General features: G+C 38.9%; 1 protein-coding gene across 1 annotated transcript; it reads right to left on the bottom strand.

The window, feature by feature from the left end:
* Nucleotides 1–41381: 41381 nt before the first annotated feature.
* Nucleotides 41382–130491, bottom strand: hdac8 (histone deacetylase 8). Its single transcript, XM_051934407.1, is given in 11 exon segments — nt 41382–41443; nt 51790–51895; nt 60501–60595; nt 68845–69017; nt 77729–77854; nt 88284–88362; nt 95299–95411; nt 104875–105016; nt 110648–110778; nt 122436–122488; nt 130136–130491. Coding segments are annotated over 11 exon segments (1155 nt in total). The 5' UTR covers nt 130250–130491; the 3' UTR covers nt 41382–41420.
* Between the last annotated feature and the right edge of the window lie 13688 nt (nt 130492–144179).

Here is a 144179-nt window from a genome sequence, read left to right as displayed (position 1 = left end):
AAATGAGGAAGCACTTTCTCCTGTTGACAGGCCCGGTCTTAGGTATTATGGGGCCCTAGGCGAAAGGGGGGGTCCAGGGGCCCCCTGGAAGCTCTGCGAAATGCGTGAAAATTAGACCAAGGAGACGTTTTCTTGTAACGTTACGAGGTCATCACCCTGCGTCCCTTTTTCGCCCGGAGCCGCCCACGCGGACACGCCCCCGCTGGCCCACGTGATTTAAACATGCGAGGGGAGGGGCGGGCTGGGGGCCTGGCCGCCATGGATCTGGGGTCCCCCGGACGCCGGGGCCCTAGGCGGTCGCCTACTTCGCCTATGCCTAAGGCCGGGCCTGCTGTTGAAGACGTTCTACTTGTGGCAGCTCAGCAACAAATTTGTCGTCCTACTGTCCTACAAAAGCATTTTGAAGATTTTGTCATGGGCTAAATATAAAACATTGTTAACTTGTTGGTGCTTTTTCTAGGCTGTAAAATTGTAAGGCTAGAAACGAGGACGTTTCTTTTCTGAGAGAGGAAGTAATGTAAAGTTAAGTTGTCATTTAAGAGTTTAATTAGAGGAGTGACCTGTTAATTTGCGATGTGTTACAAAGTAGTGTTTGTAAAGTTAAGCATTCAAGATCTTGTAGAATATGTGAGAAGAAGTAAGACTGATATTGTTTTAATTTGGCCCTGCCATGTGCTAGCGGCTGCAGAGAATACAGCTCTATTGAAATAGAAATCTGCCTCCTTTCAGTTTTTTTTTTTGTTCCTAAAAAGGATTCTATCCATCTTAGAAAAGATAACTTGTTACATGAGTATACAGTCCAAGAAATTGTTTTAGTATAGATTTTAGTTAAATTTACAGAATGTGATTAAGAGTTTTGCCCCTGCCCCTCTGTACTTCTCTGTATGCCACTGCTGCATCTACTTCCTTGGACATCTATAGACATCTCACATCTGTTCTCATGGATGTCCACTCTCCCCGGCTTCATCACATCTTGGTACGGGACGTTTTTTGCCTCACGATTGTAAAGCACTGCAGAAGGTGGTTGAAAGGAGTACAGAATATTACAGGCACCCAGATACCTTCTCTTTGGGACTGGGTTGGCTGGCATCCTGGCCAGGATGGATGGTTCCTTAACTGGCCAGAATGCCTTTTTAATGGAAGGGCATTATTGGCTAATGCTACCTTTCCTAGTTGTAGTGGATGAACAAGGGGAGAGTGCTTCTTAGGACCATATGATTCCCCTTAACATTGGATGACAATATCCCTTGGGCATGCATCCCATTCAGACATCCACAGGGCTAAATGGGAGCTGTAGTTTTGGGGGTCAGACCTATTGGGGTCCTTGAGTATCGCTAGGGGGGTCTGCTGGAGGCAGAGGGAGGTTCCGCCTAACTCAGAAGTGCTTCCTGGATGTAATGCAACAGCACGGGAAATACTCCCAGGTCTGGTATAAAAGAAGGAAGGCAACACTCTGGAGAGAGGTGGATGGATGGAAAAGAGAAGGAAGGATTATTGTTATATTATTATTATTGTGTTTGTGCAACCTTAGAAGAACCCTTTGTGAGGTATTTTGATAATAAAAACTTCTGTTTTGAACCTGTGACTGCATTTGTGTTGATTGTGTCTAGGGTTTGGGGCTTGGTGGTGCCCCCACATCTGTCACAGTATATAATACTCGCTGCCTTAAAAACGCAAATAGTTATTGATAAAGACCACAGCCAACCTGTACAGTCATTTTTCTCACTCTTGGTTCCGGTAAACAGTACAAGAAAGATGGCGCTCTCACTGGTAAATTCAGTGACTGTTTCTATCCACAGGTCATTTGTGGAACAGCCAATCACAATAACAAATGTTGAAACATAATAAGTGGCAATTCGCTACATAAAGCGCTGGTGCAGTCACTAAATAAAGTTTCCAAAGAGGAAAAAGTTAGGAAAAAAGTTAGCCTGTGTACATTAAGTACAATAGAATCATAACTATGAACTTGACTTAACTTGACTTAACTTTCATAGGATAATGTCATGCCGTATTTTCAAGATACAGAAAAGGAACAGATTTATGTGTTTGTTTAAGTGCTAAAATTAAAACTATGTTATATATATGGATACCTTGAAACGAAAACTTGATTAAATTTATATTCTACAAGGTTTATATAATATTGTTTGACTATTTTAATATGTTAACTATTACATTTAGGATGTCACATCACAGCAGAGGTGGACTTTGGAGGGAGGGGATCCCTGGGTTTGAACCATTATTTGGGTCCCACCTAGATATCCTGAAGGAACCACAGAAAAACTAGCATCTAAAAATAAAAACAAAAACATGCTACCAATAAATTACCTGTAGTTCAGGAGACATGCTGCCAGCGCAGTAATTATCGGAGGTACAGTTTGTGCTGCTTCATTGCCAAATGACTCTTCTAAACCCCACGTGATCTGTTAACAACAGGACTCCACTCAGGTATGTAGTGTTCAGAACGATTTTATTTGCAAAAAAGGATTTCTCACTACTGTGCGAAGTGACAGATAAATTGTCAACAAAACACCTGAGAAGTAAGTTTCTCAATTGGGATCCATATTTAGAATAGTCTATGAGGCATTTCACATAAATATTTTGCTGATCAGTACATTTTAAAGTCCGTTTTTTTAAATTATTATATACAATAAATGCAGAGAAAGCCAGCATCTCATCATAACTGATATCAAACCACATGAGCACCCTGGAATTTGTTTTCAGCAGGCTGTGCTGGACAAGTTGAGCTCAGTCACAGTTATATCTAACATGCCAAAAGTAATGAAGAGACTGAAATTCTGTGAGCTATCTGTCACCTATACGTGATAATTCTACCTTAGGTCCTGCAAATCAATGAATGGCAGCTTTGACAATTTCGCAAAGCCCTGGTTACACCATACACATTCAGAGGTGACATCAGAGTTTACCGCTTATTCAAAATCATCACCTTTGTATGTTTTGCTGTCACGACAACTAGAATTTACAATGCTGTAAGTGTTCATAGTTAAGGAACCACTCTATTATAACAAGTTAAATTGCTTTCTACTTCACACACTTTTTATTTCTACAGATCTTGTGTTGCTGCAAATGCTGTACAACAGCCTTTCTCCATCACTACCTGCAGTTCAGTGGAGACACGTAAACTCAGGGATGACGGTGTGTGTGCAGCCATAGTAGTGGGCCAGTTATCTCAGGGATATTGGAAAGGGGGTAACACAGGACAGCTCCAAAGTGTGGACTATTCCTAATGTTAAGGAACACCAGGGCCAGATTTAGGTATAAACTAAGCAAGCTAGAGCTTGTGGTCTCAAAGTCCCCTTTGTGGATCACATTACCATCTTTAAACTAGAGAGAGTTTCTATGCACTTTAATCACTTTTGTTTTAAGGGGAGCTACTGTATCCAAAGCCTCTCCCAAGGTCATATTATTATTTGATATCAGCTGATCTAATTTATTTTCCAAGATTATACTTAGCTTACTCAAAATATCTACAAATTCTGAAAAAGAGTTACAATCTAGATATCCCACTGTCTTTATTTTAATTTGTGAATGTATTGGTAAGGGTGGAAATAAATTAATTTAACAGAGTAATATTTACATTTTGAACAAAAAACAACAACTTATTTAAACAATAAAATTCATCTTTACACCAACGTAGCCCAGTATGAAGATTTTAGCCCAGTGTGGCAGACAAGCAAGAAGACTTTAGTCTGGCAAGGCGACTGGACAGCAGCAGGCAGGATAGATATGCTTTGTTTCTGCATACATTCACAGCTTCTGTTCAAAGAGATTAAGAGTTTTTGTTTAAAAAAGAAAGAAGAAAATGGTATAAACTAACTAAATTCTTAAAGCACTTTGAGCTACTTTTTGTATGAAACTGTACTATATAAATAAATGTTGTTGTTGTTGTTATAGTTTGCAGATTGCTTTTTATTTTCTAGCAGTTAAAAGGTTGCAGCAATATTTTAGTTCTAAGAATTAAATACATTCAGTTACTAGGAAAGATTCTGTATTATTGTATTTCTAATAATAAATGCCCTAAAGCTGAGTGATTTTAAAATTCTAACGGAGCAACAACTACAGGGTGCACACAAAGTCCGTATACCCCTATCTTTAGGAGCATTTACAGGAATAACCATGACAATTTGGTTCCTGTGGACATCAGCCCAAGTCTTTCCGGTATTTCGAGGTGTGTTTCCGACATCCTGTCTGGTGCTGCCACCTGCTGCCGCTCAAGAAATCGTAACAACATGGCGGTTGTTCCAAGACGAAGCGATGGGTGACACAAGTCAGGAAGCTTATGATCTGATGCTGCACCAATTTCCAACAAATGCTGAGAAAGAAAAGGTTATGTTCTCTGACGAGTGCATGATTTATTGCAGCTCCCGCAATCAAAACATGTTTTTCTGGGGAAAACAAAATCCACATTTCTTTGAAGAAATTGAGCATTGCTCACAACACGTGATGATCTGGGCCGGAATGACAGCACAGCATTTGTTTGGCCCTTATTTTTTTGATGGTTCTGTTAACCAAATCAGTTATCTGGAAATGCTGAATGGCTGGCTCATCCCGCAACTGAGAAACCAGGGCGTCCTTGACAGTGTTTGGTTTCAACAAGACGGGGCACATGCCCATTTCGCAATCACTGTGCGTGATCGCCTCAACTCTGGGGGTTTATCAAAGAAGACGTGCAGAAGCGCCGTTATTCATCGAACGATGAACTGAAACATGCGGTTTGCACAGCGTTCCAGAAAGTTACCCCGCAAATGTTGCAGAACATGAGCAGGAGAACCTGGCGGTGCATTCGGCTATGCAGAGATCATGGAGGGACCCATACAGATGTTTCGGATTCCTAAAAGGTAATCTTTAGCTTTCAAAATCCTCCCAAAGATAGGGGTATACGGACTTTGTGTGCACCCTGTAGAAAACACATCAAAACATCAATGAATTCATCGTACCACAAACTTTTTTTATATAGTGATTCCTTTTCTGGTTGTAAATGGTTAACTGTTTTTCCAATTGTTATATTGCTTGAATTTTAAATTCTTCAGTTCATTTTTTATCTTTATATTTATTGTTTTTTGTAGCTCATCAAAAGTATGTATTTAATGAGAACTGATTGATGCAGTCTTTTATTTTTTGATAATATAATTTATTTTTTAATAAACACTAAAATAAAACCTAAACCATTTTCCTAATTAAATCGATCAATTCCTTATAGACTGATTTTGTTACTAGGTCTTCATGCCCAGTGGTTCTGGGATATATTCTGATCTTTTGTGAGCCTCTAGTTGGAATAACGGACAGATAGATAGTTTGATGGATATCACAGCTTATGCTGTTACTACTAAAGGCTGAAGGAAGCCCTGGCTGAGATAACCGCCCATCACCAGTCACGTTCACTCACATCAGCATCATTAACAACTGATAAACAACCTGTCGTATTTTTGAGCTGTTGAGGCAAACGAAATTCCATATCAAAAATAAACAAATGGTGACATGAACTGGGGCCGAAAGACTAGGAAGCTACTTCTACCAAATAAACGATTTAATACAAAATAACTAAAAATGCACAATTATTTACAAATGCGTGATGCAAATTGCATGGAAAAAAACTTTTCCTCTCCATTAACTTTACAGTAAGCAAAACTTTGGTCTAATATGGCCAGCTTGCCATCCAAGCACTGAATTGTGAATCTAAAGTGATGAATCCTAAAAAATCCAAAATATAAATAGTGTGGTGGGTGTGATCCAACACTTCTGTTAGTCTGTCTCCCGTCACAAAGCTTAGAGAAATTACATGGCAGGGAATGACAGTTTGATGCCCAGGGGCTGAGCTGAAAATAATCTAATAATGACTTACAGACTGGAAGTGACAACCGAAGATATATAAGTAACAGTGACAGCCGACTCCGACAAGAGCAGGCTAATAGGTTATGGTAAAATAATGTTCTTCAGGCTCATTTTAAATTTGAGACAGACGTGGAACTCTTTACATTTGCCAAAGCAATCTTTGTAATTGTACTCATGTGATCACAGAATACATTATAGTGCAAAAGCATTCATATGTTCAACAGGGTAAAGAGGAGTCAAATTATTCACAACACTGAGAAACAACATTAAAGAGTTAATACATTAAAAACTGAACTTCGACTACCAAAATAACTAAATGTACACATTGGGATCACACAATACAAAAAAACAGGAACAAGGCCTACAGCCTCTCTCTTTGACACTCTGGCCTCCTCAGTACCAGCACTTTGAGTATTTATTCACTCCTGTCCACAGTGTCTATGTTCTATTGGGCTCTGACTTTAAACTCCATCCTGGGCTCATTTTTGGCTAAGCCTTAGTATCATTTCTGTGATGAAGAACACTAGGCTAGATCTCCCTTTAGGAGCTCTTGGAGTCTCATTTATCCTTTGAAGGAACAAATCTCCAAAGCAGCTTCCGGTTTGTAACCTGGTGGAATTTTTGTAAATTTGAATCTATTGAATTTTTGCATCTTGTGGAATTATAGTATCGTCATATGCGGACTTGCAGCTCCATTTCCGACAGGCCCAAATAGGCCATATCCCAGTTACAACGTATACAGGTTATTGAAATTGAGGCTCTGCGGGTCTGGTATGGGTCACTGGTAGGCATACTGTAATCCACATATGCATGTGGTGTCCCGCCAATGGGACACAGCCATATTTCAAAGTTGTTTGTGTACATCGAAGTAAACAAACAAAGACAATCAAAAGCAATAATTGTATTTGTACATACCCATGGGTGTCTTCTTTCAAATAAATCATAAGTTTCCATGTTGTCTGCTGACTTTTGTTACTGTATATACTCACGTATAAGTTGGGTCTTGAAACCGAAAAATCGATGAAAAAATCAGACACCAACTTCCGTTCAAATTTACTGTTCAAAAACGCAATACTTACATTTTTTTTATTACATCTTCTTGCCTCCTCCAATCTCGCACCAGTTTCTCAGACGCATCGAATTTTGTTGCAGCAGCGCCGTTACCAATTTCTTTCACTACTTCAATGACGTTTAATTTAAAACCAGCTTCATATTGTCTTCTGATTGAACGCTCCATCATAGTAGATAAGGGATGCTCTTATGATAAAGGTGTATGAGGGTGTGAGATAAAAAAACACAAATCAGTGCAAACGTTGCTTCGGAATAGTTTGGGTTTTACAGTGTGGTCAAGTAGACACAATACATAGAAAAAAAGGCGGTGTGCTCCGTGGTTACTCGCTCAGGGGGGTTTTAGCATTTCGTAATCTCTTGGAACAACAGTGCCACATTCGACTTATACGACTGACGTTACAAAATACCGAGATTACATGGTAAAAATCAAGTTTATCCACAGGAGAACTTATCCGCGAGTACAGTAATCCCTCCTCGATCGCGGGGGTTGCGTTCCAGAACCCCCCGCGAAAGGCGAAAATCCGCGAAGTAGAAACCATATGTTTTTATGGTTATTTTTATATTGTCATGCTTAGGTCACAGATTTGCACAGAAACACAGGAGGTTGTAGAGAGACAGGAACATTATTCAAACACTGCAAACAAACATTTCTCTCTTTTTCAAAAGTTTAAACTGTGCTCCGTGACAAGACAGAGATGACAGTTCCGTCTCACAATTAAAAGAATGCAAACATATCTTCCTTTTCAAAGGAGTGCGCATCAGGAGCAGAGAATGTCAGAGAGAGAGAGAGAAAAAAGCAAACAATCAAAAATCAATAGGGCTGTTTGGCTTTTAAGTATGCAAAGCACCGCCGGACAAAGCAGCCTTTCAGCATTTTTAGAGGAGCGTCCATATCCTCTAGCCAGTGTGCGAACAGCCCCTCTGCTCACACCCCCTCCGTCAGGAGCAGAGAATGTCGGAGAGAGAGAGAGAGACAGAGAAAAACAAACAATCAAAAATCAATATGTGCCCTTGAGCTTTTAAGTATGCAAAGCACCGTGCGGGAAGCATATCGCTGGACAAAACAGCCACATGTAAGCCCAGCAAGGAAGAGAGCAATGTGAAGGTAATTTTTCAGCGTTTTTTGAGGAGCGGCAGTATCCTCTAGGGGTGCGAACAGCCCCCGTGCTCACAATATATTTGAGGAGTTTTATTTAATACGTAATATGCGCTCTGGTTGGGTAGCTTCTCAGCCATCTGCCAATAGCGTCCCCTTGTATGAAATCAACTGGGCAAACCAACTGAGGAAGCATGTACCAGAAATTAACAGACCCATTGTCCGCAGAAATCTGCGAACCAGCAAAAAATCAGCGATATATATTTAAATATGCTTACATATAAAATCCGCGATAGAGTGAAGCCGCGAAAGTCGAAGCGCGATATAGCGAGGGATTACTGTATATACGGTATTAAAATATATGATTTGCACACTTACAGTACACCCTGAGGTAATCAGTGTGACTCAACTGAGCGAATCTGCTCTTGTCAAAGATCTCACTTACATCAAGCCACATACAGTGAAAGGATCATTACTACTGGACAGCTGGAATTCAGCTCATTATAATGATGTACAGCTGCCTAGGATTGGTCATTTATATTTAATGTCATAGCTTTAAGTAAAAGGCAGGAAATGAACGGTGTGTGAGATAGCTCATCTTTACGCACTTTTACGCACAAACCTTGAGTCAGATTTTGATCCCAGTTCAATCTTTATTGCGAACAATGTGTTTAATGAAGGACTCGACACTACACTTGATTTATAAGTCCTGTTTTTAGTGTAACTTTGAAACGTCGTGGTGTGCAGTTTTACAGTTCAGTTACCATACCCAGACACTGTCTGCTGCATGTTCTCCTAATTTTAGTTTCCTGAGCAGTGCTCTTTCAGTTTCAACTTAGAGTAAAGGCAATGTTTCTTAACATACAAGTGAGAACGATTACACTATACTTGAGCATCTCGAAGTTCCATGTGATGTTCCCACCCTACGATCAAATGAAAAAATAACAGAAAAACAGAACATGCAGCCTCCATATTCAATTGAAGCTGAAATCTTTAGAAATGTAACTATGTTTAAAGTTATGCTTGGGCACAAAGTGGCAAAGTGGTACTTATTTCTGGACCTCTAGGCTCTTATGAGAACTACAACCTTTAAAAGAGATCCTGGGAGGATTGGGGGTTATGGTGCCCAGTCTGATTAAACGATTTGTGAGCTTGATGGCCTGTGGGAAAAACAAACTTGTTATATCTATTTGTTTTGGCACATATTAATCTATAATTCGTGGCTGATGGAAGAACTTCAGAAAAGTTGTGGACTGGATGTGAGGGGTTGATGATGATTTTACCTGCCCTGTTTCTTTACTATGGAGTAGTACAGGTCCTGTAGGGTGGGGAGACTCACACCAATGATGTTTTTAGCAAATCTGACTATTCGTTGTAGCCGGTTTTTGTCATGTTTAGTCACTGATCCGACCCACACTGTTACAGATGATTTGAGAACAGACTCAATGACTGCTGTGTAGAACTGAATGATCAACTACTGTAGAAGGTTGAACTTCCAGTATGTGCAGTGCTCCTCTGGCATGGACACTGTATGGACTCCTGCAGAGAACCATAGGGTTAGTAGTCCTGAGAGACAACTCTGTCAGGAGGCACTACAGGGTTAGGGATGTCAGGTTCCTAAAAAGTGTACAGCCCAATGACAGCATAAAAATAGAGAAAACAGCTCAGTGCCTGAGGTAGACAAGACATACACAGAGGGTTAAGAGGGTTAGGTACATACTAAAGCCAGAGTTAGGTCTCCTTTGAGCTATTTTAGAGTGATAGAATGGGTATATACGATCATAAAATGGGCGGGGATTTTAGAATGTTAAAAAATATAAGTGCGAATAGCAGAGGAAAGAGCGGCAGATAGATGAAAAACATGGTAAAAAATGTGTTAGAGGAGGTTGGAAAATAGCTTAAAATACCACATTGTTTTTTAAAAACCCTGCCTAAAATATGCAACCCGCAAAAACCCATTTTTTTCCCGTGGATGACAATCAAAAATAGAGAAATTGGGCAGGAAAACCGCAGACCTAGCAACACTGCTACAGGGAGAAGGAAAGTTTCTTGGTATTGCTGATGTTAAGATGCAAAAAACTCTCTTTGCATCAAGAAACAAAGTTCTCCACCTGACTCCTCTACTCTGCCTCATCCCCTGATCAATAGATAGATAGATAGATAGATAGATAGATAGATAGATAGATAGATAGATAGATAGATAGATAGATAGATAGATATTTTATTAATCCTAAGGGGAAATTCATATATACACACCATAAGTGCAGAACCATCTGAGAATTTGTACAAGTGACATGACCTGCTGTTAAATTCCATGTTGTACAGGGTGAACAGAATAAGTGACAGGACCGTTTCTTGTGTCTTCTCCGGAAGATTCAGCTTAGTGTGCTCCACCCCTTCCAATTCCTGTTTTCAGTTCAAAATTAAATGCAAAACTGCAAGCTAAAAAGCTGCTGTCCGTTAAGTACCAAAGAGCTCAGCCTAATGGCAATGTACACATCATTTATGTCTGTGTTTTACCGTAAATGACACTAATTTATTACGAACACATGTAGGATTGACTGATAATTAACTGGTAGCTTCTAGTACAGTGTAAACTGTTATTTTCAGAAATAATAAAAGCATATGCTTCAGTGGTATTTAGTAGTCCCATGGAAATTGAGGAAACTAGTAATCAAGATGTTACGTGATCCAGGAGCGCTGAGCTGTAGTGATTACACACACCCAAAGAGGACTTTTGCCATCCTACACAAAGACTGAATAACCACCAGAAAAGTCAAGTAGTTTACAAAAATGTCTCTTGAAAATTTAAAAAATATGTAACACCTAATTAGACTCCCATATTATGACTAAAAAAAGAAGTTTCTGGCTGTTATGGTGCACAGTAAGTAGTATACTGTTTTCCATACTGGTTCGTTTCTAACATTTGTACTTGCAGGGTCCCCTTGGATTTCAGCAGGCCTCAGATTGTTATCCTTTCAAATACCTGAAAGCAGCACAGCAGCACTTTAGGAGGGAATGGGGGCTGAGGGGCACTGTATGTCATCTAGATGATGCTGGAGTCATATTCGTTTATACAGCGTATTGAATAAGAAGAGTGGATGTTGGGGTGTATATGTGTTAGTGTTTAATAAAAGCTGAGATAAGTACCTTCATTTATATGCAGTACTGTGCAAAAGTTTTAGGCAGGTGTGAAAAAATGCTGTAAACAAAGAATGCTTTCAGAAATATAAATAATGATTGTTTATTGTTATCAATTTACAAAATGCAAAGTGAGCGAACAAAAGAAAAATCTAAATCAAATCAATATTTGGTGTTACTACCTTTTGCCTTCAAACCAGCATCAAGTCTTATAGGTACACTTGCACAAAGTCAGGGATTTTGTAGGATTATAGTCAGGTGTATGATCAACCAATTATACCAATCAGGTGCTAATGATCATCAATGTCACACATAGGTTGAAACACAGTCATTAACTGAAACAGAAACAGCTGTGCAGGAGGCTGGGTGAGGAACAGCCAAACTCTGCTACCAAGGTGAGGTTGTGGAAGACAGTTTCATGTCATGGCACGATTGAGCACAGCAACAAGACACAAGGTAGTTATACTGCATCAGCAAGGTCTCTCCCAGACAAAGATTTCAAAGCAGACTGGGGTTTCAAGATGTGCTGTTCAAGCTCTTTTGAAGAAGCACAAAAAACGGGCAATGTTGAGGATCGTAGACGCAGTGGTCAGCCAAGGAAACATATCAAGCTTATTACCCTTCGAAATCAGAAGATGTCCGGCAGTGCCATCAGCTCAGAACTGGCAGAAACCAGTGGGACCCAGGTACACCCATCTACTGTCCGGAGAAGTCTGGCCAGAAGTGGTCTTCATGGAAGAGTTGCAGCCAAAAAGCCATACCTCCGACGTGGAAACAAGGCCAAGTGACTCAGGTATGCACAAAAACATAGGAACTGGGGTTCAGAAAAATGGCAGCAGGTGCTATGGACTGATGAGTCAAAATTTTAAATATTTGGCTGTAGCAGAAGGCAGTTTGTTTGTCGAAGGGCTGGAGAGCGGTACAATAATGAGTGTCTGCAGGCAACAGTGAAGCATGGTGGAGGTTCCTTGAACGTTTGGGGCTGCATTTCTGCAAATGGAGTTGGAGATTTGGTCAGGAATAATGGTGTTCTCAATGCTGAGAAATACAGGCAGGTACTTATCCATCATGCAGTACCATCAGGGAGGCGTATGATTGGCCCCAAATTTATTCTGCAGCAGGACAACGACCCCAAACATACAGCCAAAGTCATTAAGAACTATCTTCAGTGTAAAGAAGAACAAGAAGTCCTGAAAGTGATGGTATGGCCCCCACAGAACCCTGATGTCAACATCATCGAGTGTGTCTGGGATTACATGAAGAGACAGAAGGATGTGAGGAAGCCTACATCCACAGAAGATCTGTGGTTAGTTCTCCAAGATATTTGGAACAACCTAACAGCCGAGTTCCTTTAAAAACTGTGCAAGTGTACCTAGAAGAATTCATGCTGTTTTGAAGGCAAAGGGTGGTCAAATATTGATTTGATTTAGATTTCTCTTTTGTTCATTCACTGCATTTTGTTGATTGATGAAAACGAATGATTAACACTTCCATTTATGAAAGCATTCTTTGTTTATAGCATTTTTTCACACCTGCCTAAAACTTTTGCTATATAATATATACTAGGGGGCTTTGTCCCCTGCTCGCTTCACTCACCCACCCCCTTCCCCAGAGCGCACTACGCGCCAGCTACTTCACATCTCTGCCTCTCGCGTTGTGAAGAGGGGGGCTGAACGCACGCTAAGGAGATGCGGTCGCTCCTCGGAAACCCCCTCTTATCTTAAACAGTAATACAATGGGAAACAAATAGTTTTTTTTACCTCCTTCATGCTCTATCAGCTGGCCTGCTGCTGCTGCTTGTGCAGTGCTGTGTGATCTGCATGTTGCCCAGCGCTTTAAACATTTAAAAGCCTGTACAGCAGCTGTCCTCCTTGTCTCATGGGACGTTAAAGTGATCCAAAAAAATCATTTTTTGACCCAAGATTTGTTTATATAATAGATATATATATATATATATATATATATATATATATATATATATATATATATATATATATATATATATATATATAAACATACATAGTGTCACAAGAATGGACAGGAGGCACAAGAAAGGTTTGGGGCAGCCACCTGTGTATTATGTATATTAATTTTTGGAGGAGCTGTGTCTGGTTCAATGTCCAAAACAGAACTGATGACATGTGACAAAGATGGCAGCTTTAAAGGTCTGGAAAGGAAGTGACATCATCATGGAGTTGGCGGAACTGGAAGTGACGCCATTGGCGGAAGGAAGTGACGTCATAACAGTCCCCGGGAACCCTGTGGAATTTCCCATGAATGCTCTGCAGAGGATTGAGAGAGAAAGTCAGTGCACCCTGCCACCCCCTGCTCAGACATGGAATTGTCACAATATGGGTCCTTTAGCTGCCTCCCATGCGCATGTGTGTGACAAGATGCAGTATACACACACACACACTCTGTATATATGTTGGGGCAGATTGGTGGCTCAGAGGCTAGCTATCTGTGCTGGCAATTGGAAGGTTGCTGATTCCAATCCCATAAACACCAGATGTGATTCTACTCTGTTGGGCCCTTGTGCAAGGCCCTAAACCTACAATTACTTCATCCTGGGCATGACGTTAATCTGCATCCAGCCCTACAAGCAGGTCCTCTAAGTTACAGGGAAAACTTGGGGGTTGGTGGCAGGATTGGCACTACAGCCACCATAAAAACCCTCACACTGTTCAGTGTGGTGCTGAGGTGTCACCTGCTGTACTCGGGTCCCAATCCAGGCGGTTCGTTGTGTGATGGGTGCATTAACATGCTATCAGCACAGGCCCCCAACCTCTCCTCTCTCTCTATTATATATATATATATATATATATATATATATATATATATATATATATATATATATATATATACTAGCCATGTGCGCCCAACTACGTTGCGCGTGTTAAAGTTGTCTGTGAAGGGCTGCCTGTTTAAATGCGGCTGCCAGTCGTCAACTGGGCCCTTCGTCGCACAGCATTATGATCCATATTACTAACCGAGAATGCTAAACCGGATGATGGACGCAGGCACATCCGGCAATGGGCCGTAGCTGCAAAAAGACGTACTGCGCAGGCGCAAAAAGAGTCCGCGAGAGTCGGCTGAGGAGCCGAGAAAGGTGGACAAAAGAGGGAGAGAGAGGCGGATGAGGGGCCGCGAGAGGTGGACAAGACCACAGAAAAAAGGAGTGAGCACAGGAAAAATGGAGAAATGAGGCGCAACGAGCACCGAAAAAAGGAAAAGGCACATAAAAAAGTAGTCAAACACAGGCAAAGCACGAAACACATTGCACACAAAACTAGACCCAAAAAAAAAAAAAAAAAAAAAAAAAAGAGGCTCGCGCACAACAGCAAGGCACCCCCCCCCCCTACAGGCACCGGACGGGACACACACCAAGAGGGGGATTCAACAAGACACAAGAACACAAAAAGAAAGAAGACGCTCGCGCAACAACAATCCTCAACCCCCCCCCCCCCCACACACACACACACACACACACACACACATCCATAAGAAGTGACACCCAAAGCCACATATTCTAAAGTGAACGTCAGCACCTTCACACTAGACAGCATAGGTGTCAGCATAGGTGGATCTCCTTACAATAAAGCACTATTAACCGTTCAACTGCAGAAAAGGAAACATATTAACAGTGACTGCGACCCTCCTTATTACTTATCCATATTTCGCATGCTGAGAAAGAAACAAGTCATGAATACACGGTCACGGGTACAAAACCAAAAGGAAATGATAACAGGAACAAACACACGAACACGAAAGAAACAACAAAATAGACGGCTATGCAGCATAGGTGGATCTCATTACAATAAGGCACTATTAACCGTTCAACCGCAGAAAAGGCTCCATATTAACAGTGAGTGCAATACTCCTTATTACTTATCCATATTTCTAAAAGAAAAAATGTCTCGACTCCAAAAACGCAAAGCTCAACTAAAGCTTCTAACTAACGATGTACCTAAAAGTAAAAACTTTATGAACTGCGTTAGATCCTACAATAGTTCATTTGCTTTTAGTAAATATCAGGCCACCAAAAGGCAATGGCCCATACTGCTTTCCCATATGTGCACAAATACTGCATCGCATTGGAACAGTGCACCCTGAAACAAATCAACAACGCAAATATGCACAAATCTACATCCTAGATCCACATGACGCAAACTATCAATCAAAGTGCTGCATCGCAACAGGCACGGATTCAAAATGAAACACCTCCCGTCTCAGACATACGTTAATGGCAGTGAAGGCTACAACGGGCGTCTCACACAGCACAGGCAAATCGATTACAGCTCCAAAACAACACGTCCCAAATACTACACATGCAACAACGCGCCTCTCAAACGGCACAAGGAAAACATACACCGGGAAAATTCATTCGGATTAATGAATGTCATTTGCAATCATTGTCATTCAGTTCACTTCCCTGAAGAAACAACTGGCAATACAAGTTATACATTTACACGTTGTTGTCAAAAGGGTCAAATTAGACTGCCTTCTTTACATTTATATACTGAATATCTACAGAAGCTTATAACTAACGATGTACCTGAAAGTGAAATCTTTATCAACTGCATTAGATCCTACAAATCGGTATCCACTATGAACATTAACGGTGGCACTGCACGTGACATCCGTCTTGAAAAAATGTTAATTATTGATGAATGTTCAATGGCATGAAGTCACTTACTCAACACCATTCATAAACTTCTACAAACGTTTATGAATAATAATATTCGATTTGGAGGAAAGGTACTTTTATGAGGAGGAGATTTTAGACAGTGATTAGCTATTCTTCCAGATGCCATGCACTCAGCTATTGTTCAGTGCACCTTAAAATACGCAGACAATTGGCATTGCTTTCAAAAGATACAGTTAGTAAAAAAGATACGATGTCCAGAACCAGATCATAACAATTACTTATTACAACTGGGAGATGGTACACTCACCAATACAGATGGACTTCAGCCACATATTATTACAATTCCTCAAGCCTTTATCTGCGACGACTTAGTTACAGAGACATTTGGAACAGCAATCTCATTAGACCAAATGCCCCTTTTAACACAACGCACTATATTATGTCCAAAAAATATTAATGTGCAAAACATAAATACCCAAGTCATTCCATTACTTCCTGGAGAGACACAACTCTTTCTAAGCTCTGACAAACTTGACTCTGATCACAACAATAACCATCTTAAATGACCTTACAAGTTCTGAGCTGGAATTACCTTTTACACTTTAACGGCGTGTACAAAGAAATTTTCAAATAAACCTTTACACTGTGCCACACACTTTATTGTTTGATTTCTATTTGCATCATCTACACCGTCACACTATTCTATATCTCATTCATACATCACGCTCTTTGTCATTCCCAACACCAGGGGTTGGCGAGCGAAGCGAGCAGGGGGCGGAGCCCCCTAGTTTTTTATAAGGGAAACAAAATTACAAAAGAAAACCTTTGGACATTGATTCAATAGGAATGGCCTACTCGGAATCACTGTCCGAATAGTAATTATGTGGTGGTGTAGGAGCATTTCTGCTTCTCTCCGTTCACAGTCCGTCTCGTTTTCACGACGCTGTCATTTCCTCTCACAATCTCTTCTCAACCTTTCTCCGATCTCACAAGTTGCTTTGTGGCAATCCAAAGACTAAGGCAATATACACGGAGCAATGGTTATAAAAGGGGGACACATAGGTATCCAGGCTCTTTAAAGCATAAATAGGGATCACTTCACTGACATGTGAGCAAGCCAGGGTACAACTGTGAGACGCGCAGCACTCGCCGGCTACAACGTAACAATAATAATTTCCGGAACGTGCTGTTACGTTGTCATTCATTTTACCCACTGTCTTTCTTTCATTCATATGTTACGTAGGCACGTACCTTTTATCTTCGGCAATCTCATTCTCTAACCAGGCCTCAGGAGCTAACCAGCGTAACACTGTCCACCACCAATTTCGTTATTCCGGCACATTGTTGACATCCATGAGTAACAACAACGTACTAAACTGGAAGGTGGTCTATGCAAGCGTGGAATTCACGGACAAACAAAGATCAAGATCCAAATGAAGATTATATATAATAAAGATTAGTTAATTTAAAGCACAACAATTTGTTTAGTTTGAATGTCTGTGTTTTGAGGTGTGACTGGAGTACTACAGTCTTCAGTAGTAAGAGCCTGGAGGAGATTCTTAATGCAATGCCTATGTTTTAGCTGTCTCTCTACTGCCATCTAGTGCTTCTTCTTCTAATTCATTCGTGGACAAACAAAGATCAAGATCCAAATGAAGATTATATATATATATAGTGGTGTGAAAAACTATTTGCCCCCTTCCTGATTTCTTATTCTTTTGCATGTTTGTCACACAAAATGTTTCTGATCATCAAACACATTTAACCATTAGTCAAATATAACACAAGTAAACACAAAATGCAGTTTGTAAATGGTGGTTTTTATTATTTAGGGAGAAAAAAAAATCCAAACCTACATGGCCCTGTGTGAAAAAGTAATTGCCCCCTGAACCTAATAACTGGTTGGGCCACCCTTAGCAGCAATAACTGCAATCAAGCGTTTGCGATAACTTGCAATGAGTCTTTTACAGCGCTCTGGAGGAATTTTGGCCCACTCATCTTTGCAAAATTGTTGTAATTCAGCTTTATTTGAGGGTTTTCTAGCATGAACCGCCTTTTTAAGGTCATGCCATAGCATCTCAATTGGATTCAGGTCAGGACTTTGACTAGGCCACTCCAAAGTCTTCATTTTGTTTTTCTTCAGCCATTCAGAGGTGGATTTGCTGGTGTGTTTTGGGTCATTGTCCTGTTGCAGCACCCAAGATCGCTTCAGCTTGAGTTGACGAACAGATGGCCGGACATTCTCCTTCAGGATTTTTTGGTAGACAGTAGAATTCATGGTTCCATCTATCACAGCAAGCCTTCCAGGTCCTGAAGCAGCAAAACAACCCCAGACCATCACACTACCACCACCATATTTTACTGTTGGTATGATGTTCTTTTTCTGAAATGCTGTGTTCCTTTTACGCCAGATATAACGGGACATTTGCCTTCCAAAAAGTTCAACTTTTGTCTCATCAGTCCACAAGGTATTTTCCCAAAAGTCTTGGCAATCATTGAGATGTTTCTTAGCAAAATTGAGACGAGCCCTAATGTTCTTTTTGCTTAACAGTGGTTTGCGTCTTGGACATCTGCCATGCAGGCCGTTTTTGCCCAGTCTCTTTCTTATGGTGGAGTCGTGAACACTGACCTTAATTGAGGCAAGTGAGGCCTGCAGTTCTTTAGACGTTGTCCTGGGGTCTTTTGTGACCTCTCGGATGAGTCGTCTCTGCGCTCTTGGGGTAATTTTGGTCGGCCGGCCACTCCTGGGAAGGTTCACCACTGTTCCATGTTTTTTGCCATTTGTGGATAATGGCTCTCACTGTGGTTCGCTGGAGTCCCAAAGCTTTAGAAATGGCTTTATAACCTTTACCAGACTGATAGATCTCAATTACTTTCGTTCTCATTTGTTCCTGAATTTCTTTGGATCTTGGCATGATGTCTAGCTTTTGAGGTGCTTTTGGTCTACTTCTCTGTGTCAGGCAGCTCCTATTTAAGTGATTTCTTGATTGAAACAGGTGTGGCAGTAATCAGGCCTGGGGGTGGCTACGGAAATTGAACTCAGGTGTGATACACCACAGTTAGGTTATTTTTTAACAAGGGGGCAATTACTTTTTCACACAGGGTCATGTAGGTTTTGATTTTTTTTCTCCCTAAATAATAAAAACCATCATTTAAAAACTGCATTTTGTGTTTACTTGTGTTATATTTGACTAATGGTTAAATGTGTTTGATGATCAGAAACATTTTGTGTGACAAACATGCAAAAGAATAAGAAATCAGGAAGGGGGCAAATAGTTTTTCACACCACTGTATATATATATATATATATATATATATATATATATATGTATATATATATATATATATACGTATATATATATATATATATATATATATATACAGTGTCTCACAAAAGTGAGTACACCCCTCACATTTTTATTTAATTATATCTGTTCATGGGACAACACTGAAGATATGACACTTTGATACAATGTAAAGTAGTCAGTGTACAGCTTGTATCACAGTGTAAATTTGCTGTCCCCTCAAAATAACTCAACACACAGCCATTAATGTCTAAACAGTCGGCAACAAAAGTGAGTACACACCTTAGTGAATAATGTCCCAATTGTGCCCAAAGTGTCAATATTTTGTGTGGCCACCATTATTTTCCAGCACTGCCTTAAGTCTCTTGGGCATGGAGTTCACTAGAGCTTCACAGGTTGCCACTGGAATCCACTTCCACTCCTCCATGACGACATCACGGAGTTGGTGGATGTTAGAGACCTTGCGCTTCTCCACCTTCCATTTGAGGATGCCCCACAGATGCTCAATAGGGTTTAGGTCTGGAGACACGCTTGGCCAGTCCAGCACCTTTACCCTCAGTTTCTTTAGCAAGGCAATGGTTGTCTTGGAGGTGTGTTTGGGGTCGTTATCATGTTGGAATACTGCCCTGCGGTCCAGTTTCGGAAAAGAGGGGATCATGCCTCTGCTTCAGTTTGTCACAGTGCATGTTGGCATTCATGGTTCCCTCAATGAGCTGTAGCTCCCCAGTGCCGGCAGCACTCATGCAGCCCCAAACCATGACACTCCCACCACCATGCTTGACTGTAGGCAAGACACACTTGTCTTTGTACTCCTCACCTGGTTGCCACTCCACATGCTTGACACCATCTGAACCAAATAAGTTTACCTTGGTCTCATCAGACCACAGGACATCCATCCATCCATCCAGTATCCAACCTGCTATATCCTAACTACAGGGTCATGGGGGTCAGCTGGAGCCAATCCCAGCCAGCACAGGATGCAAGGCAGGAAACAAACCCCGGGCAGGGCGCCAGCCCACCGCAGGACCACAGGACATGGTCTCAGTAATTCATGTCCTTAGTCTGCTTGTCATTTAGTAAACTGCGGCCTTTCTTGTGCATCATCTTTAGAAGAGGCTTCCTTCTGGGACAACAGCCATGCAGACCAATTTGATGCAGTGTGCGGTGTATGGTCTGAGCACTGACAGGCTGACCCCCCACCCTTTCTGCCTCTGCAGCAATGCTGGCAGCTCTCATACGTCTGTTTTCAAAAGACAACCTCTGGATATGATGCTGAGGACGTGCACTCAACTTCTTTGGTCAACCATGGCAAGGCCTGTTCTGAGTGGAACCTGTCCCGTTAAACCGCCGTATGGTCTTGGCCACCGTGTTGCAGCTCAGTTTCAGGGTGTTGGCAATCTTCTTATAGCCTACGCCATCTTTATGTAGAACAACAATTCTTTTTTTCAGAACCTCAGAGAGTTCTTTGCCATGAGGTGCCATGTTGAATTTCCAGTGACCAGTATGAGAGAGTGTGAGAGTGATAACACCAAATTTAACACACCTGCTCCCTATTCACACCTGAGACCTTGTAACACTAACAAGTCTCATGACACCGGGAAGGGAAAATGGCTAATTGGGCACAATTGGGACATTTTTCACTAAGGTGTGTACTCACTTTTGCTGCCAGCGGTTTAGACATTAATGGCTGTGTGTTGAGTTGTTTTGAAGGGACAGCAAATTTACACTGTTATACAAGCTGTACACTGACAACTTTACATTGTATCAAAGTGTCATATCTTCAGTGTTGTCCTATGAAAAGATATAATAAAATATTTACAAAAATGTGAGGGGTGTACTCACTTTTGTGAGATACTGTGTATATATTTATATCAAAATATTAGCTAAATCATGCAATGTTTGTATGCAATGCTCATTTTTCTTCAAAACTGTACATGATATAGTAGACATATATGTATCATTTTTTTCGTCTTCTTTAGCAGCATACAACAATGATACTCACATGCCAATACAACCAATTTAACATGAATACATAAAAATACATTATGTACATCTACTCCACTATGAACAGTAGTGATAGAATTGCGGCACAATAGTAGCGCAGCTGTCTCGCAGTAAGGAGGTTGTGAGTTCACATCCTGGGTCCTCCCTTTGAAAATTGTTGCAAAAAGTGTTATTATTATTTTTTTATTTCATTCCACCGTACACCAAGCAAGCAAAGCAAGCAATCGATTGGGGGTTGGGCATAGGTGGCCAGCGGGGCACACCCCTAGTAGACACATACAGGTGCTGGTCATAAAATTAGAATATCATGACAAGGTTGATTTATTTCAGTAATTCCATTCAAAAAGTGAAACTTGTATATCAGATTCATTCATTACACACAGACTGATGTATTTCAAATGTTTATTTCTTTTAATGTTGATGATTATAACTGACAACTAATGAAAGTCCCAAATTCAGTATCTCGGAAAATTAGAATATTGTGAAAAGGTTCAATATTGAAGACACCTGGTGCCACACTCTAATCAGCTAATTAACTCAAAACACCTGCAAAAGCCTTTAAATGGTCTCTCAGTCTAGTTCTGTAGGCTACACAATCATGGGGAAGACTGCTGACTTGACAGTTGTCCAAAAGACGGCCATTGACACCTTGCGCAAGGAGGGCAAGACACAAAAGGTCATTGCTAAAGAGGCTGGCTGTTCACAGAGCTCTGTGTCCAAGCACATTAATAGAGAGGTGAAGGGAAGGACAAGATGTGGTAGAAAAAAGTGTACAAGCAATAGGGATAACCGCACCCTGGAGAGGATTGTGAAACAAAACCCATTCAAAAATGTGGGGGAGATTCACAAAGAGTGGACTGCAGCAGGAGTCAGTGCTTCAAGAACCACCACGCACAGACGTATGCAAGACATGGGTTTCAGCTGTCGCATTCCTTGTGTAAAGCCACTCTTGAACAAGAGACAGTGTCAGAAGCGTCTCGCCTGGGCTAAAGACAAAAAAGACTGGACTGCTGCTGAGTGGTCCAAAGTTATGTTCTCTGATGAAAGTAAATTTTGCATTTCCTTTGGAAATCAAGGTCCCAGAGTCTGGAGGAAGAGAGGAGAGGTACAGAATCCACGTTGCGTGAGGTCCAGTGTAAAGTTTCCACAGTCAGTGATGGTTTGGGGTGCCATGTCATCTGCTGGTGTTGGTCCATTGTGTTTTCTGAGGTCCAAGGTCAACACAGCTGTCTACCAGGAAGTTTTAGAGCACTTCATGCTTCCTGCTGCTGACGAACATTATGGAGATGCAGATTTCATTTTCCAACAGGACCTGGCATCTGCACACAATGCCAAAGCTACCAGTACCTGGTTTAAGGACCATGGTATCCCTGTTCTTGATTGGCCAGCAAACTCACCTGACCTTAAACCCATAGAAAATCTATGGGGTATTGTGAAGAGGAAGATGCAATACACCAGACCCAACAATTCAGAAGAACTCAAGGCCACTATCAGAGAAACATGGGCTCTCATAACACCTGAGCAGTGCCACAGACTGATCGACTCCACGCCACGGCGCATTGCTGCAGTAATCCAGGCCAAAGGAGCCCCAACTAAATACTGAGTGCTGTACATGCTCATACTTTTCATGTTCATACCTTTCAGTTGGCCAACATTTCTAAAAATCCTTTTTTTTGCATTGGTCTTAATTGATATTCTGATTTTCCGAGATACTGAATTTGGGACTTTCATTAGTTGTCAGTTATAATCATCAACATTAAAAGAAATAAACATTTGAAATACATCAGTCTGTGTAATGAATGAATCTAATATACAAGTTTCACTTTTTGAATGGAATTACTGAAATAAATCAACTTTGTCATGATATTCTAATTTTATGACCAGCACCTGTATATGTAATACAGCACCTGCCATGACACGTGTTTTGCCCTAATTGGGGCTCATGAAGTGTACACACCTTTGCTCTCAAAACACCCTCAGTTCTTCATGGCATGGATTCCACAAGTTATTCGAAACATTCCTTTGAGATTCTGGTCCGTGCGGACTGTTTATGCAGGTTTGTCAGGTGCACATTCATGCTTTGAACCTCCTGTTCCACCACATCCCAACAATGTTCTATTGTAAGGTTGTGAAGACCACTGAAGAACATTGAACATTGCACTCATTGTCATATTTATGATAAAAGTTTCAGATGGCTTTTGCTTTGTGGCGTTGTGCATTATTTTGCTGTAAGTAGCCATTAGAAGATGAGTAAATTATGGAAATGAAGAGATGTACGTGGTCTGCACCAACACTCAAATAGGCTCTGGCAGTCAAATGATGATTGAATGGTATTAACAGTCCTCACACCTTTACATCACCATGACCACCAGCCTGGACTGTTGACACAATGCATGTTGGGTGGAGGCATGGATTCATGCTGTTGGTGCCAGATTCAGACCTACCATCTGTGTGCCATAGCAGAAATTGAGATTCATCAGACCAGGCTTCATTATTTCAGTCTTCATCTGTCCAACTTTGGTGCACAGCGTAGCCTCAGCTTTTTGGTCTTGGTTGACAGTAGTGGAACCCAATGTGTAAGCCATCTGCCTCAAGGTTCAACATATTGAGCATTCTGTGATGCTTTTCTGCTCACCACAGTTGCACAGAGTGGTTATCTGAGTTACTGTAGCCATTCTGTCACCTCAAACCAGTCTGGCCATTTTCCTCTGACCTCTTTCATCAACAAGATTATTCTGTCTATAAAACTACCGCTCACTGGAAGCTTTTTGTTTTTCACGCAATTCTGAATAAAATCCAGAGACTGTTCGGAGTTAAAATTCCAGGATATCAGCAGGTCCAGAAATACTCAAACTAGCCCATCTCTCACTAACAATCACGCTATGGTTGAAATCACTAAGATCACATTTTTCCCCATTCTGGTGTTTGATGTGAACATTAACTGAAGCTTCTGATCTGTGCCTGCATAGTTTTATGCATTGAGCTGCTGCAATGTGATTGGCAGATCAGATAACTTCATGGATAAGAAGGTGCACATGTGTTCCTAATAATGTACACAGTGAGTGTATATAAACTCTACAAGCCCTACGAAGGTGTCCTGTGGTGTCTGGCGCCAAGACATTAGCAGCCGATCCTTTACGTCCTGTAAGTTGCAAAGTGGGGGTCTGGCTAGATTGGACTTGTTTTTCCAGCATATACCACAAGTGCTCAATTGAACTGAGACTTGGGGAATTTGCAGGCCAAGTCAACACCTTCAACTCCTTGTCATGTTCCTCATACCATTCCTGAACAATTTTTGGCAGAACGCATTATCCTGGTGAAAGAGGCCACTGCCATTAGGGAATACCATTGCCCTGAAGGGGTGTATGTGTTTCCAACAATCTTTAGGTAGTAAGTATGTATCAAAGTAACATTCACACGAATGCCAGGATGCAAGGTTTCCCAGGGAAACGTTGCCCAGAGCATCACACTGCTTCTGTCGGCTTGCCTTCTTCCCTTAGTGCTTCCTGCTGCCATCTCTTCTCTACTCTTGGTAAATAACACACACACATCCAGCAGACAACATGAATTCAAGATTAAAAGAAAGCACAAGTCACCAAACCAGGCCACCTTCTTCCACTGCTATATAGTCCATTTCTGATGTTCATGTGCCCATTATAGACACTTTCAGGGTCAGCATGAAAACAGACTGGTCTGTGGCTATGGAACCCCATATGCAGCAAACTGCAATGCACTGTGTGTACGGACCCCTTTCTGATAAAGCCAGCATTACATTTTTCATTAATTTGTGCTACAGTAACTATTCTTAGTAACTACAGTAACTATAGTTACTATATAGTAACTATATACAGTGGGAGTGGACCAGACTAGCTAGCCTTCACTCCCTGTTTGTATTAACGAGAGTTGTGCCCCCATGACACTGTTGCCTGTTCACCAGTCTTCCTTTCTTGGACCACTGCATATTGGGAACACCCCGACTCTGATCCAGACATCTAGCTTTCACAATTTATCCCCCGTCAAAGTCGCTGCTCCAACACATCACCTTCAAGAAATGACTGTTCACTTGCTGCCTAATATATCCCAGCACTTGACCAGTGGCATTGTAACAAGATGTTATTCACTTCCTCTGTCAGTGGTATCAATGCTGTGGCTGAGCGGTATATCAGAACAGGTAAGAAACAAATAAAGGACATAATGGTGCCAACTCTTCTTAAGCAATTCAGAAGTGCAGGCGCTGGAGTCTATCTCAGTCCAAACCCACCACCAGTAGTGGTCAATTTAGAACTTTAAAGTAACCAAATACACACACATTTGGGATGTGAGAAGAAAGGCCTATGCAGAGTGTGCCAACATCATGCTGACAGTGACCAGGGACCTCATGCATAATGCTGTGCGTAAAATTCACACGGGCAAAAGCGGAAATGTCCGTACACACAAAAAAATCCAGATACATAAATCTGTGTGAATGCCAACTTCCATGTTCTTCTGCTCCATAAATCCTGGTCAGCGTGAAAAGTAACACATATGCAAGCGCCTACTGCCCCACCCAAACTCTCCACAGAATTAAGCCTCTTTGAATATGCAAATCAATATAAATAGCGGGCGGCACGGTGGCGCATTGGGTAGCGCTGCTGCCTCGTAGTTGGGAGACCTGGGGACCTGGGTTCGCTTCCCGGGTCCTCCCTGCGTGGAGTTTGCATGTTCTCCCCGTGTCTGCGTGGGTTTTCTCCGGGCGCTCCGGTTTCCTCCCACAGTCCAAAGACATGCAGGTTAGGTGGATTGGCGGTTCTAAATTGGCCCTAGTGTGTGCTTGGTGTGTTTGTGTGTGTCCTGCGGTGGGTTGGCACCCTGCCCAGGATTGTTTCCTGCCTTGTGCCCTGTGTTGGCTGGGATTGGCTCCAACAGACCCCCGTGACCCTGTGTTCGGATTCAGCGGGTTGGAAGATGGATGGATGGAATATAAATAGCCCTTAAGCTCAGCGTTCTGTGAAAAGGCAATGGCAGAAGCACGGGGGAATATAGAAGAATTTCAGCAAATACCAAGTGGAGGCAAAGAAAAACATACTATTTGTTGGTTTAAACAGAGATATAAACAACAAAAGGAACTTGATCAAGTTACATAGAGTGTCGGAGAAACTCGAAAGTTCAAATTCACAAAGTCGCACAGTGCCCGAAATAAAAAAGAAGTTGTCAGATATCAAAGTTGCCGTGAAAAGGAGAGTCGTAGCCCACCATCCGAGTGTCACATGCAAGCTTATTAGGGTACAGAGAAAAGAAAAAAAAATAGGGACACAGTGAGAAAAAAGCTCAAAATGTCAACTTTAATCTCGAAATTTCCACTTTAATCACATAGTTTATTTTGTCATTAAAGAAGAACGTCATAAATTTCATCTTAAAATCATTTAATTTACTAGTTTCTCAAATCCCAATGTAACTAAAGTAGCACGTTAAATGCTTTGTTTTGTATGTGTTCTTCTGTGTGCTCTATGTGTGTGAATCACTACACGCTTCTTAAACAGGCTTTCTCTTCCTCCGACTGGACACAGAATCCATTACATTCGTGATATTACAGCTCTCTGAATAATTTAAATACTGAGATGTATACTTGATATAATTTTCATGATGATAGGAATTAAAGCATGTATTAAACATGGGAACACAGTGGCGCAGTGATAGTGAAGAGCCCTGTCCAGAGATTGTTCCTGCCTCCTGCAAGATGCTTGCTGTGCCGTGCGTGACCTTCGATGAAATAATTTATTGCAGCAGTACTGTCTCTTTCAAATGTACTAACCCTCAATTCCTGTCCTTAATTTTCTATCTCCAGATACCCAATCGCCACACAATCAGCTCAGTAATAGAAGTTAAGCCATCTGTAATTTGAGAACACAAATTCTTCAAAACTTTTAAGAAACATTGAAATATCTTCATAGTACATGTTTAATTACAGCGAGAAGCAGGAACAATCCCTGAACTAGCTAGTGCTGCGCCACCGTGTCCTCACATGTTTAATTATTAACAATATAGATTATTTAAATGATGTTAACATTTTATCTGTATAATATAATAAACATATTTTGCTGCATTTCATCTTAAAAATAATATCATCATCATATGTAAATATGCACTTTATAAAGTGGCTCAGATTGTTTAATATTATAACTGCATCGCAAGTTTACAGTGAGGTAATTGTACTAATAAGTACAAACAGTTCTACAAGGAGCACTTGATGGACTGATTGCTTGCGTTCTTGGGATGAAACTGTTTCTGAACCGCGAGGAAAGGCTCTAAAGCGTTTGCTGTATGGAAGCAGTTCAATAGGCAGCATGGCTGAGGCAGCGTGTGCTTGATTCTGTATACCGATAATTCTCATTCCGATCAGCTGCTGCTGTGATTCCACACTCAGATACAGTGATTTTAATACTCCGAGTGGTGCAGTGTGAGTAATATGGAAAAAGATGATCCGCTGTGGCAACCCCTAATGGGAGCAGGTGAAAGAAGTAAAAGAAGGTGCAGTGAGAGTAACAACGCTAAAGCGGCTATGGTATTTGGAATAGTTTGACTATTCTGTGGACCATTATATTGTTACAGGTTAATTACAATCAGATGCATTAAACTAATAAACAATATGTGGTTAATTTCAGTGTATTTATAAAGCCGCATCAGGGATGTGAATCTAAAAACTAAAGGGAAACCACACAGGAACAGTAGCACTGATTTGATGTTGGGTGCCACCAGTTTGCAAAACCAAGCAGAGAACTTGTGTATGGCAAGCATTTAGCTGGCGTGAAAATGTGCATGGCTTTACGGCAAGCTTAGTTTTTATACATCACGATGAAAGTGTGGAAATGGGCTTATGCAACATTTTTGAGTGTACGCACCATTTATACATAAGGCCCCAGGTGAAGGATCTGAACATGGGATTATGGGTTTGCGAGGCAGTAATGGTTACCACCGTACCACCGTATAAATCAAAAAGATGTAACAAGTATAAATTCAAAGAGAACATGTTCAGGATAAACTATAGTACTAGGGTGTTCTACCGTGTTAGCCATTATGAATGTAGAGAAAAGCCAAACAAAATGACACCTTTTATTGGCTAACTAAAAAGATTACAATATGCCATATTGTAATCTTTTTAGTTAGCCAATAAAAGGTGTCATTTTGCTTGGCTTTTCTCTACAGGATAAACTATAAAAGTGCATAGTTGTTTTGCAAACTGTATTCATTACTGTACTTGTAGACTTTACTTTTATTTTCCTCTTTCAATATCCTCACCATTATAAAGCTCATTGTAACTGAAATTGAAACCATCTCAGTCTGAATGAAAGCTGTCACAGCCACCTCATCTTATCAATATTGTTGAATTTTAAACTTGATACATTGTGGAATGATAGGGGATTTATATTTCAGAGACAGGTTCTCCAATTCTTAATTTAAAAACATATTGCAGCAACTTTGAAACTTCAGATAGTTCAAGAACTCAATATTACAGTGAACCGTTTGTCCAAATTCAAGAACAGTACCAGCAGATTTAGATTTATATTCTGTTAACCCCCTTGGAATTTTCCTAGATCAGTTTGCTTTACTAGTAACTCTTTATTGATGATGTCACGCATGCAAACAGGGCAGCACCTTCCAGACTCATCAGGGGTATCTCATTCCACCTCTCGCTGTCACTTACCATGTCGTCTCCCTTCCGTCTCACAGCTCCAAAAGGTGCCCTGTGACCAGAGGCGGCCTTAGGGGTGTGCGGGGCCTCGGGCTGACCAATCCCACATGGGGCCGGTTACGTCAAACACTGTTACCGGTATGTGTGGACTGTATATTCTTGCATGTGAATTGAATAAAAATAATGAGAACATATGCCGGATTTCTCATTACAGTATTTAGCTACATTTTTGATAAGATAACATGCGGAATTTATCAAAGTATAGCGATATAATCTATTAAAAAAGTGCAATTCATAATTCATGACAATACCATGACAGTGCGAAATGCAATGCAGTGTCATGCGAAAATTAGCAGGGCCTCTTCTAGAAAAGTACCCTAACTATAAGTATACTCTGAGTCTCAATATGCAGGATGTTATAGTCATAACTCACGTTGATGTCATGTCAGCCGGTTATCATTAGTGATACATGTTTTTGTGCATTAATATTTGGACTATGGAATGTTTTCAAAGACATACATGTATGGAATTGGACCTTGAAGAGAGATTTTAAAAGGGTTCCTCTTAGAAGCATCTCAAATATATATACACTGGAGAATATAACTTGAGAAATCCACTTGAACGGGACACGCGGACCTCAAAAGCAGGGCCTGGGGAGGTCGCCCCACTTGCCACCCACAAACGCTACTCTTGCCTGTGAGAGCAACTGACTCTGCTGCTCCTGGTCAGAACGCTTTAAAACCCAGGGTCCCCAGAGAGAGGGCATTTATTACCAGACTGAACTGACTGAAGGACAAGACACCCGTCAACAGGACACCTGCCAAAAGACAATTAAATCTCACCTAATATGCACTGTTTTTATTGTGTCATCGTCCATGTTTCGCAAGCATATAGCAAAACAGGAACCACCAGGACCTTATAAAGACTTGGACTTTTGTCCTGTTGCAAAGATATCAGTAGCGCCACACACCCCTTTCCAGCAACCTCATGGTGCCCCGTGCTCTCCCAATCTGTCTACTGACTTCACTTGTTGTCCCTATCTGGAAAGAGAGGGGTGATTGCCTGGATTGTGGCAACTTCAGGGGGATGACACTGCTCTCGGTGCCGGGTAAGGTCCTTGCTATGGTTGTCCTCAATAGGACCCATGATCACTTGCTCACCTACCAGCAACCACAGCAGTCTGGTTTTACGGCTAAGAAGTCTACCATCAACTGCATCCTGGCACTGAGTGTTCTCATCAAGCACTAACGTAGTTTTTATAAAGCATTCGACTCAGTTGATTGAGCTGCCCTGTGGGACATCCTGAGACTTCACAGGATCATCTGAAGTTGCTGAATGTCACGTCAGGCCTTTACACTGGTAATGTGAGTGGTGTGCAGAGAGGAGGCAAAACCTTGTTGTTTTTCCCAGTTGATTCTGGAGTTCATCTGGGTGTGTTCTTGCTCCTACTCTATTCAGTGCTTGCATGGACTGGGAGTTGGACAGGGTTGTGGGGTCCAGCGGCTGTGGGGCATCTGTTGGTGAAGAAAGGTTCACTGATCTTGACTTTGCTGACGATGCTGTGATCTTCGCGGAGTCAATGGAGGCTCTGATCGGGGTGCTCGAGAGACTGAGCGAGGAGTATCTGAGTGTCTGGGCTTGCGAGGGTCCTGGATAAAAACCAAGATCCAGGCCTTTAATGACCTCTTAGGCCATCAGCAGTGTGCCTGTTTGTGGAGAGAGTGTCGTCCTCATCGAGAGTTTCACTTACTGCGGCAGTGACGTTCATTCATTTATCAAAAGTACCAAATATCTGAATGGTCACTCCCAATGCAGACTTTGAGATTCAAGTTCCTTTATTGCTCATCTGCCAATAATCCACTGTTTCAGTAGTATTAAGGTACGCTCAAAAGAGGAAACAGCTTTGAATAATGTTTTATTGTAATTTTTCTAATAAATCTGAATGAATGAAAGGCAGGGTGCTTTTCTGATAGCAGTTCCCTTGTATTATGTAAATTCATTTGGGTGTAATTGTTTGTTAACATTTATGACTACAACTTAATTCTTATTTACATCCCTTTGGCAGCTACATATGCTGAGGACGCTCACATCCATCTTGTATTCTGGCATGATGCCGTCAGATGTGTCAGATTAATTGGGAGTAGCAGATCAATTAGCTGTAATGCACTAAGGAAGTCTGAGAAATTGCCTGGCTCAATTGTAGGTTACGCGAAACTTAACAAGTGAAGTTTTGGACCACAGCACTGAAATCAAAGATGTTACTGTACATTTCTAGTCATTGCTCTAATATACATTGGGACATTATTGCATAACTAGGGGGGCAAGCGCCTTCGGCGTTCAACCCCCAGTTGCAGCCAGAATATTAGTAAAATCTGTAATTGTACAAAAGAAATTATCCATCCATCCATTATCCAACCCGCTGAATCCGAACACAGGGTCACGGGGGTCTGCTGGAGCCAATCCCAGCCAACACAGGGCACAAGGCAGGAAACAATCCCGGGCAGGGTGCCAACCCACCGCAGGACACACACAAACACACCCACACACCAAGCACACACTAGGGCCAATTTAGAATCGCCAATCCACCTAACCAGCATGTCTTTGGAATGTGGGAGGAAACCGGAGCACCCGGAGGAAACCCACGCAGACACGGGGAGAACATGCAAACTCCACACAGGGAGGACCCGGGAATCGAACCCAGGTCCCCAGGTGTCCCAACTGCGAGGCAGCAGTGCTACCCACTGCGCCACCGTGCCGCCCTACAAAAGAAATTATTAGAGTCAAAATCATGACATTCTATAAATATGTAAAAGAAAAAAAATCATTAAATGAGAATAAAATATTTTCTCTCTTACCAAGTGGAATATTCCTGTTAAACTGAGGTCCACTATGCTCGATGAGTATTTATAAGAGACTAAATAAACGATCCATTCATTTTAACTAACATTCTTATAAACTATGACTTTCTTGATATTTTAGTTTATAATTTAAAAATGGAACAAGAATCTGAAACTCTAACAACATCACATTAAAGTTCGATAAAGTCTGAAAAGAATGATATGAAACATTTTTATGTAGGTGTTAAAATAAGCCCGATTTAAAGCGTGACATAAAACGTGACATAAAAACATGACATAAAATCGTTGCACTTTTATGTTTAGGATTTAATATATATACAGTAGATGATAAATTTACATGATCATTTTGATTAAATTGTTAGCATACTCTCTTATCTTACTCACTTTGAAAAATCCTAACCTGCAACCATAATGTTGCTAACCTTTTAGGTCACTTCTGTGAGTAATTTCTTTGTTTCTCTCTCTGCTCTCTGGGATGAGTAAAGGAATCGGTACCTGACCTCTTTGGAATAATATGCAATACTGCAAGTCTTGCTAACGATAATGTATTAATTGTAATAAAACCTTTAAAATCCATAAATATACATCATCATCATCATTAATGGTTGACAGGAGGGTGTGCGTATGCCAGGGTTCCAAAAAGGAGAATCCATCCAGTTGTGGAACCTCAGATCCAAGAGGAGCAATGTGGAGCGGTGGACCAGCCCTTTACTCTCATGAGGATTGTAGAGGAGGCATGGGAGTACGCCAATTCGACCTACAGTACATGCGTGTTGTGGTCTTAGAGAAAGGCGTATGACTGTGTTCCTCTAGGGATTCTGTTGAGGGTGTTGGGAGAGTACATGGGTTCTCAAATCAGAGCTACTCGGTCCCTGTATAATCTCAGTGAGAGCTGAGTCCTCACACTCAGAAAAACATGAGCACCGTTCTCAGTGGGTATGCGATGCCAGGGCTGTGCTTTGTCTGCTATCCTATTTGTAGTTTTCATTGACTGGATATCAAGGGTCAGTCATGGGGTTGGCAGTTATCCAGTTTAGTGGCCATAGAATTGTTCCTTTTTGCAGACAATGTGGTCCTGTTGGCTTCATCGGGCTGTGAACTCCAGGGTGCAGTGGAATGGTTTGTGACCAAGTGTGAAGTGGCAGAGATGAGGATCAACACATCCAAATCTGAGGTAATTTTCCTCAGTAGGGGAAAAAAGGTGGACTGCCCTCTCTGAGTAGGAGGACAGTTACTGCATGAAGTGGAAAAGTTTAAGTATCTCACTATCTTGTTCATGAGTGGGGGGAAAAGGGATGGTGTGATTGATATACCGATCTGCAGTGGTGAAGAAGAAGCTGAGTTAGAAGGTGAAGCTTTCGATTTACTACTGATTCAACGTCCCTACCCTCAGCTATGGTCATGAGCTTTAGGTAATGGCTGAAAGAATAAGATTGTGGGTATAAGTGGCTGAATTGAGCTCTCCCGTAGAAATTGTGGAGCCGCTGATCCTCCACATCAAGAGGAGCCAACTAAGGCAGTTTTGGCATCTGAGACAGATGAGGATGTTTTACCAGCTGGGAGGAGACCCCGGGGGAAGACCCAGGGCTCACTGGGAGGATTAAACCCCCCAGATGGCCTGGGAAAGCTTATGGATTGATTCCAAAATATGAGTTGGCAAGTGTGGCTTGGGAAAGGGATGTATGGACCTCAGTGCTAAGACTGTTGCTCCCACTACCCAGTTTTGGTTAGGCAGTGGAAAATTAAATGAAATCATTATTACCGCTCAGTTTATCCTGACCAGGGTCACAGTAGCAATACACCAAGCTGGGCTTCTACCCAGCAACTTCCTTCAGTGCTTTCTGGGGATTCCAGATGCTTCCAGGCTATTGCGATTTATGTTTGATATTTTGTTTTTTGGGTTTATTTGAGTTGTTTTAGTCCATTTTTGTAGAATTTTAAAGAATTTTGTCATTATTATGCTAATGCAAGGGTTTCTATGGGAGGTATTTTCTGCAAAAATGAAAATAAAAATTATAAAAAGAAAATGCAATCTCTCTTTTGCAATTTCATATTCAAGGTCTGCACACAAAAATGCTGCAAAAATTAAAATGAAAATGAAATACTCCCATTTGTAATTTCACTTTCAGCCTGAACCGCAGTGAAGCTGCAAAAATGAAAAGGAAAACACATTTCCACTTTGCATTTTAATTTTCATGTTATCAACATGCAAACAGCACAGGTCAATCGGAGGGGCTGTGCACCTCGATTTCCCACAATTCTTTGTACTTCGTAGCTGTAGAACTACTATGATCAATAGAAAACTTCTCACTCCAATTGTGTTTAATTTACATGATTTTGATCTTTTCACCTCCATACTGCGAGCTTCTGTTGATAGAGAAGTAAAGAGAAGGCCAGAAGGAGTTGCACTGCATCTTTGTGGTCTTAGAGAAAGCATATGACAGGGTGCCTCGAGAGGAGCTATGGTATCGTATGAGGAAGTCAGGAGTGGCAGAGAAGTATGTGAGTTGTACAGGATATGTATGAGTGAAGTGTGACAGTGGTGAGGTCTGCGGTAGGAGTGACGGATGCATTCAATGTGAAGGTGGGATTACATCAGGGATCGGCTCTGAGCCCTTTCTTATTTGCAATGGTGATGGACAGGTTGACAGACGAGATTAGACAGAAATCCCCGTGGACTATGATGTTTGCTGATGACATTGTGATCTGTAGCGAGAGCAGGAAGCAGGTTGAGGAAACCCTGGAGAGGTGGAGATATGTCCTAGAGAGGAGAGGAATGAAGGTCAGTAGGAACAAGACAGGACACATGTGTGTAAATGAGAGGGAGGTCAGTGGAATGGTGAGGATGCAGGGAGTAGAGATGGTGAAGGTGGATGACTTTAAATACTTGAGATTAACAGTACAGAGTAATGGGGATTGTGGAAGAGAAGTGAAAAAGAGAGTGCAGGCAGGGAGGAATGGGTGGAGAAGAGTATCAGGAGTGATTTGTGACAGACAGGTATCAGCAAGAGTGAAAGGGAAGGTCTACAGGACAGTAGTGAGACCAGCTATGTTATATGGGTTGGAGACGGTGGCACTGACCAGAAAGCAGGAGACAGAGCTGGAGGTAGCAGAGTTAAAGATGCCAAGATTTGCATTGGGTGTGAGGAGAATGGACAGGATTAGAAATGAGTACATTAGAGGGGCAGCTCAAGTTGGACGGTTGGGAGACAAAGTCAGAGAGGCGAGATTGCGTTGGTTTGTACATGTGCAGAGGAGAGATGCTGGGTATATTGGGAGAAGGATGCTAAGGACAGAGCTGCCAGGGAAGAGGAAAAGAGGAAGGCCTAAGAGGAGGTTTATGGATGTGGTGAGAGAGGACATGCAGGTGATGGGTGTAACAGAAGAAGATGTAGAGGACAGGAAGATATGGAAGAAGATGATCTGCTGTGGCAACCCCTAACGGGAGCAGCCGAAAGAAGAAGAAGTTCTATGATATGAAAAGAATCAAAAATTACATACGCAATTATCACCTGTCAATGAGCAACAGAAATGCGTATTCTCATAGGTTCTTTGCTGCAGCCAGAGTGTTCATAAAGGCAAATAATGTTTTTTAAGAGAATGGAATTTGGACCTTGCAATGATCTGTAGAAAAGGATGAGGTCCAGTATTGATCTCTGTGCAAGTCCTGGTCAAGAAACTGATTTTTGAGGGGACAAGGGAGACTGAATAGGATGCAACACCAGCTGCTTACACTTAACGCATCTCTCCTGCTGGTGTTCCTGGCAGTAGCACAGCAATTTTAATTGTACGGCACATCTGTTTTTGAACTGCAGTGCAGGTGTTATTGGGGATGAAGCCCTTGGACTGTAATTCATAGCTTAGTGGCGTGTCGGCTCACGAGGCTCTCCAATCCCCCAAACCCCTCAAATCATGGATTGTGTGTTACTTCATTGCCGTTCTTGATGCTTTGTGGGACACCCCAATCCCTGGATCATCAATCGAGTGTTTAAGCTTCACAGGGATACATTTACAAGATAAATTAGACTTATAAAGGTAAATTGCTCAATTTATATTTAAATTTTCTGCAGAGAGTTAAAAGCTTTTTTTCTTAGTTTAATTTGTTCATCCACAGTACTGTTTGTGGTTCAAAAATTAAAGATTCAACTTCTTCATTTTGAAATGTGATTTTATTTTTGTAGGGGTATGAAGATAAATGAAACATTTTTTAGAGGTACAGAGCATGAGAAGGTTGGGAACCACTGTGCTAATGTTGCAGTAGTATCATTTTTAATGGTCTCTTCTGCAGTTGTCGCTGTTTTGAGAAGTTTTCATGTGTGGAGATGTTATGTAGCAGTGTTTCATGTTAGACTGTTATACTACCCCTGTTGAAGATGGCAACAGAACAAGTCCTAAATACATCTATTGGGGGTGTAGAAGCTGGGGATACTGATAGAAAAGGGACTTTAATTTATTTGATGCTAGGTAGTCATTGCATGTTATTTTGTGGACAATGGCCCGTTTCTCAACTATTTCTCATCTTCCTCCTTAAAAACATCCAGGTCCTCCATTCATTAATTGCATTGTCCGCTGCTCCAAAATCAGAGCACAGACCAGGTGAGCGGTACAGTATCTCCAGCTTCTGCCCCATGGGTCTTCACCCAGGGAATGGTGCCTTCTTGAGTTTCCAAGACAGAATACTACCTACATACCCAGACCACCCAACGGATTACCTCTTAATCTGGAGAAGATGCAGTTCAACTCCAGCAATCCCCCATTACTGCTGAGTTCCTCGCCCCGTCAGGGAGATTGTACAGGGACCTCATTTTGGCTACTTCTGCTTGCAAACTCTACCCACTGTTGTGCTTAATTTCCTTTCATTGTTATTTTTGAATTATTATTTTTCACATGAAAGAGAGGAACACTGCCTTCAAGTCTGGTGACAAGGTCCTCTACAGCACAGCCCGTGCCAGCCTAAAGAGGGGCATCTGAGAGGCCAAGTTAGATTATAAAAGGAAGATGGAGAAACACCTGGACAGCAACAACAGCAGGCAAGTATGGATGGGTGTCCAGAATATGACCAACTAAAGGACCAGTCCCGGAGCTGCGGGAGGTGATTTATCACTGGCTGAGGAACTGAACCACTACTTTGCCCGGTTTGAAGTGGATCCACCAGAGACAGCCAGACCCCATCCAGAAACCAACAACAGCCCCATCTTCACATTGGGGGAGCACGCAGTGAGAACACACGTTGTGGGCTGTCAACCCACGGAAGGCAGCTGGACCTGATGGCATCTCAGGACGCGTGCTGAAAGACTGTGCTGACCAACTGGCTGGGGTCTTCACCAGGATATTCAACCAGTCTCTGTCTCAGACCACTGTGCCATCCTGCCTGAAATCCTGCCATAGTGCCTCTGGCCAAGAAACAGACCATCATCAGTCTTAATGACTACAGGTCAGTTGCACTGACCCCTGTGGTTATGAAGTGCTTCCAGAAGCTCATCAGGAATCACATCATATCATTCATTCCTTCCATGCTTGATCCGCACCAGATTGCCTACAGAGCAAACAGGTCTACGGAGGACGCTGTGGCCACTGTTCTCCATGTTGTTCTGTCACATCTGGAGCAGCAGGGGAGCTACGCATGGCTGCTCTTCATAGACTTCAGCTCTGCCTTTAATACCATCTTACCCCACAGACTGGTGACCAAACTGTCAGACATAGGACTTCCACGCTCCACCTGCTTTGGTTCAAGGACTTCCTGAGTGATCACACTCAGAGGGTTAGACTGGGCCCCTACTTCTCCACACCCATCAGCTTTAGCACTGGCTCTCCACAGGGCTGTGTGCTGATCCCCCTGCTCTATATCCTCTACACCCACGATTGCATTCCTGCCCACCACAGTAGCACAATTGTTAAGTTCGCTGACGATACCATGGTAGTAGGGCTCATCTCTGGGGGGGATGAGTCTGCCTACAGGGATGAGGTGGAGCGGCTGACAACATGGTGCAGGAATAACAACTTGCTCCTAAATATAGCCATGACCAAGGAGCTCATCGTGGACTTCAGGAAGAAGGCAGACAACATCCAGCCACTCAACTACAACGGGGACTGTGTGGAGAGGGTCTTAGACTTCCGCTTCTAGGGAGTCACCATTAGGGAAGACTTGACTTGGGGAACACACACTGCTGAGGTAGTGAAGAAGGCCCAAAAGAGACTCTACTTCCTGAGAGTTCTAAGGAAGAACAACTGAGAAACTGCTGGTGTCCTTTTACCGCTGTATAGTAGAGAGCATCCTGGCCTACTGTCTCTGGGTGTGGTTCTCCAGCTGCACAGTAGCACAGAGGAAAGAGCTCCACAGGGTCATTAAGGATGCCCAGCGGATAGTTGGCTGTCCTCTCCCCTCACTAGAAGAACTACATAGTTCCTGTTGTCTCAGGAACGTCAAGAAAATTCTTCAGGACCCATCACACCCAGGACATACATTGTTTGAACGCCTACCTTCAGGCATACGTTTCAGATTCATAAAGACTAAGACAACTAGACTGAGAAACAGTTTCTATCATTCAGCCATCACCATGCGAATGCTGCTAAGTGGTCAATCTGACCAAGTGCACCTTCATGTTTACAATACAATACACTCTCATGTTTACAATACAGCTCTAAGTCAACATTGGCTATGGACAAGTGCAATATGACGTATGTATGAATGGATAATTTTAGTTTTAACTTGAGTAATTGTGTTTTATTTTTATTTTATTTTTGCATTGGAAAATTGCACCTAAATTTTGTTGCACAATGTCCCATTGCTACAATGACAATCAAGATTTTGATTTGATGTTAATACTGTTCAATGTAAAGTAAATATTATCAATGTAGTACCCGTTTAAAATGGGTTGAAATCTAAGTAATCAACGTTCACCTCAGCGTATACAGCATTAAAACTTGCAGTGCACCATCTATTGGAATGCATTTGGTAATGTATGTAGTAATAAAATGCATTGCATTTTCCATTTCAACAGAAGGTACATCATAAATATTAGCACTGCTTTTCCACATCCCATACCAAATGGCATATAACACAGACATAACTTCTGGAAGGACACACTGATACACACGCACAGACACTTGTTCTTTTATTAATGTGTATTGTTTAATTATGTAAGGTGTACATGTGCTTCTAGGCCATATTCCTTGTGTCTCCTGGCTGCAAAGTGTCAATGACTGTTGTGGAGTGAGGATCATCATAAGTATTGTCTGGCTTTTCTCTCATTTATGTGTATTTTTGCTTCGTCTTTGAATTTCTGCTTTTGTATTATGGACTGGTCTTATGGTTTTTGGTATACACTTTTGCCTATTTTTTGTTTACATAAATAAATTTTTTTTTGCCTTTACCATCTCACACAAATGTTTTGAAGGGCATTTTTGAATATTTTGAGAGTTTTCAACTTTTTTAAACTGGAAAACTGAAAATGTAAACTCCAGTCTTCAAGAAGGAAGACAAAATGGTAATAGTAGTTATAGACCAAACATTTCTCATGTCTATACTAAAGTAAAATTACAGAAACCATAAAAAATAAATAAATTAGTACCTGTATGAAAATAGTACACTAAATAAAAGCCAGATGGGGTTAACAAAAGGAAGATGATGCCAAAAACACGTTACATTTTTCCTTTTTTCGGCTGGCTACTGGAATAGTTAACAAAAACAAAGCAAACATCATCATTTACTTATATTTTCAAAAAGCCTCTGACACAGTCCCACGCCGAAGAGTAATTCTGAAACAAGAAGTTGTCATTAGAGGTAACCTACAAAAACTGGATCTCAACTTGATTAAATGGCAGGAGCCAAAGAGTACAGATAAGAGGAAAATGAGGTCATCAGTGGAGCCCAGCAGGGGTCTGTTCTGTGATCGTTGCATTTTCTAATTTATATCTATGATATATGAGGTGAGACACAAAAATAACCGGATTGGTAAAAAAAATATATATTTATTCATGAATTACAGCATTCTAAACATAATCACCTTCTATATACTCCCCTCCCGATCTCTACACTGCTCCATACGTATCTTGTCAGTTGAACTCAAGCTCTGTGCTATTTGGGTCCAAAAGAAAAAATAAAACTCATTTCAGCTCTCCACTACTTGAACATCTTTCCATAAGAGTGACAATAGAAGAGGAGGGGACACAGGAGTGCTTTCAGTCTTATCACAGCACTTTAACAAGGATGACACGGTGGTGCAGAGCATTAAGCTGCTAGCGTAAGTGCAGACATTAGGGTTGATATCGAGTGTCCAGTTCTCATCCATGTGGAATTTGGATGCTGCCCCATATCTGGGTGGGGTTTCTTCCCACATCCCCAAAGCTATGCATGTTAACCTAACTGACAATTTCAAATCCTTCCCAGTGTGAGTGTGAGTGAGTTGGGGCCCTGCAATAACTGGCGCCCTGTTTATGGCTCAGTCACCTGTCACCACATCTCCAAATTAGGTCAAGCAGGTCTGACAATGTTATATTTTACAAGTGTACTCTGGCATCAGCAGTACAGTTTAATACACAAAAAATGTAGAAGAAGAAAGAGAAATAACTGAAAAATGCACTAGAAAATAAGGAGGTACTAAGGAGGTACTGAGTGATTGGTAAACTCTAGAGGGAGAAGTACTGCTCAGATTAAATAGGCGGAAAACTAACAAATCACCAGATCATATTTATCTTCACGTGCTTAAGGCAGTTAGGGAGTACATATAAACCCATGATGTATATTTTTTGTAAATCTCTGCACACTGAGGAAATTCCTAAAGACTGACGGCTTATTATCCCTTTGTATAAAAAGGGTGACTGGTCCGATTCAAGCACCTATAGGCCAGAAAGTTTAACATGCGTAACAGAAGCAAATTAATGAAAGCATGTTTAGAATAGGTATATTAGCAAATATTCAACATGGGTTCCATGAGAGAATAATGTAGAGTTTGTGCAATTTTTTATTCTCAATTTTTTCTCATCTGAATTATCTGGAAACCTTATGATTAAAAAAAAAATGGGTTCTTTAAAGACCTATGAATATGTTTCCTGCACTAAGATCTGAGCACCATGTTTTAAACTCTTGATGTCCTCAGTCTTTCTTGCACACAATCATCAGTCTGCATGGACCTTAATAATTTGTATGTGATGTATTCAGTACTCATTGGATACTCCCCATCTGTGTTTAGATGCTTATCCTGTCTGTCTGTGCACCACACATTCCGCCAGTTCTTAAGCAGGCTTGTTGTGAACCATCTGCAGTAATACATTATACATATGACCTCGGTGTTCTGTAACATAAAAGTAAATATAAAAAGTTACTTGCACATTTCTTTTCAAACACTCACACCTAGAATATTCTGACACAGGGCGAACCGACCAACATAATTGCTTAAGCAGAATGTAAAACTTTGTATACAGTTAAACATATTTATTAAAAATTGTGGAATATTCAAAGTCATGTTCACATTTAATGATTCCACAAAATAAAAAAAACTGAATCAATGCAATTAATTTCAGACATAAACAGACACTTGAAAACACTGAATGATTTAAACCATTCAGTTATTGTTTAAAAAAGTTTAAAAAGTCCAAAACAACGAGTAAATAGTTTAAAAAAAAAAAACAAAAAACTGATAGTCTCAGACGTTTGTCCCATTAAAAGGTCCTCTGATATTGTCAAGTAATATTTTGTTATCCTGCTGCAAAAAGTCTTTAAAATCCATGTTCAGGAACATGGAGATCCTGTTCTGAAAACTGGACTCCAGCATACCTCTTAAACCACATTTTTTAAGTTACCTGTAAAAAAAAAGTAAGGTAGACAAATTAAAATTTTAGAAAAGAAACATTTAATAACACTGGTCTGCACCAAAGCCCTCCCATGCAAAAGAATTCTTATTAACACTGGATGTGTTAATAGATTTAAGAGTTCTGAATCTATTTCTAAAACTGGAGTTTCTCTACCACACACCATTTCAATAAGAAAAATGCTACTTTGAAAAAAATAACTTTTTTTTTTTTTTTTTTGAAAAATCAAGCTACATTTATTTTAGGGCATAATAAATCTTCATACTCAAAATATTATCTGAAGTACAGTATATTATGAACTGAAAAATGGCAGTTTTCCTTGTTCTTACTGTTAGCTGAAGTGGAAACAACCCTTGTTACACACTTCTTATTCCTTTAAAACAGCCTGTAATTTCTAGATGAAAGAATGCTGATGTTTAAATGTTTTTTATATAAATATGCAAGAATGGATTGATCCATCAAATGTCTTCTCCAGGTAACAGGTAAGCAAACAGTAAAACAAATACACCACTCCTTCTGTTAAGGAAAAAACACGTCGGCCACAATTTTCTTGGGAATACAAAGGCAGAAAACTATGAGGAATGAGCTGAGAAGCTTCTCTTTTCCTGCCTAGCACTTGGGTGCACTGTGGCTTCAACAATCCATTTCCTACACTCTCATTTGGATTTTTTTTTAATTGTAGTAGAATGTGGCTGCGGTGGGTTGGCACCCTGCCCGGGATTGGTTCCTGCCTTGTGCCCTGTGTTGGCTGGGATTGGCTCCAGCAGACCCCCGTGACCCTGTGTTCGGATTCAGCGGGTTGGAAAATGGATGGATGGATAGAATGTGGAGTGAGTCTACGATAGCAGTCATCTGTAAGTCACTGTGTCAAGACACACCTTCAGAGAATTATGAGAGGAAAAAAACTACCAAATATCTAAGTTTTGCGCATAGCAACCATATTTAAAACAATTCTATGTGAAATTTATAATTTGTTCAAGTCAAAATAATTTGTTTTAAACATATATTAATTATTTTTCCTCTACAATAGCATTTTTCATTTTAAACCTTCATCTCCCAAAAACTGGATGTGTTAGTTTTTTTGCCAGACTTGGACAAGGTACCCGTAAATCTTGTTAATGTTAAATGTTATATGATGTTAGTGTCATTTTCCACAGGTCCTTTCAAAAGTCCTCTTTTCTCCAACATTTTATTACATATTAAACCTGGAAAAAAATGTATATTGGCATCAAAGAAAATGACCGTATGTTTGAGGAGTACACAGCAAGTTGCACTTGTTTTTTGGAAAATGAAGACGAACTTGTGCAGTCTAATACTCTCTCACTGTAGAAGTCAGGGCTGACAGGTTTTTTTTTTGTTGTTGTTTTTGTTCTTTATTTCGCCTTATACAATTTCTTGAATTAGGAATTTGTTAGTTTTCACATACCCCTTGGGGTCAGAGCGCAGGGTCAGCCATTGTACAGCGCCCCTGGAGCAATTACAGGTTAAGGGCCTTGCTCAAGGGCCCAGCAGAGTAGGATCTCTTTTGGCAGTGACGGGGATTCGAACTGGCAACCTTCGGGATACCAGCGCAGATCCTTAGCCTCAGAGCCACCACTCCGCCCTGTTAATGGTATGTCCCGAGTTATCAGGTCTTGCTTTTACTGTCTTAGTGTGGCCACAGTTTTCTCCCTGGCTCTAATAACTTTTCTTTTTATTTGTTTATTTTGCTGCATTTTGTGATTTATGTTATTGAATATTTTTTTACTTTCTTTCTGAACCATATTCTTTAATTCTTTAAGCATATATTTTAAAAAATATTTTGTGTTTTATGCTAATTTTGTCGATTATTATCCTTGTTCTTTATATACTGATGGGGCCCCCTGACGCTGCAGCTGTGGGACCACCCCCAGGCTGCTATTAGTTTTTGGAAACCACAGCCCCAGTGCTGAAGCATCTGCTTATGCACATGTTTATTTGGCTGTCTGCTGTTTTGGATTTTTATCTTTCATTTATGTAAGTACCTTTTTATGATTTTTCTGGTTAACTAATAGGTCTCAGAAATGTGGATTCTGGGTATATAAGTTTAACATTGTTAATTTTCTGGTGATCATTTTTGACTTCTTGTTTTGCTTTTTGGTAATATATTTTGGAAAAAAACAATTAAAGGAACACTGTTTTGTTATTTGAGGCCCAGGGGTTTTTCATGGTTTTCCCACCCTATTCAATTTTCATCCTTGGTTCATTTTGGACAGTGTAGACCACAAACTCTGATTCTAAAATTTAGAGTCAGGTTGATTTTATCTTTAGGCCTCATAGTGCTGTGGAGTCCCAATTTTGGAATCAAAGTCCTTTTTACGTTTTGTGATGTGACACATCATAATATTTACAAGGGAATTTATTTATCGCCCCTTTTCTATTTATGCAATATCTTCTTCTTCGAAGTTCCAAGAACCAATGTGACTTTTCTCTACAATGTTATTCTGTTCGGGATGCAACATTGCAGCATTCTAATTTGGGCATATATGTAAAGTGCATTGTACTATCCTCATTTGGGCAATGCTCCTGTTACAAAATGGTCTCTCCAGAGACAAAAGACGGGGAGGAAATAACACAAGATGAGAACTGTAGTTAGGGCCAAGCCAGGTAGGAAGTGGAGGATCAAAAAGAAACACGAGCATGCTTAGCAAAGAGGCAAACAAAACATGAAAGTAAAAGACATGAAGGAGATCAAAACTCGAAATGAAACCTAACATTTGGCTTACTTGAATTGCAAACTAATTAATGCTAAAAATTGTTGAAGTTTATCTAACCAAGAGATACCATAACATAGAACAACCATCACATTTATAGCCTAACTACCACTATGAATTTCCCATTGGGATTAATAAAGTATCTATCTATCTATCTATCTATCTATCTATCTATCTATCTATCTATCTATCTATCTATCTATCTATCTATCTATCTATCTATCTATCTATCTATCTATCTATCTATCTATCTATCTATCTCATATATGTGCCCATCGTGGTCACATGACACTACTCCAGTATTGAATATACAAAAGAATGGACAACACACAATAAAAAATAAACCTTGTGAAAACAGACAATATTGGCTAGAAATACTGTTAAAAGAAAATAAATACACAGAACCTACAGATAAAACAAGTAATTACTACATCACCAACTTTTGACATCTCTCAACCTCCTGTTGCAAAGGGAAAGGAAAGAGGCAGAAAGTGTCAGTGATCTAGAGGTTGTGTTTAAAAAACTCAGTGTCTCTTAATTTTCACTTTTTCCTTCTCTCCATCACCTTTTCACTTACTGCCACAATAACCAAACAGCCAACAGTAATGAATCTGCTGCCAACTGAGCCTATTCTTTCTCAGATTTTTCGGTAACGGTAATACTTATAGCATATTTTTTGTCTAATACAGTACTTAAAAAGTAACAGTAAGCATACAGCAAACAATACTGTGTACATAAACAATGTGTATCATATTGAAATAGCAATGTCAGTAATAATTGCAACAACAGCTTTGGCAGCAGCGAGTGTACCACAGATGACGGGAGCACATTATGTGTGCACCAAGTAGACCATTATGTAATTTAGCCATCTACCTCCGGTGCCCACCTGAGGAGAGCTCATATAAACCAGACTATCACCCCACAGCCACGGTTAGCTATCTGCAGTGGCTAAGTAAGCGGGCATTTTCGGGACAGCAAGCTAAAAGTTCCAAAAGAAGTAAGTCATTTTCCATCTGGCCACCCTGTGCTGATGTGGTGCTTTAATATAATATGTTTGCATTAATGTAAATGATACATGAGAACTGAATGAGCCTATTAGGTAAACAGATGAATTACCGAGTCTTTAATAAAGAGAAAATATCTCTTTAGAATTCTACTACTAACTGTTGAAGTAAATGTTTTCATTTTAATGAAATTTGGTGTTAGTTTAAGATAAAATGGTCATCCATTTTGGGACTCGGGAACACAATCATTTCTCCCCAATGAAAATAAAAGTAATTACATTTTTGGATCAAAAGAATTTTTACACAAATGTTTTTGTGTGAAAGTTTCTTTGTGTTACAAGGATAATGATGTCAAACAACAGTGTCACACCCTACGTTCAAGTAATGTTATAGAATTCCACTTAGTTACATTTCCCTACTGTCAGCCATACTGAAAAAGTCATGAAAGAGATTCACAGGAACAAGAAGAGTTTCTGCCAAATGCAAATGCTATAAAAATACCTGTTTTCTAAGTCCATCTAGATTGATTCCCTCCTTCTTCACATTCACACTAAAGCAAACAAGCAGCAGTCTTAATTAAATGGCCTGGTACTTCACCACCTACAAGCTAATCTTTCATATAACAGAAGGTGATGCCTGTGTACTAAGGTCTGTTCCTGACAGATTTTAAAATATATTTGGTAATAGCAGCCTTAATTCTAATACACTGTAATTTTATTTTATGTAAACAAATCTTTTACAATTGCTCAGACACAAATTTCATTCACATTGCACTCTCCAGTGTTGGTGTGGAAAGGCTGACATTTTGCTAGTAATTTGATAGCTCTGATTGGTGGTCTGAAAGATTAGTTTATATACAACATTTCATTTATTAGTATTTGAAAATAAATCCAAGATGCACAAGAAACAGAACTTTATGTAGGTTAAAATAAAAACTTTCATGAGTTCAGATGTTTTACATCTATTGAAATATGTCACAAAATTTGTACTGTGTTATACAGTTGACACTAGAGTGACATTAGGTAATAAGGTATGTCTCAGAAGACTGCAAAAGCCATGCTAAAGTGGCGGGTGAGGCCTACTACTCTTGATACTGTATATGGGAGGGGTCATGAAAAAGCAGCCTAGTCTTGGGGTCAACATCATATTATTTAACTAATAATCATTAATGGATGTTACTAAAGAATGTTACTGACCATTTAAAAAACTGTGTTTCAAACAGTCTCCACTGACAAAGTTCTATGCAGTGACATGTTCATTAAAACAGACCTCAGCCCGTCTACTGTGCATTGACTCATGAAGGCTTCTTTTCATATGATGTTTTAATGTTACCATAAAAACCTCTGGGTAATGGATGGATGAAGTTCTTGGTTTTGATGCTTTGCTCACAACCTATATTAAAACTTTTTTTTCCACCAATTGCTAAGCAATGCATTTTGCAGGAGAATCAGAAACAGGATACCATTCCGTGAATTCCTCAAATGCCAACATGAAGAAGCCAGTACAAACATACAGCCGCACAATCAAAATACGCTGTTCTAGAAAATAAACTATGTCCTCTTTTCAGCAAGCACACAGCCTGTTATCTTCACCAGACTATGTCTGCTGCTGCTAAAGTATGGGTAGGGCTCATTACTGTGTCAGGGTGCACTTTTATTGTGCACCACCACTGTGTAGTAAGGCATGTCATTACCACTTCTCTGATAGATGATTGAAGGAAAGGAAGATGTTGGAGGAAAGCAAAGTACAGTAATCCCTCCTCCATCGCGGGGGTTGCGTTCCAGAGCCACCCGCGAAATAAGAAAATCCACGAAGTAGAAACCATATGTTTATATGGTTATTTTTATATTGTCATGCTTGGGTCACAGATTTGCGCAGAAACACAGGAGGTTGTAGAGAGACAGGAACGTTATTCAAACACTGCAAACAAACATTTGTCTCTTTTTCAAAAGTTTAAACTGTGCTCCATGACAAAACAGAGATGAGAGTTCTGTCTCACAATTAAAAGAATGCAAACATATCTTCCTCTTCAAAGGAGTGCGCGTCAGGAGCAGATCATGTCAGAGAGATAGAGAAAAGCAAACAAATCAATAGGGCTGTTTGACTTTTAAGTATGCGAAGCACCTCGGCACAAAGCTGTTGAAGGCGGCAGCTCACACCCCCTCCGTCAGGAGCAGAGAGAGAGAGAGTTAAAAACAAACAACCAAAAATCAATAGGTGCCCTTCGTGCTTTTAAGTATGCGAAGCACCGTGCAGCATGTCGCTTAAAGGAAGCAGCAGCACAGAAGGGAGCAAAGTGAAGATAATCTTTCAGCATTTTTTGACGAGCGTCCCTATCGTCTAGGTGTGCGAACAGCCCCCCTGCTCACACCCCCTACGTCAGGATCAGAGAAAGTCAGCGCAAGAGAGAGAGAGAGAGAGAAAAGTACGTTGGGTAGCTTCTCAGCCATCTGCCAATAGCGTCCCTTGTATGAAATCAACAGGGCAAACCAACTGAGGAAGCATGTACCAGAAATTAAAAGACCCATTGTCCGCAGAAATCCGCGAACCAGCAAAAACTCCGCGATATATATTTAAATATGCTTACATATAAAATCCGTGATGGAGTGAAGCCGCGAAAGGCGAAGCGCGATATAGCGAGGGATTACTGTACTACGAGGTACTGCAACAGATGGAATAAACTGTGGTGAACAATAGGACTTTAGGGACCTTCAAATCTTGACTTGGTTATTTTGGACAATCTAGGTGAACAGGATTACTTAAAAGTCAAACAGCCCTATTGATTTGTTTGCTTTTCTCTATCTCTCTGACATGATCTGCTCCTGACGCGCACTCCTTTGAAGAGGAAAATATGTTTGCATTCTTTTAATTGTGAGACGGAACTGTCATCTCTGTCTTGTCATGGAGCACAGTTTAAACTTTTGAAAAAGAGACAAATGTTTATTTGCAGTGTTTGAATAACGTTCCTGTCTCACTACAACCTCCTGTGTTTCTGCGCAAATCTGTGACCCAAGCATGACAATATAAAAATAACCATATAAACATATGGTTTCTACTTCGCGGATTTTCTTATTTCGCGGGTGGCTCTGGAACGCAACCCCCGCGATGGAGGAGGGTTTACTGTACTCGAAAAAGGTAAAATAATCACCATGGACCATGTGTCATAGATAAAAGACAGAGTAGAAAACAAAGTAAAACGTCATATAGAGTTTGAAAAACAAGGGGGCCAAACACATGCAGAGCAGGTTAGAGATAATGAAAACTGGAATTCCAAAGACTAAAAAAAAAACATAGGCGCGAAACACATGCAGAGCAAGATACAGAATATGAAAGCAGAAAAAAATGACAGTGTCAGAACAAAGAAAGTAAACATCGCATTAGCACAAAGAAAGAGAAATTATTACTCGGAGAAATAACAAAAAGGCGACTAGAGATCGAATATATGGACATACAGTCATGGCCGAAATTATCGGCACCCCTGGAATTTTCCCAGAAAATGCACCATTTCTCCCAGAAAATTATTGCAATTACAAATATTTTGGTATACACGTTTATTTCCTTTATGTGCATTGGAACAACACAAAAAAACAGAAAAAAAGCCAAATCTGACATCATGTCACACAGAACTCCAAAAATGGGCCGGACAAAATTATTGCAGTTTTTCAAAATTGTGGGTAAATCGTTTTATTTCAAGCATATGATGCTCATTTGAACTCACCTGTGGCAAGAAACAGGTGCTGGCAATATAGCAATCACACCTGAAGCCAGTTAAAATGGAGAAAAGTTGACTCAACCTTTCTGTTGTGTGTCTGAGTGTGCCACACTAAGCATGGAGAACAGAAAGAAGAGCAGAGAATTGTCTGAGGACTTGAGAACAAAAATTGTGGAAAAATATCCACAATCTCAAGGCTACAAGTCCATCTCCAGAGATCTCCATGTTCCTTTGTCCACTGTGCGCAACATAATCAAGAAATTCACAACACATGGCACTGTAGTTAATCTCCCTGGACGTAGATGGAAGAGAAAAACTGATAAAAGACTGCAACAAAGGATAGTCCGAATGGTGGATAAACAGCCCCAATCAACTTCAAAACATATTCAAGCTGTTCTGCAGACTCAGGGTGCAACAGTGTCATATCGAATTATCCATCAACATCTGAAAGAAATGAAACGCTATGGCAGGAGAGCCAGGAGGACCCAACTGCTGACACAGAAACATAAAAAAGCCAGACTGGAGTTTGCCAAAATGTACTTGAGGAAGTCAAAATCCTTCTGGGCGAACGTCTTGTGGACACATGAGACCAAGGTAGAGATTTTTGGTAAAACTCATCATTCTACTGTTTACAGAAAATGGAATGAGGCCTACGAAGAAAAGAACACAGTACCTACAGTCAAACATGGTGGAAGGTCTAAGATGTTTTGGGGATGTTTTGCTGCCTCTGGCACTGGATGCCTTGACTGTGTGCAAGGCATCATGAAATATGAAGACTACCAAAAGATATTGGGGCGCAATGTAGGGCCCATTGTCAGAAAGCTGGGTCTGCGTCAGAGGTCATGGGTGTTCCAGCAGGACAATGACCCCAAACAAACCTCTAAAAGCACCCAGAAATGGTTGAAGACAAAGCGCCGGAGAGTTCTGGTGGCCATCAATGAGTCCGGATTTAAATCCGATTGAATACTTATGGAGAGATCTCAAAATTGCTGTTGGGAGAAGGCGCCCTTCAAATCTGAGAGAACTTGAGCAGTTTGCAAAAGAAGAGTGGTCAGAAATTTCAGTTGAGAGGTGTAACAAGCTAGTTGATGGTTATAGGAAGCGCTTGATTTCAGTTATTTTTTCCAAAGGTCGTACGACCAAATATTAAGTTGAGGGTGCCAATAATTTTGTCCAGCCCAGTTTTTGAGTTTTGTGTGAAATGATGTCAGATATGGCTTTTTCTTCTCTGTTTTTTTGTGTTGTTCCAATGCACATAAAGGAAATAAACATGTGTATACCAAAACATTTGTAAATGCACAATTTTCTGGGAGAAATGGTGTATTTTCTGGGAAAATTCCAGGGTTGCCGATAATTTCTGCCATGACTGTAGGTGATATGTCAGAAGTATGTAAATATTGTAAGGCTTTGAAGTTTAAGTCAAGAGAATTTCAAAAACGGAGTTTATCTCACATGCATTTATTGGTTACTTTGCAAAAAAAAATGATTAACTGCTGATGATGTAGATTGTTTTGTCTGTGCTGAAATTCCAAACTGAGAAACCTATCCTGAATTATGGTACAAAGTCATTAAACACATGTCTCACTGACCTCATTAAAAAGATTCAGAACATTGGGACTCGAAAGATCCAAATATTGTTTTTACAGAAGTTCAGAAATAAAAGTGAAACTAATGAAATAGCAACAATTCAAAGAAAAAAAAATCTTATGTGTGTGTATCCGGAAAAACAAAAATGGGGGTTGGCGAGCGAAGCGAGCAGAGGGCAAAGCCCCCTATTTTCAGAAAAAAAAACAATTTTAAAGATAGCTTTAGAGGTAAAATTGACCCGCAGCCTATTATTTCTGTTATACAATATACAAAACCTTCCCAGAAGCTAATGTGGACAAAGTTTGAATTATGAATGTTGTGATAGGGAGTCCCAAAGAAAGCAAAATGGGTGTGAAGCCTTCTAAAGAGGCCATAAAGGCAAGGCGACAAACCAAACAGCCTGCCCAAAGAGACTCACACCAAATCTAGCTAGTCTTAAAAATGGCATACAAAACTCTGTACTGTGGAAATAAGGAAGACTTATCTGTGGCACTATGGTTAGGCATGTGCTATAAGTACTGACAAGTGTACACCTTTACAAAGTATTAAAGAATTAAAGGAATATGGATATTGCTTATGTTACTTACCCAATATGTAGTTTGTAGTAATGGCTGAGGACTCTTGGATCAGTTAATTGGGGGCAGGGAGGTCTTTAATTCAAACATTCCTTATTATGAGGTTTTGGGTTCCTGTTTATGGTGTGCGCTGATAGTATAGTATATATTTTATGTAACAATATTTTATTATTGGTCACGACTGGCTTCTATTAAATCATAAAACATTTCTTCTTTCTACTCTACACGAAAAGATGAGATTAAATTTTTTCTTGGCCATCACTACAAACTAGATGGGTAAGTAACATTAGCAATATCCGTATTTTGGGTGGAATTTTCCTTCCACGAAGCTTTGAGCTATATGGTGAAGAAGTCTGGATCCACACATTGCTTCAGACCTTCTGTAAAGAATGGAAGAACAAATGATCTACAATACTGACATTCATATATTTAAAAAAAAAAAAGTAAAGCTAAACAAAACACTTCTTTCTCAGGTACTGGAATACAGGGTGATGCTTATATTCTCACTCAAGTTAGACTGTTGTGATTGCTACAAGATAAATTATTATGTCTGACTGATGTGTCATCCTCAGAAATTACAAATTAATTGTGCTTAAAACATATGGCAGAATGCTGTGTGAAACATGCACAAAGGGTAGGCATTGTCTGAAAATATCTTTTGATTTACAATATTTTATGAAGAAATAAAAAAGTATGATCTATTTATAGCAGAAATGACCATACTTACGTTTAATTATGTTAATGACCTGCTGTATTTGCTGAGGCTCGTTACGATCTGGTCGACAGCTTGGGGTGATCTCCAGAACATAATCAGGACCATATTCTGTGAAAAACTAGCAAAACACATTGTTTGTTTAAATTTAAAGCTCATTGTAAGTATAAATATCATGTCAATAAATAGATACATAATTAAAGATGAATATAACATATAATATAATTAAATGGGAGTTATCAGAAATGTAATAGTGATCATTTAAGCAATGAATATACTGGATAGGCAGGCACTCCCCTTTGTACATTCTTTTGTGCAAAGCATAAAAGCTTCTACACAATATTTATTTTTTCTTTGTACCTTTTAAATTGTTCAACAAACTTTACTGCACGCTTTTGATTAAATCCACATCACACTGTAGTCACAATGAATATTACCATTAATAAAAAAAAAATAAAAAATACTTGCTCCTTTACTCAAAGATGCTTAACATACACAAAAGAATACAAGATGCTGTTACAATTGGATACTGTAAGCAAAATTGAAAAACCAACAACATGCTGTAAATAATGTGTACATTAAAAAGGTTGAATACTTTGGAAATTAATGATAAATTGGAATAGGCCTGTAGTTATTTAACAAACCAGAGTCAAACTGAGCTCTTCTAAACAGATATGAAGGGTGTAATACCGAGGTGATGGTGAGGACATTAGCATAAACCTCAGACGTCTAATAATGTTGATAATAATGCAATAGGTGGCAAAAAGAAATTTTCAAAAATGGTGAGGATCCACACAGCAGTAAGGTATATTACAGTTATTAGTAGCTAGTACTTTGTAAGCTGAAGATCTGACTGGCAAGTACTAGATTCAGTTACATAGTGGAGGGACAGTTACATAGATTACTTAGGTGGATTATGGATGATAAACTGGTTTATGTCAACAATCCTGTAAAGAAAAAACAGGGAAAATATTGAGCACAATGCAGGAGAGGAATTTTAACATATATTAACACATGTTGTAGGTATGTTACTTATTAAGGGAATGTGTCATGGATTCAAATCCCATACCTGGTTGTTATCTGGAGGAATCTGCTTGCTATCCTAGTATCTGCATGGGTTTTCCCTAAAGATGTGCAAGACAGATTTAATGGCACCCCATGAGTGTGCCTGATGATGCCAGGACAGGCTCCAGCCACTACAACCTTGAATTAACTTCAGCAATCTGAGAATGCTTTCTTAAATGATTACAATTACCAAAGTTAACCTAGTTAGAGATGCAGAATGATGAAAGGGTGGAGATGCTCATTATACTGAATGAACTGAAGAAATATTTTAACATCCACCGAATCAACAAGCTGATTAAGAAGGCAGGTTCCGTTATGGGACGCACTCTTGACCCATTAGAGGTAGTAGCAGAATAGAGAAAGAAGACAAAAATTAAGGCCATTAAGAACAATACCAAGAGGCAATACACCTTTATAATATCTCACTATGACTGCTCTCTTATCTTTAGGCAAGTCATAAGTTTTCTTCTTTTTTGTAATACTTTGTATGCATTTGACGAAGGTTGTCGTTTGTTATAATATTTTTGATCTTGTGTAAAAAGCTAAATTTGACATAAAATATTTACTAACTACATGACTAGCTAACTATCTGTCTAACAAGAACAGACAATTTAGCCAAAAACATTTTATCATTTCTAGCTCACAATGTTTTCAAAATATTTTTGAGCTGACATCAGAAGATCTCCAAAGTGTGAAAGTTAATTACACTGCACGGTAGCATTTAAGAAAATACACCTGAAGCTTCAAAGCTGCTCAGCCCAACTTTTCTCCTGTTTTACAAAGCACACCTCCATTGTGTACCATAAAGAATTATATTAGGTTATATGTTTTTTTAGATGGGTTCCACCAAGTTTAAGACAGGACAGTGAAGTTTATCTATATACACGCCTTGGAAAAAGGTGTATGCTAGATAAATAATAATAATGCAAAGCTGACTGACTTATTCACTCTTTAATCTTTTTAACAAAAACACCATTTACTGATTGTGTTAGAAAAGTGTTATTTGTCAGGATGGTACATCTAGACCACTAGGTATCCACTAAGAAAGGACATTTTGATATATCAATATTCAGTGGTAACAAAAAAAAAACAAATACACCACAATCTCAAAAATGCTTTGACTGATTTGATTGAAAAAAGAAATTAGAAAGAAATTTATTTGTCCATAAAAGATTTACTTATTGATATTCATTAATATTATGCTAACATACAGTGCACCCGGAAAGTATTCACAGCGCATCACTTTTTCCACATTTTGTTATGTTACAGCCTTATTCCAAAATGGATTAAATTCATTTTTTTCCTCAGAATTCTACACACAACACTCCATAATGACAACGTGAAAAAAGTTTACTTGAGGTTTTTGCAAATTTATTAAAAATAAAAAAACTGAGAAATCCCATGTACATAAGTATTCACAGCCATTGCTCAATACTTTGTCGATGCACCGTTGGCAGCAATTACAGCCCCAAGTCTTTTTGAATATGATGCCACAAGGTTGGCACACCTATCGTTGGCCAGTTTCGCCCATTCCTCTTTGTAGCACCTCTCAAGCTCCATCAAGTTGGATGGGAAGCATCGGTGCACAGCCATTTTAAGATCTCTCCAGAGATGTTCAATCGGATTCAAGTCTGGGCTCTGGCTGGGCCACTCAAGGACATTCACAGAGTTGTCCTGAAGCCACTCCTTTGATATCTTGGCTGTGTGCTTAGGGTCGTTGTCCTGCTGAAAGATGAACCGTCACCCCCATCTGAGGTCAAGAGCGCTCTGGAGCAGGTTTTCATCCAGGATGTCTCTGTACATTGCTGCAGTCATCTTTCCTTTTATCCTAACTAGTCTCCCAGTCCCTGCCATTGAAAAACATCCCCACAGCATGATGCTGCCACCACCATGCTTCACTGTAGGGATAGTATTGGCCTGGTGATGGTGCCAGGTTTCCTCCAAACCTGACATCTGGCATTCACACCAAAGAGTTCAATCTTTGTCTCATCAGTTCAGAGAATTTTCTTTCTCATAGTCTGAGAGTCCTTCAGGTGCCTTTTGGCAAACTCCAGGCGGGCTGCCATGTGCCTTTTACTAAGGAGTGCCTTCCGTCTGGCCACTCTACCATACAGACCTGATTGTTGGATTGCTGCAGAGATGGTTGTCCTTCTGGAAGGTTCTCCTCTCTCCACAGAGGACCTCTGTAGCTCTGACAGAGTGACCATCGGGTTCTTGGTCACCTCCCTGACTAAGGCCCTTCTCCCCCCGATCACTCAGATTAGATGGCCGGCCATCTCTAGGAAGATTCCTGGTGGTTTCGAACTTCTTTCACTTATGGATGATGGAGGCTACTGTGCTCATTGGGACCTTCAAAGCAGCAGAAATTTTTCTGTAACCTTCCCCAGATTTGTGCCTTGAGACAATACTGTCTTGGAGGTCTACAGACAATTCCTTTGACTTCATGCTTGGTTTGTGCTCTGACATGAACTGTCAACTATGGGACCTTATATAGACAGGTGTGTGACTTTCCAAATCATGTCCAATCAACTGAAATTACCACAGGTGGACTCCAATTAAGCTGCAGAAACATCTCAAGGATGATCAGGGGAAACAGGATGCACCGGTGCTCAATTTTGAGCTTCATGGCAAAGGCTGTGAATACTTATGTACATGTGCTTTCTCAATTTTTCTTTTTTTAATAAATTTGCAAAAATCTCAAGTAAACTTTTTTCACATTGTCATTAATGAGGTGTTGTGTGTAGAATTCTGAGGAAAAAAATGAATTTAATCCATTTTGGAATAAGGCTGTAACATAACAAAATGTGGAAAAAGTGATGCACTGTGAATACTTTCCGGATGCACTGTACATGCTCTGCACTGTGCTGATGTAGCTTTACGCACATGAAGGAAGGAGAAGCAGCAATTAATGGGCCACACAAACAGCACCACCATCCAAGAGGGTGGAAGGATTACTGAAGACAGGGCAGTGTCCTCTACAGGAAAAAAGTTTGTGAAATGAAAAGAGAAAGTTTGGTGAAGCTCAAGAAGATACAAATCTCAATGGATAGCAAGCACTTATTTTTGCTGTTGACTACTTGCACCCTTAGATGCGTACTGCCTTTCATCTACCCCCACTACAAGGGGGACTGGGAAATCTTCACTCACTCGCTCTTCAGTGATAGAGCTGAAATCGCACAATAACACAGCATCAGCCTTAGATAGTATTGTTGAATTTCTGATGGGGAAGCCACAGAAGTTTTGCATAAACACTTGAACCTACTGTTCCGCAATTCTCACTCTTAATGTTAATACATCAGTGCAACATATAGGGTATTGGCACTTATATTTAGCCACTTCAAATGATGCTTTCCACATACATTCAAATCTGCAGCCTTTAAAGGGGTACTACATTCAACACACAAAAAGATATACTGTACATGAGAAAAATAACTGAAAATCATAAACATCTACTAAGGATAGTAATATACAGTGGTGTGAAAAACTATTTGCCCCCTTCCTGATTTCTTATTCTTTTGCATGTTTGTCACACAAAATGTTTCTGATCATCAAACACATTTAACCATTAGTCAAATATAACACAAGTAAACACAAAATGCAGTTTTTCAATGATGGTGTTTATTATTTAGGGAGAAAAAAAATCCAAACCTACATGGCCCTGTGTGAAAAAGTAATTGCCCCCTTGTTAAAAAATAACCTAACTGTGGTGTATCACACCTGAGTTCAATTTCCGTAGCCACCCCCAGGCCTGATTACTGCCACACCTGTTTCAATCAAGAAATCACTTAAATAGGAGCTGCCTGACACAGAGAAGTAGACCAAAAGCACCTCAAAAGCTAGACATCATGCCAAGATCCAAAGAAATTCAGGAACAAATGAGAACAGAAGTAATTGAGATCTATCAGTCTGGTAAAGGTTATAAAGCCATTTCTAAAGCTTTGGGACTCCAGCGAACCACAGTGAGAGCCATTAAAAACAAATGGCAAAAACATGGAACAGTGGTGAACCTTCCCAGGAGTGGCCGGCCGACCAAAATTACCCCAAGAGCGCAGAGACGACTCATCCGAGAGGTCACAAAAGACCCCAGGATAACGTCTAAAGAACTGCAGGCCTCACTTGCCTCAATTAAGGTCAGTGTTCATGACTCCACCATAAGAAAGAGACTGGGCAAAAACGGCCTGCATGGCAGATTTCCAAGACGCAAACCACTGTTAAGCAAAAAGAACATTAGGGCTCGTCTCAATTTTGCTAAGAAACATCTCAATGATTGCCAAGACTTTTGGGGAAATACCTTGTGGACTGATGAGTCAAAAGTTGAACTTTTTGGAAGGCAAATGTCCCGTTACATCTGGCGTAAAAGGAACACAGCATTTCAGAAAAAGAACATCATACCAACAGTAAAATATGGTGGTGGTAGTGTGATGGTCTGGGGTTGTTTTGCTGCTTCAGGACCTGGAAGGCTTGCTGTGATAGATGGAACCATGAATTCTACTGTCTACCAAAAAATCCTGAAGGAGAATGTCTGGCCATCTGTTCGTCAACTCAAGCTGAAGCGATCTTGGGTGCTGCAACAGGACAATGACCCAAAACACACCAGCAAATCCACCTCTGAATGGCTGAAGAAAAACAAAATGAAGACTTTGGAGTGGCCTAGTCAAAGTCCTGACCTGAATCCAATTGAGATGCTATGGCATGACCTTAAAAAGGCGGTTCATGCTAGAAAACCCTCAAATAAAGCTGAATTACAACAATTTTGCAAAGATGAGTGGGCCAAAATTCCTCCAGAGCGCTGTAAAAGACTCATTGCAAGTTATCGCAAACGCTTGATTGCAGTTATTGCTGCTAAGGGTGGCCCAACCAGTTATTAGGTTCAGGGGGCAATTACTTTTTCACACAGGGCCATGTAGGTTTGGATTTTTTTTTCTCCCTAAATAATAAAAACCACCATTTACAAACTGCATTTTGTGTTTACTTGTGTTATATTTGACTAATGGTTAAATGTGTTTGATGATCAGAAACATTTTGTGTGACAAACATGCAAAAGAATAAGAAATCAGGAAGGGGGCAAATAGTTTTTCACACCACTGTATATTCAAATATTCACATTATTCCTACTGAATACCCATTTCAATACAAAGGAAAACACTTTCTTTTAAAGTTCTGTTTGCTTTACAGTCTAACAGAGCTTTCTAATTTTCCCGCATTTAAAGAAATAAAATCTATCTATCTACATATTGGTGGAAACTTGAAGCCGACGGTCTCTTAGTGATTCAGCTGAATGCGGAAAATGCCGAAGCACCGAAGTTACTACAAAAATGGAGAAGATGATATCAGCGCTAAATGTAAGTTCTATCTGCTCTCTGCCTGTTGAGGGCACGTTTATATATTGTATGTCCTGCAGCATGTACAGTTCAGGTTTTCCGGCCAACAGTGTAGACAGCTTCACCTGCCAAAAGTGTTTAGTTAATTTAGAGTTGGTCGGGAAAATATGCGAATTGGAGGACTGCGTTAGGAATCTGGTAGCAATTAGGCAAACTGAAAATTGGATTGACTCAGTTTGTTTAGACAACTCAGCTACTTCTGATTCGGCTTCATTCACTCCAGGTCCCACTGTAATCATTGCGTGGCCAAAGTCAGCAGCACCAACTAAGCCACAGGGCGAGTGGGTAACAGTAAGTCTAAGAAGCCAAAATTTAGTCCCTCGGCATCCCGGTCACCAATTCGGACCTAGAACAGATTCTCAGCACTCTGCAGCGCGCCTGTGGAAACTGAGAATAAGAAAGTGCTCATAATTGGTGATTCCATAGTGCGGAATATTAGAATTCCAAACTATGTTAAACCAGAAGTTAATGTTAAATGCCTCGCAGGGGCCAAGATTTTTGACATAGAGGCCGCATTGGACTGTGTTGCCAACGATGAAGTATCTACCTTATTGCTGCATGTCGGCACTAATGATATTTATTTACAGCAATCTGAGGTATTAAAGAGGAACTTCATCACTCTATGCACCAAAGCTAAAAGAAAATGTCGGAATTTAGTTGTATCTGGCCCCTTACCAAGATTATATAGATGGGGTGTGATTTATAGCAGATTGCATTCCCTTCACTGTTGGCTAGAAACCTGGTGTGCAAATAAAAGCATAGTGTTTGTGAACAATTGGGATAATTTTTGGGAAAGGCCTGGATTTTTCAAAAGAGATGGTCTTCATCCTAACTGGAGGGGATCTTATTTATTATCCCAAAATATGGCAGCAAAACTGCCTGGCTGATTGATTAGAACAACAACCTCAAGCATAAATCCGAAACTACACATGAATTGCTTAAAAATGACCATGTTAATGTCCTGGAGGAGTAGAGTCAGAGTCCAGATCACAGTCAAATTGAGAATTTGTGGCTGGACTAGGCAATTTAACTTGTTCAGTTAACTAAAAATGTACTAAATTGCTCCTTATAAAATACTTTTATTTTTTTTAAACTGGAAATAAAAATAGATCATCTTTCCCAGTTCATTTTTGTTAGCAGGTCAATACAGCATGGCAGCAGTGGAGGTTATAATCAGATGTTACAGTGTACATTTTCCACATTTTGTTATGTTACAGCCTTATTCCAAAATGGATTACATTTATTTTTTTCCTCAGAATTCTACACATAACACCCCATAATGACAACGTGAAAAACATTTACTCGAGATTTTTGCAAATTTATTAAAAATAAAAAAATTGAGAAAGCACATGTACATAAGTATTCACAGCCTTTGCTCAATACTTTGTCGATGCACCTTTGGCAGCAATTACAGCCTCAAGTCTTTTTGAATATGATGCCACAAGCTTGGCACACCTATCCTTGGCCAGTTTTGCCCATTCCTCTTTGCAGCACCTCTCAAGCTCCATCAGGTTAGATGGGACACTACTGCACTGGACCTGTTATGAGTTGCCAATTAACATTAACTGCCACATCTTTGTATTGAAAACAAAAACCCACAAAGACATGGGTCCAGGGTGAATGTGCAAACTCTACATACAAACTTGAAGTTGTAAATAACTCATTGGCTCTAATTAGATTCAGATTATAAAAAGTAACTGATAACTACGGCAGGCTACAGATTATGACAATTTTAAAGAGTAATTTATAATCATAACCTGAAACAGTTAAAATATGGAAAGCTTCAGTTTTGTCAAAAATAGCCAAAATCTCAGTGATACTTTGGATCATCAATTCTCGGACCAGAAATTATTCTGTCGAGCCCACCAACACCCACTGAAACAAACAACAGCAAGGCAGCTTTTGGTAACACCTGACTTGCATTATATTGTACCATATGATCATATTTAATGAAAAGCATTCTAAGAATGTTTTAGACAGATGTAACTCATTGAACTCAAAACACATATCACAACTGGGAACAACCAACCTTCAAAAAGGGTTACTTAGCATTAACAGACAGTTAGGACACATGCTTAAACATGGCGGAGTAAATTCCAAATTTTAAATATACTGAAAGGAAAACTCAGCACTATGTCACTCTACAAGTATTTGTCAGATATGCCTTACTTTGATGTTTCAGTATTTTCTTCTTTTATAAAAGTTGTCATTAAGTTACATCAAGTAGTACCTATGAAATAATATGAGAAATTAAATGACGTACCCCATAAGAAGGCTTACCTCATGATCTGGAATCTCTGAGGAAAGTGTTTGGCCAATGACAATGCCAGTCAGATAACTCCAACATCGGGCAGTATTGGCAAGGTGATAGCCTCCTATTTCCATTTAAAAAAAGAATATTACAGTCAAATTTTGTCTCTTTGCATCACTTAACAATGCATTTCTCTTTAATAGTAATAATATACATTCAGTTAGTGAAGGTACATTTTTGTGATTATAAGAAAATAAATTCCATTCACAAAATAAGCCCATAAACAGTGTTATCAGAGCATACTACAATTTTTAGTTTTCTGAAAAATGTTTTTTGTTTTGGCTGCAGTTTAACTAATTCTTTCAGAACATTGTATAGATGTACAGATATAGTAAATTTAAGATAAAACAAAAAAACGTACAAAATCTATACAAATAACTGTGCATGACATTTTTCCACATTTTTACAGTCTTTTGTATTCTGATAGCTTAAAATTTTTATAAAGACTAAGACTGCTTACAAAACGTCTCAAAATTTTCAGCCACCCATGCACAAGAATTGAAGAATTGATTAAATGCATTGTTAACTGTAATGGCATTAAGATTAACGAGAAGAGGAAGTTTAGAGGTCAAATCTTTGCTATTTTCCTTGCTGGATGATCATCAACATGACCTTGTACTGTCTGAAGCAACTAGCCAGAAAAGTAGCCATCAAATAAGTACTGTATCAGCAATCGCCTTATTGAAAAATGTGGTCTAACTGAGGCCAGTTTGAGTGAAAACAGAAACCTTCATGAAAATAGTTTGGGTGCCATGGGAACTCATTTATGACTGGTAGTAAGATGCAGAGTAGTCTACCATGGCCAGATGCAATTCTCACATGTCTGGGGACAAAACGATAAAAGCTCTGCAGTGAATAGTGGTGAAATCCTGCACTACAAAGGCTACAGCCACAGGGCTTCTTTCTAAAACACCATTTTAAGCTGCCAGCAGGATTTCAGGGACACAGCAAAAGATACTGAACAAAAAAATTGATGAGAATAGAAGACAAAAGGCTAAATTAATGTTATCCATTCAGGAGCTCAGTAGCATAAGGTGACAGAAGCTTAATAATTCATTTGCACATTGTAATAAGTCCTGCGACAGTGAAGATAGAAAGACAGACAGACAGACACACACACACACATAGACCACCACAGCTACTGGGCTCCAGACACTTGAGCAGTGCCTCTGTCTGCTACAATGTCTTTCTGTCATTTAACTGTTGCATCACTATATGACATAACAGGAAACAGATTAGAAAAGCATTGTGGTCTATGGATATAAAATATTTTAAAATGCTGTGGCTACTTTGTCATGCATGTTTGTATTTCCAATTAGGCAGTAATGTTAAATTACTTTAATTATTTTGTTTAGAAGTACAGTCAAATAATGGACATTATGCAGCCTCATCTGTGAATCTATTTCTTGTATGTTTTTGACACAGCGCAAGCTACTAAAGTACGCTTACAAAATAAAGCAAATTCTGCATGCAGCGAAAATGTACTTCTCCAGCTAGATTACATGCTCAGAACCATCAACCCCTTTGCTAAACCATACAAACACATGCATGAAATCACTCAGTCCAATCCAACAGCATCTGTACGAATGGTTTTCAAGGAAACCCCTAGGCAGGATTTACGACGATACAATGCCCCGACATGTCACACAGATGTTGCAGTGATTTTCGTTGAAGAAGATGGCGAAACGCCTGCCGAAAGGGACATTTGCATCTATCCCATAGGCAACTCCTGAAAACAGATTTCCACGCTCAATATGAATTGCGATCCTATGGTTTGCCCACTTTTATTCCCTTATGGAGACATTGGTTGGCACAAAGATTTACAACATGTTCCCGTTAAAAGAACCGCCAAGCGAATAAGGCTTACTCAATGCCAATTTTACGCGTACAGATTAGCAATGAGGAATACATTTAGTATTTTGCACTCCAGCGGCAAACTATTCCAACAGTACGTCGTAGATATGTATGTTAAAACAGAGGGCGCGCGTCTCAACTATCTCAGATTACATCAACAAGATCTGCATGTCGAACTATCAGACGCACTGCAAGCAAACGCTGAAAATAACGTTCGTGTAGGCAAAATGATCATATTACCGTCCACATTTCCAGGAAGTCCAAGATACATGCAACAAAACTATCAGGATGCCATGGCCATAGTACGTAAATTCGGAAAGCCTGATTTATTTATCACTTGTTATCCTGCTTGGCTGGAAATTCTATATGCACACTGCGTCTTTCAAGAAGTATTTATTTCTTTATTTGTCACTTGTAATCCTGCTTGGCCGGAAATTCTATATGCACACTGCATCTTTCAAGAAGTATTTATTTCTTCTTGATTTCTGAATTCCTTTCTCACCGTTTTCCGTTCCTATTCTTACGCCGCCATATGCTATGGCGGGCGTCGGCTAGTATATTATAATATATATCTTTTCAAAGGAGACAAAGAAATAACACAGGTGTGACAGTTCCAAAGAGATTCTCCTCTAGTTAAATTCAATTTGAAGTTGGATATCTTTTTTCAGCAGCATAATCAGGTAAATTTGAAATAAACTTTTACCATATCATATTGAAATATTACCACAGCTGTAAAAGACACTATATACCGTTTAATTAAAAAGCTAAAATTTGTTCAGATGGCATATCTTAGGCACTACATATCTACTAAAGAAAAAATTAAATATCTCAAAAGCTCTAAAATGCTTTGATAGATTTTACTGAAATTCAGCAACCTTGTAGACAAAAGAAAATAAGCTGACACATTTTTTTAATTTGTTGGTAGATTTTTTATTTGTCAATATTTACTAATATTAAGCTAAATTAAATGCTCTACACAGAAAACATGCTTTATGTAAACGAAGGACAGAGCCAAAGCGATTGACGGGCCATGAAAATTATCACCAATAAACAATAGACAGACAGACAACTGAAGATAGGGCGGTGTCCTGGACAGATATAAAGAGATGTCATTATGTTGTGAAATGGAAAGACAAGGTTCATCAAAGCTCAAGGAAGATGCTAAGCTCAATTGTTATAAAGTGCTGTTTTATCCTGTTGAATACTGGCACTGTAAGAAGTGTACTGCTCTCATCTTGGTTATCCATCCCCCTCCAGCCTCGAGAACTCCAAACAAGGAAGATCAACTCTTTGAATGTGGTGCTTCAATTATGCAATACCCCAACGTTGGTCCTAGATAATGGCACTATAATATCTAATGAGGAAGCAATAGAGATTGTGTCACAATGCCCAAAGAAACTGCTCTGCGCTCCTTGCTCTTCACGTTAAGACATCACAGTAACACACAGGGTACTTACATAGATCACTTTGAAGAAATACTGTACTGTGCATATATATTCACAACTGCGGACTTTATAGGGGGACTATATGCAACGGACGAAAAACATGAAAAGAAACGTTGAACTTGAGTGAATGGCATAAACAAATGAAACATCAAATAGTGATAATAATAAACAACCAAACATCACATTAATCCTAAAGATTACTAATTGCAATTAAAAAAAAAAATTCCTTTAAAAGTATGCTATGATATCACCGTCAACAAAAGCCAAGTCACTAGAAAAAAGCACAAAAAAAGAAGGATTTATCTAATGCAGGAATGTTTTACTTAAGGACAAGTGTGTATAGCACATTATTATTATTATTATTATTATGTCACTGATGCCTTTGTCCAAGGTGACATAAAACATTTAAGATACAATTGGTTACATTTATTTTGTTTTTCCAATTGGAGCACAGGCAAGTGAAGTGACTTGCTCATGGTCATATAGTGTCAGCAGCAGGATTTAAACCCACAACCCCAGAATCTTATGTCCTAGCACCAGGTCCTTAACAACTACACCACACCACACCACCTCCCAATAATATTAGCCATTGGTACAAAATCTACCAATATAATACAGAAAAGCACTTAGTAACATAGTACTTTTGATACACCAGATTATACAAAGTCACTATACAGTAAGTGAGGCCCATTGTTTTATGGATTTTTTCCAGGCAAAGCCAGGTAATACAGATAATATTGTCATAAAAATAATACTAAATGTGTAAATTATGTAACTAAAGCAGAAGCTATGATTTGAAGATACAAAAACGAGCATTGTATCTGGGAACAGTAACTTTTATATCTATATTTTGGAAATCTACAACAAAACATGAAGTAGCCATCATGGCAAACTCGGTAACAGCTGTTAGTTTTCGAGAAGACATATTACTTAATCCAATTCAGGTTTTTGTACGTATCAATTTATTTAGCACACACCAAGCAAAGGCTGTCTATCATCCATGTTTTTTCTTTAATAAATACATGATTAAATATTTCCTTTGAAACATTCTGTATGCATTATAATAATTTGAAATTGTCTGTTTAATAATATGATATCATTTACATGTTGATGAGATAAGAATAAAGTAAATAATATTTTAAAAATTGTTGATACAATACTGAATCTAACGTTGAAAAGATAACAGACAACTCATTTGAAAAAATGATTAATTAAAAACATTAAAGATCCTACAAGTAGAAATGTTTTTTAAAAGCATTTACAGTTTCCTTTATTCCAAAAAGTCCATAGTGAACTGTAAAGCCAGTGTTATATTACATAAATACTAGTCTGAGGGACTGTTAAACCTGATGACTGAAGTTGCTGATCTCATTGCTTGAGGATGTCAGATTACACAACTAGGAATTTGGAGAAGATGGTAAACTACAAGACTCCATGATGACTTATCAGCATAGTTTCAAAGTTCCAAAGCACCACAAGCACAGTCCTTTTTCTGACAGATAATAATATACTGCCTGACCACACCAGTGCTGTACAAATGCTCTCCAGGTACAGCAAGTTCAGGCACAATCTCATTTGTTTTTTCCATTCTGTTGTGTTACAAATGACAACGCTCTCTTGTGTTTGCGAAGTCCAAAACATGCAAACCCCTGTTTGTTCATGGCTGCAATGCATACTTGTACATATGGGTGGGCGCTCATTTCTTGTTAGTTCTAACATACACAGGGCCCAATTCTACAGCTTAAGATAAAATCAGACTTGTTTCTTTTGCCAGGGTGACCAACAGACTGGTGTAACTAAGTTGCTGGTGATGTCAAAGTACATAACTGGTGATTACAAGAATGTGCTGTGCCTCCCCATGACTTGTTAAAATTATGTAAATGAAGTCTGTGTATGAAAATCACTAGAAAAACTGTGTACAATGACAGTCGTAGGTGAGACGGCTCCATTTTTGAAGCCAACATAGTATTATTTTGTTCAAATCTCTATCTTGATTTCAATCACTATTGCAAAAACCTAGAACATGAGTAATGAAGTACTGGCACTAGAAGCAGCACAGTTTTAGAAATAAATATAAACAATTTAGAAACAGTTATGGATATAAAGGTAATTTATTTTAACCACTAGGGGGTACCACTGAGCCCCAAACCACAGACATGGCAATACAGTACCCAATATAATTCCAGGTTCAAATAAAGGTTTATTTTACAAAGTGCCTTCCACTTGCTCCTAACCGCTCTCTCTCTCTTCCACATACACCACACAGCAAAGTAAATATTTCACAAATCCTCCTTCTTCCTCCAAAAGAATGTTGCCTACTACCTCTTGATTCTGTCTCAGTTTAACTGAGGCAACAGGCTTCTTTTTAAACTACTCTCATATCCAGGTCGGTAACACTGCCAATTGACATGTGAGGAAATACTCTGTTCCTGGTGAGCCTGTTCGTCTACTCCTTCCAACACGGCCTCCTGGCCAAGCATGAATCCTTGCTTTATCCCAGCCAGGGTGCCTGTTCTTCCTCTCTGGCACCTTAGTTTCAAGACATTTTGATGGCAGATAAATCAACAAATGTTGACTTTGATAGAAATAATTAAGTTTATCCATTTTTGTAATTTAATTCCAAATAAACAGGTTTTGAAAGGAAAAATATTAAACACCATTACAAAAAATGCAGGGTATATGTCAAGTAGTATATATAATGCATTTTTAAGTAAAAAAAAAATGTTTACCTGTTTTAGGAAGAAGGTATATAAAATTAAGCTTTCAATTTAATTTTATCTTCATTGTGCAAAAAATAATGAAGGAAAAAAAAAACTACTGGCATTAAGTGCTTTTCTTCACGTTTCACAGGCCTAATCAAAAAGGCATTATAATTCAAGTTGACATCTATATAAGAACTACACTGATAGTTATAATACAAAAAAAATGTACTTTTTGAAGGGATAGTATAGAATCTATATATATAAAATCCCTATGTGCGTCCAGGTGTCCGTGTGTGGGTGTCTTCTGGTGAAGTGCGCATGCGCGGGGCACGGTGCGATGCACGATATTACTGTCAGAGAAAGTTAGAGGCGTTTTACGGAACTACAAACCAGTATTACTGCGAGAGGAAATTAAAGGTACACAATACAGTGACGCATATTACAGCCACATACAAGCCAGTATTACTGTCAGAGGAGATTAAAGGCATATTACCGACGCACACGCCTGTATTACCGCCAGAGAAAATTAAAGGTATATTACGGACTTATATTACGGACGTACAAGCCAGCGGACGTACAAGACGGTATCCTTCAATAAGGGCGCACACAAAAAGGCGATCCTCAAAAGGACGACCTCAATTGGGTGCAGCGAATAAAGGCGCGCGTAAATAAAGATCTGCACCTGTTGCTCTTCACATATTCCAGAGCCATTTGAACTAAATTATCTACGCGCCCTTATTGAATAGAACCGTACAAGACAGTATTACTGTCACAGAAAATTAAAGACACACAATAAACGGCGGCAGCCCACAAAGAACGGTCAGCTCAGCAAGTAAACATCAACAAAAGAAAGAAAAATACGACCAACAAAAAGAATGAGGTCAAAGTCCCTTGCCATTTAATATAGACTGTTCCTACTAATGTTTATGCACTACTGTTCTAGCGCCCATTATTGTAACGGGCTAAATGACTAGTAGAATAAGAACAGTGCTCTTAAAGACTGAAACTCATACAAAAAAGAAAATTTGTTACAGCATCTGTTGCAAGTTACAATACTAAATGTACAAAACTAAATGACATCATTATCTGTTAAAGGGAGAAAGCTTTAAATTAGAAAGTGCTTTGATTGCCATTAAACAAGGGTTGCCAGACTCAATTCCATAGTATTTTCTGTTGCTGGTTTTTAAACTACCCAGTTTCTAATCAAATGATATCTCACTTTAATCCATGAATCTGTTTAATTAAAGGTATCACTTGTGCTTTTATTCTGCAAACTAGGAATTGGGCTGTAAAAAATGTGAAACATTTGTTGTCCTACTGCTTGCAGCAGGTAACCATATAAACAAAATGAAAGGCACAGTGTATTGTTCAAGTAACATTTAGCACATCACCCTCGATTTATTCTCTTTATTTTTCTCAGTTTAAGAACTCACTTTCATGTTAGTGCCTATATTTGGCTGGTGTTATTCTTATCAGGAAGGACGTCATTAACAACAGACATTGTGAACAAAAATAGACAGCAAGTAAACAGAGGAAACACCCATTTTACTAACTTCATTGCAGAAGTTCAGTAATAATTAATAAGAATATTAAGTGTGAAAACAAGAAAAAAAACCAATATTATTCTCAATTAAACTACAATTTAATATAAAGGCTAGACCTGGACTCTGATTAATCTATTACATGGCATGAAAATCAGCAGCAGCGCCAGTACTTTTGGACCAGGTCTGAAAACCACTGCCTTAGATCAAGGGTGCAGAAGTCCACATGGCCGTCATCATCAAGTTCTTCTTCCATGTGAACCCTGAATACAATGAGGACTGATTGATGTCATTTATGTTCGGTAGAATGCCTAGAGGGGGCTGGGTGGTCTCGTGGCCTAGGAACCCCTGCACATTTTTTTTTCTCCAGTCGTCTGGAGTTTTTTTTTTTTTTTTCTGTCTGTCCTCTCTGGCCATCGGACCTTACTTTTATTCTACGTTAGTGTTCCCTAATTCTATTTTCTTATTTATTTTGTCTTTTTTCTCTTTCTTCATCATGCCAAGCACTTTGAGCTACATTATTTGTCTAAAAATATGCTATATAAATTAATGTTTTTGTTTTTATATTCCAAGAAATGAACTGCACTGTTCATTCACAAAACAGATGATGCTTCATGGGTTTTATCATGAATTTTACTTTTGCTTTTAAAAGTAAATCAACATATTAACCTACTTACGCACATTTTTGAAATGCTGTTGCCAATACTCAATGAAAAATGAATTACATTTATCACTACTAGAAATGTCAAACTGCTTAATTTATAACCTCACCTCCTCCAAGTAAAAGAGTTGGAAGGTTCCACTGTAGAACATACTGGAGGCATTTTCCAACTCCCACTGGTGTCATATTAAAACAGCACATTGGGTCTCCAGCGATGGTATCTGCACCTAGCTGTAATACTAATGCTTCAGGGTTAAAAGCAGCATGAACCTCCTGTAGGACACTGAAACAAAAAAAAAAAAAACAAATCTGATGTGATCTTGTTAAAAACATCAATGAATTCTGTCTGCACATTTCTCAATGAGGAAAATACTGGCATTCTACTGTGTAACTTGTGTGACCCAGACATTTCAAAACAAATATTTTCAGAAGTACCTGTGCTCCTTCTGTGTTGAAGGGTTACCTTTAGGCAACTCACCAGACCAGGAACAAGCCACGCTTAGAAGTTATAATAACTCACTTATTGATCCAAGCCTGGTGATGGTGGTGACTAATAAATGCCTGGGGGACAGATTATCCAAAAAGTCTGGTTAAATTTAGTCTATAGAAAATTGAAGCTATTATGGAGGCTCACCACCTTTGAGGTAAATAGGTGTGTGTCATGCTTAGTTTCTCTAGAGCAGGGGTGTCCAACATGTCGCTCGCGAGCTACCGGTAGCTCGCAACCCCTTTCCAAGTAGCTTGCCAAAGGGTTAATGAATCCTACATAAATTTGATTAGTCAAATTAGAGGTGGGCAATCTTTCCAAAAAAAATCATATCACGAACCACAATCTGAATTGCAATCTATCTTTTCAATGTGGCATACACTTAAGAGAATATCCGGACTAAAAACTCATCAAAACCTAAGTAACACTTTATTTTAAATATCAAACAAGGTTGAATTCACGCAAATAAATCAGTACCACAAGCTAACTATGATACATAGCGAAATAAGAGAAGTCGCAAAATCAACCAGAATGTTCAAACAAATTATAGAAAACAAACCAAGCTAAATCCGTTAAGTAGTTCTCTCGTTTAAAGCGGACAGACAATACAGACAGACAGACATTGGATTTTATATATTATATATTAGTAAACCTTCAAAATAATGTGCAGTTAAAGTCTCAACAGCATTCTCAGCATTTCTGGAGCTTAGTAAAGCCAGATAATTATAAGAATCTTCACTAAGCAGCTCTGAAAATGTCTGCTTTGTTTGGATCTACATACCTCTGTGAGTCTGACATGAATGTCATGAAATCAAAGTTCAGAACAAGACTGTGAGATGAACATTTAAATGACTCAATAAGAGTGAACCTCAGTGGCTACACTCCACCTACACCTCTCTTGTTGACTCCATGCAGTGCCAGTCATCTGAATAACTATAAAAAATATCACACATGCAACTGGACATGTGAATACTCTTGTCATGTGAACAAAATGACAAATGAATAAGGAATATCTGTGTATTTGGAATTGCACTGTTTTGTTTTGACAGCATTCATGTTTTAAGTCAATAGTGTGAGATACACTAGAAAATGCATACAAACATACAAAATGCACATGCAGGTGAACTAAATATTTTTTAATGCAAAATGTGAGTTGTGGACACCAACATTTTGTAAATGTTCAGGCAAAACAAGCTTATTCAGTTTGTTTGGATTGAAATAAGCTATGAGAATAAATGTTAGAAAACATGAGCAGCTCTCGGCCATTTTCATTTTGTAAAAGTAGCTCTCAGGGGAAAAAAGGCTGGAGACCCCTGCTCTAGAGTGACAGGCATTTGCACACTAAATTCAGGCTTACTAGACCTCTGCAAAAAAAGTAGCTGCTTGGGCATGGATGGAGAAATGAAGAAAAAAAAACAGACTAAATATAGCCAGACTTGCTGCTACACAAAGCACTGGGTCTGAATCTAGACCTCTCCATTTGTGGGCCTCTCTTTACTACTCTACAGTTTCCCTATTAAAAAGAAACCATGTAGATGCAAATAAAATCACAAGCTATCACATGAGTTTGCATTCAGCAATAAGAGTGTCATCTCAATGAAAAATTGATTAGCAGAGATGAACGCTCTAGCTGATGATGGTGTACAGTATGCATATTTAACAACTATTCAGAGTATCCAGCCTCTTTAGAAACAGTGTTTTTTTGTGTTTAAGATTTGCCAGTTGGTTTTTAAAGGAAGACTCCATTGCACACATGAAGAATGATAAAGGTAAAGATAAAGGGGCTTTGGTGGGCATGACAGGATGGAGGAGCCCATCTAATTTCATTTCAAATGGTGAACTGTTTTAGGATCTCTATGGATTGTCTCCAGGAAATACTATATCTGAACACAAGCCTGCTAATTATACCTGGTATAATAGTATCTTTGGTCAAAGATCAATGATGTATTTTATATTCATATAGATTTATTATGGGAATGGCTAACAGATGCATCTCAACTCCAAAAGAACCTCTTCACATCTCAAGGAAAACAGGGAATCAGAATGGAACCACACCAAAACTTAAATCACTGAAGCCAAATTGTGTGGGAACCATGTATTTATAGGGATTTACTTTCAGTGCAATCTCAACAGGTAGGTGTCTGGATTGAACTCATTGACTTACACTTGGAATTGCACTTTAAAATAAAGTAACTGAACTGAACTTGAGAAAAGGGTATCAAGAGGCCAGGAAATTTGTATCACTAACACTGGTCAAAAACAGGCCAATGGCTGATTGGAGTTTTTTAATGTTATTACAAACGACTTTTAGGTGGCCTCAAATAACAACATCTAACATCATTCTAACAACATCACCCAGGCCATTGTTAACCAGCCTTTTGAAATGACCTTGGAAGGAGATATTATTAAGAAATGTATGGAGTGCTTTAAATAACTCCTCAAGTCTATAAATATGCCATGGAAGAAAGTGAAAGTTAGGTCTATAATGATTAAAAAGTTCAGAAGTGGAAAAGCTGTGGGGTGTAGGAATGACTTAGGTAGGGACTTAGGGGAAACAGGATGCACCTGAGCTCAATTTTGAGCTTCATGGCAAAGGCTGTGAATACTTATGTACATGTGTTTTCTCAATTTTTTTATTCCTCTCTAATCTGATGGAGCTTGAGAGGTGCTGCAAAGAGGAATGGGCGAAACTGGCCAAGGATAGGTGTGCCAAGCTTGTGGCATCATATTCAAAAAGACTTGAGGCTGTAATTGCTGCCAAAGGTGCATCAACAAAGTATTGAGAAAAGGATGTGAATACTTATGTACATGTGATTTCCCAGTTTTTTTATTTTTAATAAATTTGCAAAAACTTCAAGTAAACTTTTTTCACATTGTCATTATGGGTTGTTGTGTGTAGAATTCTGAGGAAAAAAATGAATTTAATCCATTTTGGAATAAGGCTGTAACATAACAAAATGTGAAAAAAGTGATGCGCTGTGAATACTTTCCGGATGCACTGTATATACAAAAGTTCAGCTCTGTCCCTCTGTATTAATGTAGATCTTATGGCATTTTATTCTTCTGCTTCAAGACATTTCTTTAAAAAAAGTGGATCTCAAAGTGCTAGCCTTAGACAAACTATGCTATGCAAACATGTTTAGCTGCCAAAAAGGCAATATCCATTTTATCTGAGCATCTAAATCTCTCAGACACACTAATCAATTATGTACATACACAATTTTAAATAAAAACATGCCAAGTGATGGCTAACATAAAATCCTCAATAAGTAACCCAGGTCAAAGCATGATCATCTTATTACTGAAACACCTTATTTATCAAGTCTTCAAAGGAATTTTAACTTCACTGTAATCTTCTTGTTCGATTTCTATGTATTGATATTCATGGCGGAACTTTGTTTAGTTGTTTGTTACTGAGGTATACTTATTTATTTATTTATTTATTTATAATAATTTGGCTTCTGTCTTATCATTGCCCTCCTACATGAACTTTGCCCTGCTGTGTGGGCCACTGTGAAAAGGTCTGAAAAAGAGTTTTAAAAAAAAAAAAAATGAAATGTTTTTTTCTGTATTTTACATCAGATAAAAAAGAAGTTCAACAAGAAACCTACAGATAGAGCTTCACGCTGTTGATGTCAAAGTTCATGATAAGTCTAGCATGGGAGATGTGTCAGGGGAAAACTTTTGTTGTCCAGAAAGAACATTAAGGCAAGACTAAATTTGCCTATGAACATCAAGGTAAAGACCAGGGGCCTCATGTATAACGCTGTGCGCTAGAATTCACACTAAAACTTGCCGTACAGACAAAAACAGGAATGTACGTACGCACAAAAAAATCCAGATGCATAAATCTGTGCATATGCCAACTTCCAAGGTCTCCCACTACATAAATCCCAGTCAGCGTGAAATGTATCGCAAGTGCATGTGCCTGCTGCCACACCCCGTCTCCTCCTAGAGTTATGCCTCTTTGAATATGCAAATCAATATAAATAGCCCTTAAGCTCCGCGTTCTGTGAAAAGACAATGGCAAAAGTATGGGGGGTTGGTAGAATTTCAGCAAATACCAAGTGGAGGCATGGAAAAATGTACTATTTGTTGGTTTAAGCAGTGGTATAAACAACAAAAGAAAGTAGATCGAGTGACATAGTGTGGTGGAGAAACTCGAAAGTTCAACTTCAGAAAGCCGCACAGTGGAGAAATAAAAAAAAGAAGTGGTCAGATATCAAAGTCACCATGAAAAGGTGAGTCATAGCCCACCATCTGAGTGTCATATGAAAGTGTATTAGGGTACAGAGAAAATAAAATAAACGGGCACAGTGGATAAAAAGGTCAAACATTCCACATTAATCACATAGTTTATTTTGTCATTAAAAGTAGAAATCATTAACTTAAAATCGTTTAATTTACTAGTTTATCAAATCCCACCGTAACTAAAGTAGCACGTTAAATGTTTCATATTCTATGTGTTCTTCTATGTCCTCAATGTGTGTGAATCACTACGTGCTTCTTAAATGGGCTTTCTCTTATGCCGACAGGGCACAGAATACATTATATTCATGATATTACAGCTCTCTGAACAATTGAAATACTAAGAAGTATACTTGATATTATTTTCATGATGATAGAAATTAAAGTATGTATTAAACATGTGGGCATGGTGGAGCAGTGGTAGCGTCCAGAGATTGTTCCTGCCTCCCGCAAGATGCTTGCTGCGTTGTGTGCGACCCTCAATAAAATAATTTATTGCAACAGTACTGTCTCTTTCAAATGTACCAACCCCCAATTCCTGTCCTTCCGTTTCCTTCTCCAAGCAATCAATCGCCACACAATTAGCTCTTTAATAAATGTCAAGCCATCTTGTAAGCTTAGAATGCCAATTCTTCAAAACTTTTAAGGAACATTGAAATATCTTTATAGTACGTGTTTAATTATTCCATCCATCTATCCCATCCAGGGTCATGCCAGTCCCAGCAAGCATACAGCCTGAGGCAGGAACAATCCCTCAATGGGGCACCAGTTCATCGCTACCATTGTCCACTGTGTCCACAAGATTATTAACAGTACACATCATTTAAATTAAGTTAAAAAATTATCTGTATAATGTAATACTGTACATATACTTTACTGCATTTCATCTTAAAAATGATATTGAGCTTCTAAATCGACTTAGAAGCCAGTCATCATCATCTGTAAATACACGCTCTCTTCTATTGAATTGAATTCATTCATTGTTATTGTATGGTACAATGAGATTCAATATGCAAATCCTCTATAAACTTAACTTTCCTATAAAATGGTAAAATAACAACAATAATCATAATACGATAAAAAAGCAATGAAAAACATACAACATGAAAGTATAAGTGGCTCAGGTTGTGCAATATTACAACTGTAATGCAAGTTTACAGTGAGGTATTGTACATATATTACAAACAGTTCTACCGGGTGCACTTGATGGACTGATTGAGTGCATTTATAGCTCTTGGGATGAAACTGTTTCTGAACCGCGCGGTCCCTACAGGAAAGGCTCTGAATGGCAGTAGTTCAAATAGACTGTGTCCATGGCTGGGGCAACGTGTGCTAGAAGCTGTATCCCGAAAATTCTCTCCGCTCTTGACACAATCTGCGCTAGAGCTTTCCGATCAGCTGCTGTAGACCTGTGATTCCACACTCAGATACAGTGGGTTAAGATACTCTGAGTGGTGCACTGAGAGTAACAACACTAAAGCAGCTATGGTATGTGGAATAGTTTGGCCATTCGGTGCACCATTATATGGTTACAGGTTGATTATGATCAGATGCCTTAAACTAAAAAAAGATATGTGGTTAATTTCAGTGTATTTGATAAAGCCACGTCAGGGATGTGAATCTAAAAAATAAAGGGAAACCACACAGGAACAGTAGAACTGCTTTGATGCTTGCTGGGTGCCGCCATTTTGCAAAACCGAGCCGAAAACGTGTGTATGCAATGGTTTCAGCTGGCGTGAGAATGTGCATGGCTTTACACCAAGTTTAGTTTTTATACATTGCAATGTGAGCATGGAGACGGGCGTATGCAACATTTTTCGGTGTACGCACCGTTTATACATGAGGCCCAGGACTTTTGGAACAATGAGCTCTGGAAAGAAAAGGCAAAGATTACTTGGCTACAGCACTAGAAGACATGATGGGTGAAAACTAAAGATGACATCTAACCAGGAGAAACTGATACTAGCTGTACAGCACAGTGATGAAAATGTTAAGGTTTGGGGATGCTTCAGGGTGCCTGGGCCACTTACCATCTTAGAATTCAGTATGAATTCCTCATTGCATTAGAGGATGCTTGAGGATAATGTGAGATCATACGTCAAAAGACTGAAGCTTAACCAAAAATTAACCTTGTAGCATGACAATGACCATAAACATAATAACAACTGGCTAAAAAGAAAGAAAGGAAGGGTTCTAGAACTGTGAGGTTAAAGCCCTAGATCTGAATCCCCTGAGATGCTATGGGGTGGTTTGAAATGGACTGTACATGCAAGACATCCCTCAAACACTGCACAGCTGAAAGAACTCTGCATAGAAGAGTCGAGATGATGTCAGAGACTGGTAGGCAGTTATAGGGAATGATTACTTGAGGTTGTTTCTGACAAAGAGGGCAATACCAGCTATTAGTGCCAAGGATGTACTTACTTTTTCCACAGACAGAATTGACATATCTGTTTGTATTTCACTAAAAAAAATTGCAAAGTCAAATTTTTTGTTGTTTTTTTCCCAATTGCATCACATTTATCTATAGGTACTGTTCAAATGAAGATCAAATCTTGAGATGTTCATATATTTAACTGAAATTGTGTTATATACTTATTTTTCACATTTTTAACCACTAGGCCCTGTGGACAGTAACCTTCACTCATTCTTGCACTGCTCTTTTCTACTCATAGCAAGCCTACCTTCTCCCTTGGTACTTCCTCAGACTCACAGTTTCTCTACTGTCCATGTAATCTCTGCTACTGTATGGGAATCTCTTTTAAATTGACTTTGACATTAACCTGGAAGGACTACATGTGGCCAAAGACATATGGGACTTAGAGCACATCAGTATTGTGAGGCCACTGTCATTACACTATCTTCATGGTTCTGGACTTTAATGTTAGTATTTTATTTTAGATTAATGTATTTAGTAAAATAAATATTTCCATTGTAACTTGAAATTTATGCAAAGATGTGATTGTTGGCTGCAGCTGTAGTGCCTCAGACTTTGGCAAAATCAGTCAAAATCATTTTCAAAACCACTGTATTAAAAGATGTCACGGACATTTGTTTGACAAAGAGGTTAACTGGCCATTTTGCTAGCCTTTCAATGTTGCAAATGACCTTCCCTCTGTAGCCTGCATTCAGGAAGGGCATTTGTTTTAGTGGATGAGCATTTCTGCAGATATACCATTAGCTAACATGTGACCAAATTCCTTTCTGGATTTAATTTTTTAATGAGATGTGTTAATAACATCTCTGCAGGTGGCACCAGACAAACAGATGCCTAGGAGGACAATAACCTTGTAAGTACAATTTACAGTCTTGCTTAATCTGATGAACACCCACATCTACATACAAGCAAGGCACTTAGAGTTCACTTCCTGGAGCAGCTAACAGCTCAAAAGAAGTTAGATATTCTGTTAACGACTAGACTGATCTGGCCCTGGACACTATTATTTCTTTAAACCACTTAGAGGTGGGAGAATAGCTAACTCTAAGATCAGCTTTTGGAAGTTTTGAGAGTAAGCCATTAACAAAACTCAATCTGTGAGAAGAATCCTTAATTTAAAAAAGGCAATCTCAGCACATAAACTCTTGCGACAGAAGGGGTTGCTCTTTTTTAAACAAAATAGCAGAAGACATAACAAAGAGCCTAACATTCAAAGTAAGCTGAGAAAAACAATGACACACAATAGGCAAAGAAACATGCGGATGAGAAAATGAGTGTATTCCATCACATTTCTTCACTTGAACCTAGAGCAATGATAACAATAACCTACAGAGTATCAAACACCTCCTTAAAAACTTGCTATTTTAAAAACTGCTTTATCCTTGCCTGAATAATATAAAATTTTTATGTAGCTAGTAAATTGGCAGTCTCAGGAGTAACTGTGTCAGGGATACTTCTAGCTTTTACAAGCTTTTAGCTAAATTGTAAACAGGAGATCTGAAGCGCAGCACAATTTAAGTGCTCCCTCACTTATGACTATTCATTCAAAAAGGCAAAGACAAGCTGTCTATGACTTCTTGCTAAAATCCCAAAGCAGAAACTCTGCTACATGGCAGGTAGTGGAAGCAACATTTTTGCACTCTGTCTTGAGTCATCCTCACCACATAAGAGGGCATAAGTATTTTGAGTTTTGAAAGTGTCAATTAAATGAAGGCTTATTCCAGAGAACAAATACACTGCCGATGATTAAGGATTACAGGATTCATTAGTTTCAACAAACACATTTAAGATGTAAATTGTTTCCAAAAAGAAATTATATAACCTTTGGAAAATGTGGTAATAATTGTCATCCTGAATTCCATCTTGCAAAGGAACATTCACTGAATACCATCTTCCCTTTCCAAGTCCAGCGTCAGATAAATCCCCAGTCCCTGTAAATCAAACAGATCTATTTTTAGTAAAAATGTATTAAGACATTGTTGTTATTGATTATCTGAATCCATTTACTATATTCCAATATAGGGTGTCAAAAATATGGCCAAAGGCAGGTGCCAGCAAAGCAGCGGGTCCAGATGGAGTATCGCCACGACTGCTGAAGGTCTGTGCATCGGAGCTGGGGGGTCCTCTACAGTGCATCTTCAACCTGAGCCTGTAACAGGGGACAGTCCCGAGGCTTTGGAAAACACCTTGCATCACCCCAGTCCCAAAGGTATCACGTCCTAGTGAGCTGACTGACTTCCGGCCTGTTGCTCTGACGTCAAATGTGATGAAGACCATGGAGAGGCTGCTCCTTCACCACCTGAGGTCACAGGTTCAACACGCCCTCGACCCTCTGCAGTTCACATATCAGGAGAAGGTGGGAGCGGAGGATGCCATCATCTATATGCTACACCGATCCCTCTCCCACTTGGACAGAGGCAGTGGTGCTGTAAGAATTATGTTTCTAGACTTCTCTAGCGCCTTCAACACAATCCAACCTCTGCTCCTTAGGGACAAGCTGACTGAGATGGGAGTAGATTCATACCTGATGGCATGGATCGTGGACTATCTTAAAGACAGACCTCAGTATGTGCGTCTCGGGAACTGCAGTTCTGACATTGTGGTCAGCAACATAGGAGCGCCACAGGGGACTGTACTTTCTCCTGTCCTGATTAAGCTTATATACATCGGACTTCCAATACAAGTCGGAGTCCTGCCACGTGCAAAAGTTCGCTGATGACACTGATATCGAGGGCTGCATCAGGAGTGGGCAGGAGGAGGAGTATAGGGACCTAATCAAGGACTTTGTTAAATGGTGCGACTCAAACCACCTACACCTGAACACCAGCAAAACCAAGGAGCTGGTGGTGGATTTTAGGAGGCCCAGACCCCTTATGGACCCCGTGATCATCAGAGGTGACTGTGTGCAGAGGGTGCAGACCTATAAATACCTGGGAGTGCAGCTGGATGATAAATTAGACTGGACTGCCAATACTGATGCTTGGTGTAAGAAAGGACAGAGCCGGTTATACTTCCTTAGAAGGCTGGCGTCCTTCAGCATCTGCAATAAGATGCTGCAGATGTTCTATCAGACGGTTGTGGCGAGCGCCCTCTTCTACGCGGTGGTGTGCTAGGGAGGCAGCATTAAGAAGAAGGACGCCTCACGCCTGGACAAACTGGTGAGGAAGGCAGGCTCTATTGTTGGCATGGAGCTGGACAGCTTGACAGCTGTGGCAGAGCGACGGGCGCTCAGCAGGCTCCTATCAATTATGGAGAATCCACTGCATCCACTAAACAGTGTCATCTCCAGACAGAAGAGCAGCTTCAGCGACAGACTGCTGTCACTGTCCTGCTCCACTGACAGACTGAGAAGATCGTTCCTCCACCAAACTATGCGACTCTTCAGTTCCACCCAGGGAGGCAAACGTTAACATTATACAAAGTTATTGTCTGTTTTTACCTGCATTGTTATCAATCTTTAATTTAATATTGTTTTTTGTATCAGTATGCTGCTGCTGGAGTATGTGAATTTCCCCTTGGGATTAATAAAGTATCTATCTATCTATCTATCTATCTATCTATCTATCTATCTATCTATCTATCTATCTATCTATCTATCTATCTATCTATCTATCTATCTATCTATCTATCTATCTATCTATCTATCTATCTATCTATCTATCTATTACAGTAAGTAAAACACCTACAACAAACATGACCTTGCAAAAATTAGGCTAAAATATTTATGCGTTTCTTAATTTGTATCCCATCTAATATGTTGGTTATACCATTGTCCCTAACCTTCAAAAAGACACATTCACAAAGAAAGGAATTGGTTCAAAGACAGCATTGTTTCTGTTGGGTCCGATGTAACATTACAAGCTTACTATGATCTTGTTGAAGCTCTGACCATTGATTATACTTTGTTACAGAAGGAAAACTGTTCTCTTTCATCAGTATGCCTTAGCTTAATATATTAATACTTTACTGTTTATGCACCAATAATTAGTCAGTTTTGTTTAAAAATATAGCTGTATTTTGATATACTTGTGCATTTCTATGTATACACAGTACTAAATGGTGTTTTTCTGTTTATTGCATGCTATTTTGAGTTTTGTTTGCTGGTAATACATAGAATACTGAAATTAACTGAATGGAAAATTTACTAAGGAACTGGGTTCAGCCATGGTGAAGCATGGAGGCAGGTTTGATCCATTGGCCATATCTAAAAAGTAAGAACTTGAATCCCAATATTATATGACAAGTCGCAGCAACCAAAATGTGCATGACAATTATGAAAAGGTAAAAGGATTGTTTTTTTTCTCTTCCTGTGTATTTTAAATATGACCTGTTTTTCTTTTGCACCTGAATCTCTGTAGCTGTACTACTGACTTACTGAAATATCTGTGCCCTCGATTCTAAGAGGCATGCATTTAACTCTGGATAATGATAAACAAGTAACCATTTTCATTTAGCCTAATTTTTATCTAAAGCATAAGTAAATACTACTACTATATAAAATCAATGTGCATTGCAACTGCAGTGTCTTTAGAATTTCCACAAGTATAAAGTAAAAAAAAAAGGATTTCATTATTATATTATGCATGAGTTCACATGATAAACATATAAGAAATAACATTAAGTATATTTAACACCATAACCCTACCCAACTCATAGGTTTACGTAGTTAGCTAGTATTATTACTATCACTGTATATTCAGTGTGTCCCCTCATTTTGTATTTTTTGTATAGTCTTCTCCTTTTATGTTTTGTTAAACCAGTTTTAATGAATTTATATTAAAGAACATTGATATTATCTCACCTCTAGCATGCCACCATGTTTAAAATTTTTTATTTATTGCTACATAATATTATCTCACAATAATTTTTTGCTGCCTCAGTTCTAGTTCACAGAATAATAACTGACTTATTTAAATTACTTACATATATATTAAGCATTTAAAAGATCAAATATTTAATTTTTTATTTATCATTATCATATTTTTAATATTTAGGTGAGTTTTTTTTGTACTGCAAATGAATTGTGTATTTTTCATTTACACTTTAAAAAGATACTGACAGGTATTCCTGGTACATTCAGGATTGCATTGCATTGCATGCATTCTGGAGTGTTCCAACGTTCTGCCATTTTTGTTAACAGTCTCCCATTTCTATGTAAGAAATTGCAAAAAATTCCCCCCTTTCTCATTAATTTTTCTCCTTGCTGATGATTATTGTGTTCCTTTTAATTATTATCAAAAGAGAGCCTTCTTGTTAAGATTCTGTAAGTGCTACAACATTTGCTTCTTTGAGATGAAAATTCCCTGAAATAATCACTGTTCAACACCAGACTGTATCTTTTCTTTATGTTTTAATTCACTTGAAAATATCTACTGCTAGAATTAATTATGATTCTTCTAAATCATTCAGTCTGTGGAGGGAAACAGCTGATGCCTTAATATCCTATACTGAATCCTAATTTTTTTTATATTTTGTCTTTTTTCTTTCTTAGCACCTATTTTTTTCTCTCTAATTGTGTTCACTTTACATAACTCCAAAGAGCTAAGTGGGATGGGTGGCTTGGGTTTTGATTAAAATTTGTTGTTGTTTTATGGCTTTGGCCTGAAATTGGTGGAACGTGATTATATATACTGTAGTTATGGATTGGCATGGATTTCATCACTGTTGTATTACTTTTGTTTCTCAGAACATTTTATTTTGTTTTTGCCAGTTAAAGGAAAAAAATTGATCATAAAGAAATACTAAAAAAAAAAAGGGACCATCTACCCAGCAAAAATTCCCTCATTTGTATCAGTGTACAGCTCAGGTAACACAATAGTAAGAGATCATTCCATATTTAGAGCAAGTTATCAATTGGGTCAAGAAATTTGCTTTGTTCATATGGTAGTTACTAGCATCATAGTAAACTCAATACAGGTAAAATTCTGTTACAACAAAGTGACAGGGACCTAAAAAATATTTTGTTGTAATGAAAATTTCATAGTAATGATATTCTGCATTTGTCACTATAGTGCTTTCTTGCATCCAGGCATTTGCAAACATTTCAATAGCTTCTATCATGTTAATTTTAATCTCCTCCTGTCCACAAGTTATGCTGACGAGAAATTTTCTCAGCATTTCCTTGCAATAATACACTTTCAGAGTGCGAATGAAACCCAAATCCAATGGCTGAAGCACTGCTGTGTAATTGGGTGGGAGGAATTCAATGCGAACATTATCTAAATGTGGAAGCATATTGTGGGCAGCACAGTTATCAATCAGAAGCCGAATCATCCTTTTCTTCTTCTTCATATTGTGAGGTTTCTGAACTCATTTGGGATCCCCACCCCCCACCCAATGGGAACAACACGATGAAGTGCGTCCCAAAGCGCAATTGCCGCTTCTGTGGAAGATTGTTTGTCCATTGCCGGGGCAGGGCAACCACAGGCTTACAGCACTACAGTGAAGCGCAAATCCTAAAAGATCGTAGTCATGTTATAAGTACTTGTCTTGCACCACAAAAACACAAGGCTGAGTCTCAGTACTTGAGCAAAACCAACTTTATTCAGCTTGAAACACGAACAGCACAGTTATATATTGTAGCAGGATCTGCCACTCTCCTATACACAGACACAGCAGTCAGGCAGGGTTGTGGCTAGGTTAGTGACCAAGTAATACTGTTCCCTGCATTTACAATGTTCCTTGCATCACCCATCGAGATCTTTTCTGTTTACTTCGGTTGCGAAGTGCAGCAGAGCTGTGAGCTTGCTGTTGCCCCAGCAATGGATAAACAGTTTTCCACAGATGTGTTGATCACACTTCGGGATGCTCTTCGGCATGTCGTCCCGTTGGGGGAGGTCCCAAGAGAATTTAGAAACCTCACATTTTCTTGAATGAGTGCCGCATTAATAGGAATGTTTCTTGAACAAGCATCACTGAACCACATAAAAATTGCTTTATTGACGTCTTCAAATGCAGCCGTTCGCATACGTTTGCAACCTGAGATTTTTCTTCTTTTTTTGCTCGGTCTTTCAAGAAAGTTGACAGGGTCGATTGTGAAATTCCGAAATCACTGGCAGCGTCTTTTTTCTTTTTGCTGGAATCGAGAGCCGTAAAAATTGTTTTTTTTTCTAATATGAACTGTTATCCTTTTTTTTTGTGTCTGCTATTTCTATAGGAGGGTGACAATGAGTTAAATTCCAATGGACGTTTTTCAAATGTTGACAAGCAATAAGCAAAAGTTATCACTGAAAACCACAGAAAACAAACAGCAAAAAAAAAAAAAAAAAAAAAACCAGTATGAGGAACGTTCGAAGAAAGAATTTTTTTTACCATGTTTGTGTTTGGGTATTGTTATGCACAACTGAGCATCGACCACAGAACTAATTACTTCTGTGAATTATTCATTAAGGCATTTCAAGGTCTTTTGGGCACTTTGTTATAATGAAAGTATCTGCTGAATGTATTTTGTAGTAACGAGATTTCTATAGACTCATGTCATATGGGAAAACTGTCAGGACCATAAAAATACTTCATTGTAATGAAAATTTTGTTGTAAAGATATTCGTTGTAATGGAATTTTACCTGTAGTTTGCAAAACAAGTGGATGTGAATTATAATTTAGGGCCTGTCTAGCCAAGCACTTTGAAACCAATCGTCCACGGAGTCAGAGATCAGCAGAGGAAGTGGGGGAGAAATAGTTTTGATTCCAGGATTTCCCAGACATGCTTCATGGAAGACAAGTCTAGAGACTTGTCTGGACATGGAAAAGATGTGACAATAATCAGGATTTTCTTTTCTCAAAAAATGTCTCTATGTGAACCTGCAACAAATGTTTACATGGTATTTGACACAGTCTACTTGATAGAACAATTCCTTGTACTGTATGACTGTATGCTTATACCATGAAACTCACTGCTCTGGTGGTATGTCATTCACAAATGAGGTATAGATTACACCATTTCCTATTTAATCTTTATATGTGAATGTAGTAGTTAATAATGCTAAGATAGGCATGAATCACTGCTACAGATTATTGGTGTACAGTATACTGCTAGAAATGAGACAATGGTAGAAATTTGTCAACCAGTAGAATTTTTTGCGTCTCATTTTTACCATGGTTCAAGACATCAGGGAGCTGCCTTTATTACTTATTGTACAAGGGACAGTGTGTGGTGGGGAGTGTGCATTTACTTACCTTCTGACACAGCTAGCATTTCTAGTAATGCACAATCACAAACTCTTGCTGCTGCTTCAGAAACTGTATACAATTGCACCTTCAAATTTTGAAGATGAACTCCATCCCTCCCCGCAAAATAAATTCCCCACACCCTGTAGCTCTGCAAAATAATTTTTAGATTTGATTGTGTCTTTGGGCGTCACCCCGCGATCGTACTATAAGCTGATAAAAAAAGAGTATGGTTACTTGTTCTGATCCAGTAGTGATTATGATAATATAGTAGCCTTGGATTAACAATTAAGAAAATAAGCACATATTTAGGGCACCAAGAGAAATGGAGCACACTGAGATTTTTAAAAAGTTGGAGAAAACTTTTAAGTATACGAGGGGGCTTTGCCCCCTGCTCGCTTTGATCGCCAACCCCTGTGTTTGGTTTTCCAGATACACACTTTTAAGATTTTTTTTTTCTTTGAATTGTTGCTATTTCATTAGTTTCACTTTTATTTCAGAACTTATGTAAAAACAATATTTGGAATCTTTCGTGTCCCAATATGCTGAATCTTTTAAATGAGGTTAGTGAGACATGTGTTTAATGACAGTGTACCATAATTCAGGATAGGTTTCTCTGTTTGGAATTTCAACACAGACAAAACGATCTACATCATCAGCAGTTAATAATTTTTTTTGCAAAGTAACCAATAAATGCATGTGAGGTAAATCACGTTTTTGAAATTCTCTGACTTAAACTTCAAAGCCTTACAATCTTTACATACTTCAGACATATCACCTGTGTCCATATATATCTCTATTTGCCTTTTAGTTATTTCTCAGAGTAATAATTTCTCTTTTTTTGCGCTAATGCAATGTTTATTTTCTGTTTTTGACACTGTCGTTTTTCTCTACTTTCATATTCTGTATCTTGCTCTAAATGTGTTTCGCTCTTACGTTTTTTTTGAGTCTTTTGAATTCCAGTTTTCTTTATCTCTAACCTGCTCTGCATGTGTTTGGCCCCCCTTTTTTAACCTCTTTATGACGTTTTACTTTGTTTTCTACTCTGTCTTTTATTTCTGACCTCGCTTTGTCCTGCTTTTTTTTTCAATGACACCTGGGGCCTCATGTATAATGCCGTGCGTAGAACTCACACTATAACATGGCGTAAGCACAAAAGCAGGAATGTGCGTACGCACAGAAAAATCCAGATGCAGGAATCTGTACGCACGCAAACTTTCACGTTCTTCCACTACATAAATCCCGATCAGCGTGAAAAGTAACGTACGTGCGCGCGCCTTCTGTCCCGCCCCAACTCCTCCCAGAATTACGCCTCTTTGAATATGCAAATCAATATAAATAGCCTTCTGTGAAAAGACAATGGGAAAAGCACAGGGGAAAATATAAAAATTTCAGCGAATACCAAGTGGAGGCAAAGGAAAAACTTACTATTTGTTGGTTTAAACAGTGGTATAATCAACAAAAGAAAGTTGATTGAGTGACAGAGTGTCGGAGAAACTCGAAAGATCCAAGTTCACAAAGTCGCACAGTGCCCGAAATAAAAAAGAAATCACATATCAAAGTCGCCGTGAAAAGGCGAGTCGTAGCCCACCGTCTGAGTGTCATATGAAAGCTTATTAGGGTACAGACAAAACAAATAGGCACACAGTGGGAAAAAAGCACGAAATGTCAACTTTAATCTCGAAATTTCCACTTTAATCATGTAGTTTATTTTGCCATTAAAGTAGAACATCATAAACTTCATCTTAAAATCGTTTATTTTACTAGTTTCTCAAGTAGCACGTTAAATGCTTTGTTCTGTATTTGATCTTCTATGTGCTCTATGTGTGTGAATCACTACGTGCTTCCGTTCTTTCTCTTTCTCCGACAGGACACAGAATCCATTACATTCGTGATATTACAGCTCTCTGAATAATTAAAATACTGAGATGTATACGTGTTATCATTTTCATGATGATAGGAATGAAAGCATGTTATTAAACATGGGAACACGGTGGCGCAGTGATTGTTCATATGTCACGCAAGAGTCTTGCTGCGCCATGTGCGACCTTCGATGGCTGAGAAGCTACCCAACTTATTTTTCTCTGCTCTGACATTCTCTGCTCCTGAAGGAGGGGTTGTGAGCAGGGGGGCTGTTCGCACAGCTAGACGATACGGACGCTCGTCTAAAAATGCTGAAAGATTACCTTCACGTTGCTCCCTTCTCTGCAGCTGCTTCGTGAAGAGACATGCTGCATGGTGCTTCGCATACTTAAAAGTTCAAAGGGCACGTATTGATTTTTGCTTGTTTGTTTTTCTCTGTCTCTCTCTCTCTCTGACATTCTCTGCTCCTGACGGAGGGGGTGTGAGCTGCTGCCTTCCTTGCCGCAGCTTTGCATACTTAAAAGCCAAACAGCCCTATTGATTTGTTTGCTTTTCTCTCTCTCTCTGACATTCTCTGCTCCTGATGCGCACTCCTTTGAAGAGGAAGATATGTTTGCATTCTTTTAATTGTGAGACGGAACTGTCATCTCTGTCTTGTCATGGAGCACAGTTTAAACTTTTGAAAAAGAGACAAATGGTTGTTTGCAGTGTTTGAATAAAGTTCCTGTCTCTCTACAACTTCCTGTGTTTCTGTGCAAATCTGTGACCCAAGCATGACAATATAAAAATAACCATATAAACATATGGTTTCTACTTCGCAGATTTTCACCTTTTGCGGGGGGGTTCTGGAACGCAACCCCCCGCGATCGAGGAGGGATTACTGTATGTACTGTATATATAGGAGAATAAATTTTTGCTAATACCACCCACACCTGCTACACAGTTTTGGGTACAGGAGCCTCTCAGTGCCTGACACTGTGAAAGAAGTACCACTTTTCTTACTCAATGGCTCAAAGAACAAGACATTATGCAGTGATCCATGGTGGAACACTACATCAGTTTAGGTTTGAGTGTCTTAAAAATATTAATCTCTAGGACAAATCCATTATTTTCATTTTTGGCACCTGAAATTCTAAATTTTCTCAATTGTATAACCTTTACTGATACTATAAAGAAATAAAAATATTCAATTGTCTATATAAACTATATTCAAACAAAATTAATAATAATAAAATGATAAACATCAGGGTCTTGGTTACATTTTTGACCAAGACCTCACATGGCTTAGAGTAACACTCTGCCCCAGATTAGTGAAAAGGGCATTCCTTCCATTTCATAATGAAGAAAATTACTATGTTCTGAATGACTCTGATTGCTTAGATGTTTATATACTTCTTGCCACTGGTCATTTCAGAATTCTGTAACAGAGTGGCTGAGGCAAATATTGATTTAACTCTGTAGTCTGTTCAAAGTTTGGCATATTTTTATGTATGCTAAGTACTCAATAAAACATTTATAAAATGGTTGTACATGTTGGGACTCTGCTCTAATAATCCAAAAAAGCTCCTGCAACTGCCACCCTCATATAATCCTGTGTGGACTCTGCTTAATAATGGTTAAGACAAGCTCTTGTAAATATCAACCTTATATATGAACTTAACTATGGTACGACTATACTGTAGTCTCATAATGATTTGAACATTAGATGCCTTGCAAGAGGTTAATTTTCATAAAAGACCATATGAAAGAGTCTTCTGGGACTTTCCAAGGAAGGAACAGTAAATTAACTGTTTTTACATGCACATGAATAAATTATTAATTACCTGTGACTGACTCTGGTATTCTTCAAATCTTTAACCACCACAGGTACAAATAATTCATTAGTTTTCAGGATACTGATTACAATTACTATGAACCTTTACACAGTGTGGTGCATTTTGTCTTCAATCACGTCACCCTGCAAATTCTGTTCACCTGTGTGACCTGGAAACTGGAAACGCCTTATTTCATTTAGGAGTGACAGAGTCAATGGGCTGCATATTTATAAAATTATCTCAGAGTTATACTTATAAATTGCATGTAGGAGGATCTATAAAAATCATTTCAGTTTAGCATTATAAAGTAATTTGTGCAAATAAATTACAAGATATATTCCAAAAAATAATTATAGATCGATCAATAGAAAGATAGATATTTTGCTGTTGCATGAAGAGAAGTTCCAAGGAAGATAAAATAAAGTGAGAATTCATGACAGTTGATATTGTCTACATTTTGACATAAAACTTCTGATTCTAAAATGCAAGCAAAAATCTTAAAATGTAGTAATTAAAAATTCAGCTAAACTTACCTGGAAAAAAATCCTGGAGAAAACTTGTGAAGAGAAACCGTCATCACTTTAGAAGTAAAACTAAAGGCATCTTCCACTCCTTCAAAAAATTAGAAAGTTTACTGCAGGTCAGCATTGTGCTCAAAATCATAATGTAATGCATCATTTACAGTCATTGCAGTAAGATTTTCAAACTTCAGGTCCTTTGGATAACACTACAGCTAAGTCCTGGGTATAAAAAAAAATTGGACCAATGGTTTCTCTGCCATTGTGGACAGTCATCATGAAAAACCACCAATCCTTGGGCCTGCTAAGTGTTTATTTTAATTTTCCCTGTCACATTTAATTACAGTCCATGCAAGTAGCACATTGTCCCTTTATATTTTTGCACTGTTTTGTTGTCAATTAATATCCCAGAACGACAAAGTGAAAACAGGCTTTTAAAAAATTTTAAAAGATTACTAAAAATAAAAAATTGAAATTGACACAAGTATTGAGAACTTTTACTCAGCATTTAGTTGAAGCACCACCCATTTACAACCGGAAGTCTTCCATGAGTATGATTCGACAAGTGCCACACACCTGGGGCCTCATGTATAAACGGTGCGTACGCACAGAAATGTTGCGTACAAACCTTTCCACGCTCAAATCGCGATGTATAAAACCTAAACTTGGCATAAAGCCACGCACTTTTCCACAGTAACTCATACCTTGGCGTACGCAATTTCTCCGCTCGGTTTTGCAGACTGGCGGCACCCAGCGTCAAAGCAGTGCTACTGTTCCTGCGTGATCACCCTTTCTTTCTTAGCTCCACATTCCTGACGTGGCTTTATAAATACACTGAAACTAACTGCATATTGTTTATTAGTGTAATGAATCTGATTGTAATTAACCTGCAGCAATATAATGGTCCAGGGAATAGCCATAGTATTCCAAATACAATAACTGCATTAGCGTTGTTACTCTCAATGCATCTTCTTCTTCTTTCAGCTGCTCCCGTTAAGTGTTCCCACAGCAGATCATCTTTTTCCATATTACTCTCACTGCACCACTCGGAGTATTTATATCACTGTATCTGAGTGGGGAATCACAGCAGCAGCTGATCGGAAAGAGAATTATCGGTATACAGCATGAAGCAGACGCTGCCTCAGCCACGGCAAAACACTTTAGAGACATCCCTGTACGGACCTCGCGGTTTAGAAAAGGTTTCATCCCAAGAACTCTAAACGCACTCAATCAGTCCATCAAGTGCTCCTTGTAGAACTGTTTGGACTTATAAGTACAATTACCTCACTGTAAACTTGCACTACAGTTATAATATTGCACAACTTGTGCCACTTTATAAAGCGCGTATTTACATATGATGACGATATCATTTTTAAGATGAAATGCAGCAAAATATGTTGATTATATTATACAGATAAAACTTTAACTTCATGTAAATAATCTGTATTGTTAATAATTTAACATGTGAGGACACGGTGCCGCAGCGCTAGCTAGTTCCTGCATTGCGTTGTATTCTTGCGCTGACGCGACACTGGAAGGATAGACGGATAGAATAATTAAACATGTACTACGAAGATATTTCAATGTTCCTTAAAAGTTTTGAAGAATCGGCGTTCTAAGCTTACAAATGGCTTCACATCTATTACAGAGCTGATTGTGTGGCAATTGGGTATTTGGAGAAAGAAAAGTAAGGACAGGAATTGGGGGTTAGTACGTTTGAAAGAGACAGTACTGCTGTGATAAATTATTTCATCGAAGGTTGCGCATGGCGCCGCAAGCCTCTTGCGTGAGATATGAACAAGCACTGCGCCACCGTGTTCCCATGTTTAATAACATGCTTTAACTCCTATCATCATGAAAAAGATGTCACGTATACATCTCAGTATTTTAATTATTCAGAGAGCTGTAATATCACGAATGTAATGGATTATGTGTCCTGTCGGAGAAAAAGAAAGCCCGTTTAAGAAGCAGGTAGTGATTCACACACAGAGCACAAAGAAGATCAAATACAGAACAAAGCATTTAATGTGCTACTTTAGTTACAATGGGATTTGAGAAACTAGTAAAATAAACGATTTTAAGATGAAGTTTATGATGTTCTACTTTAATGGCAAAATAAACTACGTGATTAAAGTGGAAATTTCGAGATTAAAGTTGACATTTCGTGCATTTTTCCCCACTGTGTGCCTATTTTTTTTGTCTGTACCCTAATAAGCTTTCATATGACACTCAGACGGTGGGCTACGACTTGCCTTTTCACGGCGACTTTGATATGTGATTTCTTTTTTATTTCGGGCACAGTGCGACTTTGTGAACTTGAGCCTTCGAGTTTCTCCGACACTCTGTCACTCGATCAACTTCCTTTTGTTGATTATACCACTGTTTAAACCAACAAATAGTAAGTTTTTCCTTTGCCTCCATTTGGTATTCGCTGAAATTCTTATATTTTCCCCCGTGCTTTTCCCATTGTCTTTTCTCAGAAGGCTATTTATATTGATTTGCATATTCAAAGAGGCGTAATTCTGGGAGGAGTTGGGGCGGGACAGAAGGCGCGTGCACGTGCGTTAATTTTCACGCTGATCGGGATTTATGTAGTGGAAGAACGTGAAAGTTTGCGTGCGCACAGATTCCTGCATCTGGATTTTTCTGTGCGTACGCACAATCCCTCTTTTGTGCTTACGCCATGTTATAGTGTGAGTTCCACGCGCGGCATTATACATGAGGCCCCTGAATTTTTGGATTGTCTGCCATTCTTCTCTGCAGATCCTCTAAAGTTCTGTCAGGGTTGGATGTAGACTGATGATAGACAGCTGCTTTCACGTCTCTCCAGAGATGTTCAATTGGGCCAAAGTCCAAGGTCTGATTAAGCAATTCAAGGACATTCACAGAGCAGTCCTTAGACGCCTGTGTTGTCTTTGCTTTGTGTTTAGGGTCATTGTTCTGTTTGAAGGTGATTCTTCAACCCAGTCTCAGGTCAGGAGCACACTGGAGTAGGCCTGTTACAATTATTACATAATTTCCTGATTGCAATTATTTGAGCTGACCATGATTATTTTGCATAATTATTAGAATTGCTTCCATTTATCTGTATTAAAATAGCTGGATGACACAGAAATGTCTTATTTCTATCACTATTTCCACATCATTTTCCACCATGTATTGTGTGACTGGCACTCATTTAATGACATTCAGAGCTGGGGAACATTACTTTTAAAAGTAACTTAGTTGCATTACTCTTTACTTACAAAAAAGTATCGAAATATTTGCTTATAATAAAATGTGATACAAACAGTGTTTTACTGTTGCATTACTCTTTCTTCTTTTGTATGAAAACTGGAGATTTCACTGGCCAGCATTTGTGATTAAATCCTAAACCCAAGAGCTTTCATGAAGATGACCACAAATATAACCAAAATTTGATCATTCTTGTGTTTTATATATAATATAGCTGACCTAGGTTGGAACCGGAAAGGGACATGCACCACAGGTGGCCAAGAGCAGTCTGAATGGTCAGAATACCTGTAGAAATTGGCAACATAAAAAGCAGCCTCCTGAGTAGCGCAGGCGGGCCAGACACAGCAACTAGAGACCCCTGTGATCTCATGTCCCAGATGGCTGCTAAAACACATCAGCTTCTTGCCATACACCTAGCGCTGCTGCGAACATCACTGGCTCACTGTGACCAAAAAGTGGGTGGATTAAAATTTACACCTCAGTACATGCAAGATAACATGTATACTTATAGTTTTTGTTCATTATTTTTTGATTTCACTGATCTGTACTGGCTTCAAGAGCTGTAAGGGGTAAATGCAGCCAGATGTGGCGACATGCCACTGCTTGTACATGATGGGTTTTCTAAAGTGGTGAATTTCAAGGAGAGGCAGGTTACACAGGGGAAGCAGGTCATCAAAGTACAAGATAGACATGCAAAACTATTTAAAGTGCATTTCAAAGTACAAGATAGATATGCAAAACTATTTAAAGTGCATTTCTTCATTATGTAGGTCACCCACTCACAAGAACATTATACTCGACCTCCTTTAACCATTTTAGTTAATGTGTCTGACACTCCACTTCCTCTTTTTCCTTTTAAAGCCAGTAATAACATGCACAACTCCTCTTCCATCAACAGAGTCTCGCTTTCTCTGCTGTGGCATTGTTAGGTTAGAGACTTTGACCAAACACTGTCAACTGCTGACTAGCAGAATGTTAACGTGCTGATAGAACAGGCTGCCACAAGTATACAAGTATTGTTTTGATTGATAACCTCAAGCAAGCTTCACATGGAAAGGCAACGTCTTGAAGTAAAAAAGGCAATACTTCTGCAAAATAACGCAGTAATTTCTTTTCTGAATGGCAAGAATAATCTTCCATAGAAACACAGTAACATTTTTTTTTTAACTAACACAGGTATTTTACTTCAAGAAAATAATTCAACACACACTGCCTCTGACAGACGTTCTGTACAGCTGGCAGCATTGTGACCACTGTGAGATGTTGCTTTAAGCCAGATGTTAGTGTTCCTTGCCCAATTTCTGCCTAGCCAGTGAAAAGTATGATTGAATACGGTTATAGATGACAGGGATGGATGTTTTCATTTATATCTAATTATATATTATTATTATTAAATATATCTTTTATATTTATATAGTTAAATCTTTACTCACAGTTATTTGTATAACAATTATTTGGTCAAATAAAATTTCATGACTGTGGCAGCCCTATTCTGGGGCTTGTGAAAATTCTAAAGACACTGTCTAACCATGGCCCTTGTTTCATGATTGTTCAGTTTGGCTGATTGGCCAGCTCCAAGAGGAGTTGTGGTTGTTCCAAACATCTTACATTAAAGAATTATGGAGGCCACTGTGCTCTTCGGAATGTTCAATGTTGCAGGAAATTCTTCGTAGTCTTCTCCAGAACTGTATCATGAGGCAATCCTGACTCTAAGCTCTGAAGACAACTCCTTGGATCCTTTTTTTTGTCTAATATGCCCTGTCAAGTGTGGGATCTTATATAGACAAGTTTGTGCCTTTCCTAATCATGTGCATTCAACTGAAATGCACATAATCTACACCTTGTTTGGAGTCTGTTGGCAGACTAGTACATCACTGGAAAGCTTAAAAAGACAACTTTTAATGGTATGGTCAAGTGAAACTTTCAAAGATCTAGGTTTCTTTTATCAAGGTTGACTTCACCTTGCAAAATGTATTTGTTATTACTTTTGGCTATTAAAATGCAATGACAGGCTTGGAGTAACAAGTCAACAGTCAAGGTTGTTTTTATTAAATACGAGGATTCAAAGAGAGTGAGTTTAGTGTCATGTCAGTGAATTCATTGTAAGTTCAGATGCTCATATCTCTGAAAGTCATTTGAACAACACATTAATTTTTTAGTTTTTTTTTTAAAGCAGATACTCAGTATTTTCTTGGCAATTAAGTGAAAGCATTTTAACCCCCACCCCCAACATCTTTTCTGAGGCTTGAAAACTAGATTAGTTTAGTCATTATATCTGTTATCTCATTTGTAGCTGAGCTGATAACATCATGCTGAATTTCATGTCCTGTTTCAGATAAAAAAAAAAAAAACACTTCCTTGTTATGGTGTATTACTCTGCATGTGTGACTTGTTAACATTTCACATGTGGAGTATTTAAGAGTCAGAGATTACATTTCAGGTACTGTCTAACTTACCTAAAAATAAAAGACTCTTGACAGACATTTGAAAAAAGCAAAAAGTCTTTGTTTAAAAATTATAAAGTTATCAACTAACCACTTAAGTGTAAGATTTCTCACCTGCCTCTTTTAACAAAAGCTCATGTAATTGCTTGACCCTTACTTATTTCCCATTTTCAAACTTGACTCATTCAAAGAATGAATGAATTAAATAGTTGATTAATCTGTGCCATCATTCTCCCCACATCATGCACAAGACAACGTGGATTCTGATGAGGTAAGAAAGGAGAACAACTCATAATGGGCGGCACGGTGGCACAGTGGTAGCGTTGCTGCCTCACAGTAAGGAGACCTGGGTTCACTTCCTAGGTCCTCCCTGAATGGAGTTTGCATGTTCTCCCCGTGTCTGCGTGGGTTTCCTCCCACAGTCCAAATACATACAGGTTAAGTGAATTGCTGATCCTAAATTGTCCCTAGTGTGAGCTTGGTGTGTGAATGTGTGTGTGCGTGTGCCCTGAGGTGGACTGGTGCCCTGCCCGGGGTTTGTTTCCTGCCTTGCGCCCCGTGTTGGCTGGGATTGGCTCCAGCAGATCCCCCCGTGACCCTGTGTTAGGACATAGCGGGTTGGATAATGACTGACTGACTGACAACTCATGATTAAGTTTCACTATTTTTTTTAGAAGAAAATTTGATAAGATTTGAATCATTGCATAAAATATTTTTACAGCTGCTTGCTAACAAGTATTATGATGAATAAATTGCTATTAGAACTAAGTAAAATCATGTCATCTATTGGTCTTCTCTGGAGTTTCAAGGGCTTTAATGTATTTTAATATTAAACACCTACCATCTCAGAGGAGGTGACTCTGCATATTTCACATAGGCATATTGTATCCACATGTTTCGCATATAAAAGTTGTCAAATTTGTATGTAAAATGCATCATCATGATTGCCATAAGAAATTTATCTAAATTCTTTAAGCAGTTTTAACTTGTGATACTAAATGGAAAATTTATTCTTTAGCACTTTTAAAAATTTATACTTGCTGAAAAACCATATTAAAATCTATAAAATCTTTACATTTTTAATTAGTATTTAATTAAAAATATGCTTATATTTTTTTAAACTTTCAGTATTTTACAAATAATTTGACCAGGTGTTAAAAACCAACAAAACCACCAAGTTAAAAAACTGACATAATAAACCATTATTAAAATTAATTTATAAAAAATAGTTTTCTTAAATTATTACATAATTACTACTAGAATTTTAGAAATAACAAAAATATATGTTTAAAATATAAATACTGTTTATTTATCGGCAAACATAAAGATAAATTCCTTCAAAATTCTCTTACCATCACCATGATGTAAGTCCATGTCTATGTACAAGACTCTCTCATATGTTTGCCGCAATCTCAATATTCCAAGGACAGCATCATTGACATAGCAAAACCCAGAAGCTTCATCTCTTGAAATTTAAAAAAAAACAAAAAAAAAACAAAACTGTAATGAGATGGTAAAATAATGCATTTTAATTTCATACATAAGTGTATTTTGTGAACGCTAAAACAGTTGAATCAAGAGTCCAAAGCCTAATGTATTAAAAAAAACCTGTTACCCTCAGAAATGTGCATATGCCATTTCTTCCTTAAAAGTCTGGATTTATAAAACACTAACATGGCATGGAATTTGGCTTAAAGTTACAGGCAAGTACTACGCAGAATGTACCAATGACAGACTAAAGTAAGTTTTCAGGGATTGCAGTGATCGTTTGGTTCATGATGATGATGATCTTAAAAGCCAATTTAGATATTTGGCTCATGATGATAACTATTGTAAAAGCCAATTTAGACGCTCTATAGCTGTCCTCTTTGAGTTGTATGCTGATTTGAGACCTACATTACAAAGACCATCACAGGATCCCTGTTCCATTACAGGCTTTAACAACTGTAGGGTATTTAGCGACAGGTGCTTTTCAGCTTGAACTGGCTGACTGATCAGGACTCTCATAGTCATCTCTAAGCAGAGTCGCAGCATCTGTATGGGATGGTATACTTAAAATGCTATCCAGATACATACAATATCCTTACCATCAGGTTAGAACAAAAAAAAAAAGAACAAAAGGCAATTTGTGGCAATTGCTGATTTTCGTAATGTGATAGCTACAATTGATTGCACCCATGTTGTGATAAAGGTGCCACCATGGAATCATTTTGCTTTTGAAAACAGAAAGCACTTTCATTCAATCAATACTCAATGAACATATGATCCTCAAATGTGTCCGACTAATGCTGTTGCACAGCTCATCCCACAATTTATTTATTTTATCAAATAGTAGTGTGGAAAGCAGACTTAAGGGTCATGCTGAGTGTGAAGGTTGACTTAATGGTAACTAAGCCTAGTTGAAAGGATTGAAATAAAGTTTAGTACATTACAGACAAATTATATAATCTTTCTTTTGAGGAAAAGTAGGTAGAGGAGATATAATGAAAGGCATTCCTGCACACGGTAGGAATGTTGATTGCTTAAAATTCAATAAGACAGCCACTAAGGAGAGTAATGTTGGATTAATCCAATATTTTGGCAAGATTCCTACTTTATTTACCTTATGTGTCTCTGTTATAGCATGGGGTCTCCGGCCTTTAGACTTATATCAAGGTAACTGAGGCACACTCGTTTCAAGAAAAAGAATACAATTTATCAAGCAGCAAAGAAATATGATAACGGCATATACACAGTATATTGAAATATAAGACTGGACACAGACAGATGAGACAGGCAAACATATTACATATAGGCTGGCTCTTTAATGGGATTTAGAGTTCTTCTTTATCTTGACACAGAAAATAGATTTACAATATCAAGTCTTTGATGGATGATGTCCAATGTGTGGAGCTGGTGTTTTGTTGTTGCTCCAGGTTCAAATGGAAGATTCTTCATGCATTGGAGTGCACTCTTTTTCTTTGCCGCATGTTCATGGTCACTGCTGTGCTGCTACGTTCTCATGTTGCCGTCTGCTGTCTTTTGCCACTTCATAGGTCAATTTTTGCCCAAGAGTTTAGATGCTGAAGCTCCCTCGAAGTAATGGCCCTTCCTAAGTAGACAGGGCTCAGTGTTTAGCTTGACAGACTGTATCTTGGCTCTTAGGTTCACAAAGAGAAAAGTTTGTTGGTTTAAGCTCTCCAAGCAAGAGACTTATAGCTTTTAGTTTAAGATCAGGATTCAGATGTTTTCAGTCACTTTGTAGAGTTCCCCTCCCTGACAGAACCCCAGGAAGAGTACCCAGAGAGAATCCTTGAACTTCTCTCAACTTGCCATTTTCTCATCTCCTCACACTACTTTTTTTGTGGTGCATGTGGTTTTTAAAGGAAGGTCTTTAGGTATTTTTTGTACTACAAAAGCATAGCAGAATAGACTGCACACTTTGACCTACAACACAATCAGTGATAGAATAGACCGTTGGTTCATTAAAAGGTAGATGGCAGCATTTGGACTCATGTGACAGTGTGGGTTGGCTCCTTGCTCCCACTTCTATAATGGGAGCCTTTTGAACCCACCACCGTCAGTACCATAACTGAGATGAGCGTGGCAGATGAGGACAAAACACAATTGAAGCATGGGGAAGGTGCAAAGTGCTCAGTGCTATTATTAAAATAAAGCGTTTCAAAAGGTGCAGTGCTCCAAAACTCTTCCATAAATAATTTATAAACTGAAGTAAAATAGGAGGTTAAAAATCATTCAATAGAAAAATCCTTTAAAAACAAGGTTAAAACAATGCAAAGCAGGAAACTCATTAAAAATCTGCAAGCCCTGGTGCCTTCCTTTAAAACTGATGCCTCTCCAGCTTATCCTATTTGGACCTTGCAGCCCAGAGAGACGTTGACCAGCAGCTGCAAACACCCATCTCATCCAGCCTGTGTCCCACCGTCAATCCCACTGCATCCACGGGCAATCCCAAGACCTACTCCACCCAAACCGCTGACAATCCAGACTCCACCTGGCATAGGTGTACTACGCTTCCACAGCTGCCAATGGCTCCACCCGGAAAAAGTAATCCAGAGGATGATGGTCACTCCTGCTCCCAAAGTGCTCAACAGGAGGGACCCATAGCCCTCTTCCTGAGCGATGGCCACACGCTCCTTTTAGTGCTTCACTCCCGTCCACCTGCTTCCATACATTACATCGGCTTGTTTTCTCTCTCTCTCCAGCCTGCTTCTTCTCCTGTCTTTCAACCCCCGTTCTCTTTTCTTGACTCTCCCCTCTTTTGATCTTGTGCTCCTCTTTATAGGCCTGGGAGCTGCTGCAGGCGTAATCATCTGATTGCTGATAATAAGGCAATCAGACTGCCTGCATGTGCCAGCAAGGCAATGCACGGATGGCTGAATGTCTCGCACCAACCTGGAGAAGTGGCGTCTTCATGGCAAATCGCTCACATCTGCTCCCCTCCCCAGCACGAGCGAGTGCATTATTTATTTATTAAAACGTCCAATTTTTCTGAGCCACAAACCCACTATACCACAACTCGTCAGGCAGTATACTGCTGTTCAGCTTCATAAACGTTTTCTACATTGTGATGGCTTGTGCAGTAATGCACAGCATAGCTCAGAAGCATGGACGGCCTCAGGACATCAATGCAATGGCAATTCAAAGAGGTTTGGATGTTGTATGTTGTAAGTAATGAGACTAGTAGTGCAACACTGATATTTACAAAATGATTTTGGATTTAATATAAATTCAATAAGAAAGTTCTTAAAATCTTCTGTGCATATGACCTGTGTCAATTCACTGTGTACTGGTAACAGATTAGGCAATGGCACATTGCTATTGCTCTCTCCAATCAGTTACTTTAACTCATTTTTCTTTCTTCTATTTGTGACTCCTGCTGAAAGACCAGCTAAAAGAAGGTTGACTTGTAATGTGATATTTTAGTTGGAAGTAAAGGAAAAAATCAAGGTTGAGGTCACTTGGTAAATACAGTCAGACCCATTTTTTTAACAGTATTATCCAACTACACTTACAGGAGCTGTGACTGATCTATTACCAGTAGTACATGTTGTTGGCATCTTTCTAATAGTCTGAGTTACTGGATGGACGACTGTCAAAGCTAAAGATTTTATTCTAATGCATCAGAAATAGTAAATCACAATCTTGGAATAACCAGGAATTAGGTATACATCATTTCACAGAGTAAGGATGACATGAAAGTGAATGCTTTTGGTCATGAGAAAACATATAAGGCTCTCTGCCTATGACTACCATGGTGGGCTGGCGCCCTGCCCGGGGTTTGTTCTTGCCTTGCACCCTGTGCTGGCTGGGATTGGCTCCAGGAGACCCCTGTGACCCCTTGTTAAAATATAGAGGGTTGGAGAATTAATGACTGACTGCCTGCCTATGACTTAATAATTAAATATCTGTGAATTCAGATCAATGACTTCCTACTTTTTAAAATCAGTTTGATGACCTTTATTTAAAATCACTGTTCAATTACTTTAAAGAGAAGCACTCTCAGAAGAGTATTTTTTCATGGTGTCTATCTATACTAAGAGACCATTGCTGGCAAGATTTAAACAGCTTCTCACAGAAAATGAACACATATCATTTTCTTAACCCACTGATCTAGGGCAGAGTGGCAGGGAAGCTGGAGATTATCCTAGCAAGCAAAGCATGCTACTGTTAACTGGACCTTTAGATATCTTTTGTAAGTTTAATATTAAATTGTACTCCTATCCTATACAATAATTACATGACAATATAAAATTTAAGTCATTGTGCAGCATATAATTGACTTTGGACTCTAAGCATAATTGTGGAATCTCCAAAGTAAACCTGTGATCATTGAAAACTAAACAAACTTCAAATATATTATTTTCATGTGAATGTCTTCCTGGACAAGGTGTTTGCAGGCTGAAAAGGGTGGAGCAGTGCAGTAACAGGGTCATGAGACTTTCTAAGAGAGGGAACGAGGCATTAGCTAGAATTACCAGTGTGTGTTATCAGGCCAGGGCAAAAGGAACATCGCTGTCAGTTGGAAATAAGCCCTATAAATGCACTGGATGCCCTGGAAAGGTAGGACACAGAAGAACCCAGAAAGGAGAGAGAAAAAGCAATCCAATAGGAAATCATTTTACACCCTTTAACTATAGGACCAGATGACTAACACTGCTGGTAGAAAAAGTGTACAGCCATAGAGGGCTGAAGATGTCCCTATAAAAGGGAAGTTAGCAGAAGGGCTGCCTTTGAGATATGGTCCCTTTCAAAGTAGCTGAAGACTGAAGGATGTAGTAACATAAGTGGCCACTAGCAAAAGCTCAGTAGCTACAGCACAGTTTAATTCTTCCCACCTAGGATTGTGACCTTAGCAGTGGAGGGTCTTGTGTGCTTGAATGAAATTTAAATAAAGAATGTTGAGAGGTACATGCTCCTGATGAGGTTACTATTGTCAATTTTAGCAAAAGAGGGGACCAAGCAAACAACAATCCAAAAATTACTCTAATAACAGTTTCAAATAAATCTAAGAGAACCTTGACCAAAAAAATTAACTTGGACATACTACTAGAGCGAGGCATGGCAGTGGTATTCTCTGGTGGGTGCCTATTGTCTAGGTCAGCCACACAGTCCATTCCTGCTCAGGTAAAAAATGACATTGAGTTGCTATGCCCAATTAATCACCTACAAGATGAAGCATGAATGTCATGTGCCATTTAGGTGATGGGCATGAGTGGAAAAATCCATGCATATCCATGCATAGTACTTGGATGGGAGACCACATAGGACAAGCTTGGGTTGCTGCCGGAAGAGGTGTTGGTGAAGCCAGCAGAAGGCACTTACCTTGTGGTCTGAATGTGGATCTCCATGCCCCAGTGCTGTGATAGGGACACTGTGCTGTATACATGGTGTTGTCTTTCAGATGAGACATAAAACCAAGGTCCTGATTCTCAGTGGTCATAAACAATCCTTGGGCATCCTTCGTAAAGGGCAGGGTATATTCCAAGGTCCAGGGTAAACTGCCCTCCATGGCCTAGTCATTCTGGCCCCCTAATTATTCCCTGTCACCGCTTAATCAAAGAACAGCTAATGTGTGGTGAGTGTACATGACTGCCATCACATCATCAAGGTGGATGCTACACATTAGCGGTGGTTGAAGTGGTTCCCCACTCATTAAGTGCTAAGAGTAGTTAGAAAAGCACTATACAGTAATCCCTCACTTAACGCGGGAGATAGGTTCCAAGGCCAACCGCGATAACTGAATTTCCGCGAAGTAGGGACACTATATTTATTTAATTATTTAACGTGTATTTGGACGTTTTAAAACCCTCCCTGTATTGTTTACAACCCACCATTTACTCTATTAAAAACAGGGACAACTGCTAAGCAATATGAAATCGGTAGATAAGTTTACACTTACTGTATAGCGAAGTACACGTAGCAGCTTGTAGGCGGTCATGACGTCGTCGACCTTGTTGCAAAGATTCCTAAAGCAGATTCCATCCAGACTACTGCCTTATCACGTCCACTTGCAACTCATTTTGCACCCTAGTTAAAGGACACTGCGGCCGTAGATCTTATATGCTTTTCCTCCTTTTTAAATAAAAAGAATCGATGTCCTGCAGCGGTGTAGCTGTTCCCTTCCTTCAACATATCCAAAACTTTTACCTTTTCTGCAATCATTTGCATCTTCTGTTGGTGCTTGGACACGGCCCCTGAAGCATTAGCACGTTAATGATGAATGAGTGAGATGAGACTTCCTGGTTAATGCAACACTCCGTCGCTGAGCCAATCAGCAGCACACAGGAACTTAACTGCGTGCTCTGATTGGGTAGCTTCTCAGCCATCCGCCAATAGCATCTCTTGTATGAAATCAACTGGGCAAACCAACTGAGGAAGCAAGTAAAAAGACCCATTGTCCGCAGAAACCCGCGAAGCAGCGAAAAATCTGCGTTATGTATTTAGATATGCTTACATATAAAATCCACGAAGTCGTGAATCCGCGAAAAGTGAACTGCGAAGTAGCGAGGGATTACTGTATAAAGAATTATTATTATTATGATGATGATGATGATGTACCAGAGTACTTAGGCCAAAGGTAAATATTTTACTCTGTAATCTTGTGATCTTTTATGGAGTTGTATGTTCTGGGGAATTAGGTGTTGAGGTGTCAAATGACCACCACTTGGCAGGTTGCTGCCTTTGACAGATGAACCAAAAGGGTAGTCAGGGTGTGCTGGGAATTAAGAATATACTTCAGCTTGGCATGAGTGAAGCTCTCACCTCTGGAAGAGCTCCCCTATATCTTGAGAAAAGTCAGGGATATGGAGTCTGAACAGACCTCAATAGAAACATTCTGTAAGATGTTATGCAGGAAGAAAAAAAAATCTCAAAAATGCCAGAAGATAACACAAACAGTTCTACTGGGTTGCAACAAAGGAAAGCTCATCTGTATTTTTAACCTCAAACTTTACTGTTGGAAAAAAACTGGCAAAGAAGAACTGAGAGATGAATAAAACCAAAAGATACAAGCCAAGGTCAAAATCAGAAGAGCAAAACACAGGTATCAAACCAGAAACAAACCCTAAATTGAAGTGAAAAGTCAGAGCCAAAGAGTCTATTATCTAGTGTAAGAGCCAATCTTAGAAAGTTAATGCTTTAAGTTAAACTCGTATTAGTGTTTGTTTAATTTGAATAGAACTTGTTTTTCTTTCATAGCTATAAATTATGGTGAAATAGAACCTTCTCGGCTATATCTGCAAAACTATGTATTAATTAAGTCAGTTTGGAATTAGTCTCATTGCTAGCATGGACTGATAGACCCGTTTGTAGTTTGTAAATGAGACAGGCATACAGTTTCCTGACCATTTAGAAATGGTTTGAATGTATGAGCAAACTTAAATAAATGAAAAGATAAAAACCATAAACTGAATTTTCTTTAAGGAAGGACTAGAAAAATCTTCTCTATTTTTGTGTGAACTGCTTCTCTTTGAATTTTTACTAAAGCTTTTAAAAACGGAGAAATTTTGTCTGTGGAATCATTTCGATGCATCACACGTTTGCTAAAATCCCATGAAGCAAACTAAAGCTGCAGAACTTTGGTAATTTTGGGTAAATGTAGCTATACCTACAAATACAGAAACAAAAAAAAAATTATGCAAGGTTATCCAAAATCACAGATGGCTAGGAAATGGCCGGTGCTGACCTTTTAACAAAATCATTGCGCCCGTGAAAAACAAAATGACAATGGATCAAGACAATAAAATAGCTTAACTTATTTAAATAAAAAAACTACAACCATGAAAAGATTTTTAAAAAAATATTAGAAAAAAATCAAATGTTAATATAGCAAAAAGGATCACAATGAACTCATTGTTAAAATAACCCTCCTTCTACAGCACAGTCTCTGAAAGCGCTCATCTGGTCAATGAGGGAACAGAGTATGGAAACAAGAGAACAGTTATGGACATGAATTACACTGAATCAAACTCACACACAATATTTCTCACACACATTTCCTTTCCAGTATTCAATTATAGAGCCACGCCGACAAGAATCTAAGATAGACTGAACATTTTATTCTTCTTCGAGGTGGCTGATCATGAATATGATAATATTTTTAATATTTGATTCTTCATTGGTGGTTCTGTCCCTTTATGAGCCACTTCCAGAAGGTTAAAAATTACAATTTCATTCATAACATTGTGGGGTATCGTTTTAGACAATTTTAAGGTCAAGTTATGTTGAATATAATGTTATATTTAATCCTTTACTTTGGACCTAGCTCTCTATGGACCTCTATCAGAGGGTAAAAATGACAAATTTCTACTACAATCCTGAATTTGCAGGCTTTAACCATTTAAACTGAAGCACACATTTTAATATTTTAAATATGTGATGCAACTATTATTGTTTGTTATGTACTGTACTTCTACCTCATGAAGTAAATCATTGCATTACTTATGAACACCATGAAGAGAGGGTGAAAACCTTTAAATTCCTTTGAACTTACATCAGGGAGGATCTCAGCTGGTCCCACAACACTCGCAAGTTCTAAAGAAATCACAGCAGAGACTGTACGTCTTGAGAAGGCTGAGGAAATTTGGCATGTCAACCAAAATCCTCAGCAACGTTAACAGATGTGCGGTGGAGAGTGTTATTACTAGTTCAATCACAGTGTGGTATGGAAGCTGCCTCCGTACAGGACAGGAAGGATCTCTAATGTGTGATAAAAACTGCACATTTCATCTCTAGAACAGTCTTCCCATCACTCCAGGACATTTATACCACATTTATACTACCAGGGTCATCAGGAGGGCCCACAATATTATTAAGGACAGTACACACCCACAACATAGTATCTTCACACTTCTGCCATTAGGGAGATGCTACAGGAGTGTGAAATTAAGGACAACAGGATTCACAAATAGCTTCTACCCACAGGCCATCAGACTCATGAATAATACATTCATCACTGTTCAATCCACTTTCCATCCGTTCCACTGATTGTTATCCTGTCTGCAGCAAGAGGCACAGAGTACTTTCTTTCTTGAATATATATATATTTTTTTTCTGATTATTTTCTCATTTCTGCCTAATTATTACTTTTAGGCTAATTTCTATCTAATTTATTGCTTGGTGTAACAGAGACTGGCAAAGTAACAATAATAATAATTCTTTATATTTATATAGTGCTTTTCTAACTACTCAAAGAGCTCTCCACACAGGGAATTTCACTGAATGGTTTGAACCAGTGTTTTTTACCATGCATATGACAATAAACTTCTTGAACTCTTAAAAACACCATGAATTTAGGGTGGCTTATGCTAAATCAGACTTTTTTGATACAAGATAAACTTAACCTTTTAAATGCAAAAGGAAGATGTGCTTTCCTTTAACAAAAGCAGCAATACAATGAAATGTAATGAAAACACCTATCCTCTTACTTTTTCGCATGATGCCAACCTCCTGCCCAGTTGATTGCCACTCTACATTTTCTTTCAGTCAAAAGCTGGGCAGCCGTTAGAGAGGCCCCTGCTACAGCAGCAGCATAATCAAAAATGCCTTCTGTTGCAGGGCAGTCATAACCTGGAGACAGAAAAACATATCTTTGGTTTTTTTTTCCCCCAATTATTTCAATGAATAAAAAAATGTTCCAAATAGTGTACTATTTTTTTTTCGAAATATAATATACAGTCATAACTGTACTAACCAGGCATTAATTTTTTTATCTTCAGTTGCTGCTGGGATGTTTGCAAGGCACTAAAATTCTTTGGCAAAGCTTAAGTTTTCATTATGGAATAATTGTTAAATCAAAACTACCTTCTCAAAGAGTTTATAGTCACAGAATCTATTTATTACAAAACATATACAAATACATTTTCAAACACACTTAATTCAATTCAAGGTTAAGAGAGGCAGGACCTGGCAGCAATGTCAAACTAAATCACATTAGGGCCAATATGACTGTGGGAGAAAGACAGGAGAAAGTAACCATTAAAAAAACTCACACAGAAAACGAACAGATATATTGGGAGCAAACCCACATTTGCACAATACAGTAAATAGATATCCCCCTTCTATCCGGTCAAAGGCTTTTCTGCATCCAGAGAAAGGAATGAGATTCAAACCAATGACCCTGGATCCATGTGGCAACAGCACTAACCACTGTATTACCATGCCCCCTAATTTTATGAATTCCTTCAAGGAAATTGTACAGGTAATAAATATGACGCCGGTGAATACAAATTACATCTGGAGTACTCCACAGTAAGATGCATTATAAATTTGAAAGTTATAAAAATAAGGCTCTAATTAAAGATTAAAATAAAGCCACACAATTGAAATCATCATGTATAGTCAAGCATGGCAGAGATTTAAGTCTCAATAGGACTTATGATACAGTATATCACATCCCTACAAAACAAGAACCTAAGGAATCTAAAGGCTAAGACAGCTATCAAGCAGAATTTTAAAATCCTAATATTCTCCTTAAGACATCAATAAAACTTCACTGCTTAATGATCAATCTATTGTTGTAAATTACTATACATTGCCAGATTGTTCAATCTTAGCCAAGGTTTGGGAGACAAGATGGGGCGGAATGGTAGGGAAGGAAAGGTGGAAGAGCAATCACTTATTCTATGCTCACAGTGTCATTCTAAGACGTAACTGTCTGCATGGTTCAACACTGGAGTTTTAAAAAGTTCAAATGAATCAAAATACAATTGAAAAATGATATTAAAAATGTCAAAAATATTAAAAATTATATTTTGATCACTTTATCTCTGACTTTGTTTGAAGATAGAGTTACCAGTTCCTTTATAGAAGTGAGCAAACCTCTTGTATGCCTGCTCAAGAAACTTAGGCTGTGCTCAACCATGAACTTTTACTGACTTCTGTTTCTTCCTTTCCACACCTGTTGAAGTACCCTTTGTAATCCTCAGCCAGCACACTTCAATAAAGCTACAAATGTGCACTTTTCAAAACTCTTTTGCTTTCTTGCCGCTTTCAATCTAGCGTCAGCAAGCAAGTGACTTAAAAAGAAGTGGACAGGTAATGGACAACCCATCTCCTCAAGGGCCCTTCAAGGAAAGGCTGCCTTAACCTTGTTCCCAAAAACCTCCAAGAACTACCAAGCCCTCTGTCACTGGCATCATCCTGCCCGCCTTCATGTGCGCCTAAAAGGAAGGAGGAATGTGCCATTTCATTGATCTTTAGGTGAAAACAAAGATAAAGCCTTACCTCCATGCAGAAAGATGGTGAAAGCAATTATAAAACTAAACTGTTGTTAAGTGGGTTGCATCCTTCAACAGTGGATGCCTTTTTTTGTGAACACATTGGCTGCTAGTTCTGGTAACAAGGTACACGTGTGTACTGAGCCCAGTTCTGTTTACTTTGCTAACTCTTGATTCTATGGCTTCATAGAGCTCTAACATCATCATTAATTTTGCAGATGACACAATGGTGATAGGTTTCATCAGCACTGGAGACAAGTCAGCTTAGAGAATGGAGATACGACTATTGGCTGACTGGTGCAAGTGCAACAATTAGTCTCTTAATGTGGACAAGATGAAAGAGATGATTGTTACTTCAGGAAGGCCATGCTGTCCACATCCCAGTGTACATCGAGGGCTCTGCAGTGGAACAGGTCAAGAACACCAACTTCCTTTGTGTGCACCTGGTCAATGACCTTATTTGGTCAGTTAACACCACCTCCATAGCCAATAAAGCACAGTAGCATCTCCACTTCCTTCAGGGACAGAAGAAGGCAGGACTACCAACCCTTTATCACCACATTCTATATTGGCACCATCGAAAGCATTCTAACCAGCTGCATCATTGTCTGGTTTGGGAACTGCAGCGTCACCGACTGTAAGGACCTACAATGGATACACTGCATAAAGGATTGTTGGGTTGGGGGCTCTGTGGCCTCTATGTGAAGACATATTTGTTTCACAAAACTGTTCAGTAAACTAAAAGGAATAATTTAATAAGCCTATGGAAGTTTTATTAAAATGTGTTTGTATTTTGTATTAGAAAGATATTAAAGTTATTTCTGCTTTATAGAAAAATATTAATATGCTTGAAAGAAACACAAATAAAATTTTGATCAATATGCAGTTAATTTCAATGATTACATTTTTCAATTGAACAGCAGCCCTAGTTTGAACAGAAGATATCTCTGTAATGCCAGTAACAGGGGGCTTTAATAATAATAATAATAATTCATTACATTTATATAGCTTTATATCTCAGACCCATGTTCATTTTTGCCAATATTAGTTAAACTGGCTTGGAGAATTCCATAAAATCTGTATATTATAAATTAAGTTTGATAAGACCATGTTTCTTCCTAAGTGATTAGAAGAACTTAAATACCTGGGAATTATTATTACAAAAAAAACAAAATTAGCTCTTTAAAATAATTTCAGTAATACAATGGATAACATTAAACAAGATTAATAGATAATCCTTCTTCCTTAAGCCAGCATGCTCCAGTTAACAGTAACTATCATCAATTAACCAGTAATCCAATGGTTCACCATTTATTAAAGAGACAGAACCAATGTAGGGTACATTTTAAGACAAAGAAGCTCACTGTTAATAAAAAACACATGTAATCCTGATGTGATACTGGCTAGTTTGGATGATAGTCCAGAAAACATCTTTAAATTATATCAACAAATTCCAAGGAGTTTATGGTCTTCTTGACAATATTAGGAAATAATAGGAAAGAGATCTTTCAATTAAAATATCAGAATATGAATGGAATTCAGCCATACTCAAAATACATTCTAGTACAGAACCACACCTTTATTCAACTAAAAAAACTGTTTACCATTAACATAAACAGTATCTCTGCTAAAAATGTCTAAAATTTACCCAGTTGAAAGATCCGGTAAATGAGTGATGTCATTTGTCTACATCACGTGTTTTGGGAATGTCCTATACCAGGGCTATTCAATTATAAATTCAGTTATGCCAGATTTTCAAACCAAGAATTTTAGCTGGGACAGATATTTTCAGAGGCTGGTAAGCAGCAGGTAATAACAAATTTTAAACCAACACAAATGAATGCATTGAAAAACAAGTAATGTTTATTTTAAATAAATGCCCTTTTAAATCTGGGCACATTTGGGACCAGAATATCAAAGTTGTACATACAAAAACAACAAAATGCCACAATTGATCAGAATCTGAGGTAGTAGCAATACACTTTTTCCACTTTTGAAATAAAAAAAAAATTATGGTTATATCTGACCTAGGCACACCTTGAAGTGCATAAAAACAAAATAGTGCACAGTATTAGAAATAATATTTGTTTACCTTCTGAAATAAAATAAATATTTTGGTCATATATGACCCACGCACATAACAAAGTGCGTTTAACAGAATAAAAAAAGAACTATTAATGCTATCAAAGCTATCAGTGCACAAACCCATAACAATTGACAGAAGTAGCTAACACACATGAATACAATGTCTACTGCACACTGAGGGTTTGCCTTTTTTTGTAAAAAAAAAAAAACACAAACGTTTTGTTTGGATCAAGGATGAGGAACTGTTAAGGTATAAGGAGGCAAGCTATGTGCTTTATTTGGTGAAAAAACATGTTTAAAATTTGAAATTGACAGATCATCAAGTATACCAAAAATAATAATTCTTGATCACTTACATAGCACTATACTCACTACTCAAAGTGCTTTGTAAACTCCACACAGGAAGTACCCATGATGCAAACACATGATCCGCTTATTGTGAAGCAGTGGCGTTTCTATTATGCCACCTGCGTAGGTGTACTGTAATGCATAATACTGTAGTTGATAGTTTAAAATTACAAACACAGAATTTCCAAAATCAAAGAATATTAACTGCAGGTCAATAACGAGTTCTACTTTCTATAAAAAAAAAGTTGTTATACTGTCACGCAAATCAATCAGTGCTGAATTTGATGAGTTTTAAAGAAAATTGCATACTTTTAGCTTGTTTTCATCAAACGCAGTCTTTCTAATTCATTCTTTGCTTTGAGTGTCAATGGCTGACCGTCATCGTCATAACAGCCATGAATCCACAGGATTGAAGCGTGTGAGTTGAGGACCAACCAATCGCATGAAGAGAAGTACGTAGACATTGCCTGTCAGTTAGAAGGCGCTAATTGGAGTAACAATTAGATTCATTTGCAAAAACCCACGTTCACACTCACTTGATGATACTGGAATACAACTAAGACTCCATACACAATTGATTACAAAATCATTTAATATGTATCAGCTATCACGGTCGAGGTGCTGTGTCATAATCACTGTATCATGACTACTACGGCCTATTCTAGATACACTTCCAACTATAAATATAACACCAGGTCAAGCCAAATGCAAAAATTCTGTGATCATTCTACAATAATGGTGTGTATTGATAGGGGGAATGAGACAGAGTATAGGAATCAGATGGAGAACTTTGTTTGTTCTGGCAAAGACAATTGTCTATGTCTCAAGATCAGTAAAACCCATGGAGCTGGTTATTGACTTTTGCTACATTAAAAAGCCACTACACCAGGTCACTATTCAGGGTTGCTGATATGGAGGTGTACTTTCAGGATCCACATCAATGACAAGCTGGTCTGGTCTCATAAGAACTATACAAAAAACAGAAATGTGGACTCTTTTATTAGGAAAATGTGTTCTTTATACTTGGGTGCTGACATCTTTTACATATTCAATAACTCCATGATAGCCAGTATGATTTTTCTATGCTGCACTGTGCTGGGCTGGCCACATAATCTCAAGAAAGGCCCACTGAATAAAGAAACTGGCAGGTTTAGTTATGGGATGCATTCTTGACCCACTACAGGTAGTAGCAAAAAAGGGAATGAAGACAAATCTAATGGCCATTATGAAGAATGTTTCACATCATTTCTTTTACTAGCATTAAATCATTTTTCCAACGAATTATTCAGCAGAAGAGTTCCAGGAAACACTACTGGGGCTTCTTTATACTTATGGCAATACATCTGAATAATGTCTCATTGTGGCTTTGACTATTTTTTTTTAATCTTCAGCAAAGTCAGAAGTGTTGTTTTCTGCTTTTTAATAATTTGTTTTTTTTCTTTGTTATAATCAATGTATCCATCTTCTAAACCATTATAAGAAAATTTTAATTTGTCTAAAATATTTCTAAAAATAAAGGCATTACAGTGCAAACGAAAAATATGCTTACCCAGTCCATACTCTAATGATTCTGGATCATCCTCATCACCTCTCTCATTGACTTTGTGTAGATGCTCCAGGTAGGAATCAGTATGAAATGCTGCCATTTCTTCCACTGTTGCTATCCGAGGCTTCACTACTCTGGCAAAAGACAAAGTAACTGCGATACTGTATATATATTAAAATCAAACTAGTATTAACCAAGTTTAAACACAAGGTTACCAAGCTGACATTTCTTTTTAAACCAAAAGTGATAAAAAATGTTTTCTGCTTTACATATTATACAGGACACAGATTAAAAAAAATCCTGCAATCAATCTATATTTGAGTTTTCACAACTGACACATACCAAAGTGTACACTGTTATGCTACACGAAAATGTGTTCTGTGTGTAATACCCCAACTAATATTATATAGTTGGAAATGAAAGCTTAATATTTTAATATTGTAAAATTTCAGCAGCCACATTCATAATTAATAACAGTTTACCTACCAGACCTCTTTACATTTACATTTTTATTTGTTTGATTAGCGGACAAATTTATCCAAAGTAACTAACAAAAGAGGGCAGCATAATCAAGTAAATATTAGTATGTGGAACATTTTAAGTGTCACTGGACAAGGTTACAAAATTGATCACCAGAAATAAGAGCTTAGAAGATAATACAAGCAAGTTATAATTCCTAGGTTACAAAAAATGCTAATGTCAATTAGATAGAAATTCATCAAACAAGAGAGTCTTCAAAAACTTATTAAACATATTCAGGGAGTCAGAAATTTGAAAAGAGGCTGGCATCTTGTACCACCAGCTAGAAGCTATACAAGAAATGAATACAGATTGAGTTTTGATGCCACGCAGAGATGCCATCAGCAGACATTATTCATCAGCAGACCCGAGTTGTTGAGGAGGATCATAGGACCTTAAAAGTGTCACATATACATACATATATATAGATGCTGATCTACTGGGTACTCTGTAGGCAAGCATCAAGAACTTGAACTTCCACATGCCGCTGAAGGGAGATGATGCTGTGATCTGAAAAAAGGAGTGAAGTTTGCCCATATAGGTTGTTTGGTTTTAATTAAGCAGTAATTTTGGCAGCACATAATGCTTAATAGTCTTCTTCATTTTACTGTGGTACAAAACAAAAACCAAATGAAAATGCCACCAAAAGATATTTGACTTCAACCGAAGAGTGTTTTCTTTGAAAACAATATGCAGATGCCAAAGGAAGTGGCACTTGGTCTTTTATAATTGGATTAATTATGACATAAAACACACATCTGACTGAATGTAGACATGCACCCTAACACTGCACCTCCTCCCAAGGAAAGAAACACAAAATGACAATGCAAAACGGTCAATAGTAGCAGAAAATGAAAAATGGAAAAATCATTTCAGTTCAGGCACTTGGTAAATTGTGAAGAACATGTTACAGCAAGATACACCCTGAACAATGATTTCAGTTAGGAGCTGAAAATTATTTCATTTTTCCCTGGATCTATCTCAACAAATTTTGGAGATTAATGCCGTTTTATTTTTTGGTTTTGGTCAAAAACAGAACAAATGTTTTGCCTCCAAGTGAAAAATGATGGAAAAACTATTACAAGGATCAATGGATATTTTATTACTTTATTGATATATCTGATTGCTATGTGATGTTAAAGCTTATCAGAATGACCTCTGAATACATCAAATCTCATGAATTGACAATGACCATTCTGATTTTCATAATGTTTTTAATTAAACATTAAAAGAATAATCAGCTGGGTCAAAAGTTAATGCACTGATAAATATACTGAAATTAATGGCAGCCAGGAAACACTCCAATATTTAGCATACACTTCACCCAGGAAGGATAATTCTTTTAATTACATGGGAAGGTGTATTTTTAAACAAAACGACCGTTTGTCTCTGTGTTTTCCTGTATTTATTCAAAATCAGACATCTCTACTCTTAAATTCTTTTTGAAATCTTATTAGCTGCTCGAATTTCAGAAGCAAACACTCACCAAATAGACAAACAAAAATAAGATGGCACTACATATGCACTGCATGCAGTGCCAATCTTTTCTTATCACTGTATTCCTGAATATAAGGATGCAAACACAGTGAAAAAGATACAGCAGAAAAATTAACTGTACCTAATTAAAACAAAGATATGGAGCAGACTTGCTTGAGTAGCACCCTAGCCAACATCCATTAAATAATTGCAGGTTATAACTTTAAACAGTCAGCCGATCACAAATCTTCATACTGTAAATCTTGGTAACTGGGGATTAGCCATCTTCAAGGAGCACACAAATGTAATCTAATACAAAGAAAACACATATGCATATACTGTATAATGTGCAAGCACATTGCTAATTTAAATGTTAAAACTAACACTGTCTTGCAAACAGTGCCAGGCAAAAAGTTCCACACAGTAGAAGATACATAAAACAAAACTTTAATTTATATAGTGCCTTTCTATGGTGAACCACATATTCACTGCACTTTGTAGTTACAGAGTCGAATTGATTGGAAGCACAAGAAGGCTAATTGACTTGTTCAGTGTCACTCAGTCAGGCAAATGTGGGGAGTGAACCGGCAGACTTGGAGTTTAAAGTCCAAAACTGCATCGCTACAATAACATTCATCAGGAGTTATATGGTAAGACTTTCAGAGAACAGAGCCATTTTAGTCATTTCATATCCACTGTCCAAAGGTGTAAAATATTTGGCCATTTCAGTACACTTGAAAGCGACAACCGAACAATTCAGCGGCAGCCATCAACTCACATGCAGAACCATAGGTGAAGGGTTTAAGCATTTCGCTCTTATAGTGCTCCTGTGTAGTATAATTATCTCCTGTACCGTCATCAGTCCACACCTTGAACCTGTCCCAGTCATTCGATACATAAGACACAATGTTCCTCTGGATATCAAGAGTGAGCCTGATATGGCCGTGCAATATGTAACACAGAGAATGGAAAAGGCAGTCGCCATCACTGGGCATGGAAACCACTCGGTAAGTGACAGTTGTTTGATCGATGGTGATCACCTCGATAGACATGTTAATGGGGGTATGGTTGGAACGATAAAGGAAATGGGTACCTGAACAATGTAAACTAAGTCTAAAATACCTACACAATAACTATAATCGTAATAAACGAACAATAAAACAGCGGAGAAGCTGTGGATTAAATAAAAAGGCTGCAGTTATCAGCAGGGAGACGTGAATACCATGGCAAAGCAAGGAAGGGAATTAACCGACTGGATTGATGGACGGCCTTATATAGGCAGGCAGCCAAATACATGGGAGGCGTGGGGATGGGGGAACCCAACGCTGCCTCACACGGCGACCAAGCTGCAGGCTATGGACGTATATATGTACGTAAGTAGTATTCAGTTAGTGCTGGGAACCCGCGTACTAAATTTCTTGAAGATGGGCCCATAAGTAACAAAGACCATTGGAAAGTTCAATATGGCGGCCGGCAGTGGCGTCATACCACCGAAATAAGTACGTACATCGGTTTCGGTTAGCGCAGTGAAGCCGCCTACCAAATTTCGTGAAGATGGAGCCATAAATAGGAAAGTTTAACATGGTGCACGTTGTTGACCGTTATGCGTAGAATTCAAAATGTAACCTACTTAACTTTTGTAAGTAAGCTGTAAGGAATGAGCCTGCCAAATTTCAGCCTTCTACCTATACAGGAAGTTGGAGAATTAGTGATGAGTGAGTCAGTGAAGGCTTTGCCTTTTATTAGTATAGATTGCATTCTAAACCAAATAAAAGACTGTTAGCACATTTTCTATCTATGTCTAGCTATCTACATGATGTACTACCTCAAAGACTGGAAATAATATTTTAAATGAGAAGCTACATGGGAATGAAAGGTGAGACCAGATTTGTTACAATTTTGTTAATCTTTAAACCAGATTGCAAAACTAAACAAAGAACGCAAACTCAGAGTGAACGAAGAAAAAGCAAACACCCCCCTCGTCCCAGCAACTGAAGGACCATCATCGCAACAGGATTCACAAAATGGTAGTGCCCAAGAAAATGCCAAAACAGCATTGCTAAACTCTCTGCATGTCAAAAAGCTATAATTAATATACAATTATGTACACAAACTTGGTTAGAAATTGCATAATACTTTTTTAAAAGTCAGAGATCATGAATGAAATCTCCTCTAAAACTAATTCCTTTATTTGTCTTGCTAAGACCATGGTTTCTGGATTCACTCATCAATTAAATATTTGACTAGAGCTAGGCTGGAGACAATAGCATACGCGTGACATGGTGAAACGAGCAGGTTCAAGTATTGAGGTAAGAAAAGGTGGCATGCAACAAAAACAAGACTTTACAAGGCAATAATAACAAAACATGTACCAAACATGGCAATATACAGCAGACATTCAGTACAGCAACAGACCTTATAGACTATTACCATGAGCAATTTCAGAACAAAATGAAAATTAATGTAACATAGCAAATAAATAATGTAATATGAAAAATCTGGTTTAGCTGTGGTAAATTTCAGGATATTAGTCAAACTTGGCAGAAGCAAAGGAGAAATTAAAAGACAAAATCCACAATAAAAGCACCAGACACTTTTCTAGTATATAAAATGAATAAAAGCACAATGTGTATTATGATCACACGTTTCTTATTATTCTTGCCAGTAATGTTACATTTAAAAAGGTAAACCATAAAACAATACTTAAGACTCTGTCTTCAAGCACGTTTGGCAAAATACACTGGTTGACTACAGTGCCTACAAACATTCAGCACACATGTTCAAAATTAATATTTTTTTTGTCCTAGAACCTTAATTTCAAGACTGATAATTTATTCAGTTAAACAATAAAAGTTAAACAATTCAGTTAAACAATAAAACACAAGCAGCAAATGTAAAAAACAAATGCTAAAATGTTAAAAAAGAAACTACAAACTTGCAAGTATGTCTCTCTATTATAATAAAAAAAATCTTCGAAGGAGACGAGACATGATTTTCTCAGAGAGTCACTTTCACGTCCTATGAGGCGAGACTTTGTGCCAAGAGATTTAACCACGCCCGAAATAAAAGACAAAGAGTAGATGACAAAGTAGAATGTCATAAAGAATTCAGAAACATTGGCGCGATACACATGCAGAGCAGGTAAGAGAAAATGGAAATACTAAAATTCGAAAGTCTCAAAAAAATGATAGTAAAGATCGCATTAGTGCAAACAAATGGAAATTATTACTCGGTGAAATAATGGAACAGCAAAAAGAGATTTAAACTTTAAGTCAGAGACTTGTAAGTCGTCTAATTTGTGTTGCCATCAGGGAAAAGTAGTGTTTCTTCCCAATGAAGAGGCGTATCTGCAAGAATTAAAAGATTGGTTGTTTGGTGAAAGTGAAATCCCGCGAGAGAAAATGTCAAGATCCGCGAGACAAGAGCTTATGCAAAGAGATTTGGAAAAGTCCTGCCACATAACCACATGGTTCAATCATTCCTCATTTGTGTGAATGCTATTGTCAGACACATTTCATGTACAGAGACAGAAACAATATTCACTAACGGGCAGTTATACGTTGTGTTGTCATGATGTAATTCCAAACACAGAATCAAAATTCAATGTGATATTGCCGAAAAGGTAAAAGCAAAAAGAGATCGAATATATGGACATAGGTGATATGACAGAAGTATGTAGATATTGTTTGGCTTTAAACTTTAACTCGGAGACTTGTAGATCGTCAAATTCATGTTGCTGTCAGGGAAAAGTAGTGTTTCTTCCCAATGAAGAGGCATATCTGCTAGAATTAAAAATTTTGTTGTTCTGTGAAAGTGAAATCAACATGCGCGAGTGACAGAGACATGAAGTTGCTTGTTGCGTAGCACAGGCGGGGGGTTTGGCAAGCGAAGTGGGCTGGGGACAAAGCCCCCCTAGTAATATATATAATTGCTATAAACATACAACATGTTAGAAATTGAATTAAAGAAAAAAAAAAAAAAAACTACATTCAAATTATTGAAAAGTAGACCACAAACCTGTACATTTGGACATATACATTCACAAAAGAGAGGGTGGACAAAGCTTTAGAAGTTTCACATTGTCTCCAACACTATGTAACACCTTCACCAATAAAAGGTAAAAGAATTTAAAATATCACTAATACAATACATAGTCTAATATAGGTTTTATGTTTCTGAAAAATATCAGATCTTTCTCTGTTTTGACAGAGGTAGGATTTTAGATACAAACCAACGTTTTTCAAACTGAACATGACAAAGAAAATAGACATCAGCACCTCTGCTTCATGGCAGCAAATTAAAGAAAAAAAAAACTATATTTTAGCACTGTTTCTCCAGGTAAAATCTGTCATTTCTCTCACAAGAGCAGGGTGCAGCAAATTTATTTCTACAAAGAGATCTGCAGGTGTTCTCAACCAAGCAAAGAAATGTAAATCACTTAAAACCTACACCAAACCTATAGAGTGCTACTCATACCATCAGAAAGAGCAAGCTTAAGGATTATACTGTTTGTTAGTTTCACACATGATCTCATCCTTATGGCCATTACCAATTGCTCATGACCACATGTAAAGGCCAGGTACAGAACAACTTGTAAACTAAAAACACTGACTGGAAACTAAAATCAGGTGTGGTCAAACAGATAACATTTACAACAAAAGATACCACCATCAGAGTTTAAAATAGATCATTGCCCATCACTATCCTGTGCTTGAAAATAAATAGGGATGGTAACGAGACATACTTATTTTTAACTATTTTGACTTAATGTAAGGAAATAGACATAATACTGCCAGAATATACACGCATAAAGAGTTTCACACAGGCAAAAACTTGGCACTTCATGTTCATTCAACAAAAGAAGTGTCAAATTACACATTTGTATAATTGTTCCAAGTTATAAAATGAAAAAAATATGTCTAATCAACATTACTCTTGAGGAATGTTGATGTTCTGCCATTGGCTGGCATTATTTTTAATCTCCAAATAGGCTTTTATAGGACGGTCAAGTAAGGAGATTCACTGAAATGACAATGCATGCTCGGGGATCACTTCTGAAAGACATGGTGAACCACCACAGTTTGCTGTGCTAAGTTGACCTTGTCCATTGTCTTCACAATCTATGGCCTAAGTTTGTCAACCTTCAGTCTTAGCTCTGTAGAAATCAGTGACAACTATAGTGATCTAGGCCACTGCAAGTGAATCATTTCAACAAATGTCTTAATTACAAATTCTAAAACATGCCCTATTCAGACTCATTGTGGTACAGTAGTACTGAACCTCATGAGACATACATGACAAGCTGATATTCTCAAGAAACGTTTACTGCCTATTTTGACTTGTGCCAATTTCAAATCACTGGCGAATATTTAGCAGATGTTTCACAACTTCACCAAAATGTCCAGAACACATTAATTTTGGTCCAATGACATTACAACAGGGTTTAGGCAAAGCTACTTTAGTACCGAGTAGGCTTGTAAGCAACCTTGTGTTGATCAAATGCAGCTATTTATTATACAACCAAAGTTGCTCATACTGGCTGTACTGGGCACAAGGCAGGAACTAACTTTGCACAGGGTGCCAATCTATCAAAGTGGCACACGTGCACACAAACTCACACACACTCAAAAACATACACACACGCACAGAGCCATTTTAGAGTCACTACCCATAGAAAACGTACCCATAGAAAAGTCACACAAATCCTGGAAGAACATACAAACTCCTCATTAGCAGAACCTGGGAGAATTCTAATCCAGTGGTTTTCAGTTGTTAGGTAGCAACACAAACCACAGTGCTAATATGTTTGTGCACAGCTTCTGCTCCTTTTGGTATACTAGTGAACAGATTCTGCAAACAATTTACTGCTTGCGTTCAGGTTCCCATGTTGACAACTGAGTCAGTAGGCAGTGATAAAATATTATGAAGTTACAAACTCACTTTACCTACTTTGACAATAATAGCTAAATACCTTCCATATTTATTAATTATACAAATAAAATTACTTAAAAATAAGTGATAAAAGAATATACAGTGCCACACATGTTTTGTCAAAGAAACATTTTTCCCTGATTAGTTTAAAATTACACATGATTAAAGTGTGCATTGCAGACTTTTATTTAAGGGGATTTGCAGACATTTCGGTCACAGCATGTAGAAATGACAACAATTTTTCTAAATGACCCCCCCAATTTTAGGGCACCATAATGTTTGGGACAGTTGGCATCAAAGGTGCTTGTGATTACTCAGGTGGGTTTCATTGCTTCTTTAGTGCAGGCAAAAGATACCAAGGTTTGTCTCTACCCTTTAGAGTAACTGCAAAGGGACTGGTATGCCAAGGAAGACCTCCACTGCTGATGAAAGAAGAACACTCATTAAGTCCCAAACACCTGTATGACAGATCAGAAACAGTCTTCAGGAGGCAGATGTGGATGTCTCAAATACTACTATCTGCAGAATACTTCATGAACAAAAATACAAAGGCCACACTGCAAGATACAAACTACTAGTTAGTCACAAAAACAGGGTGGCTAGATTATAGTTTGCAAAATAGAATTTAAGAGTGTGCAGAATACTGGGAAAGGTCTTGTGGACACATAAGACAAAGATGAACCTGAAGAAGAGTGACATAAAGAGCCAAGTATGAAGATGTAAATGAAATGTCCAAGATCCAAAGCAAACCACCTCATCTGTTAAACATGGTGCTGAGGTGTTATGGCTTGGGGATGAATGGCTGCCACAGGTACTGGCACACCTATCTACAGTGATGATGTAATTTCTGACAGCAGTTGCATAATGAATTCTAAGGTGTATAGATTCATCTGCTCAAGTTCCAGTAAATGCCTCCAAACTCATTGGACAGCACTTTATCCTACAACAAGATAATGAACCCAAACATACTGCTAAGGTGACACAGGAGTTGTTTAGTACAATTAGGAGTTCTTTAATACTGCAACAAAGTACTAAATATGACTGCTTTAATATACCTACCTTTGCTATGTCCCAATTATTACTGTACCCAGAAATGGGGGGACCATGTAGAAAACATGTTGTAATTTTTACATGGTGCGACCAAAATGTATGCAAATATTCTTAAATTAAGGTCTGAGTGACTTTAGTCAGGTCTGAATAGTTTAATTTGCAGTTTTAAACTGTGGAGAAGAGGGGTAAATCAAGGAAAAATGTGCCTTTGTCCCAAACATTAAGGAGGGATTTTAATTACATGAATTGGTAAAGTATATCAAAATACTGTATAATGCATGTTGCGTGATACCATGTTACTTTATCATGCAGGTAAAAAATGGAGCCCAAAATAGTGGGGAGCGGCTGAAATATTTTTGACAGGATAGTCCAACTCTAATGATGAGAAATTGCATTGATTAATGCCCCATTATTAGCTCTTATTTGTGGAGGGTCTGTAGTTAATTGTTATTAAACTTTCTTAACAACATGAAGATTTTCAAAAGAAGTACTTACAGTAAGATTTCAAATCTGTGTTGAAGTCTCAAGTTTAAATTGTTGGCTGCACACAGGCATAACAGATAGCCAATTATTGTGGCACTTTCTCAATAAATGAATAGTGTCTGAGAAATACTAAATCATGATCTGTGGAGAATGCAGCTGTGAGGTATGCATAAAGTGTCACCAAGCCACAGTTAGGGAGCTTGTTTCCTCTTTCATTCATTTCTGCAACGTTGTATACATAAGTTGCTTGCATTTTATTTATTTTTATGCTGACGAACACCATGTCACTTATCTGCTGTGATTTCAAGGAGCAGAAGAAGTGAGTTACTGTAAATGAGGATTACACATTTTGCAGGAGCAGCTACCACACACAGCATATCAAGCACCATGCACAACTCTGAAGGCATTTCACTGTTTTACTGTCAGGAGCAACTCTCAAATAAGTAAAAAGGGGAAAGTATAAAAACACATAAGTTAAAGTAACTTTTTTCAAGATGAATTTGAAACAGTAAACTAAACTAATTGGAGTCGCACAGGATATTTCCCTGCTTTAAGACAGACGAGTTTGTATATTTGACAATGCTTTTCAAAGGGGGTCCTGAAACATCTGAATGGAAACTGAACTTTTCCAACAAATTTCCATGAAGAATAAGTATGCCAAATTTAAAGAAACCTGGTCGACTGGGAGACATGGTGTTCGTGTGGACAGGCAGACAGACATTCCGACCACAGTAGGTGCTTTCGTATTATATGTGAACGCACCTAAAAAAAAACGGTTCAAGTTTTGATCTTAGCAAATAAGACAACTGTCTTAGCCCTGATTAAAGTGTCAAAAATAAAAGAAAAAGCAAAAGAACTGAAGGCATAAAAAGAGCTGAGATACTTTGTACCTTTTATAATAAATATCTAGTTATGGTCCTTATGAAAGGGTCAATCAACAGCATACAAGAGGCCAGAGTCAACATGTAGAACTTTCAAACAGAAAATTCAGTGCTTCATTTCAGTGCTTTGAGTTAGTTGTCATGAGGTGCCCAACTGGAAAGAGGTTACCAGAAGCAAAGGCAATGCCAGGAAATCACAGAGCAAGACACATTGCTTAACCCAACATCCGATTGAAAAAGGGGTACCACCTCAGCTATCACAAAGCATCACTGAAAGCAAAAGTTAGAAGAGAGAGGCTTCTAGAGGGCAGCAGACCTGGACAGCCCAAAAATGGAAAAGGTGCTAAAGGTGTATCCAATCCTCTACAATGAAAGAAGAAATCTTTGGAGGGCCACCACGGGGACACAAGATGACCTACCAGAAAGGTGGCATAATAGTATCTTTATATGAGTAACGTAGCAGCACTAGGCTACCCCAAAAATTAGGCCAGAACACTTATACCTGGTTTTCAGTGGGGAACACACAATACCTAACAGCAGCATTGGTTAAAAAAAAGGTAAGGAAATGTCAAAAAATATGTCCTTTAATAACAGCACAAACTCAATCAGTGCTATCAGACCTAAAAGGTAGAAATTAAGTGGTAAGGTGGCCAACCTGTGATCCCTGGCCTTAGGTATAAATGATCAAGAAAGGGGTTTACAGCCTCCTGCGTGTGGGTGGTGCTGCTATGAATTTGGAGTTGGGACAAGAGTATGAAGCAAAGGTTTACTTGCAGTAGAAGCCATAGCTGAGAGAAAAAGAGGAAGATGGGAAGTGAGAAGGTACAGTAGATATTTAAGAGGTGGGCATGCAGATGAGCCAGCCATCCAGACAAGATATATTTTAATCCTGTATAAGTAGCCATTAAGGGGAAGTGTATGGTTTCTTTTGCACCATGTGATCTTTATTTTTGTGACTCTTCATTGTCTAATATATTTTTCAGGTGGGAAAATATTGCAGGTAGGCCCCAGTCCAGTACTCATGCCTCTGTCCACTTTCTAACCTGCTTATTTATTTCATGTTTTTTTTTGGGAGCAAGAGGGTGGTATCAGGGACAATCTGGGCAAAAAGCAGGAAACAACCTTGAAAGGTGCCAACTACAGGACATTCCCAATGCACACTCTTTCCTACTGTGAAAATGTACTATTAACAATTACCTTAACAAGTGCATTATTGGGATGTGGGAGGAAAAACTGAGTATCAGAAGAAACGGGGAGAACGTGAATGCTCCATGCAAGCAGGCATTCAGACCAACACTTTGGACCTGTGAGGAAGCAGCACCACCAAATATCTACAATCAAACACCAGTAATTGAATTTGTGCATTCTTAAAATTATATTAACAAGAGTATGATCCCAAGGGGCTGGGATCCTTTTAAAAAATACAATCCATGTCTTATAATTTGACTTACCTCATACATTTAAGTAGTCCATAAGCTTCAATCAACGAGTGTACCATACTTGCCTAAAAAATAAATAAATAAATAAATATAAAATACCCATAAGCAGCATCAACATAAATATGCTAGAGAGGGGATAATACCTATATAAAAAGTACTCATCAGTATTATATAATGGAAAAGTTTATTTCAATTCTAGTTCTGCCTACCATCTCCTTACTGAACCAATCATGCCGCAGCATAAGAGAGAGAGAATATACAAGAGTGGAAGACATGGAAACATTATTATTAATACTGAACAGCCACTTTCATACAGTGCATCCGGAAAGTATTCACAGCGCATCACTTTTTCCACATTTTGTTATGTTACAGCCTTATTCCAAAATGGATTAAATTCATTTTTTTCCTCAGAATTCTACACACAACACCCCATAATGACAACATGAAAAAAGTTTACTTGAGGTTTTTGCAAGTTTATTAAAAATAAAAAAAATTGAGAAAACACATGTACATAAGTATTCACAGCCTTTGCCATGAAGCTCAAAATTGAGCTCAGGTGCATCCTGTTTCCTCTGATCATCCTTGAGATGTTTCTGCAGCTTAAATGGAGTCCACCTGTGGTAAATTCACTTGATTGGACATAATTTGGAAAGGCACACACCTGTCTATATAAGGTCCCACAGTTGACAGTTCATGTCAGAGCACAAACCAAGCATGAAGTCAAAGGAATTGTCTGTAGACCTCCGAGACAGGATTGTCTCGAGGCACAAATCTGGGGAAGGTTACAGAAAAATGTCTGCTGCTTTGAAGGTCCCAATGAGCACAGTGGCCTCCATCATCCGTAAGTGGAAGAAGTTCGAAACCATCAGGACTCTTCCTAGAGTTGGCTGGCCATCTAAACTGAGTGATCGGGGGAGAAGGGCCTTAGTCAGGGAGGTGACCAAGAACCCGATGGTCACTCTGTCAGAGCTCCAGAGGTCCTCTGTGGAGAGAGGAGAACCTTCCAGAAGTCAACCATCTCTGCAGCAATCCACCAATCAGGCCTGTATGGTAGAGTGGCCAGATAGAAGCCACTCCTTAGTAAAAGGCACATGGCAGCCTGCCTGGAGTTTGCCAAAAGGCACCTGAAGGACTCTCAGACCATGAGAATTCTCTGGTCTGATGAGACAAAGATTGAACTCTTTGGTGTGAATGCCAGGCATCACATTTGGGGAAAACCTGGCACCATCCCTATAGTGAAGCATGGTGGTGGCAGCATCATGCTGTGGGGATGTTTTTCAGCGGCAGGAACTGGGAGACTAGTCAGGATAAAGGGAAAGATGACTGCAGCAATGTACAGAGACATCATGGATGAAAACCTGCTCCAGAGCGCTCTTGACCTCAGACTGGGGCGACGGTTCATCTTTCAGCAGGACAACGACCCTAAGAACACAGCCAAGATATCAAAGGAGTGGCTTCAGGACATCTCTGTGAATGTCCTTGAGTGGCCCAGCCAGAGCCCAGACTTGAATCCAATCGAACATCTCTGGAGAGATCTTAAAATGGCTGTGCACCGACGCTTCCCATCCAGCCTGATGGAGCTTGAGAGGTGCTGCAAAGAGGAATGGGCGAAACTGGCCAAGGATAGGTGTGCCAAGCTTGTGGCATCATATTCAACAAGACTTGAGGCTGTAATTGCTGCCAAAGGTGCATCGACAAAGTATTGAGCAAAGGCTGTGAATACTTATGTACATGGGATTTCTCAGTTTTTTATTTTTAATAAATTTGCAAAAACCTCAAGTAAACTTTTTTCACGTTGTCATTATGGGGTGTTGTATGCAGAATTCTGAGGAAAAAAATGAATTTAATCCATTTTGGAATAAGGCTGTAACATAACAAAATGTGGAAAAAGTGATGCGCTGTGAATACTTTCCGGATGCACTGTATATGTATAGTAGCCCAGCACTGCATTGTACAAAGATAGTAAGAAAATAAATGTGATAACAGAGAACAGCAGCAGTGATGAATTAAAATAAATATCAAAGCATTTAAACATGTTTCACATGGTGATCTATTACAAATATTTACATTCATATTGATTTGTTATTAAACACATAATGTGTTACAGTTCTTTGAATGGATGCCAGAATATCTGTGCCACACTCTAGCTCAGTTCTATGTAAACAACACGTTTTTTCAAGTTCCAACACAAGACAAATGGTTGAACGCCAACATGTATTCCAGCCATCCAACATCCACTTGAACATATGTAGCATTTAATAAGGTTTTAGTGAGTTTTCATGTGCAAGGTTTAAAGTGCAGTGCATTTGATTAAGTAAACTAAAACCTAAAATAAAAATGGAGCAGGGAGTGAAGAAACCAGAAGCAAAGTAACCAAACTGGCACTTAAAGGTGATTACATCCATCCATTTTCCAACCCGCTGAATCCGAACACAGGGTCACGGGGGTCTGCTGGAGCCAATCCCAGCCAACACAGGGCACAAGGCAGGAACCAATCCTGGGCAGGGTGCCAACCCACCGCAGGGTGATTACATGTGAATCAACAAATAAGGTACACTGAAGAAAAATCATCACACTGCTGTTTCACTCCAATTCAAGATCAAAGGTACAAAAATCAGTAAGTCCGTATTAAATATTGTGGCATTATTAATTAACTGTAGTCCTGAATAATGTAATTAAATAAATGTAGAAACAGAGCCCTGAATATATTATTTTATGTGTTTAACCAGAAAGGTAATTTTTACACCCCTCTGTTAAAAATATGAACAGAAATAAGTTTCTGAGTCACTGGCGTACTAGGGTGTTGTACCGTGTTAGCCACTATGAATGTAGTGACAAGTCAAGTAAAATGACACCTTTTATTTGCTAACTAAAAAGATTACAATATGCAAGCTTTCGAGGCAACTCAGGCCCCTTCTTCAGGCGAGATGTAATACAGAAACAGGAGTTCATTATCCAAAGATCTTGACTAGACATTGTTCTCCTCTCTTGCTTAATGAATCTTAGCCTGGAGAAGTCTATTAATTTTTTACATTTAAGATGTCTCACGTAAAGGTTTTCCAGTGCTGTATCTGTCCTGGTGTCTATATAAACACAGGGAACTCCAGTTTCTGGATTACATCTCGCCTGAAGAAGGGGCCTGAGTTGCCTCGAAAGCTTGCATATCCATCCATCCATTTTCCAACCCGCTGAATCCGAACACAGGGTCACGGGGGTCTGCTGGAGCCAATCCCAGCCAACACAGGGCACAAGGCAGGAACCAATCCCGGGCAGGGTGCCAACCCACCGCAGGACAAGCTTGCATATTGTAATCTTTTTTTAGTTAGCCAATAAAAGGAGTCATTTTACTTGACTTGACGACTCACTAGCAGAAGTACAAGCATAATATACAGTACAAATGGAAGTGCAAAACAGAGGATGCAATGTGCAATGTTAAAATCAAAGCAGTAACTTATGGAACCAGAAGCAACAACGAGTGACACAGTGGCTCACCCTGCTGCCTCTCAGATCCAGCATTCTGGGCTTGAATCCTATACCACGTTGCTGCACATATTCAGGTTTGCCCCTTCTCCCTATGCCTACACAGGTTGTCGGTTTTCCTTCCCTCACCACCAGACAGGTTCTGGTTAGATTAACTGGCAATTCTAAATTGGCTATGAGAGAGTGAGTGTGGATGTATGCATGACTGGGCCCTGAGACGGACTAGAACTTCATCCAGAGCTGCTTCCCACCCCAGGCCAAGTTAGCAGACACTGGAGATGCTGTGGTTCAAAATTATGGTTCTCAAACTAAGCTTTCATAAGGCCAAAGTAGCTGTATTTTTTTCTCTCCAATGTTTGGTTTTAATTAGAAGCTAGTTTTCGCCAGAAAGGCTACCTGTTAATTAATCTAATGTCTTGTTTGTCATTTGTGTACTAACCAGACGGCATGACAAAAGGAAAACAGATTGGGATAAAAAAAATAGAGAGAAATTTACAGAAATTGCAGTATATTATAGAAATACATTCAATTGTTTTGATGAATTCATAACATATTTTTGGGATAAAAAAAATATATATACCCATTCTAGTGTTGGGCTCCGTGGGGATGTTTCACTGACGTCTGTTTACTACACAAATACCGTCATTTCTAATACATTTGTTTTTTTCTTCTGAGAAGATTGTCAGAATAGTTTATGGGGTACATTTAAGATTTATCTTTGCATAAGATGATAGTTACAAAAAATGGCACTGCAGACAGTTGTGCGTTGAGCTAAGCAGCCTTATTTTGCACTGTTCAGTCCCCAAAAAGCACACTTCTGCTTTATCATAATAGTCACGTTTCTTTCTTTCTTTCTTTTCTCCATTTTCTTTTGACATGGTGGCTTGCCAGGTCTGGCCACTGAGAAGAGTGCGCCAATACACAAATAACTTGTACCGTGTAGCGGCTAATCCACATCTTCACTACAACATATTCTCTAAATCAGGGGTCCTCAATTACAGTTCTGGTGGGCTGCAGTGGCTGCAGGTTTTTGTTCTAACCTGGTTGCTTAATTAGAAAGCAATTCTTGCCAATAATTTAATTTCATGGCATGTTAGTGCTTCCACTCTGCTATGTCAGGTAATTCTCATATCTTAGATTTTCTTCCCCTTTCTAAGGATATCATCCAAATGACTTGAAGACTAAAACAGACGAATAATTCTCTGTCCTTCACTTTTTTCTCTTTACTTTCCTTCCAAATACTTAATTAAACTAAATAGTGCATGATAAATACACACAGGTGTAAATGGTAGCAAGCTAAATGGAGAAATGCTGGTCTCTTTTGTCATTTGCATGTTATTTTTAATTAGGAGCAATTGAGCAGTCAATCAGAGGTGACTGTGTGCAGAAGGTGCAAACCTATAAATACCTGGGAGTGCAGCTGGATGATAAAATGGACTGGACTGCCAATACTGATGCTCTGTGCAAGAAAGGACAGAGCCGACTATACTTCCTTAGAAGGCTGGCGTCCTTCAACATCTGCAATAAGATGCTGCAGATGTTCCAGCAGAAGGTTGTGGCGAGCGCCCTCTTCTACGCAGTGGTGTGCTGGGGAAGCAGCATAAAGAAGAAGGACGCCTCACACCTGGACAAACTGGTGAGGAAGGCAGGCTCTATTGTAGGCATAGAGCTGGACAGTTTGACATCCGTGGCAGAGCAACGGGCACTGAGCAGACTTTTGTCAATAATGGAGAATCCACTGCATCCAGTAAACAGGATCATCTCCAGACAGAGGACCAGCTTCAGCGACAGACTGCTGTCACTGTCCTGCTCCACTGACAGACTGAGGAGATCGTTCCTCCCCCAAACTATGCGACTCTTCAATTCCACCCAGGGGGGTAAACGTTAAAATTATACAAAGTTATTGTCTGTCTGTATACCTGCATTGTTACCGGCATTGTTATCACTCTTTAATTTAATATTGTTCTTTATCAGTATGCTGCTGCTGCAGTATGTGAATTTCCCCTTGGGATTAATAAAGTATCTAGCTATCTAGCTATCAATTGAAAACCAAGAATACAGCTGTTTAAGACTAAAATAAGTAATAAGGGATCAAAATCTTAACAAGCGAGACAACTAAAGTGAAGCAGAAATGTTACTTGAGCAATAAGTGCTTCTTATTAAGCAATTGGGTTGGAACAAAAACCTGCAGCCACTGCGGCCCTCCAGGACCGTGATTGAGGACCCCTAAATTAAGGGATCTGAGTCTTCAAGAGCAAGTCAAATAAAAGGATTTCAAAAGAAGTTAACTAGGGCCAAAAACAGGTCATTACTTAAGAAAACAGTCAGAATGAAAACCTGCAGCCACGGTGGTCCTACGGGACCCCTGCTCTAAATAAACACTATGTATTTGAAATGAATCTATGCTGCATTACTTTCACTGAACACATTTTGCCAAAGTGTGTAGTCTTTTTTTGTAGTTAATTCCAAACCTGCTGTCATTTGAAGGTAAAGGCGGTTCAAAGTGACAATATATTACCTACTCTTTTTTTATCAATCTGTCAGTCACATTTTATCCTTATTTATAATGAATTAATGCACATCCCATTCAGAGCTGGTTAGTGCCATAAACCCAAGGCAGCCCCCCACAACACTGAAGTGGATATAGTGGCCTTGAATAATGGATGTATAGATACACTTAAGAATTAAAAAAGAAGGGTGAAATGGTTGCAAATTTGTTAGCAATGTAAAGTACAATTTTATTTATAAAGCACATTTAAAAACAGATGAGTCATCCAAAGTTCTTTACAGCATTAAGAGAACATAAACAAATACAAAACATAAACTCAGCACAGGGTCAGAACTTGCCATTGCACACCAGTCAATAACTTTAGGACAATTTACTATTCTAAAAGTTACTGAAAAAATGTAAGTGCTAAGCCTGGATTTAAAAAAAAGGAACTGATGTTATTTCTAAGGGTACGCGGATCCAAAGCCTCAGGGCCACAAGAGTAAAAGCTCAGTCACCTGTATACTACCATCTGGCTTAAGGAATGAAGGGCAAAAGCTGATTTGAAGACCTGACAACAGGACCTTAAACTGTATCCTAAAATTAGTTGGAAGCCAGTGCAATGAGGCTGATGCTGGAGTGATATGTCCCCTCTTTGTAGTCGCCCTCACAGCGCCCAGCAACTGGATTCACATCCTAGCAAAGGTACTGTCTGGGTAAGATTTGCATGTGCCCCTCATGCCTGTGTGCCACATGCTACCTTACGAGTGTACCCTGTGATGCACAGATGTTTCATTTAGGGTTGTTTCCTATCTTTTGACAGAAGCTGTTAGGACAGGCTCCAGTCCTGTGCAACCTTAAAACTAGATTAAGTGGGTTAGAAAAATCAATGAATTGATCAGGAAAGGATATAACAGATTTCTGATCACTTAATACCACCGTTTCTATCAAATTAAACACACCCATTACATGGCATGGCATATCATAAAGAAAAACTCACATTAAGCAAGGATCCAAAAAAGGAGGTCAATTTGAGGACCAGAATGATTCAATCCTCATGATTATAGCTTCTAGCTTTATTTCCAACTAATCTTTCAAACTTTCACGAAGTCACGCTTTTAATTAACCTTTCTGCATACCTATATCTTATACTGTCCTGTTTTCCAAACTTTTAACATTTAGCACAGGTAGTTACTCCTTAATTCATTCGATTCTTCACCTCACAATTTCAACATAGACGAAAAAGCTGCAGATGACAATGACTGACTTTTCCCCAGGACATGTTCACTTCATATCACTTGTTTCAGAAGTGACATAAAGAGACAAACGCGCTCCACCAGTTGTGGATTTAACCTGAAAGGGGCTCCAGTATTTAAAATTGGCAGAAATATTTTTTTATCCAATTGCCAAATAATGCACTTCTTTGTTGTTTCTCTCTTGATCAAAGATGCCTTCATAAAGTACGTAAAAAGCTAATTCTTGGAAGTTACCTGAGACACGTGTGTGACTTCACCAGGACAGCCCAGCTATCAACAACAAGGTATCCATGAGAGGTCTGATACGAACCATAATCTAAAAAGTAAGAGGTCAACTTATTTCCTATCACCACCTTTGCGGATTTCCTTGGCCGTCATTATTCACACACAGTGCACAGACTACCATCTAGTAAACTACCTTGTTCATTAATGGGACGTTTTTCAACATAAATACACACGGACACCGACAAAGGATGGTACGCGCTTACCCTTTTAGGCACCTTAGACAGCGAGTCACATGTGTCGATGTACTCCGGGCAGTAAATATAGACGATGTCGGGGTCGGGGGAACTGACACCGTCGGCTTTGCAACTCACACTCATCGTTAACTTTATTTTTTAAATGTCCCTCACTTTACATTAACCAAACGGACAAACTGTGTTTCACTGAAAAGACTCCACCCAGAAAGAAACAAGGATGAAAATACAAGAGGGCCGCTTAATTTTTGTTTCCGCCTGTAAAGAACATCAAAATAAAAGCTAATTTAAGATTTACTGATAACATATACAAGATTCTGAAACCCCACTGCTTATGTTTCGTTCACTTCAAAAAGTAAAACTGATCACGCTGCGAATTTAATCTAAAACTGAGACACGTGGTTTGAAGGGGATTCTGGGAATTGTAGTGTATTAAACTATCTCCGTAAGAAGAACAGCGCTGACTTTGATCATCGGGAATCTGCCAGAGAAAGATCCCGGTTTTTTATGGCTGAATGATAATTTGGCTTGCCATAGTTTTCCCCATCATACTTTGCTGCTGCTTTTTCGGCCATCCCTAGGCCTGATTCATTCAATGCAGCCCTCCTAACACAAAAAGAAAAAAGAAAACTCGAAGCGCCCCTCCCTCTTTACAGGCGTCATAACACCGGATCCATTTTATTTTCAAATTTCTCATTCCTTGTCACTGTCACCACAGACATAGACTTACTAGACGCGTCATGACCAGCAGCATCGTACGTCAACGTCGCCGCCATATTGCGAGTGGCACTGCTGTGGAGTGAAGTAATGGATAAAGATGCCTCACGCATATGCTGCTTGGGATTGTACAAACCGCTGTACGCTCCAAACCAGATCAATTGTTTTGGTTATATTTGGTCATCAGAAAATCCCGTTTTATAATCTTAACTTTAGCTACGACAGGCTAAGCTAGCAAAAGTATGCATTTATGTGCTCAAGTGAGCCTGTAAACAACGTTTTGGGTAAACGTATTTAGTCACTAACAGGGACGTTCTTAGGCAAATGCGAACTACGCATCCGCGTAGGGCCCCGACCCGGCCCCGACTTACAATTTTTTTTGTTGTTGTTGTCGGGCAGTGGGCCTGGGGCCCCTGTCATGCCCCTGGCACTGCAGCCGTCTGTGCCAGTCCCAGGAAATTCAGTTCAGTGCATCTCTTAGTCTTATTAACAATGGTAATTTATTATCCAAATTGCAATCATCACCTAAATCCCTAATAATATTGTCACGCCGTCGTAACTTTGCCAAATGCACTATAGCAAACGTTAATTTTAGAGATTCGTTTTGGATTCATTTAGAGATAGATCCCCATAAAATCATGAAATATCCCTATATTACCGGCCTTTACCAGATCCAGAACAAAATTAATATTTTAGATAGATAGATAGATAGATAGATAGATAGATAGATAGATAGATAGATAGATAGATAGATAGATACTTTATAAATCCCAATGGGAAATTCACATTCTCCAACAGCAGCATACCGATACAATAAATAATATTAAATTAAAGAATGATAATAATGCAGGTGAAAAACAGACAATAACTTTGTATAATGTTAAATGTTAACGTTTACCCCCCTGGGTGGAATTGAAGAGTCTCATAGTTTGGGGGAGGAACGATCTCCTCAGTCTGTCAGTGGAGCAGGACAGTGACAGCAGTCTGTCGCTGAAGCTGCTCTTCTGTCTGGAGATGATACTATTAAGTGGATGCAGTGGATTCTCCATAATTGATAGGAGCCTGCTGAGCGCCCTTCGCTCTGCCACAGATGTTAAACTGTCCAGCTCCATGCCAACAATAGAGCCTGCCTTCCTCACCAGTTTGTCCAGGCGTGAAGCGTCTTTCCTCTTAATGCTGCCTCCCTAGCACACCACCGCGTAGAAGAGCTCGCCACAACCGTCTGATAGAACATCTGCAGCATCTTATTGCAGATGTTGAAGGACGCCAGCCTTCTAAGGAAGTATAACCGGCTCTGTCCTTTCTTGCACAGCGCATCAGTATTGGCAGTCCAGTCTAATTTATCATCCAGCTGCACTCCCAGATATTTATATATATATATATATATATATATATATATATATATATATATATATATATAATGTTATATTTACCACTCTGCATACACACAAGCGTACATGTAGGCCTACTGGTCATCTAAGGCCTTTTCCAGATGTTTTATTAGAACACCTTCCTGAGCTCCAGGGGGCTATGCCCCCCCAGACCCCCCCCTTCTGGGGCCTGCACATATCTGAACCGCATAGGGCCCCAAAACTGCTAAGAACGGCCCTGTCACTAACTATGTAGATTGTTGTTAGCTATTAACATTTCTCAAACTTTGAAAGTGTCTCAAAAAATCCACCTCAGGTAGCAGTGGGAGGTAGCCCTTAGACGGGATTTTGAGAAAGCTGTCCTGTGATGTGTGCCGTGCTAGTTTGGTAACAGATGCTGTACCGGCATCACATGATCAAAGCTACCACTTGCTCACATTAAAAAAACAAAGGAGGTTTGATGATTCCTTCTGAGGGTACAGTCAAGGTGGTCAAAGTAGAGCGTGTTATCCGACAGTCGACATTAGGGCAAGCTGTCAGTGTATCTTTGATCAATCAGTTTGTTCGGGCAGAGATTGGTTCAGATGATGTGTTTTTTCTGAAGGAGCACATTGAGGAAACAGAGTTTGAAATTGACAACCATCATTTTATGCGGCGGCACGGTGGTGCAGTGGTAGCACTGCTGCCTCGCAGTTGGGAGACCTGGGGACCTGGGTTCGCTTCCCGGGTCCTCCCTGCGTGGAGTTTGCATGTTCTCCCCGTGTCTGCATGGGTTTCCTCCAGGCACTCCGGTTTCCTCCCACAGTCCAAAGACATGCAGGTTAGGTGGATTGGCGATTCTAAATTGTGCCTAGTGTGTGATTGGCTCCAGCAGACCCCCGTGACCCTGTGTTCGGATTCAGCGGGTTGGAAAATGGATGGATGGATGGATCATTTTATGCTCATGTCTTTAGTTGTGTCTGTCTTCCACAAACTAAGGCTGCACCATATTGCCAGACTGAATACTCTCAAATTAGAGTGGCAACACACAGAAAAAGCTATGTAAGACAGTTCTGTTTCATGGATTTTAGATCCTATCCTGTATATATTTAAGTAACCACATTGTGTGTGTGTGTGTGTGTGTGAGAGAGGAATGAGTGAAATGTTTTCAGAAATTATTAAGCCAATTTGTATACAATAAAATTGTTTATTTTTGTCATTGAGTGTATCATTTCACTGTTAAAAGAAAGACAAACAAAGATAACTGGCATTAGCAGTGCAATATTCACAATTGGTATGCCAGTTTGAAAAGATACGTTTTGAGGGTAGTTTTAAAATGTGTTATTGAATCGAGCCGATGAATATGAGAGGGAAGAGAATTCCCGAGTTGAGGAGCACTACGAGAGACGCTTGAGCTCCCATAGAACAGAGTTTGATGTGCGGTACAGAAAGTAGAGCTGCAGATGAGGATCTGAGGGAGCGAGAGGGAGTGTAAGTCTGTAGGAGATCAGTGAGGTTGTGGAGAGCTTTAAATGAAGTATCTATCTATCTATCTATCTATCTATCTATCTATCTATCTATCTATCTATCTATCTATCTATCTATCTATCTATCTATCTATCTATCTAAATGTTAAGAGCGGTATTTAGTATTGTATTCTGTAGTTAACAGGGAGCCAGTGAAGCTGAGAGAGAATCGGTGTAATATGTTCAGTGGATTTAGAACAGCAGGTTATTATCTGGCAGCAGAATTTTGAAAAAGTTCTAAGCGATGTTTTTGTGGGATGCCAGATAGAATAGCATTACAGTAATCTATACGTGAGGTGACTCAGGCATTAACCAATACTTCAGTACTGTGTTGCATAAGAACAGGACAAAGTCTAGAAATGTTTCGAAGATGGAAGAAGGCAGTCTGAGAAATGTAACTTATATGGGAGGAATTATTTAATAATAAAAATAATAATTATTATTATTTAATAATTGTCATTATTAGTGTATAAATGGATATAAATATTTGCATTTAAATGATTCGCCAAAATCTGTTGTATGTAAACGATACTGTTTTAAACGTTATTGCTTTTTCATCAGAAAACCCGGTTTCCATGTTTACCTGTATTAGTTTAAATGGCACTTTTGCCACTCGCAATATGGCGTACGCGCTGACGTATCGTGTCGACTGGGCAACACAGTGAATGCGGCGACTATCTATATATGTCTGTGACTGTCACTACCTCATCAATTTTTCGCGCATGCGTGAATATCTTGTATATGCCCATAGGGTGATGTCACTACCTGAGCCGAATTTACCCCGCATGCGCTTATTCACAACCCTATAAAGTAATGTTTTATATAAAAATCATGATGTTGGCTTCATTGTTAAATGTAATTTTTCAAATAAAGAGAAGGAATGTAGTCAGGCATACTAATAAAAAAATGCTGAAGGTGCCTTTTTGCGAGAAGGCGTGGCGGTGAAAATGGTAGGCAGTGTCGGGTATTCTGCACTTCAGTAACCGACCAGCTTTACTGCAAAATATGTAGTGCCTGTTTGAAGGTGTTCGAGAAGACCTATAAAAATTAAAAAATACATAAATAAAGAAAGGAACATTGTGTTGGAGAATTTTAAAAGTTTAAAAAGGGAATATTTCACAGCCTGAGACTTCACCAGTCAGTAGCCCTGAGTGAAAAAATGAAAACCACATTTAATTACCATGGAAGGAGTAAATATCAATAAATCGCATCACCAGTCCAAATAGCACACCTTATTTTTGGAAGAGGTCACAGAGACATTCTTTGACGTGAGGTATTTGATTAATTTAAAACCATTTATCTGAGGTATTTGATTAATTTAAAACCATTTATAACAGTATGGAGAAATAGGTTGGACAATAAATACAGTACATGTGCAAATAAATAAATGTAGTGTGAACTGTGACAATAAAAACAATGAGATCAAAAACAATTAATTGTTTTTTGTAGCGGATATCTTTTTGCATTTATTTCTTTGTTTATTTCAGTGACACCATACACAACAAGAAATACACCTTGAAATGATAACTGACACTTTCACCCTTTAGAGTCGAGAGTACTCTGATTTGATGGGTGAATCATCGGTCGAGGGGTCGCACACAGTCACAAGTTTGCACATGCCGGTAAGCCACAGGATTGCCCAAGCAAACAAAGTACATTCTCAGTGTTGTGACTGTGCGCCTCTGTGACAGGAAAAAGTCTTTCTTGAAGCCCTCAATTCATTCTGAATTGTCTGTTGGAAATGTAGCACTTGATGGCTGAAGATCTGTGTCCACTGGAACGACGGTCAGAAATGAGTACCTGCTAAAGTCCACCCGCTGTGCTTTGACAGATGAAATTGCTAATTTTCATTTCAAGGCGGATTTCACATTTTGTCCAGTGTCACTGAAGATCTAATTAGAAATAAGCAACAAAAACGTATTGAATCAGTTATGTTTGCATTTCATTGTGTTTTTAGTGATAAACTACCTGTGCCACCATCTAAGACGGGTTGAAATCTAAGTAATCGACGTATGCACCCAGCCTTGCAGCAGCCTTTTCCTCTTCAGAATTGAGCCTCCTCTCGGTGTCACTCGTCGAACTGACCACTTTTATAGTCAAAGTGTTTTTCTTGGAAAATGCAGTGCTGGCCGAAATGTCATTGGCATGGTTTAGCAACTCTAGTCTAGTCAAGCTAGGACTTTGGTTTCATGATGTGTGCATTGATTTGCCTTTATTTTCACCCACCTCTTCCCCATCACATGAAGTTATCAGTCATTAATTAACATTACAGCTATAAACCTCGTTCACGTGGCCTAAGGAGGTGCAAGAAAGTCGTTACAATGCTGCTGTTGCCAGCATATAATGCTGGACAACAGAATAGGTCAAAAAGACCAATTTTCATATTTTTAGAGTTATTTGTATCTGTTTTGACTTTTTGACCCTTCTATATATTTTGCCTATATTAAATATTTTCTTCCTAACCCTAGCAACCGGACAGACACACAGATATACACATAGACACTTGTCCTTTTATTAGGGTGGATAAGCTGATTTCTGTCTGTCCTGCAGTTACTCTCTGTTGGACGTATTCAACATTTGCAATGCACCACCTTGTTGAATCTATTTTGTAATGATTGTACTAAGAAAATGAATTGCATTTTTCATTCCAACAGATGATGCATCACAAACATTAGCAAATGCACCATCTTTAGGAATATGTTTTGTAATGAATGTAGTAATAAAAGGCATTGTATTTGCATTCCAACAGATGGTACACCGCAAATATTAGTACTGCATTTATAAATCCCATACCAAGTGAATCCTAATAAAAGAACGTCTGGATGTTATGTCTCTGTTAAATGCCATTTGGTATGCGATTTGTTAAAGCTGTGCTAATGTTTGTGATGTGGGATATATTGGAATGAAAAATACAATGCATTTTATTACTACACTAGCGATCTGGCGCGCGCTACGCTGCGTGTTGGATGACCACAGTCGAAGGACTCCCTGTTTAAATGCAGCTGCCAGTCGTGAACTGGGTCCTTCATCGCACCGCATTTGATTTTTGCATGGGAAACAAAATTTCAAAACAAAACCCATGATTCATGAAGTGTGGGACGCAGACTAATCAGAATCGTATACATTGTGTAAATGGTTGTAAGGAAGAGGAGGATCATACCGTTGAGGACGTCCTGTGCTTGTCGAGGGGGCATGTAGTGGTACTTCATTCTGAAGAGCAAAGCGATGTAGGTCATTTGAGTGGTCTTCATTAACTTCGTCAGTGACATGCAGCACTGTGTCATTGCGTCCGTCACCTTCATTGCACATAGTAATGTCTGTGGAGTCACACAATCCCGTGGCATTCGAGTGGACAGAGTCGAGTACTTCTTGGTAAACAACGTTCTGTGTGAAGTATTTATTAGTATCTTGTAGTAATTTCCCTTGACTTTTGGAAGGCAATATTTTGACTTTCACTTTTGGAAAACCTTTTCCTCTGGAGAAGGCGACGGACTGGGGCTTTTCTACGGGGGCGGCTATACAGCCAAAAGGAACCCGGACACAGACGCCGCGCTGGGCTTTTATTATATAGATAATTACAAAATACATTCAAATAGATGGTGTACTGCAAGCATTAACGCTGAATACGCTGATGTCTATGTTGATTATTTACATTTCAACCTGTCTTAGATGGGTAGCACTACTAGTGGCATATAACAGAGACATAGAAACCGAACAGACACGTATGCACTTGTCCTTTTGCTAAGGTGGATTGTAACATTGCACAATACATTTATTCATTTGTGCATTTATTTCATTTTCTGCACAATATTCCTCCATACAGTACATATGTATTGCATCACAATGCATTACTTATTTATTACAATGCATTCTTCCATATTTCTTAAAAGAAACCTTCATCAGCATAAGCAAACAAATCATTTTTAGGTCTGAATACACTTTAGAAATAAAAACTGTAATCTTACAACTCAAATATTATTTTAAAACATAGTAATTTTAAATAAGGCAAAATATTATCTACAATATAATGAAACACTAAGGTCAGTGTGTGTGTGTGTGTGTCCTGTCCGTGTGAGCAATCTGATCGGTCAGTTTGGCTTTGGCAGTGCAATTGAAGGAGGAAGTGCAAGTGTGAGACATACAAGGAAAAATAAAGGCATAGAAGGCACGTGTGTCTACCAGGCAGCACAAATCGGGTAGTGACAGGCGTGCTAAGAGTCGCCTTCAAAGCTGACAGGAGGAAAGCGAGGCACTTTGAAAATAATGACAGAGTCTGAGAAGCAGGCTTCACCGGAACATGTTCGACAGAGGGAGCATCTGTCAAGAGAGGTTCATTCTCACGCAGATACCAAGGAAAGGAGCTGAAGGCACACGTAGGGCAAGAGATATCAAATATTTTTTCAATTTATTCTGTCTTTGACAGGTCATGTGGCTATTTATTAATAAATTTCCAGCTGACTCTAAAATAACATCATTTTCAAACCTATTTAATTTTATAAAGGATCTTGAGGGCCAGAGTTTATTCAGGTAGTACAAGGCAAGAAACATCCCTGGACAAATAAAAAATATCCTGCAATGCAAAAAATGCTTCAGTTACCGTATTTATCCATGTACCACGCGCACATTTTTTCCCGAAAATTAGCAATAGAAAATCAGGTGCGTGTCATACACGAGGACTTTTTTTTCTGTAATGTTTACTTCTTCTGCTTGGGCTCTCTCGCTCGCTCGCTCTCTCTTGCTCGTTTGCTCACGCTCTCTCTCACTTGTTCGCTCACGCTCTCACTCGTTCCCTTATGCTCTCTCTCGTTTGCTCACACTCTCTCTCTCTTGCTCGTTCGCTCACGCTCTCTCTCGTTCGCACACGCTCTCTCTCTCTCGCTCGTTCGCACATGCTCTCTCTCTCTCGCTCGTTCACACGTTCGCGCTCTCTCTTGCTCGTTCGCACGCTAGCGCTCTCTCTCTTGCTCGTTCGCACGCTCGCGTTCTCTCTCTTGCTCGCTCTTTCGTAATGCAACAAAAACAGATGGGCATTTCGCGGAAAACGTGCCCTTAACTCTTCCTATACAATCACAACGCACGTCGTACACGGGGCAAATTTTTTTCGTGATTTTCTTTGTAAAAATTAGGGTGTGCGTCTTACACGAGGGCGCGTGGTACACGAGTAAATACGGTATTATGTTTTTAGATTTATGCTTATTTTTATTTAAGTTTAGACTATACCATTTACCTGCACATATCTGATAATTTAATTAGATTTTCAGACCCTGCTCGCAGTGGGTTTATCTGATGCCTACAAAATATTTTTCTCGTGCACAACGATGTCTGGAGGCAGACATGATGTCCCATAAGGTTCAGTACTAGAATCAGTCCTTATTTTTTTATATGTTGCCAGTCTGAGATATAGTGATGAGCTATAGGGTCATTATTGGCATGGGTACAGAGTACAGTGAAATTCTTGCTGGCATGTGCTAATCTACAGTCCTCTCTCTTGCAGCATGATTAGGAAGTAGAACTATCGTCCCTTGAAACTTGAGTCCTCCCTACCTAAAAACCGTTAGAACACATTACCAGACTTGTTTTGGCGGAATTAGTTGGATAGGAGGGGTGAGTTTTGTTGGTCTGAATAGATTGTTGTCATCAAAAGTTTTTCTAATGTTCTAATTTTCAGACATACAGAATAAGGACATTTACAGTATATTATCCATATAAGCTATGGTGGCCTAGTGCTAAATGCTACCATTGCTGGGCATAGCCAATTCTGCTAGGCTTTAGTGGCACACCAGGCCCGTTAAGAAAGCAGATTTAACAGGGATGCAGGGCTCCAGCTGCACATTCCCTCACTTGCATTCCAAACTAAGTGACTGAACTTCAATTTGTACCAGGATCTCCCTGGACTTCATCTGATAACAATGGTATAAATCACACCTGCGCTGACATCTCTCCAGAACCAAAAGGCGCCAAATGGACACAAGCAAGCACATTGACCTGTAATTCAAAGGGTGTCAACTAAAATGGACAGAAGAGTCTTGCCTGTTAGAAGTCACTAATTTTGTACCTTTAAGTGATTTTAATCCAATCAGAAGAAGCTTCAGCATTCCCTTAAAACCACATGCACCGTCATCTCTCAAAGGGGAGAAGTAAAGAGAGGAGAACATGGCAAATTAAGAGAAGTTCAGGGATTCTATTGGGGAACCTCCTCCGGGATCCTCCCAGGGAGGGACAAAATGACCTTCTGAAACCTAAGAAGTTATGAAGAAGTTGGAGAGCCGAATCCGACAAACTCTTCTCTTTGTGAACATGAAGCTGAAACGCAGTCTGTCAAGCCAAAGCTGTGTGCCAATATTCTGACAAGGCTTATTACTTTAAGAAGGGAACCTCAGCATCTAAACTCTTGGGCACTTAGGACACTGCAGAGATCAAAAACATAATCATCACTGTGCTGCCAGCTACATCCAGGTGAGAATAAGTCTTGTAGAAAAGATAAATAATTGCATCTTTCACTTCAATCTCTACGGAATTGGCAAACTGCATTGGGTCCAGGTGATCTACCACAAGCAAACTCATATAGTCCAGGACCGGTCTCTCAAAGGTCTTCATGATACGAGACGTAAGTGTCACTGCTCTGTAGCCAGTAAGAGAAGAGTTGTCTGCCCTCCTCTTTGGAACAGGAACAATGCAGGATGTTTTCCACAGCAGTGGCATCTTTAACAGGCTTAATGACAGACTGAAAAAAGAATTTTGTTCAAGGCATTAGTCTGTTCCACATCTTCTCCTAGCACCTGAGGCCCAGAGAGCAAGAGCAAGTAATAGGAGTACGGACAGGCATAAAACAACAGAGACAGTGTCTGAGATTAAGAGTAACATATACATTATCTAAACCTGTTTATCCAGAGTAGGATTGCAGGAAATCTGGAGCCTACTGCAGCAGGTTTAGATGCAAGGCAAGAAAAATCCCCGTTATACAATATGTATGACTAGTCATTTAGCCCGTTACAATAACGGGCGCTAGAACAGTAGTGCATAAACATTAGTAGGAACAGTCTATATTAAATGGCAAGGGACTTTGACCTCATTCTTTTTGTTGGTCGTAGTTTTCTTTCTTTCAGCCTTTCTTTTGTTGATGTTTACTTGCTGAGCTGACCGTTCTTTATGGGCTGCCGCCGTGTATTGTGTGTCTTTAATTTTCTGTGACAGTAATACTGTCTTGTACGGCTCTATTCAATAAGGGCGCGTAGATAATTTAGTTCAAATGGTTCTGGAATATGTGAAGAGCAACAGGTGCAGATCTTTATTTACACGCGCCTTTATTCGCTGCGCCCTTTTGAGGCTCGCCTTTTTGTGCACGCCCTTATTGAAGGATACCGTCTTGTACGTCCGCTGGCTTGTACGTCCGTAATATACCTTTAATTTTCTCTGGCGGTAATACAGGCGTGCGTGTCGGTAATATGCCTTTAATCTCCTCTGACAGTAATACTGGCTTGTATGTGGCTGTAATATGCGTCACTGTATTGTGTACCTTTAATTTCCTCTCGCAGTAATACTGGTTTGTATTTCCGTAAAACGCCTCTAACTTTCTCTGACAGTAATATCATGCATAGCGCCGTGCCCCGCGCATGTGCACTTCACCAGAAGACACCCACACACGGACACCTGGACGCACACAGGGATTTTATATATATAGATAAGGCTGATGTTAAGAACAAAAAGAATATGATATTTCAACTATCAATTTTGAGAGAGAGAAAAAAACATTGAAAAAAGGGAGACAAATATTTTAAAATATAATTCTGCTAATGGATTACTTTCACAATATCAGGTATTTTGAATTGTGAATATGAACTAAAAAAGATAAATTAATAAATATGGAATAAATACAAAAACCCATTAGTATGTTTGGTTTTTCATCACTTGTCAGACTCTCTACCTTTGTTTGTATCGCTTCGTTGTTAAACGATGATTTTAAAGCAAAAGTGATTGGTCAGCAACAATATGCTGATCTTATATGATGATCTAGTCAGTCTCTCGATCAGTGCCATTTTATTTTCAAAAACCGGGAGTGGCCTCCCCTCAACTTTCTTGTATACTCAGATATGGGGATGGATATTTGAGGAGTAAACCGCAAGACAATGATTATATTTTTATATTATATACATTAAGGAACCACCAACAACAAATCAAATTAATAATATATTGAACAATTATTATACTGTGGTGGGCTGGTGCCCTGCCTGGGGTTTGTTTCCTGCCTTGTGCCCTGTGTTGGCTGGGATTGGCTCCAGCAGACCCCTGTGACCCTGTGTTAGGATATAGCGGGTTGGATAATGGATGGATGGACAATTATTATAAAAGTAAAGTTGAATAAATCGGACTCTGCAGCTGTATAAATAAAAAAAAAAAAATTGAGTATGTGTTCAGGTAAAGTACCACTTCCGGTTGATGAATTGGCCCAAAAGTTAATACAGATCTACAATTGTGGTGTAACAACCACATGCCGAATTTCATACATCTATCTAGTTGCGTTTTTGAATTATCGTGTTTACACACAAACAGACACACACATACACATGCGTGCGTACATACATAATTCCAAAAAACAGTATTTTTGGACTCTGGGAGGTCTATAACGTCAAGATTCATCAAAATATTGAGGTCGAATTTTTTTATGATTACTATACTTTCTCTATACTTCGTATATGAGAAAGTAAAAACGATTTGTCCTGTGTGAAGTGACAGGTGAATTGCTGTCAACAAAAAGCAGACACGTTACTCACTCGTGATTGTTTTGTCCATATGGTAAACGTTTTATTGACCAGCAAATTCTGATTTCAGCTGTTTGAATTACATCTTGATATACAACGAGCACAAAGAAAGGCGACACGCAAATCGCTTTCTATTTCACACACTTTACGCATTCGCACTCAGCCTGCTCTGTCACCGCAAATGCGGTGTGAACAGCCGCCCTCCGTCACCAGCCGCCACTCACTGGATGAGTATGTGCGGGTGGCTCGTGGCGGATGAATTTCTGTTTTAGAGAAAGCTTACAAGGGTTAAAGACTAACGGCAAGAATATTCATTCAAAAATGAAAACTAAAAATATTTTAGTAAATTATTATTTTATTTCAGTTAGTCTTTCCAGCTACTTTAATAGTTTCGTTTAGTTTTAGTTTTTCATTTCGGTTTTGTTAATTATTTTATTTCAGTTTACGAAAATGTTTTTTTAATAATAGTTTCAGTTTTGATTTTAGTTTTCGTTAACTATAATAACCTTGGTATGGACAAAAGCGGAAATGTTCGTATACACAAAAAAATTCAGATGCACAAAATTGTGCATAAGCCAACTTCATGTAAGCACCGAAAAAAATGAAAAGGGCATACATGTACTATCTCACTAAGTGAAAGTCACACTTGTATAAGCTTCTACATCTTTTGTAGAATTCACACCAACTGCTGTGGCTGTGGTTGAGTATGAGGAAAGCAGACTGCGCCATACTCTCTCACAAAGACACGTCTTTCGTAGTGAGAACTGAGGTGCACGCAAGTGCCATCTAGTGGCTGTGGTTGAGTGTCAGCAGAATGGACTGCTTCATACACACGCACACAAACAGGTCTTTCATTTATACAGTATATGGCTAATGAAACTCCCAAGTCATTCCAAATAGAAATCATACTCTTTGCAATGTTGCTCTAAACCACGGGTGGGCAAAGTCAGTCCTGGAGGGCTGCAGGTTTTTGTTTCAACCCAGTTGCTTAATTAAAAACCAGTCCTTGCCAATTATAATTTCATGGCTTGCTAGTTTCTTTAACTCTGCCATGTCCAGTCATTCTCATATCTTAGATTTTTTTTGCCTTTCTAAGGATATCATTCAGATGATGTGAAGTCTAAAACAGACGAGTTATTCTCAGTGCTTCGCTTTTTTCTCTTCACTTTCCTTCCAAGTATTTAATTAAACCCAGTAGCGCATGATAAATACACACAGATGTAAATGGAAACAAGCTAAATGGAGAAATGCTGGTCTCTTTTGTTGTTTGCATGTTATTGCTAATTAGGAGCAATTAAAAACCAAGAATACAGCTGTTGAAGACTAAAATAAGCAATAAGGGTTCAAAATCTTAACGGGCGAGACAACTAAAGTGAAGCAGAAGTGTTACTTGAGCAATAAGTGCTTCTTACTAAGCAACTGGGTTGGAACAAAAACCTGCAGCCACTGCGGCCCTCCAGGACCGAATCTGCCCACCCATTCTAAACGTTAAGCATCTGCCAATGGTCACTTCAAATGATTGTCACAGGTTCACCAGATACAGCGAGGTCCTTCAGCTCATTGGCATTCTAGGACAGAAGGTCTTACCACTACAGCAGGGTCCAATGTGAACTCTGCAAAGGAACTGGAAATGAGGCGATGTCCTTCTGGATAACATCAGCAGCAGGGTCTCCAGATGTAACCAAGAGGTACCAGCAGGTCAAAA

This window comes from Erpetoichthys calabaricus, chromosome 12 (assembly GCF_900747795.2).
Source record: "Erpetoichthys calabaricus chromosome 12, fErpCal1.3, whole genome shotgun sequence".
Classification (NCBI taxonomy): domain Eukaryota; kingdom Metazoa; phylum Chordata; class Cladistia; order Polypteriformes; family Polypteridae; genus Erpetoichthys; species Erpetoichthys calabaricus.
The sequence above is the reverse complement of the archived record's forward strand: the minus strand, read 5'-3'. Positions and strand labels throughout refer to the sequence as shown.